The 144,179-nt window shown below is 42.0% G+C and overlaps 1 protein-coding gene across 4 annotated transcripts; it reads left to right on the forward strand.

Annotated features, from left to right (window-relative positions):
- The first annotated feature begins 32,951 nt into the window (after nucleotides 1-32,951).
- On the forward strand, nucleotides 32,952-119,549 carry LIMS1 (LIM zinc finger domain containing 1). 4 transcript variants are annotated; one of them, XM_073614804.1, is made up of 10 exons: nucleotides 32,952-33,100; nucleotides 90,743-90,902; nucleotides 93,863-93,929; nucleotides 98,267-98,387; nucleotides 102,149-102,298; nucleotides 103,632-103,782; nucleotides 105,474-105,566; nucleotides 106,098-106,146; nucleotides 109,067-109,142; nucleotides 114,857-119,549. In XM_073614804.1, exons 2-10 carry the CDS (start codon nucleotides 90,747-90,749, stop codon nucleotides 114,969-114,971), a joined length of 978 nt encoding a protein of 325 aa, XP_073470905.1. In that variant the 5' UTR covers nucleotides 32,952-33,100; nucleotides 90,743-90,746; the 3' UTR covers nucleotides 114,972-119,549. The 4 variants fall into 4 exon arrangements, with proteins under 4 accessions (XP_073470905.1, XP_073470904.1, XP_073470906.1 ...); XM_073614803.1 differs by lacking the exon at nucleotides 32,952-33,100 and adding an exon at nucleotides 58,171-58,439; XM_073614805.1 differs by lacking the exons at nucleotides 32,952-33,100; nucleotides 114,857-119,549 and adding exons at nucleotides 84,631-84,933; nucleotides 113,776-114,810.
- The last annotated feature ends 24,630 nt before the right edge of the window (nucleotides 119,550-144,179 follow it).

Here is a 144,179-nt window from a genome sequence, read left to right on the forward strand (position 1 = left end):
TGCTCGCCGTGCACTAGTGACGTCATTTCCGCTTCCGCACTCCAGAGTGGTCAGCGTGGAGCTCTCCATACAGTGGATGCAGCGGATCAGCCTGTGACCAGATCCCACACCCTGATGGCCGAAGGGACAAGATCCGAGCCGGCAATAGAACACCAGCACATCCCAGGACACTGTCACCCTTAAAGGACACTCCCACCCTGCGAACCAGTAAGTGCAACTATTACACTAACTTCTATTTTGCATAATAGGCTATTACAGTTGGCGCCTCCACACCCCCCCTCTATATGCACATGCACGTGGCCTGCTCCTCTCTCCTACTGGCCTGGCGACAGGGGAAGGAGGAGGGAGCCCCAGCCATGACGTCAATAGCTGAGGCTCCCGGAAGTGGGAAAGGATACCTGTCCCAACCCCCCCCCCCGAAAGGTGCCAATTGTGGCACCAGAAGGAATCTTTCTGAGATTTGGTGTTTACAAGTAAAAAACAGGTTTTATTTATTTTTTGCTAGAAAATTACTTAGAACCCTCAAACTTTATATTTTTTTTTCTAACACCCTAGAGCATGATATGACAGTCGTTGCAATACTTTCTGTCACACCGTATTTGCACAGCAGTCTTGCAAGCACACTTTTTGGAAAAAAATACACATTTTTACATTAAAAAATAAGACAAGAGTAAAGTTAGCCCAATTTTTTTTTATATTGTGAAAGATAATGTTACGCCAAGTAAATTGATACCCAATATGTCACGCTACAAAATTGCGCTCGCTCGTGGAATGGCAATAAACTTTTACCCTTAAAAACCTTCATAGGAGCCGTTTAAAAAATTCTACAGGTTGCATGTTTTGAGTTACAGAGGAGTTCTAGAGCTAGAATTATTGCTCTCGCTCTAACGATCGGTGATACCTCACGTGTGGTGTGAACACCGTTTTCATATACGGGCGCTACTCACGTATGCATTCGCTTCTGCACGCGAGCTCGGCCGGAAAGGGCGCGTTAAAAAAAATCTTTCTTTTTTTCTTCTTTTTTTTTTTTTTTTTTTTTTTTAATTGTGTTACTTTTTTATTCCTATTACACGGAATGTAAACATCCCTTGTAATAGAAAAAAAAGCATGACAGGACCTCTTTAAATATGAGATCTGGGGTCAAAAAGACCTCAGATCTCATATTTACACTAAAATGCCCTGCAATGGTATGGAGACGGGTGGAGGCCATCATCCTCTCACTCGTCTCCATACCTAACAGGGAGAAGAACCCAATTGCTACCGACTGCTCTGGTAAGCGGCAGAGGGCACTGGAGAGCGGCGGGAGGGTGGTGGGGGCGTCTCCCGCCGCTAAGTGATCTTGCAGTGAATCCGCCACAGAGACCACTTTTATCTGAAATCGGACCGCTCACTGAAGCTGCTAGCTGCTGCCCAAACAACGATATCCCTCTTCAAAGTGCCAACGTATATCCTCGTGAGTTTTACTGCGGCAGGTTGGCTCGGCTGGGCAAATCGACGTTGCCTTACGTCGCTTTTCCTTTTGGCCACTAGGGGCGCCCGCAGCATGTGCCCGGAGCCAATGCGATGACCGCCGGGCACCCGCGATTGCTCGTGACCGAGCGAGAAACGCACAAATCCCGGTTCTTTCAGGGGAGTAGAGACAGATCGTGTGTTCTCTCTCTCCCTCTCTCTCCTAGACAGTCCTATCTCCCCCTACAGTTAGAACACAGTTAACTTCCCTGCCAGTGGCATTTATACAGTAATCTGTGCATTTTTATAGCACTGATCGCTGTATAATTGTCAGTGATCCCAAAAATGTTTCAAAAGTGTCCAATATGTCCGCTGCAATATCGCAGTCCCGATTTAAAAATCGCAGATCGCCGCCATTACTAGTAAATAAATAATAAAAAAATGACATAAATCTATCCCCTATTTTGTAGATGCTATAACTTTTGCGCAAACCAATCAATATACGCTTATTGCGATTTTACCAAAAATATATAGAAGAATACATATCGGCCTAAACTGAGGGAAAAAAATTTAAAAAAAGAGGGATATTTATTATCGCAAAAGATCTCTCTCTCTCTCTCTCTCTCTCTCTCTCTCTCTCTCTCTCTCTCTCTCTCTCTCTCTCTCTCTCTCTCTCTCTCTCTCTCTCTCATATTCTCTCTCTCTCTCTCTCTCTCTCTCTCTCTCTCATATTCTCTCTCTCTCTCTCTCTCTCTCTCTCTCTCTCTCTCTCATATTCTCTCTCTCTCTCTCTCTCTCATATTCTCTCTCTCATATTCTCTCTCTCTCTCTCTCTCTCATATTCTCTCTCTCATATTCTCTCTCATTCTCTCTCATATTTTTTTTTTTTTTTTTTTTATAGCGCAAAAAATAAAAACTGCAAAGGTGATCAAATACCACCAAAAGAAAGCTCTATTTGTGGGGGGAAAAAAGACATCAATTTTGTTTGGGTACAGCGTCGCATGACGGCGCAATTGTCAATTAAAGCGACGCAGTGCCATACCGCAAAAAATGGCCTGGTCATTGAGCAGCCAAATCTTCCGGGGCTGAAGTGGTGAAAGTCCAACTCCAGGCAAATTTAAATTTAAAAAATATCCCTTGCAGTGGGGCCTTGCCCTTACTACAAGGGATATTTGCTTGTTTATGCCTAGGGGGAAAAAAGGAGATAAACTTGCCCAATCCTCCCCTCCCCCACACCTAGACCAGTCCCCCACACTCTTAGTCTAGGGTCCTAACATCTTCAAGACCAAAGTAAGGGCCATAGCCCTGCACAGGATGTGAGGACGCCACACAAGAGACAGTCCACCACTTGCCAGGGGAGGGGAGGATCAGTAGGTAAAACTGTTTCTCCTGTTTATTTTCTGGGAATCAGTTACTACACTATATTCTACTTCCATCTGTGGGGACATTTTTATTTTCCATATATTTCATACACCTTGGTTATGAGATTGATTGAAAAGCAGTGTGAAGCCTCGTACACACGCTTAGATTTTCGGACGACCGAACATCCGTTTTTTGTGGCATGCTAGTCTCATGTCGAAAGTGCAGAGGTTACTCACAATACGAAAATCTTCGTACGACATAATACAATGTCAGAAGTGACGTAATGTGTTGAATAGTTTTATATGTATTCTTTTGTTTCTGAGCATGCGTAGTCTTGCTCTTACAATTTTTCGTACGAAAGCCGTACTAATAAAGCGAAAATTGGAAAAAATGTTATAGTCTGCACATCCAGCTTTTGTCTGACGAAAAAGCGAAATCAGCAGACACTCGTACGAGTTTTTCCATCCGATTTTCGTATCGTGTGTATGGGCCTTAAGAGGACCACATGGTGACTTGGATATATATTTAGAAAAATGTTTTCTGATTGATGTCTAGAGTGAGCTCCCTTTTTCCAAAATATTTTGAATTACCCTCTCAATATATAAACAAAGCTCTAAAATAACTTAAGCCACTTGTATTCAAAGATTGACTAAGTCAAAAAAATTAGCGGACTTTGTGGGCACATAGTGAGAGAGAGAGAGAATCAGTGAAAAAAAAAAAAAGTACAAATTTTATTACACCATAGTTAAAAAAAACATATAAACATACAAACACCCTGTATGGAAACAGTTACCAGTTACCCAATAATGCAGTTATAGAGGATTGGACCTATGGTACAAAGATTAACTTAATACAGTATCAAAATAAAAGAGACATTTCTGATCCAGTAATGCCTCCATAAACTTGCTCGTCGATGCGTTTCACTAATATATTAGCTTCCTCAGGACATATACTGGGTAGGTGCTGGTATATTTAAAAACAAGAGTACATGTGTAAGTATTCAATGTAGTATATATCTATATAAGTATGAATTATGATTTGTTACAACATTTCTCTAGGAGGAGTACATATACGCAGAGACTAATTACATATAAACATAAACAAAACAACGTGTATGCTTGCCTTGTAAACTTAGCCACTTGGAGTATCTTTGCGTACAGTGGAAGCGGCGGGTATTAGCACGGGGGCCCCAGGTCAAGTTTTTCTTCGGGCCCACAAGCTTCAAGCTACACCTCTGCCTTTTAGGTATTCTGAATATAAATCTGAATTCTCCACTCTATCCAAAAAAAAAAAATAAAAGGTTTTGCAGTTTTAGATATACCAGTACTTAAATGTTTTCCTTTGCATCCGACTTCTTGTTGCATGATTCATGGGGCGTCTTTGCATGTCAGTTCATTCGGCTCTGGATTGTAAGTTCTCACCTTGGGCATGATGCCACTTCTCTTAGGCAGTGATGTCTGTCAGTCCCTAGAAAGAAAAAAGTAGTTGCTCATTTTCTTTGTTTTCCTGGAGCATCATTGTTTCATTAGTTTGTATGTGAAAGTGTGGCCTAAATTGGTTAAAGCAGAACTCAAGACCAACTGCTAAGGCTAAGCCAAAAATATGTGTGTTTTATCTTTTCATAAGGTTTACAATTCTGTCTAGCCGGTCTTCTGATTTACACAAGCAGGGTGGATTTGATTTAAATTACTAGTAAAAAAGACTTGATTTTAAATCAACTCTATTTTAAAGCAGAGTTCCACCCACATTTTAAAATGTTCACCATCCAGCAGTAAAGAGTGCAATTTGGCATATCCATACATTTTTTTTTTTTTTTTTTTATTTAATTTATTTTTTTTAAACCCTTATTTCTTCATAGTATTCCTACTCCCTCCTCGGCCGCACGCGTCATTTCCGGCTTTGCAATGTCTCCTGGGATATGTGTGTCATCAATCCCAGGAAGCAGGCATCGCCGGTGTTAAGCCACTACCCATCAGAATATGCAACCAAAGTGACGTTGTGTCGTGGCCATCTTGGTACACCAGCACTCGTCTGCAGTAAGCCTAGAGTTGGTCGGCCAGTGGACATCTTTATACACCCACTGGAGTTTTGCTTTTCACAGTTTTTTTTTTTTAGCTGAGTTTACTGTTAAAAAAACTGAAAAGCAAGACTCTGGTGGGTGTATAAAGACGTCTGCTTGCCAACGTCTAACTCTAGGCTTAGCAATTATTCCCAAACTGGGTCTCTTTTACGGCCTGCTGCCATTTTGCTCCTCAATGTAGGAATAAAGCACTTCAAGCTATGTGCAGAAAGATCACAAGGTATATAAACTGCCTGAAAGGTTTCACTCTAATTTTTACTGATTGCCCTTCCTCCTCACACTTAGAGTCTGGTACAGATGCATTTCTCTTCCAACAATCATATAGTTTGTAGTGTACATAGATTTGCAAAAGAATAGGATGAAGGAATATTCCTGAAGTTTTTGTTTTATCTCATGGTTACTGTGAAATTGTGTGAATGCATCAATGCAGTGCATGTTATCTTGGCTTGCAGAGCTTGGGTTCATTGAATGAGTTTACCAAAAATTTAAATATTGCAGAATATACAGCCTCATGCTGCATAACTAGGCTCCATTTCATGCTGAATAAACTAAATTATTAGTTTTTCTTAAATAGAAAACTATCTTTTAATAGATATTTACTCCAAAAGCATGTTATTAAAATAAATTAGATAGAAAAACAAAAAAATCCTACTTAAATCAAAACTCCAGTCTGTTTTTTTTTGTTTTTTAATCATCGATTTTTATCCACCCTGTACACAACCCTTCTTGCCCCACCTGTTTTGGGTCAGCTGCTCAAGTATTGATGCTGTTTCATTATGATAGCCAGTCAGCCAGCATTTTTTAGATGTCAGCAATAGCTCATTGCCTTTATCCCCCACACTCTGTAGTTTGAGCCTATCCTGGTGGGCTAACAGGAAGACTATGTAGAAAGAATATTGCTGGTTTGAGTAATCTAGGCTTTCTGTTTTTCCAAATTAAGTGTGGCTTTCTGAAGAGGTCTTGAGTCAGGAAAGGAGCCCTTTGTTAGTCATTTTATACTGCAGAACCTACTTTCCTCTTGTGCACATCTCCTCCTGAATGTAAGAGTTCCTATTGATTGAATTGGGAGACAAATAATTCTTCCTGTTTGATAAAGTTTGTGCGTTTGTTATACCAGTATGGACCGGAGAATCCCTGGCCTGTCTAATCGCATGCATTAAGTATTGCTAGAATGAAAGATGGACAAAAAAAATGAACACATTGGAATAGTCTGCATGAAAAAAAGTTAAAAGTAGGTAGGTAAAATAGGTTGTATGCTTTGTATTTGTTTCCATGCTATTTTCTGAGTGTTCGTTCATGGAGATTTTTAAATGTAAAGATCTACAGTATGTCAGACTGCAGCATTTACCCAAATTACGATGGACTGCTGACTACAAATGAAACTTGCCAACAAAAGCAAGGGTTAAGCTGCTTTGGCTGCCATGCTGGCATTGTGACTCATCCCTTCAGACAAGTTACACATGTCCACATTACATACCCAGAATACATGAAATGTGAAAGGAAAGATTACAAGTCTTTTAATTCTTGCTTTTGCTTAAATGCCCCTAAAGTATTTTGCTCTTGGCAGGGTGTGATCCATTTCTAATGCCATGCAAGTGGGAATCAAAGAAGTGCATCCAGTGCTTATTACATATGTTGTTATACGCCAATAAAAGTAACTTGGGGATGGTTTGATTTCATTGTGTATAGTTACATTTATATTACTACTCCTGCAAACGTTTATTGAAGATATATTTTGTCACTGTTTTGGGTTTCAAGACTGGAAATTGTCAACAAGTTCTCCCTGACTTTCTATGGGTTTAGTATTAAAACTGAACTCCAGGTTGACAGTTAAATGCAGAGTAGAGCTGCACAATTCATCGTTTAACCAGTTAGACTGGGCCTATTTTTCAGACTTTGGTGTTTACAGGGTAAAATCATTTTTTTGCTAGAAAATGACTTAGAACCCCCAAACATTATATATTTTTTTTCCTAACACGCTAGAGAATAAAATGGCAGTCATTGCAATACTTTGTCACGCCATATTTGCGCAGCGGTCTTACAAGCGCATTTTTTGGGGGAAAAAGTACACTTTTATTTGTTAAAAAATAAGACAAAAGTAAAGTTAGCCCAATTTTTTATATTGAAACGCTGAGTAAATTGATACCCAACATGTCATGCTTCAAAATTGCACCAGCTCGTGGAATGGCGACAAACTTATACCCTTAATCGCCATAGCCGACGTTTAAAAATGTGTACAGGTTACATGTTTAGAATTACAGAGGAGGTCTAGTGCTAGAATTATTGTTCTCGCTCTAATGATTGTGGCGATACCTCGTGTGATTTGAACACCGTTTTCATATGCGGGCGAGACTTGCGTATGTGTTCGCTTCTGTGTGCGAGCTCAGCGGGGCGGGGCGCTTTAAAATTTTTTTTTTCTTTTTACACTGTCCTTTTTAAAAAAATAAAAATATTTTGGGTCACTTTTATTCCTATTACAAGGAATGTAAACATGACAGGACCTCTTAAATATGAGATCTGGGGTCAAAAAGACCTCAGATCTCATATTTACACTAAAATGCAATAAAAAAATAAAATTCCCTTTTTTAAGAGCATTGGGCGAAGTGAGGTTTGACGTCGCTTCCGCCCTCCAATGCTATGGAGCCATGCGGGGGCCATCTATCCCTCACTCGGCATCGAGTCAGTGAGGGGAAAGGACCTGATCACGTCTGCTGCTACCGACGGCTTCAGGAAGCGACGGAGACGACCAGCGGGAGGGGTGCCCTCTCCCACCCCAACTAAAAGTGATCTTGCGGTGAATCTGCCACTGAGACCACTTTATATCTGAAAGAGGACTGCCGGACGTTTTTAAAAATACCGAGTATGGCAGCTAGCTGCTGACCATAAAGGTGTTTACCTTCCAAGTAGCGACGTATAACGACGGCGGGCATCCTTTAAGTGGATAAAAGATTGTGATCTGTCTGTCTCTGTTTTGGGATATGTCCTTTCTTTTCAGCTGGAACGCAGGTGAAGCGCAAACCGGCGATTCCTATACAATACATGCTGTTCCCTGTGGTCTTTGATATAAGTGTGCAATGCAACCTTATTTTTTTAAATGATTTGAAATACTGCACCACGAGAGTGTTCTTTTCTCTCCCTCTCTATGACAAAACTGGAGCTTTGAAAAAAAAAAAAATACAGATATATATCATTATCTCTCTATCTGCAGCGGTTTGGATTCATTCCTGTGACCTAATGTATGACAATTTTGTATTTTCCCATATGCGAAATTTAACTCCCTGTAATAGGGGTCAATTAAGTCTGGTGAGTGCATAGTGTGTATGCATGCAGGTGGAGAGGAACCTTTCCTATAATTGCTGAGGATGTTATTCGCCTGTGGGATTTATACATGGGCTTCACTATATATCTTTTTATCATTTAGATGGAGATGTATTCATTTATTTATTCACTATGGTGATATGTCATTTATGATCTAAGAGCGTGTGGTTCCTTTGCTTTTTTTTTCACATCCTGTTTGATAAGCTAATGTTCAGGGGTTGTAAATCTTTAAAAATACAAGTTCTTCAGAATCGTGATCTTTAGTCTAAGCCAAAAAAAATTTTTCCCAGAATTGTGCAGCTCTAATGCAGATGAAATGCATGTAAGGCCCCTTGCACACAGGGCAGTGTAGCTGCTGCAGCCCTCTCCTGGAGTTTTAGTGCGCCCGAGGGGGACAGGTGCAGCATCCAGCCCAACTGCCTGCACCCCATCAGTCTATGGCAGGCTGTGGCTGAACGCTGTACTGAGTAGTACCCACATTTAGGCCTCCATGTGTGTATGGATGAATGCCTGGCATTTAGCAGCAGTTAGACAGCCCTGTATACAAGAGGCCTAAGGGAGCTGTTTTAACTGACACAACATTGGTGTATTTGTCCATCTAGTCCTGAGATATGCCCAGTTTTGCCAGACTTTACAGCCCTTTCTGGCAGGGCAATAGACCTCTGCACTTTTATTACAGTTCAGCAACACTTACAGGTTCTGTCCTCCACCTGTGGAGGAAAAGTGAAAAGAGAAGCGGCAGCCTGATGAGCTCATCTCTCTCACTCTGTTCTTGTCGTATCCACATGTTCCTTGTTGACACATAATCACTGCAGTACAACTGATTGGCTCCTCATGCTGCTTCATGTTCTTCTGCTCTGAGCCTTGCTGTACATAATTTAATATGTATTAATAAATACAGAGCTATGCTAATATGTGTCGTTTTTATCTGCCTAAAATTCAGGTGATATGGTGAAGTTTAGTGCTTTTATATTCATAGATATACATTTTGAAGCTGAACCCCTTGTATGATATACAAGGCCCTTAACCTCCCTGGCGGTATGATTATTTCAGATTTTTGCGTCTCAAATCGGTACAATTATTTTGCATAGAAATTTGGTGTTTTATATTGTAGGCTTGTCATTCTTAGCAATAACACACTTAGATCTGTCCACCAAGAGTCTAGTAGATATCCCAGGTATGATGAAGTTTGAAACACAAAATCATAAATTATAATAAATAAATATAATTAAAAAAAATAAATAATAAAATAAATTTCCTCACGATTCACTATCGCTCAATTCTGCAAGTGTTCTAATTTACTATCGCTGTTTTCTAGCTGGTCTAAAGCTACTTTTGACGTAAAGGGAAACTTTTTGGATGCTATGGACAATCTCAAGTTTCCAGGCAGAAAGAACAGTATATATGATATAAAACTGCATGCAGGGCATGGGCCAAAGCATTGGGGACAAAAGGATGTGAAATGATTTCATACAGTACTGTAATCTGTAAGATTAGTGTACTGTATGTGTTATGATTTTTACAGCTTTTTTGCATTTGCCGACAGGCTCCGCCCCCGTGCGTCGCGACACTCACAGGGAATGGAGCCTGGCACAGAGAGGCTTAGGGCAGAGGACGGAGCCCGCAGACACCGCGGGGGGACATCGCAGGATCCTGGGGACAAGGTAAGTAACCTGCACCAGGATCCTGAGATGTAATCCCGAGTGTGGCTCGGGGTTACCGCTAATGGCGCTGAAATTTAACCCCGAGCCACACTCGGAAATACCGTCAGGGAGGTTAATGCAGCTCTGTATTCAGTAATACATCATTAGAAAATAATCCGTGAAAGTACCTGAATTTGGCTTGGCATCAGCCTCTTAAGACCAGTGTTAATTTTGGCAGCAAATTTCAATTTAGTTTTAGTCTTAGGACTAAAATGGCATTTTAGTTTTAGTCCCATTTTAGTCTTCTGCAATTGTTTTAGTTGTAGTCGTATTTAGTCGACTATATCTCCAGTACATTTTAGTCGACTAAAATAAATTTAGTCGACTAAAACTCATTTTAGTCATCTAAAATCTAATAGGTGTAGTTAAAATGTAATGCATTATTTAAGCATTTCTCTACAATTTCCAAACTCATTATATGCTGCTGGAGTGAAAAATCTAATATGTTATTATTTATGGTATTAAGGTATGAACATGCAACGCACACCAATGTTAATTTTTACATCAAATTTCAATTTAGTTTTAGTCTTAGTCTTTTGACTAAAATGGCGTTTTAGTCGTAATTTTGGTCATCTCAATCTTTTTAGTCGTATTAAGTTAGTCAACTAAAATGTTTTAGTCGACAAAATTAACACTGCTTAAGGCCCCTTTCACACGGGCGGATAGAATGGTGCTTTTAGCTGCGGATTTTCTAATTTTCTACCGCAGCTAAAAGCACACAATGCTTTCCTATGGCCCCATTCACACACTGCGTTTAGCTGCGAATTAGATACATGCGGTTCTGTGCGGATAGAAAAAATAGATTTTACTGCATCCAGGAGCTATTTAGCGCAGCTGTCCGCACATAACCGCAGGTAATCGCAGTGCACTGTGTCAGCTGCGGATAACAGCGCTGAGCTGCTCATCGGGAAAGGAAAAATTATTTTTCCTTTCCCAATGAGCGACAAGCACTGCCCGACACTGTTTGGTATGAATCTTGAGGGGGAACTCCATGCCAAATTTTAAATCAAAAAATGGCATGGGTTCCCCCCAGGGGCATACCAGGCCCTTCGGTCTGGTATAGATTTTAAGAGGAACCCCTACGCTGAAAAAACGGCGTGGGGTCCCCCCAAAATCCATACCAGACCCTTATCCGAGCACGCAGGTCGGTCAGGAAAGGGGGTGGGGACGGGCAAGCGCCGCCCCCTCCTGAGCCGTACCAGGCCGCATGCCCTCAACATGGGGGGGTGGGTGCTTTGGGGGAGGGGGCGCCCTGCGGCCCCCCCACCCCAAAGCACCTTGTCCCCATGTTGATGAGGACAAGGGCCTCTTCCCGACAACCCTGGCCGTTGGTTGTCGGGGTCTGCAGGCGGAGGGCTTATCGGAATCCGGGAGCCCTCTTTAATAAGGGGGCCCCCAGATCCCGGCCCCCCCACTCTATGTGAATGAGTATGGGGTACATGGTACCCCTACCCATCCACCTAGGGAAAAAGTGTCAATAAAAAAAAAACACTACACAGATTTTCAAAGTAATTTTATTAGACAGCTCCGGGGGTCTTCTTCCGACTGCGGGGGTCTCTCTGGTTCTTCTCCGGGTCTTCTGCCGGGCTCCTCCGCTATCCTCTGCTCTTTTGCCGCTCTTTTGCTAGCGGAGGAGCCCGGTCTGCTGCCTTCTGCCTTCTTCCCTCTTCTTTTCTTCTGATGTTGACACGACGCTTTCTCCGACTGGAATGCACTCTGGGCGCTCCGCTCTGACTTATATAGGCGGTGACCCCGCCCCCATATGCCGTCACAGTCCCTGGGCATGCTGGGACTGTGACGTTTTAGGGGGCGTGGTCATCACCCCAAAAAATCTGTGTAGTGTGTGTTTGTTTTTTTTTTTTTTTTTTATTGTGACTTTTTTTCCCTAGGTGAATGGGTAGGGGTACCATGTACCCCATACTCATTCACATAGGGTGGGGTGCCGGGATCTGGGGGGCCCCTTATTAAAGGCCAGGGTTGTCGGGAAGAGGCCCTTGTCCTCATCAACATGGGGACAAGGTGCTTTGGGGTGTGGGGGGCCGCAGGGCGCACCCACCCCCCATGTTGAGGGCATGTGGCCTGGTACGGCTCAGGAGGGGGGGCCCGCTCGCCCGTCCCCACCCCCTTTCCTGACCGACCGGGCTGCGTGCTCGGATAAGGGTCTGGTATGGATCCTGGGGGGGACCCCACGCCGTTTTTTCCGGCGTAGGGGTTCCTCTTAAAATCCATACCAGACTGAAGGGCCCGGTATGCCCCTGGGGGGGGGCGGGGGACCCACGCCATTTTTTAATTTAAAATTTGGCGTGGCGTTCCCCCTCAAGATTCATACCAAACAGTGCTTATCGGCACCCTGTCGGGTTGCCATTGAAATGGCAAACCGCAGCCAAACGCGACCGCAGCTGATCGCAGTGCCTGGAGTCTTGAACTCCACAGGAAAAAAAAAACAGGCTTTTAACTGCGGCAGAATAGCCGTCCGTGTGAAAGGCGCCTAAGACTACTGTACAGCAGAATACAGAAAGGGGGAGACATTACAATGAGCCAAATCAAGTGGTGTTGTAGTGAAAGGGGCATGCTGAGTGACCGAGTGATAAGCTCATCAGTGTGCTGCTTCTCCTTTTTACTGTCTAGTCATACCATTTGTAGCTGTTGGATAGCAACATGATCTAATGTCATATTTCTGGAGGTTTACTTCTGGTTGATACAGCCAGGTGGCTTAAGTTGGAAGTTGCAAGTTGACCCAGCAGGGTGTTGATTCATGCCCCCTGGCAGGGTAGTAGAGCCTGGCTCCAGAACACCTGGTGTGATAAAGATTGAAGTGCTTGCTTAGCACATCTGCAAACAAAGCTTCAAAGAGCCACTGCTGCCAAGATGACTGATGGGTTAAGCTACAGATAATCAAAGACCAAGATGTATATGAAGATTTGACCCAGGTCGGACAGTGGTGATTCATAGACAAATGCTGCCCCCTAGAGGTCACAAAGCACAGCAGGACAGACAGTAATATAATCTGTTGAGAAGTACTGCCCCAATAAATGCTGATTTGTCGAAAGTCTAAATGGGATGGCATTGGGAATAGGTTTCAATGGTGTACGATTGAAGTATAAAAGACTGAACGAAGGAGAGAACTGGTCTCTTGGTCATCTGATCATAGCTGGAAGAAACAAGCCTCGTCGAGGGCATTGTGATAAGTATCTTTGATATTCTGATATGATCTGTATTGTTAGTATATGTTTGTAATATCTTTCTCTAGTATTTTATGTTAGTTTTCCTATTCTCTTGGGAAATACATAAGACTTTACCACTTATAAACCGTGTGTTTAGTTTCATAGCTAACCTTGTATTATTGTGATATCAACAGTAAGACCCCTTTCACACTGGGGCGGTTTGCAGGCGTTATTGCGCTAAAAATATTGCCTGCAAACCGCCCCTAAACAGCCTCCGCTGTTTGTTCAGTGTGAAAGCCCGAGGGCTTTCACACCGAAGCGGTGCGCTGGCAGGAGAAGAAAAAATCTCCTGTCAGCCGCTTCTTTGGAGCGGTGAAGGAGCGGTGTATTCACCGCTCCTGCCCATTGAAATCAATGGGACAGCGCGGCTATACCCTTTTTCGGCCGCCAGCGGGGGGTTAAAACCGCACCGCTAGCGGCCGAATACCGCGGTAAAACAGCGCTAAATATAGCGCTGTTTTACCGCTGACGCCCCCTACCGCCCCAGTGTGAAAGGGGCCTAACATGTGGTCAGAGTTTTAATAGACTAGCTAATTATAGGGCTAGACAAATTTAATAGGTACAATAATGTTTCAGTAGCAGAGAAAGATCAGTTACACTGCCATGGAGGACTGAGCTGTGTGGTAGAGCTGTGTAAATCCCATGAATGGATGGACAGAAATACAAATTATTGGCTGGTAAAACGGTTCTCCTGTATGGTTTTTATATGTATGTAGCAGTTTGCCTGAGGCTCAGCTTTAAGTATGCAAGAGTATATACACAGTATTTAAAAAAAAAAAAAAAATAGGTTTTACCATTGCTTTTACAAAGAGTGCAGGATGATATTTATAATCCGGGGTTTGCAATCCATCTTCAAGCATACTTGATTGCTCTACTTTCCCATTGTGGGTTTTTTTTTTTTTTTTAATATAATTCTTTTAGCTTTTTTTTTCTACTTGTGCAGATCTAAGACTATTGAAATTGGCATCTTGGTGCAACTACTTTTTAGAAGGCTTTACATTTCCAAACCTGTCCAGCACCACAGTGCTCGAAGCGTGGGTGTGTTTGTACAGCATTGACAGCTTTACACTTAACATTTTATGTACAGTCTTGGGATGAATGTATTTGAAGAATGTGTTTACTTATTGTAATTCATGAGATAATATTGACCTAAGATAGCTACTTTGTATTTTGCCACTCTAGAAGTAAACTAGAAGTGTTAAATGTACGATGAATAAGTCATTGCATACAAATTTTCAGGACCAGCTTTCGGGATGTACCCCCTTCTTTAAGGTCCAAGCAGTACTTATTGGTACTGCTTGGACCTTGAAGGCGGTACACCCTGAAAGCTTGATGTAAAAATTTGGATGTCAGTACAAATAAAGTATCACGAACCGTACTTAGAGGAGGTCCGCCCGCCCCTTTAAAAATTAAATGTCAGCAGCTACACATACTGTTCTTGTTGCACTATTACAGCTACAGAAATGTGTGTGTGTGTGTGTGTGTGTCATGCTGGCTGCATCTTTGCGCTCACAGATGCATCATTAGAAAACTATGTATCTCTACTACTAACGTTTCCTCGGCCCACAACTTGCCTTTTTTCAACCTGAAAAAGAGGTCTGCACTTCACCACTGACATCCAACACATAGACCGTTTCCTAAAGCATCACACAGTGATCAATCTCTCAGCGCCTGAAGGGTGATGACCACAGTGGAAGGCTAGATCTTTCTCTGTCCAAAAATGCTTTTTCCTTTTTATCTTTATCCCATACTGCCCCACTTGGCAGATTATTGAACACAGCCCATGATGGTGGCACTGGGTGTATGCATGAACTCCTCAACTAGCTGGGGAGTATTGCCAACAAAAATTGTTTCCAACAGCAGGGCTCAGACGGGGACAGAAAGGGTCAGCACTAAGGGGTTAATCTAGCTCTGCTTCATGGACAGGAAACATCAAGACAAAATGAAAGTTCAAAGTAATGACCTCATCAGTGTGTTGCTGCTTCTTCGCTGTCAGTAGGCGGATGTATACTTTGACCACTGTGACCAAGTTTGTGCTGCTACATTCAGCTGCAAACTTTCTTTAGAAGACGTGATTGCTATACTTTCCCGCTGTTATGAGTTTACTTCTCTATCTTTGTGCCGTTTATGCCGATCATTTGTGCGTGCTTAATACACATTGAATAAACTGCTTTTGTGATGGAGAGAAATATCCTGTTTAAAAATCTGTTAATATTTGTAATCCATGTTAGAGTATGTAGTAGGGTGACCACATTTCCAAACTGCCATTCCGGGACACACCCCTGCCACCCTTCCCAAAAAAAGATGGGGGTGGAAGGGTAGGGGAATGTAGTCTCGGGGTTAACGAGGAATTCGGCGGCAGGGGTGATTTGTCGTGAGAATGGCTAGTGTTGTACTACATTGTAATATATAATGAAATTGTTCAACTCACCATAATGCAGAATCAGTGGGGACCCTGAGCTTGTCGCTTGCCACCTGATGCAGTGTGCCGCTTGCCACAGTTGCCTGCCACTAGATGCAGCTTGTTACTTGCCACTGTTGTCTGCCCCCAGATGCAGCTTGTCACTTGCCACCAGATGCAGTGTGCCAGTTGCCACCCATTGCCTGACGCCAGATGCAGTGTGCCACTTTCCACCCGTAGCCTGCCACCAGATGCAGTGTGCCACTTGTCACCTATAGCCTTCCACCAGTCCGACACACCGGAGCCCTGGGAAAATGAACGCCCCTCCCGCCGCTGGCTGGTGATGTGACTCCTCCCATGTGGGGGCCGAGGGGTGTCATATCTTCAGCTCTGAGGGGTTCATGCTGGGACCTGTAGTCCTGTGAAGGACTACAAGTCCCAGCATGAACCTCTGATATCTAAGGATGTGACCCCCCCTAAATTGAAGGACTACAAGTCCCAGCATGGACCTCTGAGAATTAAGGGTGTGACCTCATAGATTTCACATGCTAACGCTTGGACCTGTAGTTCTTCACTAATGGGGGGGGGGGGGATCACATGTTCACTTCTGAGGGGTTCATGCTGGGACCTGTAGTCCTTCACTTTTGGGGGAGGGGGTCACATCCCAGCATAATCCCTGCCGTGTTTTTTTTTTTTTTTTTTTGTTTTTTTTTTTTTTTTTTTTTCATGCTTTTTTGCAAAAACACACTACAGTCCATTTTTATTGTGGTTTCTTATGGGACACATTCACATCTATGCTTTTTTCAGCTGCTGTGTTTTCTAGAAGGGGTCTGGGACTTTTTTTTTTTTTTTTACGCAAAACGGTCCTTTTTTGGTACAGTAGAGTTTGAAGTGGTTGTAAACCCTTACACACCACTTTTCACTACAGGTAAGCCTATAATAAGGCTTACCTATAGGTACTGTGAATATCTCCCAAACTTGCACCGTTTAGGAGATATTCACTGTATCCGCATGTGCCAATGTCATCGGCACATGCGCACTAAAGAAATGGCTCGCTCGTGCCCTTTATTCAGCTGCTGTGCCGTGACCGGTGGCTCCCACGCAGGAGTGATGTCATTGCGGCTCCAGCCAATCTCCGGAGAGATATGTCTCTGGTCATAGCGGTGTACGGGGACCGCTTCACCAGCTTCAATCTAAGGTAAGTATTTATTTCATAATGAGCTAGTATGTGATGCATACTAGCTCATTATGCCTTTGTCTTGCAGGTGTGTGTGGTGTGCTCCTTTTTTTTTTTTTTTTTTTTTTTTTTTTTGGTATGGGTTTTCAACCACTTTATTGGAGATGATGCAGAAAAGCATGTAGTATGTTTTTTGATGTGCTTTGCCTTTTTTAATCTGCCCAACAACAAATTGGCCAAAAAAAAGCGTAAAAAACACGAAATGCATCAAAAAAGTAACCAGGCCTGAACCAGGCTTGAGGCACACAGAATCACGTAACAATGGATATCGCATTGTTTTCAATGGTGCTCGTTCACATCAATGCAATGCAGCATGGTGCAATTTTGTAAAAGGTTCCTGTACTACTTTGATGCCAGTGCAATTTTTGGCCCCATAGAATATGCAGACCATATCAAAAGTTGCATCCAAGTTGCACTACAAAATCGCACTGAAAATCAGATCAGTCAGGTTGCGGCAGTGTGAACCTAGCCTAAACCCTGCACAATGCATAAAAACCTACACCAGTAAGGCCCGTACACATGATATGACTATGGTTGTCCTGGTACCACTTTTTTTTAAGACCGTGTACAAGTACCGATACGTGTTCCCCCCCCCCCCCCCCCCCCCCCAAGTACTCGCCAATTCTTCTATACTGCATAAGTTAATAAATTAGCTTGGCCATCAGCGATGCAAGGCACATTCTGTGGGCCAGTGGGGGAAATCACCTTTTTGATCCCCTGCAGATTTTGAAAGTTTGCCCATTACGAAGAAATGGAGGGTCTATAATTATCATAGGTGTATTTTAAATGATAGAGACAGAATATCAACCAAAAATCCAGAAAAAAAACACGTGATACAAATGTTATAAATTGAGTTGCAGTTCAGTGAGTAAAATAAGTATTTGATCCCCTACCAACCAACAATAATTCTGGCTCTCACAGACTGGTTACAGTATGTGGTACAGAGATTAGTCATGTCAATTCAAGAAGGTGCTCCTAATGACAACTCATTATGTGTATAAAAGACACCTGTCCCCAGAGTCTTTCTTCCATTCAAACTTTACCATCATGGGCAAGACCAAATAGCTTTCAAAGGATGTCGGGGACAAATTGTAGACCTGCACAAGGCTGGAATGACCATCAGCATAAATCTTGGCGAGAAGGAGACAACTGTTGGAGCGATTATTCGCAAATGGAAGAAATACAAAATAAATATCAATCGTCCTTAGTCTGGAGCTCCATGCAAGATTTCATCTCATGGGGATGATCATGAGAAAAGTGGATCAGCCCAGAACTACACGGGAGAAGCTTGTGAATGATCTCAAGGCAGTTGGGACCACAGTTGCCAAACAAACCATTGGTAGCACAATACGCCACCATGGATTGAAATCCTGCAGTGCCCGCAAGGTCCCCCTCAAGAAGGCACATGTACAGGCCATCTAAAGATTGCCAATGAACAATGAGAAGGATTGGGAGAAAGTGCTCTAATCAGATGAGACCAAAATTGAGCTCTTTAGCATTAACTCGACTCGCCGTGTTTGGAGGAGGAAAAATGCTGACTATGACCCTAAGTACACCATGCCTACAGTCAAGTAGGTGGAGGCAGAAACCTTATGCTTTGGGGCGGTTTCTCTGCTAAAGGTACAGACCAATTTTGCTGCATTGAGGGGGCAATGGACGGGGCCATGTACTGTAAAATCTTGGATGAGAACATTCTTCCCTCTGCCAGAACACTGAAGATGGGTCTTTAAGCCTGACAATGACCCAAAACATACCTCCAAGGCAACAAAGGAGGGGCTCAAGAAGAAGCACATTAGGGTCATGGAGTTGCCTAGCCAGTCTCCAGATCTTAATCCTAAAGAAAATTTATGGAGGGGGCTGAAACTTCAAGTTGCCAAGCGACAGCCAAGAAACCTTAAGGTAGGGGTACACCGAATGGAAATTTTGGTACCGAAAATGACCTTCTTCTTCTTCTCCTCCTCCCTCCTTCTTTTTTCTTCTTTCTTCTTCTTTCTTCTTTCTTCTTCTTTCTTCTTTCTTCTTTCTTCTTCTTTCTTTCTTCCTTCTTCTTTCTTCCTTCTTCTTTCGTCCTTCTTCTTTCGTCCTTCTTCTTTCTTCCTTCTTCTTTCGTCCTTCTTCTTTCGTCCTTCTTCTTTCTTCCTTCTTCTTTCTTCCTTCTTCTTTCTTCCTTCTTCTTTCTTCCTTCTTCTTTCTTCCTTCTTCTTTCTTCCTTCTTCTTTCTTCCTTCTTCTTTCTTCCTTCTTCTTTCTTCCTTCTTCTTTCTTCCTTCTTCTTTCTTCCTTCTTCTTTCTTCCTTCTTCTTTCTTCCTTCTTCTTTCTTCCTTCTTCTTTCTTCCTTCTTCTTCTTCTTTCTTCTTCTTCTTCTTCTTCTTCCCCTTTTAGTGCAAGAAAAATGCCATTTCTAACCATCTCGTGTATCATGTCAGCAATCTTTTACTTAAACACATTGCTAATAGTATTTGCAAAATTTCCATTTTGGGCACCTCTAGCAGACCTAGTACAGGAGATCAATGCAGCCTCATCAGTGCCCATGAGTTGCAGCCTGCCAGTGCCTGGTAGCACGATCTCACGCTGTGTCACAGAGCTGGATCTGAATTGCTGTGCAGCTGCTGTAACAATGTCCCACCTTCTATGATATACAGCACAATGATTCCTGGCATTGGATCAATGTGCCCTCTATCACAAGGGGCGGTCCAGGAGGCGGGACATTGTTCCACGGCGATTCAGTACCAGCTCTCTGACACAGCGTGAGATCGCGCTACCAGGCACTGGTGAGGCTGCATCTCATGACACTCGTGAGGACAGAAGGTGGGACTCTGACAGGGGCGCGCCAGGATGGCACATGTGCGGCACCCGGTGGGGCGGCCCCACCGCTTTTTAGGAATTCAAGTATACCTGCAGCAGAATGCCATGCCTAAAAGCCTATGTTGTGTCTGACTGATATGGCATCTTTCCTAGAAACAGTTAACAATATCTACTCATTCCGATTATAGAGTACAATTGTTTATGCTTCACACTTCCTGTGAGATGTTTATAGCCTTTACTAGCATACTACTAACAAATAGATCTTTTGTGCAGTCTTCACTGAGCGTATTAAATTACTTTGCAGCACATTCTTAGTTTGGGCATACTGTTTGGATCTATAGCAGCTTTTAATTACAAAGTTTGGTTTGCCCTTAAGGAGCAATGTACGTTTATAGACAAGGGATCGCAAAAGCAATAGTAAAGGAGGTATTGTTTGAAATGGCACAGTGGCAGCCAGTAATATATGTACCTAGCTATACCGTAGGCAAGATGTGTAAGCAAGCATACAATGTCACTGAAAACTTAATTAAATTATACTGTATTGGTGAATTTGCTCTGAAAAAACATTTAAAAAGTAAAACTGTAGGGATGGCACCTTGGTTTCAGAGGGATATATTGCCATCTATTGGATCTTTTGTACATTACACCTAGTGTATGTATGTAATGATATACTTTAAAAATAAATACAAATTATGTTATTAAAAAAAAAATGTGCCTTGAAAAAGTATTCACACCCCTTGAAATTTTCCACATTTTGTCAAACCTAAATGTATTTTATTGGGATTTTATGTGATAAACCAACACAGAGTGGCACATAATTATGAAGTGGAAGGAAAATTTTATAAATGGTTTTCAATTATTATTTTTTTTTTTTTTTTTACAAATATCTGAAAAGTGTGGCGTACATTTGTATTCAGCCCCCTTTACGCTGATTCCCCTAACTAAAGTCTAATGCAGGGGTAGGCAACCTGGGGCCCTCCAGCTGTTGCAGAACTACAATAGAACCCATCATACCTCTGGGAGTAATTGTAACTGCCTGCCTTGCAATGCCTCATGGGAAATGTAGTTCCACAACAGCTGAAGGGCCCCAGATTTCCTACCCCTGGTTTAGTGGAACCAATTGCCCTCAGAAGTCACCTAATATGTAAATGGAGTCCACCTGCGTTTTAACTTGATCTCAGTATAAATACAGCTGTTCTGTGAAGCCCTCAGAGGCTCGTTGGAGAACCTTGATTAACAAACAGCATCATGAAGACCAGGAAACACACTAGACAGGTCAGGGATAAAGTTGTAGAGAAGTTTAAAGCAGGGTTAGGTTATAAAAAATAAAAAAAAAATAAAAAAAATATCCCAAGTTTTGAACATCTCACGGAGCACTGTTCAGTCCATCATCCAAAAATGGAAAGAGTATGGCACAACTGCAAACCTACCAAGACATGGCCGTCCACCCAAACTGACAGGCCGGGCAAGGAGAGCATTAATCAGAGAAGCAGCCAATAGGCCCATGGTAACTATGGAGGAGCTGCAGAGATCCACAGCTCAGGTGGGAGAAGAAAACCATAAGAAGTCCTGTTAGCGAGAAGCCATGTGGGGAACACAACAAACATGTGGAAGAAGGTGCTCTGGTCAGATGAGACAGAAATTGGACTTTTTGGGCTAAAAGCAAAACGCTATGTGTGGCGGAAAACTAACACTGCACATCACCCTGAACACACCATCCCCATTGTGAAACGTGGTGGCAGCATCATGTTGTGGGAATGCTTTTCTTCAGCAGGGACAAGGAAGCTGGTCAGAGTTGATGGGAAGATGGATGGAGCCAAATACCGGGCAATCTTAGAAGAAAACCTGTTGGAGTCTGCAAAAGACTTGAGACTTGGGCGGAGGTTCACCTTCCAGCAGGACAACGACCCTAAATATACAGCCAAAGCTACAGTCGAATGCTTTAGATCAAAGCATATTCATGTGTTAGAATGGCTCAGTCAAAGTCCAGACCTAAATCCAATTGAGAATTTGTAGCAAGACAGAGCTTGAGCTATTTTGCAAAGAAGAATGGGCAAAAATGTCACTTTCTAGATGTGCAAAGCTGGTAGAGACATGCCCAAAATGAATTGCAGCTGTAAGACCCCTTTTCACACTGAGGCAGTTTTCAGGCGTTTTAGCGCCTGAAAACTGCCTCCCATGCCGCCTGAATGTGAAAGCCCGAGGTGCTTTCAAACCTAGGCCGTGCGCTTGAGGGACGTTAGGAAAAAGTCCTGCAAGCAGCGTCTTTGGGGCAGTACAGCGCTCCCAAAACACCCCTGCCCCTTGCAATGAATGGGCATCACTTCCAACGCATCTGAAAGGTGCTACGGTAGTGCCGCAGCACGGGCATTTTTTAAGCCCTTCGCCCACTAGTGGCGGTTAAAAGCGCCCCGCTAGCAGCCAAAAAGCGCCGCTAAAACGAGCGGCGCGTTACCGCTAACGCATGGGCGGCCCCAGTGCGAAAGGGCGCTGAATGCAAATGCACACACTTTTCACATATTTATTTGTAAAAAAAATTGGAAAACCATTTATCATTTGCGTTCCACGTCACAATTTTATGTGCCACTTTGTGTTGGTCTATCACATTAGAACTTTTTTGAAATGTATTTTATTGGAATTTTAAATTGATTTGCATTTTAATTAGTGAAATAAGTATTTGACCCCTTCACAATACATGGTTTAGTACTTGGTGGCAAGACCCTTGTTGGCAATCGCAAAGGTCAGACGTTTCTTGTAGTTTGCCACCAGGTTTGCATACATCTCGAGAGGGATTTTGTCCCACTCTTCTTTGCAGATCCTCTCCAAGGTTTCGAGGCTGACATTTGGTAACTCGAACTTTCAGCTCCCTCCACATATTTTCTATGGGATTAGGGTCTGGAGACTGGCTAGGCCACTCCAGGACTTTTTAATGTGCTTCTTCTTGAGCCACTCCTTTGTTGCCTTGGCCATGTGTTTTGGATCATTGTCATGCTGGAATACAAGGTAAGGTAAAAAATGGAGTGCTAGAACAGCAACTAGTGCGATCTGAAAACTGTTCCAAAGGTCCAGAGGTGCCCTAAGGTAAAGTTCACATGCTGCTGGAACCAGACCTGTGTTAAAGTTTCTGGCCGCTGTCAGTGTAGGCAGCCAGCTGTAAAGAACAGAAGCGAGACTATATGCATGGGTAAAGAAAGCAAGAGAGAGCGGCGCCACTCTGAGTGCAGTCAATGCCTGACGAAGGAGCACGCATGCTCCGAACATGAGCTCGACCACACCTCCTGTCCATCATTGCTGACACGCTTGCCGTGTGACTGTCTTCAGCCTCGGGAACCCCTGGAGCCTGCTGACCAACACCGCTGCCCAGCAGGACCACAGGAGCCTAAGCCTTTTACCCATGCTATGCTTGTCTTTCTCAACTCAAATGTGAGTTGAAATAACGCTTATTAAAACTTGGATTTTAACTAACTTACTGCACGTAGAGTGGCGCCCCTCTCTCACTCTCTCACCCACACACTCGCTCACTCTCATGCTGGCATACCCATCCATGACCCGTTATTAATGCCCTGGCTGAGGGAAGGAGGTTCTCGCCCAACATTTGATGGTACATGGCCCTGATCCATCGTCCTTTTGATGGAGTGAAGTTATCCTGTCCCCTTTTAACGGTGGGGTGGGCGTTCTTGGGGTCATAGGCAGCATTCCTCCTTCTTCACGGTGAGTTGAGCTGATGCCATAGAGCTTGATTTTGGTCCCATCTGACCACAACACTTTCACCCAGTTCTCTTCTGAATCATTCAAATGTTCATTATTGAACTTCAGACAGGCCTGTACATGTGCTTTCTTGAGCAGGGGACCTTGCGGGTACTGTAGGATTTCAGTTCTACATGACGTAGTGTGTTACTAATTGTTTTCTTGGTGACTAATGTCCCAACTGCCTTGAGATCATTGACAAGATTGTCCTGTGTAGTTCTGGGCTGATTACTCACCATTCTCCTGATCATTGAAACTCCACAGGGTGAGATCTTGCATGGAGCCCCAGACCGAGGGAGGTTGTGTTTCTTCCATTTGCGAATAATCGCACCAACTGTTGTCACCCTCTCACTAAGCTGCTTGGTGAAGGTCTTGTACCCCCTTCCAGCCTTGTGTAGGTCTGCCTGACATCCTTGGACAGCTCTTTGGTCTTGGCCATGGTGGAGAGTTTGGAACGCCTTTTAGGCTGGCCATACGTTACACAACTTTCTGGTACAATTTTCCTTTAGATTTACCAAAACCATATAATAGGTGGTCACACCTAAACACTTCCAATTTGTATGCAATGAGGCAGGCATGTACACTACATAGTTTAAGGTAAACCTAAAAGAAATTGAACAAAAAAATTGTATAATGTATGGCCAGCCTAAGGGTCGGTTCACACTACAACGACTTGGGATCAGACTTGTCAGCCCTCAAGTCGCCCCAAGTCACTTGACATTGGGAATTGCATTATAGTCAATGAGAGCCGTATTAATGTACACTACTGAAGTCGCTCCGACTTCAGAAAAGGTTCTTGTACTACTTCAAGGCAACTTCTAGGCAACCTGTACCCATAAAATTCAATGGAAGTCACCTCCAAGTCGGATCTCCATCTATATTGAAGCCACTTTACAGGAAAAGAAATTAGTTTACCCAGGCAAACCCCCTCCCTCCCAGAGAGCTGATTATTCCGTGATTGGCCACAGCCAACGTCGCCTGTCCTAGAGGCGACTTGAAGTTGCATTGCAAGTTGCTTAAAGTCGCGTTGAAGTCGCCTTGCAAAGTCGCGCTGAAGTCATGTTGCCCCTGTGTGAATTGGCACTAAAAGTGCTCCTAATCTCAGCTCGTTACTTGTATAGAAGACACCTGGGAGCCAGAAATCTTGCTGATGGGGGATTTCACTCATTGCAAATCAATTTATAACTTTTTTAAAATGCATTTTTATGGATATTTTTGTCCTGTCTCTCACTTTTCAAATAAACCCACCATTAAAATAGTGTGCAAAACAAACTGAAAAGTTCTGAAAAAAAACCCCCATCAAACGCAGCCTCACTGTGCCCCATCTTATTCAATTTTTTCAAAATTGTCGCTCTTTTTTTTGTTTAGTGCAAAAAATAAAAACCGCAGAGGCGATCAAATGCCACCAAAAGAAAGCTCTATTTGTGGGAAAAAAAGAACGTCAATTTTGTTTGGGTACAGCGTCACACGACCGCGCAATTGTCAGTTAAAGCGACACAGTGCCGAATTGCAAAAAATGGCCCGGTCATTCAGCAGCCAAATCTTCCGGGGCTGAAGTGGTTAATTTTTATACAAGGTTTTTGTGCAAATAATTTTGCTCAAACTTTGACATTTTCAGCCTGATAGTATTACTGCTGCAGAACAACTTCTTCTTCCTTTGTTATTAAAAAAAAAAGTATACTTGCATTCTGATTTTGCACAGTGCAGACCCAGTCCTCTTCCTCTTCTGGTGTCCCCTGCCGTTGCTCCAATCCCCCCCCCCCCCCCCCATTGCCCCTCTAGGAAGCTGCTTCCAATGTGACCACTCATGTGGGCACACTCCTGAGCTGGCTCTGTGAGTCCATAGACACACAGAGCACGACTTAGCCTCGCCCCCTGTTCCCTCGTCATAGGACAGCAGCAGAGGCCTATGGGTCCTGTTACTATCAATCTGGGCAGTGAGGAGGAAGAGAGCCGCTTGCTCTTGCGCACAGCACTGGATTGAGATCAGTGTCAGGTAAGTTTAAGAAGGGTGGAATCCTAGACACAGAAGGTTTTTTTTTTTTTTTTTTTTAACCTGCAGAGAAATGTATCAAGGTAATAAACTTAAACCTTTTAGAACCACTTTAACCGCTTGCCGTCCAGCGCTCGATGATGTACGTCGGCACAATGGCACAGCTGTGCAAATGGGCGTACCTGTACATCCCCTTTAAATTGCTAGTGGGCACGCCCGCAAACTCTATGTTCACCGATCGTGACACAGAGAGGCAGAACAGGGAGATGCCTATGTAAACAAGGCATTTCCCTGTTATGCCTAGCAACATGACAGGGATCTACTGCTTGGGAGCAGTGATCTGTCATGTTCTAGTGAGCCCCCCCCCCCCCCCACCCCCCTACAGTTAGCACACACAGAGAGGGAACGCAGCCCCTTGAGCAACCCATAGTGTTTAACCCCTTCCCTGCCGGTGTCATTTACACAGTAATCAGTGCATTTTATAGCACTGATCGCTGTATAAATGTCACTGCTCCCAAAATAGTGTCCGCCACAGTCACAATAAAAATCACAGATCACCGCCATTTCTAATAAAAAAAATAAATAAAAATGCCATAAAACTATCTCATATTTTGTAGATGCTATAACTTTTGCGCAAATCAATCAATATATGCTTATTTTTTTCCTTGTGTGGTTTGTTTTTTTTTTTTTTTGTTTTTACAGCGCAATTAATAAAAACTGCAGAGGTGATCAAATACTACCAAAAGAAAGCTCTATTTGTGTGGAAAAAAAAGAACGTCAATTTTGTTTGGGTGCAACGTCGCACGACCGCGCAATTGTCAGTTAAAGCAACGCAGTGCCGTATCGCAAAAAGTGTTCTGGTCAGGAAGGGGGTAAACCGGGCTGAAGTGGTTAAAAGTGTTTCTGCTAAAAATGTGTGCAGTACAATTTCTAACTTTGACCTTTCTGTATCAAAAACAATGGAGCTGAATCCTAATGTGCAAATAAACATTCTTTTCATCCATTTACAAGCCTGCTGGAGCTGCAAATTGGATTTTGCATCAATCGCCACTTCATCCCTTTTCTCAGTCTGTGCAGGTACTCAGTCTGATTTGGAAATATTTAGAAGGTATAAAGTGGCTGATGTATTTCTGATATTGCATTTGTACTCGGGGAAGCTGACTTATTAAGTGCCAAGGCAGGTAGGTGCCTGACCCATAACACAAGTTCTGCTAGTATGCATTGTTGTTTTTCATAGTGTTACCCATTTTTCTTTGTCTAAATTTTATCATAAATATATTTGCCACAGTTTGCTGCTAATGTAAGTCTTGTGTCTTAAAAGTGCACGTTAAATTTTTCGTGGTGTGCCATTCATATTCAGTGGCACCCTAACGCACTAAGGCCTCTATAGCAGTCTGACTGCCCTGCTCCCCTCTGTTCCCCAAGCCTACATGGCATGTCGAGTTCAAAAACCGCATGTCAAACTCGTCCATTCAATCAGTGGGTCCACACCGCAACCATGACCTAAACTCTGAAAAACGATTCACCACGTATCTTATCGAATTTAGCCTAAAGTAACCACATGCATTGTGTGGCAAAAATAGGGCTGTATTTTTGAACAACACATGCTGCTGTTGTTTTAATGTGCAGTGGTGTGTTGCGGTGGCATTTGTTTCACAGTAGTGCGTTACGTTACCAAAAAAAGGGGTCCGGTCCAATTTTGGACATGCAGGGGTGCATTAGCAATACATTCAAAATGAATGGCTTGCCCTAATTCAACGTTTGACACAACTCGCCATATCAAACTGCGCAACCACAAATGAGCCCTGACTGTGTTAAAGTGTTCTTCCTAGTACAACCAAAAATGTATAGGTTTTTCATGAAGAGGCAAAAACCCAATCAGTATCCTCCAACACCTGATCCCCCACCCTCCTGGTATTACTAATAGGAAAAAACATTGTGTGATGTGTTGACATAGCTTTTTCTCATGCATAAGGTTCACGACCAGTGATACCAGTGCATGAGAGTCACATGTGGTCTCGGCCGGGTTATGTATATCCCCCTTGTCAGGATGTAGGGTGTACCTTTACTGTATATACCAGCTAATTTAGATTAGGTTATATGGATTTCTGGAAGCTCTAATGCATGTTCAAGAGTTGTATACATGTGTTTAACCTAATGATATCTGAAATGCTGGATTGGATTGTGTGTTTTTATATATGCATAATGATTTAAAAAAAAAAAAAAAAAACTTCTATTGTGTTGAAACTGAGCTTTATAATTAGAGATGCAGCCAAAACAGATCGAAAAGGGTGTTTTCAGCATTTTGCCAATAGAGAAAAAGGTGCCGATTTCATGGCACCAAAAACACTTTTCATAGGTCCTGTGACTCAACCGCATCGCAGAACACGGGTACGTTAGCGATGCTTTCTTGGTGCGTTTTCAGTGCATTTCAACTGAGGTGCGTTTTTGGTGTGGTTGTTTGTTTTTTTTTAACCAAAAATGCAGCAAGCAAAATTTTTAACGCCACAATGGACGCACAATGGACCAGTGAGAAGACATACATAAAATTTAAACAAATGCATTTTTCCTGAGCTTTTCTTGTGCTAAATGTGCCGACAATAAATTCATATTCATTTAACTTCATGATGTGAATTAAAAAGTCAAATATAATAAAATTTTATATATAAAAATATATTTATTTTTTAAAGATCTGTCCGCTTAAGTTTCAGCCAAGTGCATCCTGAATTTTCAGTTTCAGCACCAAAATTTCCATTCGGTGCACCTCTATTTATAATAAAGAGAGTAACGTTTGGAGAGAGACGGATGGGTGGGAAACAAAACTATAGGTGATAATAAAATTCAGTGATAATTGATAAAAAGTATACCGCGCTAAATGCTAAAAAGTTACATTCAGGTAATAGATATATGTGATACACTGGTAACAATTCCTAAAACAGTCCCCGTTGAGTCACGTTATCGTGACACTTCTGACACATTCAACCCAGAAATCAAGCCTTCACTGAGCCAGCGGCTGTATGAACTTATCAGGCAGATTTCACAGATTTACTTATACCTGTTGTTCACTCCGGATGCCAGGACATTAGGCACTCATACATGCGAGTTGAATACCTTTATATTTTTTTGGAATAAAACGCTCTTTATCAACAGTACTGCGTAATGAGGCTTTTTCTATTATATCTATTAATATGAGGAACATTCACCGCAGCCAATCATTGGACCAGAGGACATCCACAGGGGTCGCCCCGCACGTGCATTTGACCTAACTAGCGATAGTTGGTCCACTCCCAAGGGTGAGTGCACATCCAACACTCTATTTCTATTCTATTTCTATATTAAGCACTTAAGCAGCACGGAATCATCCATTTATTATTCAAATTAAGTCACAGCACTGGATACTGTTCCACTAGCACGAGCACCTTTTTTTCACTGGGGACTGTTTTTTATTAATTTTATTAATTGTTACCATTTATTAATTGTTATAATGGGTTAGAAACAAGTTCAATGGGTTAAAGATGTATATAGCGCTCTAGAGGTGCAACCAGCTGTATTATCCACATTATTTATTTATAATAAAGCATAGAGTTCTGCTGGTTGATTACCTGCTTGCCGACCACCCGCCTCAGTTATACTGCGGCAAGGTGGCTCGACTGTGCGAATTGCTGTACCGGTACGGCGATTCGTGCACTAGTTTCTGTGGGTGTGCTCCGATTGGCCAGCGGGGGAGCCAATCAGCGGGTCCAGCGGACTTGATGTCCACCAGCCGTCCACGATTGTTCCCCGCAGAGACAGAATGGGGATCTGCCGTAGTAAACAAGGCAGATCTTCGTTCTTACAGGGGATTCCACTGAGATCCTGTCTGTCTTCTATGCAGGAAGACTGATCTGTGTTATCCCAGGCAGCCCATCCCCTATATAGTTAGTAAACGCACCCAGGGAACACAGTTAACCCCTTGATCGCACCTGATGTTAACCCCTTTCCAGCCAGTGTCAGTGCATATTTTTAGCACTGATCACTGTAGTAATGTCACTGGTTCCCAAAAGTATCAAAAATGTCAGGTGTCCAATCTGTCTGCCGCAATGTCCCAGTCCTGCTAAAAATCACTGATCACCTCCATTACCTCGTAAAAAATAATAAAAATGCCATAAATCTATCCCCTATTTTGTAGACGCTGTAACTTTTGCGCAAACCAATCAATATATGCTTACTGGGGGTTTACGAAACATATATTGCACATACATATATATTTGCCTAAATTGATGAAGACATTTCGATAACTTTTTTTTTTTTTTTTTTTTTTTAACAATAAGCTTTTATTGATGTTAAAATATAGCATTTGTACAATCATACTAACATTTGTACATGAGTATCATATAGAAATATAACTGTATATAATTGAATTTAATGATTGTTTTTTTTTTATAGCCGAAAAAAAAAGTTTTTCAAAATTGTCACTTTTTTTTGTTTATAGTGCAAAAAATAAAAGCCGCAGAGGTGATCAAATACCACCAAAAGAAAGGTCAATTTGTGGGGGAAAAAAAAGGACATCGATTTTATTTGGGTACAGCGTTTCACGACCGTGCAATTGTCAGCTAAAGTAATGCAGTACTGTGTCACAAAAAATGGCCTGGTCAGTAACCACTTCAGCCCCGGAAAATTCGGCTGCTCAATAAACAGGCCATTTTTTGTGATATGGCACTGCGTTGCTTTGACAGTTTTGCGGTCCTGCGACGCTGTACCCAAACAAAATTGATGTCCTTTTTTTCCCACAAATAGCTTTCTTTTGGTGGTATTTGATCACCTGTGGTTTTTATTTTTTGCCCTATAAACAAAAAGAAGCGACAATTTTGAAAAAAAACACAATATTTTGTACTTTTTGCTATAATAAATATCCCCAATTTTTTATAAAAAAAAAAAGCTAATTTTTTCCTCGGTTTAGGCCAATATGTATTTTTCTACTGCATATTTTTGGTAATAAAAATCGCAATAAGCGTTTATTGACTGGTTTGCGCAATAGTTATAGCGTCTACAAACTAGGGAAAATTTATGGCATTTTTATTATTAATTTTTTTTTTTTTTTCTAGTAATGGCGGTGTGTGACCTAGTGTGTGTTCTAACTGTTGGGGGGTGGGACTGACTGGAGGAAAGGACAGATTGCTGTTTCTAGCTAGTAGGACACTGATCTGTCTCTCCTCTCCTCACAGAATAGGGATTTGTGTGTTTAGACACACGTCCCTGTTCTGGCTCTCGTGCCCACAATTGCAAGTGGCAGTGCCGCGGGCGCGTGCGCTCCTGCTATCCTGCTTAAAGGGACCGACGTACATCTACCACAGTCTGCGGGATCATACTGCCCTGCCGCAGTATGACAGCGGCTGGTCAGCAAGCGGTTAAGGGGGTAAAACCTTCCAGGGCCTAAGTGGTTAAAGCATTTATTTTTCTTCAGTGACTGCATAATAAAAATGGTTCCATAGGAGGGTTCCACTTTGAGTCCTTGCTGCCAGTTAGCAATCACTCCTTTTTTTTTTTTTCCCCCTTCCTGGGACCCTCACTGATGTGCACTTGGAGCAAAGAACTTTGATCTGTACGAGCAAACTGCATCAGTTCCCCCCTGAAGGCCCATTACAGTAGACACAGTGTGTCTCCAGCAATTGGCATTTAAATGTTTCCATTTTTCATACTTGTTCCTAGAATTATATTTACTATGCATGTTCTGAAACCATCTGTCTTTTCCCCACAACTGTTGCAATATCCATAAGTTTGCTAAACTTTTTAAAAAAATGTTGTTTGAGCTGACTTGAGCAGGTAGAGCAGTTAGTAAAATGTAACATGTATGTATTTTGGCCTGATGGGCTGAATTTCAGGTTCCTTCTCTGACAGATTTCCTTTTATGGATACTGGTACATTTGACATGTTTCTGTGTGTCCTGTAGGGGGCAGATCTGCTTCATAAGTCGTCAGACAGGCATTATATGCTGCTAGCTGGTAACAAACAAGAACTAGTTGTTGGATAAAAGTGTGTGTTGTTTTTTTTTTTTTTTTTTTTTTTTCTCCTACACCTTTTGAGGTTACTTTCTAAAGGTCATTATAGGGTCATAGTTATATGCAGTTTTCTGGTATACATATAACTTATACCTGATACTACTTGATTGACTGCACTGAGGCTCCTATTAGCACATGTATATGTGCTTGGTAAGGCCATGGGAAACTGTCGGCTCCACACCTATAATCATCTGCCAACAAAGACAGCTGTCAGTAGACCTCTGTGCATATTTGTTGAATAGGGGCTCCTGCATAACACAATCTGTGTTAGCACAGGCAGATGTACAAATGCAGTAATACAAAAATATTGCTCCCACAGATATGCGAGACTACACTAACATATTTGGAGTGGAGAAGGATCCAGATAGGTCCACTGGCAGCTGGGTGTTTTTTGTTGCCATTTTATACCTGTGGAAAAAGTACTGTGCTGAATTGCACAGAAATTAAGGGTCAGCAATGCAGATTGTATATAAATACAAAGCAGTATTAACCCATGCCACATTTTTGTTTTTAGGCCTACATTCTGCATAGTGTTAAAGCATGTGTATTTTTTTTTCTTCTGAAAAATGTTCTATTGCAATAATGTGAATGTATAATCACAAGTCTTTATACAGTGCATGATGGTACCAGAGCAGAATCAAATTAAGGAGCCATTGCAATATATAAGCGTGTCTATTATGGGAACCTAGAATGGGTCATGTAACGTTGCTCAATGTTGTCTTTTAGGGTCGCAGTAGTGGTATTTCTCTCCATTCAATCCAGAGACTGTAAAGTAAACTAAAGGCCCAATTTTTGGAGTGGAGAGGGACTGGAACACCTGTCAAGTGTGGTGGGTTTTTTTTTGTTTTTTATCGCTGTCAGTGTCCCCATTGGAGAAATTTGCCCTCTCTGTTATCGTTGCCCCGATATCGGCATCAGTGCCGATACTAATTATTTGCATGAGCACTTGTATAAGAGTAGGCTAGAAGTAATCAGAAAACCATATGGAAATTTAATATATAATTTTAAATGTTGACAGTGAGCATAGAAATGCTCTAGAAGCTGCTAATGGGATCCATTTTGTTTTTTGCCCAAGATGGAATTGACAGACCTCGTAGAAACGGGTGTTTTCAGAATGAAGCAGAACAGTCAAGCTGGCAACTTGGCACTGATGTATAGTACTTACTATAATTTGCTCATGGATACCTGCTGCTTTTGTGCAAAGTACCGCCCTCTGAAAACGCCACAATATCCACGGTACAGGGAGAGTGAGTGGACACATCCTCTTTATGCCGCTGTGTAATATTTTCTCATTCGGTGGTTGGCAAGAATACTGCAGAAATAGAAAAGCTAGCTGTAATTTTTAGGAGCGCTGGTTATCTAGTTCTGGGATTTGCTCTTCCCTGTTCATCCTGAACACCTGTGTGTATATTTTTGCTTTGTAGTCATATCATTGCTTTTTAACTTGTCAGTTTTATTGACATATAAAGGCTTACAAATGGCAAAAGAATTATACATATAATGCAATAAGAGTCTAAAACCACTGCTTTTTAAAGGACAAGCCTACTTGTTTGACCTTTGTGTGCTTTTGTGGTTAAAAAGAGGAAGTACTGCCCAGGAAGCTGGTTTGTGTGTGTCAATATTTAGTAAATTTAGGGTGGGAGTTGCTTTTGATCTGTGCTAGTCATGTGTATGCTGCAGGAGGATATTTGATGCTCAGGCCCTCAAGAAAGAATTCTGTCCTGTTTAACAAATGCAATAAAGGTAAGTGGTCACATGGTTTTTTTTTTGTTTTTTTTTTTTTGCCGTGTGTTTCGTCATGTGGCAAAATGCAGAACAAAAAACGTGCAGGGATTTTGGCGCGTGTAGAAAAGCTTATTCAACTGAATTGGCTGCCATATGCTGTAGCACAAAAACGCACAAGAAAATCCTGTTGCAAAGGTGTGAATGAAGCCAAAATATTCTGTTCTGACACACCGGTCTCAAACAATGGTAAAGTGACATTTGGAGTTCTGTTTATACTTTTTATTTTTTTTTTTTTTTTAATGGATCATGCACATTTTCCCAGTAGAATGCAATTTAGGTGTGTCTTATGTGCAAACAATTATAAATAAACCTGTCCCAGGTCATTATATGACGCTTGGAGAGCTATTTAGGTTTTATGAACATGGCCATGTGGGGGGCCTGTACAGCATGCAGAGCCTGATTAATCACTGTACCAGAACTTGTTACCTGTTGTGTACAGTTTCCATTGAGAAGAATTCGAAGATACACCTGCATGTGGTTGTGCACCGGAGGTTGCATAAAGCAGCCGCGTGTGCATGAACTTTTGTACCTAACGCAGATAATGTGCCTTCAGAGCATACATACACAAGTGTGCTTTACGCAACTCCCAGCGCATAACCATGTAGCACTGCATCTTCACTCATTTCAATGGGCCAGCTGTACACAGTAGCGGGAGGTCCTGGTAGAGTAGTTACGCACGCTCTGCATGCTGTGTGCATGAGCCAGTATAAAGCATTCAATCTGACTCCAATAAAACATTTTACTGCAGGTGAATCTTCTAGATCAGGGGTCCTCAAACTACAGCCCTCCAGTTATTCAGGAACTACAATTCCCATCATGCCTAATCATGTCTGTGAATGTCAGAGTTTTGCTATGCCTCATGGGACTTGTAGTTCCGCAACAGCTGGAGGGCCGTAGTTTGAAGATCCCTGTTCTAGATGCATGTGTTTTTAAAGGCATTATCAACCTTAAAATAAAGTAAAGATAAGGTGCTACAACAAAATGGAATAATGAGATCTTCCAGAGCTGCCAGGTGTGGAAAGGCAGTTGTACAGCTGCAATTACAGTCAAGAGATGATCCGCAACCCCTTGCTTGCTTTTAAAAATCTTTAAAATGTATTCATTCTCTATAAAAGACACAATATCCAGACCGCAGATGTTAACGCGTTTCAGCCTTGTTTTCCAGCACCTTAACATCTGCTGCCTGTATATTGTCCCTTACAGGTAATTAATACATTTTGGAGATTTTTAAGCGTAAGTAAGGAGTTGTGGATCATCGTTCTTCATGAATATAATCCTTCCTACCTTCATGAGATGAGAAGTGATCATGTGGTTCCATTTGTTACTTTGTACACACAGCCTGTGGTAGAGTAAATCTTCAAATTCCTTTTTGTCAGAAGTTTCTGTTTGTGTTCACATGTGAGGAATGCCGCATGGCACTACACAGGTTGATGCAGGACTTCTGTCCGTATTCTAAGAACTGACACTTCCTGTGAAGAAACTACATATCCCACGATCCCAGAGTCTAGTGTTTTTCAGATGAAAACTACACAGTGATTAGATCTGACACATGCAGGCTGAGTAATGAAGGAAAAGTTTTATTTTTGTAACATTGACATTCAACATTTGTGATGCAAACAACACAGACAAGATGATGACATGGGTTGCCCTTTTGGAAAAAATGAACAAGCTAGATGAATGAATACATAGACATGGGTCAATCGATCAGCCATGACACTACAGACTGCAGCCACAACATGTGGACCCATCATTACAAGGTAAGGCAAACAAACACAGGAATATAACACACTAAAACCTACAACAACATTTGAAAGTGTACAATGCTACTCTTAAATGACAGTGATTCATCGCTAGAGATGGGTTTGGGATCTTGGTCTCAACCCACCTACCCAATCCCGCCAGGAATCTGACATTGCACACGGCTCATCGCCAGGCAGAAAGACATTTCCCGATCTATGCTGCTGTGGACCGAGAAAGGTCTCGCTGCCTGTAATTAGTGGTGTGCAGTGTCAGCTTCCTGGAGGGAAGATGGGATCCCAAACATGCCCGAGCCAATCACCAGTGAATGTTTGGTGAAAGTCACATTCCCTGCTTTAGAAATATATTAGTTGAGCAGCCCTGATGTACAGCAAAACTACAGTGATGGGTGCAGGTTAGTACGGATATGTGGCTTTCAATTGCATTTGTTTAAATCTATAAAATTTAGTAGCTTTGGGAATCTAAAGGCTACAAAATATTATATATTATTAATCCATTTTGAAAACTCAACTCCAGATAAAGCATACTTACACTAGAGTACTACCAACCCGGGCCTGGTTCACATCTGAGCCACTGTGATACGTTGGCTAGTGTTCAATGCAACCACATTGCCAAAGAAAAAAACATTGGCCTTAAATCGGTGTTGGTCACACCTATGCACTGCGTTGCCTGGTTTTGTGCTAAAATAATGCGTGCAAAGGTATACAGTTCATCCCACTGCAACACCATGCGTCTGCATGTGATTGCACACTACAAATTGTTTTCAAAAGCATTTACTAATAAACATTTTTGTTAAAGTGTTTCTCTTTCCTGGTGTCCTCTTTCTGAGGCTACGTGATGTAAAGTCTCATGCATCAGAAATGTGCATCAGCGATTACAATAATGCTCTTTAAAGTGGTACTGAACCCAAAAGCAAACATTTAATACCAACTGCAGCTTGCCAATTCTTTGATATGATGACTGCATTCATTTTCTTTTAGGGCTTTCTTCTGTTTTCTTCTGGTGATCCAGCCAGTAAGTCTGTTTTTTGAAAAGTACAAGCTCTCCAGCAGACTGTATCAGTTTACATAGATGAGACAAACCACTTAACACAGGCAGGGGTGATTTCAAATGATCAGCTTTTATTTATGCAAAAACTTTATCCCAAAAGAAACAAAAATGGTTTGCTGTAACTGAATATAAAGTGGGAGCTGGAGTTTGGCTTCAATTTGTTATTGTATCTAAATCTGCTAATACATTTGACACTACCCTCCCCACCAGCCGGACAATGCTGTTGTCTACTGTGCCGCCAATGCTCCAGAGTTGTCTCTCACTAATACAGGAGGTGTTACTGGCCAGATCACCAGGTGAAAACAGAGCAGACAAAAGACAAAACTGATGCAGCCATCACAGCTAATAATTGGTAAGCTGCCATGTTATACAATTTCTGGGTTTAATGTCACTTTAACACATCTCAGCACAGATGCTGTAATGCTTGCGCTGTGGTGTGAACTGATGCTCGATTGTACATTTTTATTTTTCCCCTTAGCAAAATGATACATGGCCATTTGGGCCACAAGCTTATCATCTCCTTTTTTTTTTTTTTTTGTGCTCTTTATTTTCTAAATGAGACCATGCCTGTTTCTCCCAAGAAACCTACTAATTTAGAAGGTGCTGCTTGTGCTTCTTATCGCTGCTTTCATTTAATGAGTTGGTACTGTTTTTTTTTTTTGTTTTTTCTTATTTACTTTTTAATTTTTTATATATTTTAACTCTTCAATATTCCCTTATTTTGTTCCACAATGTCTGGCAGTACATCCTGTTGGTGTATAGGGTGTGCACTGCCATATAAGGACATGTGTAAGCTTGTTTTATATAAATAGATAAGACGGCCAACACTGCTGGATACTTTCTTCTTATGTGGTTAATGAACATTTTGACCTGTAGCTTATGAAAAGGGCATCAGCTAAGGCACTCAAGTAAAATAATGGATTTCAAGTGTAAGAATTATATTGTTTGGGCAATACAGAATTGGTACTAGGTCTTGGCACTACATGGAGTTATTGAGTTTCATCTGTAAATGTTTTCAAGAGCTATAAGTGTTTTCATGTTTTTGTGCTACCAGCTGAAAATATAAACTGAAGTCTGTGCTATAAAGAAATTTAAGAACCATATACGTGATTAAAAGACATCCCTTCTCATATCTCCTTAAGGGCCCTTTCACACTTGTGCAACCTGAAAGTTGCGCAACTTTGCAGTGACTTGAGGCAATGCCTGTGTAAGCTTGAGGTCTATGAACCTCAAGCTGCATCAAAGTCGGACCAAAGTAGTGCAGGGACTACTTTTGAAGTCACACAGATATGAAGGGTACCCATTAGAAATTATGGGGTACGACTTGTCATGCGACAAGTCATGCAAGTGTGAAAGGGGCCTAAAAGAGAAGTATAGGTTTACTCAAAAAAAGATACTCACCTAGGTGGATGCAGCATCAATGTATATTACATTTTTGGTTTAGGGGTTTAGTATGCTCCAGCCCAGTATAATGCGAGTGCAGGAAGGCAACCTTGCCTAGTTCCGTGCACCCTTATAGGACTCAACAGGAGTATGAACTTCAACACTTTTGATTGGGCACAACTCGCCTTTCAAGACAGCCAGCATCACAAAACTGCAGTTTTATATAGCCTTAAAGTGGTTATAAAGATGTGGTGTGTGTGTTGTGTTTTGTTATTTTAATGCAAAAAAAAAGATGGTTATACTAACCTGCTTTGTGCAATGCTTTTGCACAACAGCCCTGATCCTCTTCTGGGGTCCCCATCAGGTGCTCCAGGCCCCTCCTCATCAGGTCTCCCCACGGAACTATTCATGAAGCGCCCCTGCGTGCTTGCTCTCGAGCCCCGCTTTTGCATCCATTGACACATGCAGTGGGACTCGGCCTCGCCCCCTGCTTCCCAAAGGCTCCCGCTACTATCATTCTGTCCAATGAGGAGAGACATAGTCTGGAGCTGTGTCCATACACATCACTGGATCAGATCGGGCTCTAGGAAGAAAAAGGGGGGGCCTGAGGAGGAGCTTCAACACAGAAGGTTTTTCACCTTTAATGCGCCATCACCACTGCAGAGACTTGCATCTTCACCTGGTCATCCTTTGGTTTTGCAAACTCTAGCCATCTGATTGCCCGCTTCACATTGACCTTGTGGGATTCTCGGCCACAGCACAGAGCTCTGAGAGAACGGCACAGTTATGCTATTCCTTCGAAGCACATGCGCCGGTGACGTAACCTGCAGCTGCTCACCAGAATATCAACTAAACAGTGCACATTTAGGCGATAATAATTTTACCTACTGGTAAGCTTTATTATAAGCTTACCTGTATGTAAAAGTAAACAAGTTTACTGCCACTTAAGAGGTATGGGATTTTTATTTATTTATTTTTTTTAGATTCGTACTTACCTAGGTGGATGCAGCATCGGTCCAATGCTGCATTTGTCCCCCGGCGCCTCTGCACTGAGAACCGAGCGATCGAACACTGTTGATTTGGTTCTCACAGCTCCCTGAGCAGAGAGCTGCAGACTGTCCATCAGCAGCTCTCCTCTCTGCTCCTCCATGCTCACTGGAGCGCTGAGCTGTGGAGGGGCGGGGAGCAGCCATCTCGGGCTCTAGGCGGCTCGCTGAGAGGCTGAGATGGGTATCAGTTTAGGCACCTGGTGGATCCAGACTCCCATTGGCGGGATGATGCGGTGCTTGGACTGATTTCTGTGACGCCAGCAGAGAGTGGACTTCAGCCCACTCTTTGCTGAAAATGGGTCACAGGAGTGCAAAACGATTTGCACTCCTGTGATCCGTAGAAGTCCAGCCAAATGAGCTTTGGCTGGACTTCTCCTACTTTTAAACTCATAAGTATCCACTCACACCCAACTGTAGTTATATGCAGCTGAATTAAATTACTGTACCTCTGTCATTTAAGGGCCAAGTCATACTGATGCATTACGGTAATGCACAATTGGCAGTGTGTTGTGGTGCCAATTATTTTGTAAGGCACTTCTAAGCACTTTTATCAGTACACTTTATCACACGATTCAGGGATGCAAAACACACAGATTTGAACCATCAGTGCACTGTGGTATGGAGTGTTTAGGGGGGAAAAAGGGAACGTGTAGTTTGTTGCGCGTTACAGTGATTTGTAAATAATCAACTTGCAAAACAAGCCATTCAGTTTAAAATAGAAATGAAAGGGAAAACATTTTTGTATATCTTTAAAAAACAATTTTATAATTTTTTTTAATTTTTTTTTTGTGATCACATGCCCTCTGTTCTCAGCTGCCCAAATTGGCGTTCCACTCATTTGAAAGTTTATTAAAAGTCAGCAGCTGCAAAAAGTGTAGCTGCTGACTTTTAATAAACAGACACTCACCTGTCCCACGGTCCAGCCTCGCTCCTCTTCCCCGCCTCTCTGTGGTGCCATCATTGTAAGTGTGGTCACCTGGTTGTGCCTGCTTGCGGCTTCACAGCCGGGCGCACACTGCGCATGCGCGAGTCGTGCTGTGCTCTTAGTGGCCAGGCAATCTTCTGGGACCTGTGACACGTCCCAGAAGATTGGAGGGAGGAGGAGTGCGTAAAGCCGAAGTTCCACTTTTTCCCAGTGACAGGCTGTGCGGGGGGTGTGTCAGTACAAGTCTGGTCATTGGAGGAGAGCAGGCTGAGTTCCCAGCACAGCTAGAGAATGGACCATGATGTGCTCTCCTGCTTAGTCTGGTCAGATTTTAATAGGAAAGCAGAAGGACTGTCAGGAATGCCAGGGATTTCACACAAAGCTATACAAAGAGAACAGGATACTTTTCCATACAAGTAAATGGTACAGCAGACTCATCAGGAATATCAAATGTTGGGGTAACAAATGCTTTAAGTTGCACTGCCAGCCTAATGAAAATGATTGAGCTGCCTCAGAGTTATAAGACGTATGAAGGCTGCCATTGTAAGCCTTCTTTTAATTCTAAAATGCCTGGCTGTTTCAGACTACAGTATGTTTGTTTCAGTCACAATTCAGGGACAAGCACACTGAGTGTCAGAAAAGTGTTCAAATGACTTTTCTCTATATTTGTTCTCGGCCAGCGACACAGACAACTTTGAAGTCAAAGCATCAGAATGACGGCCAGAGAACGATCTTTCTCAAAGGTGGGTTCATTATTGGCAGCCTAAATTATTCTCTCATGACCGTGTCCCATTGTTACAGTGTGCCTTAATGCCCAATAACTATAGTCTGAATGGGATTTAAAGTGGCACTGCATCTGAGCACCACAAAGCAAAATTGATATTTTTGATTTTATAGTAATCAAAGCAAACCCATCCATCCATGTTGCCATGCTTTATTTTGCTGAGAAAATACCCCCCTAGCGTTTCTAGCTGTGGCCATCTTGAGTAAGGGCAGATGGTTAATGTAGCATTTACTTCCTAGGCCTGGAAACCAGAAAGTAACTGAAGAAATGTGTTTAAAAAAATAAAAATGTTTTAAAGCAAGTAAATTATATACTTTCCTTTCTATTTACTAATGCTAGCAGAATAAGGATTAAAAAGTAATGTTGACTGAGGGTGAAGTTGAACTGTAGAACTCCAAGGTTGACCACCTCTCTAACATAGCTTTGAAATGGCTCTGAGGTCCTGTGTGTCTCTCCCTTCAGCCACTGGTGCCAGCAACCTCCCTGTCCCTTCACTTCCTAAAATTGTTTATGCACCAAAGTAGTGAAGCTGCATGCCACTGATCCCTTGCATACCAAAACTTTATCCTGTCAGCAGTGACAAAGACACTCCACCTCACCTCTCCTGCATTCCACACCTTCCTACAGTTTTTTTTTTTTTTTCTGTTTGAAGGGTGGCCTCTGTAACCAATAGGATTGGACAAGTTTCACTTTTACAGGATAAGTCAATATTTGCATATACAGTTAGCTAGCTATGTATTTGAATCTCATTTGTGAAAATGCCATTTTCAAACAAGCTAACCTCCCTTTATTTTTTTTCTTTATTTTTTATTTTTTTATCACTTGCTCAAGTTTGTGGCGGTGATTTTCACGGAATAGTGAAACCAGGGTTAATTGCAAAGTACAGCGATGCCAAGACATGAAAGGTTTACCAAACTAGTGTGTGTGTGTGTGTGTGTGTGTGTGTGTGTGTGTGTGTTTTAGGTCAGGCTGCTACCTCAAAGGCCAGAAAAGGGAAGTGTCTGGGTGCTGTATGAGTAAAATGTATCACAACTTTGGTGTTTTCAAGGAACGTATAGCAATTTAACTGACAGATTCCACTTCCATTTCTGCTTTATACCAGCTTTGTGCCTATGCCTTGCTATAATGCCTGGTAAAACTTGCAACCTAATATGTATTTACCACTCATTACTGCATTGCATAGTTTAATGCACAATTTGTCCTTGTGTGATGTGTTGCAAGAAAAGGGCTTGTCTGGTTTAGGGCTGCATTGAGAGGTTATTCAAAATGAATGGGCTGCTCTAACATGAGGCAGATTAATGCAGTAACACACCACAATTGTCGTAACAAACGCATATCTAAACCAAAAATGATTATTATACAGGAGTTGTATAGCGCCAACAGTTTACGCAGCACTTTACAACATAAGGGTGGACAGTACAATTACGGTACAGCTTTTTTTATATACAGTAGGAATCAAAAATGTAAAATACTGTAGCTTACTAGTTGTTAGTGTGGTAGCTGCATTAATTTTCCTTTTTTTTTTTTTTAAGAAGCTTTTGCTTCATTTTCATCTGATGCTGCAAATTCCTGTCCCTGGGAGTTAATGTCTTTCCTCCACTGTATCTATTGAGGGAGCAATGATTTTCACCTGCTCTCCTGTTATGCACTACAAATGTATCTGTAGGTCATTATCTTCATTACGTGGGGGGGGCAGGGGAATGAGTACTGTGGTATTGGGAGATTAAACTTGAGCAGTAGGTGTGTTTACAATGAGTTGCACCAGTCCAAAACTGTATTTTAGGGCATGGCAGCCCACTTTTATTAAATAAACCGTATGTACTCGTGCAAATGCTCCAATACCTAAACCCGATACCTTTTTTTTTTTTTTTTTTTTTTTTTGCCATTTTTGGCCCATACTAAATAAATGGGCGCAAATCACATGCAGTTTCCTGCACCGCTCCTGTGTGAACCCAGGCTTGTCATAGTGACTTCAGCCTGGTTTCACACAGGAGCAGTGCAGAAAACCGCATGTGATTTGGACAGGAGTCGTACAGCATTCCTGTTCAAAACACATGATTTGAGCCCATTTATTCAATATGGGCACAAAACTCACCGCACAAAAAAATAGGTTTTGGTAATTGGTATCAGCAAGTGCTTGAAGAAAAGTATCGGTATTCATTCTCGCTCCGAAAAAAATATTGGTGCATCCCTCTAAACCGAGAGTTCACATGCACATTAGTTGCTCACGCAGGGGTTTCTTCCACACAAAATCTAAACAATGAAAATGCCGAGCCACCTGGCCCCGCTTGTTGGCAACACGGCTGCACCTCTTACCAGTCTCTGACTGTGTTCAGCTCTCCCGGATCACTTTGGCCTTTAGTCGCAGCGTCCTGCTGCACGACCCACTTCTGACCTATGGCTTGGGCCTCTGACACCCTAGGAGCCATCCTGACTCCTGGACCTAGACCTGTCTCCTGGTTTCTAGCTGGGACACCTCTGACCCCTCGGTGAGACCCTCTGTCTCCTGGCTGGGGCCCGTTTAAATCAGTCTCCCACATTGAGAGCGTTCTCCATCTGGAAGCTCTAAGCTATCCTCAGACCTGAGTATATAACAACCCTGCACACCTGTATACTCATACAGGTTGCAGGCATCACAGGGCAGACACAGGATTGAAAGTTTAGATGCAGAAGTACTGAATCCAGAGAACCTTGTTAGATTTTTCTATATTCTCACAGGGCCTCCCACTGTCACAGTATTCTACAGTATATAGCTAGGAAGGAAGATATTATTCAGTGCAGCTCACAGGAAGTGACAAGGACACTGCATTTCTGGTAAGATTACCAGGTAATTTCTGTATTTGTTTAAAATGTTCTTAGCTTGAAAAAAAGGCTAATACAGCTGCCATATCAAAGTAAGAAAGAAGCACAGCTTAAATGCTCGTGTCAGATATACTGGCCAGTTCAAACACTGCTACTGGGTCACTGACAAGAGCACGTCAAGTCCCTTCATATAGCCACAAACATTCCCCAGGAACGCACACCAATATAGTGAATCCCAAAACAAATAATCATAAAATTACTTTAGCTAACTCTCCACCAATTAGGAAAGCCACTCTAACATGTTTCACCTGTGTAGGGCTTAATCATAGAGGCCTCCATGATTAAGCCCTACACAGGTGAAACATGTTAGAAGGGCTTTCCCAATGGGTGAAGAGCCAGCTAAAGCTGTTTTGTGATTCACTATATTGGTGTGCGGTCCTGGGGAATGTTTGTGTCACATCCAAGAACAGTAAGCTGCTATATACTGCATTTTTATTCTTGGGTTTAATCATTCTTTAAGGTACAACTTATATTAGATGGGGAAAAAAAATCTGGAATCTTTGATAGCTACTGCTCTCACCTCTGATCACAGGAATATAGAATAAGGGATAACTGAACCTGAATTTACTTCTACATTAAAACAATTACCGTGACAATATTGAGGTTTAAGCTAAATGAGTGTGATTTTGTTAGCAGTATGCACTGTATTTGGGGATGTATTTCCAACCCTTTCTATCCTGGAAACAGTTGTCACCAGGGCTAAAAGAGAAGGTGACTCTCCCTATCAGGCATATAGACAAAGATTTCAGAGAGGTTCTTGTCCTGCTTTACGCTATGGAACTATAAAGATACTTTTTAGCTATACATACACTTTAAGGATAGGCTAAACAGTGAACTAGTTATCAGGGTTATGTCGCTACAGGGCATATGTCTGTAACTAAGGGTAAGGAGAGTTCTGCTAGCATTAACCATCTTGTATGATTTTAGTGCCAAGATTTAAATTTTCATTTAGTATTGCCAGTAAGCCTTCCCGAAAGGCGAAGGTATTGCTAAATACATTTTTTATAAGCGAAACCTTCAAACATTTATTTAAAAGTGCAGCCCATATTCATGCCAAGTGGGGATATTTTACAGTAGTTATTTAAAATCTCTCTAACGTTAATGTTAAGTGTTTTCCTTGTTAGTAGACCTGTAGGAATACTTGACATACCAAATGTGAAATGAGCAGTCAGAAGCTATGAATGTAGTAAGTACATTATTAAATACACTCCTGCTGTTTCCCATGAATTGCAGGTGGTTGAAAAGTGTTTCCTGAATCAAGAATAATTAGCTGAAACGTTCTGTCAGATGGCTTATACGTGATTAATACTTTAACTTTATCTGGAACCTAGCCCAGTATTTTATTTTTAAAGTTTTAACAAGCTTTGAAGTGTTTAATTTTGACTTGTTTCATGCCAGGTCTATCAATTGCATTAAAAAGGGTTTCCATTAAAAAGAGAAAAAAAAATTCTGATTACCTTGATCTTTGTTATTCAGCCTTCTTTGGCATCTAAAGCTAGCTGCTCAGCACGTTGGAAAGCCTATTCTATACTGTACACTCTGCTCTCTGGATTGATTGTTGTCAAATACCATATACAGCCTTTGTCCCTCAGGAGGAATAAAAACAAATATAAAGCAGCTCCAGCTGCAGTACTCACCCCCTCTCCATCTCTGTTCCCAGAAGTACTTCTTCCTTGCTACAGGTTGTCCTCTGTCTTCAGGTTGAATGATGCCCAGCCACACCTGCCAACAGCCCCCGGGATCCCACGGTCTCCTTCCCACTTCCTGAAACGTCGTCTGCCTTCCACCCCCCTCTCCTATGTGACTCAGTGGGAAAAAGACTTGAGGGTCTGGGACAGATCTGGCAGACTGGAGCAAGGCCTGAATTTCTGTTGCTAAGTTACTCCTACGGTGGTATTGGGTTCTGGCCCACATTGTCCATGCTAATATGCTTTCCAGTGTCTGCTACTTTTTGGTTTGTGGCCATTACTGTAATGTTTTGCATACCTGGTGGACATGCCCCAGACCACTCAGCTGCTGGTCCTGAGTATTTGGCCTTATACACTCTGTTCCACCCAACCATCCGTAGGGAGGCAAAGTTTGCTTTATTACACTGCCCCATCCCAGACTTATTTGCTCATCAGCAAAAGTTGACTTCTTATTTATATTAGTTCAGAGTACAATTGCCCAAGCGTGCAACAAACTCTTGGTTTCTTTCCAGAAAATGAGAGACCGTATGACGGCTTTGATGCTTGGTGAACAAATGTCTAGCATCCATAACGACTCCCATGCTAAGTTTCTCAAGATTTGAAAACCGTAGTTGGTGTATGTATGTCTTCCCTAGCCTCCCTCTTCCCCCTCACTTCACCCTTCACCTTCTTGTCCTTTGATTTCTCCTCTCCTTCATTTTCGGCGGAGTGTGGCTCCCCTCACGTGGAGTTGCCTCCATTCATTCTCTTCTTATTACATATACAAATATGATTCATAGTGCACTGTTATACAAGCATTAGTATATCCAGGGCTACAACCCTGGTCATGGAGATTTCCTTTTTGGTCTTCCTGAACCTTTGCCTTATTTGCCACGCTTTAGTTTTTGGTGTTATATTACCTTTTTATATCATCTATCCCTTGGCACCACATATGTCTCACATTGTTAATGTAGTCAGTGTTAGACGTTAGACCCTGGATGGGTTGAACTGGTGCTCTTTTGTTACTTTGTTAAAACTGATTGTTCAAAAAAAATATTGAAATAGTATGATGCCCAGCTTTCTAAAGCATTCGGTAGTTGCAGAGGGAACCTAGAGTGGGGCTTTAATTTATAATTTAAAAAAAAAAAACACCACAAAATGTTCAGTATTAACTCAGAATATGTGTTCATTGCAATAAGATTTTCTTTGGTTGCCTATAGTGCTCCATCTGTCACCTATAGATAGACTGTTTTACTTCCTCTATCAGTTCAGCAAGTATCAAATCGGTCAAACAAATTCACAGTGACTTAATACATTGAATGCTCAAAAAGAGGGAGATTCTGCTTTTATGTACTTGTGAAAGGCAGGGTGAACTTATAATCAACAGGTAGACAACAAGGAACTTATAATCAACAGGTAGATAACAAGCAGGCTAGCAGCTTTGCATTTCATTTCTAGACATTTAAGCAGTACTGCATTGTACATTTGCTTTCAAATTATTTGACATCTTTTCCACCTGACAGTAACCTTTTCAGCTTCTCTGAGACAAAAGAAATATGAGGCCCTGAGTCTGAAAATGGCAGCTTTCATCTGAGGCTTTTCACACAATTATTTCTTTTTTGTTAAATGACCAGGTTCCTTTTTATAAATCAATGTATACCTATCTTGTAAAACATTATGCTTTGTGCGCCCCTATAATGTGTGCTTTATCACCCTTTCCTTAGGCAGTTTACTGTGTTCCGACAGTGTACACACCCTTCAGGAGCTTTCCCCCCATATTCCTTATTTAAAGTGGATGTAAATCCTCACATATACCCAGTGAAGTGAACAGCCTCATATGATACACAGATGAAACAAATCTCCCTACATAAGTTTTTTACATGTATATCTGTTGTCTTCAGCTTTATATACTGTTTAGAAAGTGCACGTTCTGTTAGAATTTTCTCTTCCTGATTCACCTGTGGGTGTGGATTCTTACCATATACTGTGACAGCTGATTTGGAGGAAATGCACCCCCCCCCCCCCCCCCTTTCACATAGGTAGACAAAGGAAGCAACAATGCAGAGCTGTGCTGTGAATAGACCAGCTCTCTGCTAATCTATATATAGCACTAACCCTGACACAAACTTTAGGCTGGTTTTATCACAGTTGACTGAGAACTTGCTGATAACAGAAGAATGGAGCAGGAGAAAGCCAAGGGACTTTACGGTTAAAAACCGTATTTTTTGCTAGAAAATTACTTGGTACCCCCAAACATTATGTATATATATATATTTTTTTTTTAGCAGAGACCCTAGAGAAAAAAATGGCGATCATTGCAATATTTTTTGGCACACGGTATTTGTGCAGCGGTCTTTCAAGCGCATTTTTTTTTGGGGAAAAAAGACCCTTTCATGAATTTAAAAACAAAAACGAAACCGTAAAGTGTAGTATATATCACTACATAAAGTTAGCCCAATCTTTTTGTATAATGTGAAAGTTGTTATGCCGAGTAAATGGATACCTAACATGCCATTCTTTGGAATTGCGCACACCCTTGTGCATCATCTTTAGAAGAGGCTTCTTTCTGGGACGATAGCCATGCAGACCAATTTGATGCAGTGTGCGGCGTATGGTTTGAGCACTGACAGGCTGACCCCCCCACCCCTTCAACCTCTGCAGCAATGCTGGCAGCACTCATACGTCTATTTCCCAAAGACAACCTCTGGATATGACGCTGAGGACGTGCACTCAACTACTTTGGTCGACCATGGCGAGGCCTGTTCTGAGTGGAACCTGTCCTGTTAAAACGCTGTATGGTCTCGGCCACTGTGCTGCAGCTCCATTTTCAGAGTCTTGGCAATCTTCTTATAGCCTAGGCCACCTTTATGTAGAGCAACAATTCTTTTTTTCAGATCCTCAGAGTCCTTTGCATGAGGTGCCATGTTGAACTTCCAGTGACCAGTATAAGAGAGTATGAGAGATGACACCAAATTTAACACACCTCAGTCCTTGTAACATTAACGAGTCACATGACATCGGGGAGAGAAAATGGCTAATTGGGCCCAATTTGGACATTTTCATTTAGGGGTGTACTCACTTTTTGTTGCCAGCGGTTTAGACATTAATGGCTGTGTTGAGTTATTTTGAGGGGACAGCAAATTTACACTGTTATACAAGCTGTACACTCACTACTTTACATTGTAGCAAAGTGTCGTTTCTTCAGTGTTGTCACATGAAAAGATATAATAAAATATTTACAAAAATGTGAAGGGGTACTTACTTTTGTGAGATACTGTATATACTTTAACCTTTTTATACACAATTTGTCCTTTGTGGTGCTGGCTGCTTTTTTATTTGTTATTGGGATATCAGCACGGTTTACGTTATAAATGTACTAATTTAAAAAGCTGCAACAACCCAGACCATACAACTCCACTCTCTGAAGAGCATTGTATTTAATTTTAAAGGATTTTTTTTTGTAATTAACAGTGGTTTTGCCCAGAGCAGCCTCGATCCTCCTCTTCTCCGGTCCCCCACTGGCACTCCTAGCTCCTCCCTTCTCATTGGCTCACTTGCTGTGATTGACAGCGAGAGCCAGTGGTTCCTGCTGCTGTCTCAGGCAATGAGGAGGAAGAGTCTCCAGAGAGCCGAGGCTATTGTACACACCGCTGGATCGTGATGGGGCTCAGGTATGTATTAGGGGGGGCTGCTGCACTTAGAAGGTGTTTTTTTTTTTTTTTTGTTTTTTTTTGTTTTTTGTTTTGTTTTTTGTTTTTTCCTTCATGCATAGAAAAAACCTTGAGCCTTTAGAACCAACTTAAAGAAGTAAAAAATGTTAGATGACAAGTGCACTTTCTGCTTGGTCCTGGTAAATTACATTCCATGCCTCCTCTAACAGTAAATTTCATGTGACTGTAGCTCATCCAGCAACACTAATGCATTTGTTCAGTCGGGAAGTCATGAGCTCTGAGTAATGTCACTAAACATGGAAGAGTGTATACACACGGGTTATTCAGCAACTTCTCTGTCATGTTTGTTGGTGACTAAAAATTGTTTTGGGATTCCAGCCATACAGCAAGTGACATTGAAATATCAACCTTTTTTTAGAGGTGCTTGAGAGACTTTAGGTAAACCGCTTAGTCTATCTGGGGATCCTTTCCCTCTGGCCTGCACCAGAATGCATAATTTCAGATTGACAATGTAACACTTCTATAGGAGATGGATAAAATATAATTTTTATTGTCGGATCTATAAACACAATTTTCAATATGGGGAATTTTGTGGGTGCTTAATGGTGTCATGTGCTGAATTGAACATGGATGTTGTTCTTGTTCTGAATGTCTAGCCTCTTTCCCTCTGTGAGCTGAAGTCTGAAATGAAGACCTCTTAAGTGTTGTGGGGAGGCCAAAGATATTGCAACATGCATAATTGTTGAGTTGTACATGTTGACAGTTCCATACTTTTCAGTTAGTGTTCTGTGGTAGAGAATAGGCTTCTGTGTTAATGGGCTGGTGAGTTTTAACATTACCACTGTACGGTAAAGCAAACCTGTGCTTTGCCAATTTGGGGCTAGTCCATTCTACTGGCAGGAGTGAAAAATACCCAGTACGTCCTGGTATGAAGGAGCAAGTGGCTCACACCCCTTCTTCCAATTAACAGCATTAATGCTTGGTGATTGCCTTTTACTCTCCCATGGAGGCAGGGAAAGTGAGAGATATAAGTGTGACTAGGGATTCCCATACTTGCCTTTAAAAAGGGGAAATATGGCTGAAGCTCTTTTGGTTATACGTCTCCTGTGCGTCACAGGAGTGCATTTAGTTCCAGTGCATTCCAGTAAGCGCTGATGGTCACTGGAACTGGATTAGAAAGGGTCTGTAACATTGTACGTTCACAACTACTTTAATGTGATTCTAAAGGAAACTGTTTTTTTTTAAAAAAAAAAAACATGTTATACTTACCTGCTCTTGTGTAATGGTTTTGCGCAGAGCAGCCCCGAGGTCCTGGCCCCTGCTCTCACTGGCTGTGATTGGCTACTGGCTGAGGAAATGGCTACCGCTGCTGTGTAAGCCAATGAGGAGAGAGAGGCCCAGGAGAGCCACTGCTTTTGTGCACATCACTGCATTGAGATTGGGTTTAGGTAGGTATAAGGGGGGAGCTGCACCCAGAAGGTTTAAAAAAACATGAGCCTTTAGAACCACTTTAACCACTTCCCTACCACTGTATAGTCAAATGATGCCCACAGGAACCCTTCGTCCCTCCGGGCGGGCGTCATATGACGTCCTGGGATTCCCTGCATTGTGGAGAGCGTGCGTACACCCACCGCATCATTTGGGACCCGATGTCCACCCGGCACCCGCGATTGCATGTCACAGAGCAGGGACATGGATCTGTGTGTGTAAACAGATCTGTGTCCTGTCAGGTGAGAGGAGACCAATCCGTGTGTTCCCATTACAGAGGAACACCGAACGGTCTCCTCCCCTTGTGAGTCCCCTCCCCCTACAGTTCGAATCACTCCCTAGGACACAGTTAACCCTTTAATCACCCCCTAGTGTTAACCCCTTCCCTGCCAGTCAAATTTATACAGTAATCAATGCATTTTATAGCACTGATCGCTGAATAAATGTCACTGGTCCCAAAATAGTGGCAAAAGTGTCCGATATGTCCGCCGCAATATCGCAGTCACGATAAAAATAGCAGATCGCCTTCATTACTAGTTAAAAAAAAAAAAAAAAAAAAGAATAATAAAAATGCCATAATTCTATCCCCTATTTTGTAGACGCTATAACTTTTGCGCAATCCAATCAATATATGCTAATTGTGATTTTTTTTTTTTTTTTTTTAATTGGGATATTTATTTTAGCAAAAAGTAATAAATATTGTGGGTTTTTTTTTTTTTTTTTTCAAAATTGTTGCTCTTTTTTTGTTTATAGCACAAAAAATAAAAAACGCAGAGGTGATCAAATACCACCAAAGAAAGCTCTATATGTGGGGAAAAAATGATCAAAATTAATTTGGGTACAACGTCGCATGACCGCACAATTCTTATTCAAAGTGTGACAGCGCTGAACACTGGCGTGGGCAGGAAGAGGGTGAAAATGCCCGGCATGGAAGTGGTTAAAATAGATCCTTGATTAACTATGACTTGACAAATTAAAGCTGAGTCATGAACAAATTTTGGAAATAATTGCATGTGCCTACTAGATTTGGAATCTGTATACAAGGACATCAGTGTATACATATTATTTATTTCCCACCCACCACTTTTAAGTATAACTAAACGCAAATTGGGGTGTGTGTGTTGTGTGTTTTGTTTTTTTTGGTTTTTTTAGATCTAGACAGAGTGGAGATGGGGTTAGAACTCCTGTTTAGTTTTTATTGCGGTTTGTTACTCTAGAAACATTGAAGCAAGCAAATGAAATCTATAATATCCTGTGTTGGTGTTGTGGGGGGGAAGTCAGAAGTGGAGCATGGAAGACGGACCTTTACCAGACCTCTCCCAATTCCAGTACCCTAACGGGAACACAATGTACTGGGGGGGAGGGTCAGAAGAACCAAATGTATGGAGGTAGTGAGAAAGGTCCTTTACGTGGAACAGTGCTTCTTAGAGGTCTTATAGTGTATGCGGTGTATATGATTTCGAAAGGTGTGGGGAGTATATAGGATGGGGGGGAAAGATGTTGGACTAAATATGCTATACGTTGTATTTATATAATATGATGGGGTAGAAACCAACATGGGTGGGTATATGGGTATGTGGGTATGTGAGTGTGAGGGTGGGGGTGGCGGACACTCCTTTTACTGTCCTTGATGAGTACCTGTTATGTGGATCACCGTGGAACCAAGGATGTTCCGGCTTGTGGGTCAATAAGTAGTGTCTGAAACTCAACCGAATCGCGAAAGTGTGTCCAACAAGCCCAAGTATGACTGTATTTTGTTGGGTTATCTTTTGCTTGATGTATTAAGTCTTCCATTACTGCTATTTTTTTCCACACGTCTTAGCCAATCTGATAAGGTGGGAGGGTTAGTGTCCCTCCATCGTAATGGAACACATTGCTTGGCCGCATTTATGAGGTGCAGCATTAAAGATTTCCTATAAGTGGATTGATGTAGTGAGGTGTGGTGTAGTAAATATTGGGCAGGTGTAAAGGCCAAAGTAGTGATACGAGTGATTATGTTGTGTACCTTTTCCCAGAATGGCTTTATGAGGGTACACTCCCACCATATATGGAGAAGAGAGCCCACTTCAGAGTTACATCTCCAGCACAAAGGGGAGACAGTTGGATGAAACATATGAATGCTATCAGGGGTGCGGTACCATCTAGAGTACAATTTGTAATTGGTTTCTTGTGCTGAGACGTTAATAGAGCCTTTATGGATATGAGAATAGATATTTTCCCAGTCTTCCAAAGATAGGTCCAGGTTGAGCTCTCTTTCCCATTTCTGGTTAACTGTAGTAGATGTGAGGTTAGTTTCACCGAAAAGCAAGGAGTACACAGTTGAGATTAAGTGGTTTTGAGGATTTGTTTCAGAGCATAGTGTTTCAAAAGGAGTCATGTCTCTACACCATTGCGAGATGGGATTGGAACTATTGAGAAAGTGTCTGATTTGTAAGTATGAGAAGAAGGGGATGTTTCCATTCGGGAGTTTAGTGGGCAGGTTGGTGTACGGGATTATGGAACCATTATGGAAAAAGTGATGTGCTCTCAATGTAGGTATTGTGGTGGCAAATCGTGTGTTGTTTTCTGGAAGGCCAGGGGGAAAGGCGGGGTTGCCAGTTAGGGGAGTCAATGGCCCTGGGGATGGAGTCATTTTAAGAGAATAACAAGTGTTTCTGAAGCAGTTCAGTGTAGGCCCCGTTAGTGGATGCGCCAAGTGTTTTAGGGGTAGCCTTGGTGTCAATCCATGGCGAGTGGGAGAGGGGTGTCTGGGCACAGGAATCTTCTATTGTGATCCAATCTTTAGAGTGGGTATGTATGTGCCAGTCTATTAGTCTGGTGATGTGGCAGGCATTATAGTATTTATGAATATCGGGTAAGCCTAGTCCACCTTTAAGCTTGGGGAGGACCATCCTGATCCAATTGAGTCTTGGAGGTTTATGGGCTCATATAAAGTTCCTGCATATTCTTTTATAAATTGTAAAAAATTTTGAAGGGAGTTTGATCGGTATTGTTTGTAAGACATAAAGTATACGGGGTAGGATGTTCATTTTTAAGATGGAAATTCTCCCAAACCATGAAAATTGAGCTGAGGACCATTTCGTAAGATCCTTCTGTATAGTTTGAAGAATGGGAGAGTAGTTTCTTTCGTATAGTTCAGTAAGTTTAGATGGTATTTCAATGCCAAGATACATAAGGCGTGTGGTTCCCATTTGAATGTGAAATTTGTTTGGCATTGAGAAACTATCTGTGACGGGAGGGAGATGTTTAGGGCTTTGGATTTCGTAAAGTATATTTTCAAGTTGGATAGTTTGCGGAAGAAGGTGAAATCTTGTAGTAGGTTGGGAATGGTGATTAACGGGTTGGAGAGAAAAAGAAGTATGTCGTCGGCGTATGCTGCTAGTTTGTAGTGTTTTTGTCTAATATCTATGCCCATGATATCCGGGTTGACTCTAAGTTTGTGTAGTAAGGGTTCTAATGAAAGAACAAAAAGGAGAGGGGATAATCCATTCGACACCGGGAAGGCGTTCGACAGGTGGCCGTTAACCCTTATTCTGGCTGTGGGGGACACATATAAAGCCAAGATTAATTGGGTGAATTGTGCAGGGAATCCCATTGCCTGTAGCACTGCTATCATGTAGTCCCATGCCACCCTGTCGAACGCCTTCTCCGCGCCAAGGGACAGAAAAAAGCCCTGTTTGTGTGAAGTGGAGAGCCAATGGTGGATGTTGATTGCTTTTATGGTATTATCCCTTGCCTCCCTCCCAGGGATAAAGCCAACTTGATCCAGTGAGATCAGTTTGGGGAGTAAAGGGAGCATTCGGTTGGCAAGGATTTTGGCAAAGATTTTCATGTCGACATTGATAAGGGAAATGGGTCTATAATTAGACACTAAAGTATCATCTTTACCTGGTTTGGGAATGAGCGTAATGTGGGATTCTAATAGGTCCGTATTTACTGGTGAGGAAGAGGAGAGGTCATTGAAAATCTTAGCTAGTTGAGGGGTAAGTATATCCTGGAAAGTTTTATAGTAACTCATGGTCAGACCATCTGGGCCAGGGCTTTTACCTGTTTTAAGTTTCAACACTGTTATAATTTCCTCTGTAGTAATGGGAGTAGAAAGGTTTGCTGCGTCTTCAGGCGAAATAGAAGATGGGCAAAAGTTATTCAGAAAGTCTGAGATTGTCGCTTGTCTTTCTGGAGTATTGCCTAGTTCGGTGGAGGAGGGTAAGTTGTAAAGAGCAGAAAAATATTGAACAAATTGGTCGGCAAAAGCTTCCGAAGAGACAAGAGAAGTGTATGGTATTCATCGCTTTTCGAGATTGTAATGGTCTGGCAAGCAATTTTCCGGATATGTTGCCGAATTCATAGAACAGTTTTTGTGTTAAGACGTATTTGCGTTTTAAGGATTTACCAAGTTCTTCTAGGAGTCCTTCTCTAGCTTTGATCAGTTCAACAAGGAATTTTGTGGCTAGTGAGAGTTTGTGTGCTTGTTCCAGTATGTGGATTTTTTCAGATAGCGCAGCAATGCGATCGCGTTTGAGTTTACGTCGGTTTGCAGTCAGAGGTATGATTTCTCCACGTATTACACATTTGTGCGCTGCCCATATGCTGGATTGTTTTGAATCTTTTGAGGTGTTTTCCATAAAATATTGTTTGAGTCGTGTGTTAAGTTTGTGGGTGATGTCTATGTCTGTTAAGATGGAATTATCTAGACGCCAAATCATTTTGTGGAATCTAGTTGCCGGTATATCTAGAGTGATGGATATGGGGCTATGGTCTGATAACACCATAGGATTAATGGAGGGCTTCGAAAGGAAAGATAAGTCTGACTGGGATATGAAAAAGTGGTCAATTCTTGTGTATTTATTGTGAGGTGCTGAGTAAAACGTGAAGTCTCTCTCATTTGGGTGTAGTGTTCGCCAGGCGTCGTGAAGGGTCAGATCTCTACGGTGTTTTTTAATGGCCCGAAGAGCTCTGTAAGGCATAGAGGACGCTCCTGTGGATGTATCTTGCGATGGAGAGAGTGCTACGTTAATGTCCCCACCCACGATAAGAATGCCGGAATAAAATTCCGTCAGTAATTGTAGGGTCTCGTGAAAGAATAGAACTTGCTTCGTATTCGGAGCGTATAGGTTTGCTAACGTTATGGGTTTGTTGTGAAGAGTCCCTTTGATAAATAGAAATCTACCTTTAACGTCTCGTTTAACTTCTGACACTTGTAGAGGACAGTTTTTTGCTATCAGAATTGCCACACCTTTTGATTTAGAGTCGTCATTAGTGGCATGATATACCGTAGGGTAGTGTATATTGTGTAGTTTCTGAATGTTGTCTGAGCGGGAATGCGTTTCTTGTATGAATGCGATCTGTGTTTTGTTTTGTCTTAAAGTGTGTAGCAGTTGTGATCTTTTTTTTAGGTACGTTAAGCCCACGCATGTTTATGGAGCATAGTTTCACCTGTGAAACGTGTGTCGTTCCAGTACCATTCTTTGTGTCGTGTGTAGGAGTGTCCGCCACCCTCGGAGCTGAAAAGGTGCTCATTTGTAGCTGGTAAAGTAAAGGAGGGTATTGAAAATGTGTATAAAGTTGGTGTCTGCTCGGGATGTGAAAGGATGGGGAAGCAAGGGTCGGGTGTATTTAAGTATCTTCCTCTGTTAGGAGAGGAAGATGGGGTACGGCGTGTCGTCAGGGGAACCAGCCTAGAGTTAAGATCCAGACCGTTCCACTTCACTGTGTGGGGGTCGGGTAGAACCTAGCAAAGAGGATAGAATCACAAGTGAGCTAGCCCACCGTTACCAGTCTTAGGGGCATAGGAGTGGAGGTTGGCAAATATGAAGTATAGGAGGAGATTGGGCAATGTGTGGTTTAGACATGAGAATGATTAGCAGGAGATTATATGATAAGCATGGAATTCACCAAGATATGGGAAAGGATAGTGGTGTGTGAAGAAGAGACTGAGTTCAAGCATGTCAACTATTGCACATGGGAGCGGAGAGGGCCATGTATTCAGTGTGGGTGTGTAAGATAGATCTGGTAGGTGAATATGTTTATGGGTATAATATAATTTGAACCAGGCTTCTTGAGTAACGGAGTGAAGGAATAGTATAGTTCTGGAAAACGAAAAAAGCAAAAGCGAAACAACATATAACACAATTCAAAACCTAAACCATACATTCCCTCTAGTTGATGTAGTAGGAATTGTTTGTCACAAAGATTCTGTAGCTCTCAAAGAATCCAGAAAGGAGTTGTGCACGGTATGGTGTGTAATCAATGCAACATATCTACCCTCCCACCATCCCCCTCCCATTCCACAAGCCTATGTGATATATGCCCAAGTGATATATGTGGTATAGAAGAGTTGAGGATAGTCAGTTGTTTTTAGCAACTAACCTACCGGTATGTGTGGGGACAAGCGATGAAGGAGTCCCTATCATCCATTTAAGGAAGTAGTTTTAAACCCAGTAATGTCTAATGGTGGGAGGGGAAGGAAAGAATTCCCTGACATGAGAATTTAAGTGTTAAGTGAGGCAACTTCGCCATCGTAGATATACCGCCTCCTAAGGATGGCCATACATTATACAATTTTCTTGTACAACTTTCCTTTAGATTTACCAAAACCATATAATAGGAGGTCAAACCTAAACACTTTTAATTTGTATGCAATCAGGCAGGCCCTTGTACTACATAGTTGAAGGTAAATCTAAAAAAAATTGAATAAGAAAATTGTATGGTGTATGGCCAGCTTTATTTATGCGGAATATATATAGCCCGCATATTGTGCTCACGGGAATGAACTGCTGTCATGTGTGTTAAGTAATACAAAAGTGCACCATGCTAAATTCTAAACAGTGGAAGAGAGGTTGTAAAACTGGCATCCATATCAGCCAAGTCCCTCATCAATGTTTTAACTTCGACAGGTTCCCTTGCGATGCTGTGTTAGGGTGGTCTATACAATAAAGTAAGATGTCAGGTTTGGGCAGTGTGAGTGATTAGTGGAAAGAAGTGATAGATGTTGATCTTCTGTGAGAAAATCGTAAAACATGTTTTATAACTCAGAATTTTTATTGCGGTTTGTACCCCTGTTAGGGAGATTCAGCCTCTCTATTTGTCTTGTTTGCCATTATCATTGAAAGTAAAAAAAAAAAAAAAAAATCCCACATTTTGGGATATCCACAGAAATCTAAGAGGAGAAATCTCCCAATGGGCACGCTAGTGGATTCTCTTACTTTACAGGGATTTCCTCTCACTTCCTGTTTGGATATAGGACAGGAAGTGAGGTGAAATCTCTGCAATGGGGCACAGATGGCAAAAAACTGACAGGGGTTATAACCCTCCCTTGCGCTATACAAAATAGAAAAGAAAGATTTCCTGTAGTTCTATTTTCAGTAAAGTAGAGGTAAACCCAATGAATAAAATACTTTATAATCTTTAATGTGATTTTCAAAAAAATTTTTTAGTTGAAATCTACATATTTTATTGAATCGGGATTATATACTTGTTTTTGACCACGTATTTTTGCTATAGCATACTTTTACACCAGTGCTTTAATTCTTGGTAATAACTTCAGGCATTTAGCAGTTCTATCCCAAAGTATATGTGATCTATGAGATTCCTTTCATATACAGCACTTCAACTATACTATATGCATAGTGGGAATGTCATTTATTACATTCCATTTATACATACTGTGTCGTTTTTATTGTGAGGGATGTCTATTGATCTGTGCAATAGCTGAGTACTCAATGGATGAGCTTAACAAAGTGATTTGGGTGGGTGGTCTTATTCAGGAAAATCATTCAGCATGCTGGAAAATTAAACTTTAGCTGGTCATACAGTATACAATTCTCTTATTCAAGTTCCTTTAGATTTACCTTTAACTATGTAATGCAAGGGCCTGCCTGATTGCATAAAAAGTGAAAGTGTTTAAGTTTGTATGGTTTTGGTAAATTGCACAAGAAAATTGTAAAATGGGGCGCAAAAATGTTTGGAAAACAAAACCATAACCGTTTTGTATGTAGTGAAAATTTTTAGGAAGGGCACTACTGGCTTTTTCCCCTAGATTGGCTGATTTTAAAGAAAGCTAGTAATGTAGTATTTAAACTATATTGTGTGCTGAGAGCAATTGTAGTTTGTCCAGCAAAATAACACATTAGTGCAAGCAGGCTTTCAGCGTGTAGTCCTGGCAGCTCTTTGTGTACTGTATTTTCTGATGCATAGACTTAGCATTATTTTGTGTGGGTGCCTGTCCACTTAGCACAACAATGAGATTGTGTGTGTGCAGTTTCAAAGGACAAAAGATGACCCAAACAAGCCCGCCTCCAGCCAGCTTTTCAAATCTCTTTCCTAGACCATCCCATAGGTGTGTAGGTCTACGATAAGGAGAGCATACCGGAGTGGCCCTGTAGATGGGTGTGTGCAAGTGAGAAACAGGAAGAGGCTGCGAGTGCTTCTGGCAAGACACTCTGTGCCTGTAACACTGCAGGTGTGCATACACACAACGCGCTTGTCTCTGGAGGCTATTTCAACTTTTTTCTTTTGGTTTCTTTGGATAAATTACATTTTTGGGGTTTAATGATGAATGCTTTGCAGCTAAAGGAGCTGTCCCAGTCAGACCTGTACAGGAGGAGAAAGGAGCGTCCAGACAGCTTAGGACTAAATGGAATCCATACAGATAAACTGAGGTGAGTGTGTTCACTTTTATCAGCAGCTAGTGTGCTGCAGATGCATTCCTCTCACTGGGGGGGGATCATATGAGTTAAACCTATGGCTGTAGTGGGTCCTTGCATCCTTGTAATGTTGTACCATTCATGTTGCCAGAAGTAAAATCAGTGCTTTATGGCTTCTAGCATAATTTGACAGTTTTTTGATCCATGCAGCTCTTTCAATATAGTTTACCAGTTTTAATTTAGTAAAGAAAAACTTTGGCTTTTTTTGCAAGGTTCTGTGCTGGATACAAACACTCATGTGCGATGTCCGGTGCTGAGCTTTAGGTAGAAATCTGTAATTTGGTTCCTCACTACTGTGTCTTGGGCTGTCCTTCTTCTGTGTATATTGATATCCTGGTACATGTTAGATCCTGCTTGTACTGCCAGTGCTGATTGAAGGGGCTTTACAAAGAAGAATGTGGTAGAACTACTTCTGACCTCCAATGGGCAGGCAGACGTCCGGGCTTTTCTTTTTTTAACGATTGTTTGCAGAAACTTTCTTGTGGAGTCTAATGTATGGCAATAAGGTTTTAAAGGTACATGCCTCCTACTGAAACAGATTAGTGAACCTGTTGGTTCCAGTTAAAAAATGGACCCCAAGCTATTCATGACAAAACTGTGACACCAGTACTCCTAATTGGTCTGATTTACTGGGTTTGAACCCTTCACCTCAGCTATCTATTTACTTGCCTAAAGACAGAGTTGCTCATGCACCGCCGGCCTAGTTCAGTATTACCTTTCCAATCTTAAGAAAAGCTGTACTAAGAGAAATATGTAAGCTTCCATCGCTGATCTCATGATAATGCTAGTTGCCTGGCTGCTATGCCGATCCCCTGTTTTCAATACATTAGCTGCTGATCCAGAACATGCAGGTAAAAAGTTGTGATTTAATTGGCTGCAAGCATGTTCAAGTCAGACTCTAAAAATACTGATTCCAGAAGCAGCCAGAAAAATAGTATTTTCAGAAAGTCATCTGCAGTGGTGGTTAACATGTTTCACTCTGTACAAGTTTCCCGTACACATTGCTCTGGTACCATTTAAGGGTCAACTATTAGAGGAAACAAGAGTTTTATTCATTCTTCAGAGCAGAGCTCATCCTTTGTAGGCCACCTCCTATAATTATTTTACACTAGTAATTTCCATTGCTCTGTTTTATTCTTCCACTGTGCCTAATTACAGATTTTTAGTCCTACTCATTTATGGTATAGCTTTAAGACATACACTTAACAGCAGCACCCCCCAGAACGGTGAGTTAGGGGCCTTAGCTTGTAGCTCCTTGAGGGCAGCGACTGATGTAAATGTACAATATATATGTAAAGCGATGCATAAATTGACACGCTATATAAGAAGAAATAATAACTACTGGATGTTGTGATGTGTAAATAAGGGTCCCCAGACTGATTTTATGAACGTTCGAGCAATAACGGTGGAAATGTTTGTTTATAGAAACCTATTGGCTTCCTTGCTTCATTTTCCTTGTACAGATTACAGTAAAGCTGGCTATATATGGCTGGAGAAATGCCCATCATATTCTGGATGGAAAATATCAGCAGAACAGGGACTACATCTTATGCAGTCAACTCTTCCACTGTTAATTTTCCAACTGGCTCCTTCGTTTTTTTTTTTTAACTTATTGAGCTGTGTGGTACTTGAAGGGCCACCCACATTTTGCATTTTGGACAATTTTTAGGCTTAGATTTTGAAAAGACCAAGGAGTACAGCAAGCTTTTTTGATAGTGTTTACACAGCTTTCGGCCATCTTTGTTGAAGTCCTTATCACCCTTTACTCTTTGGCTCCAGGTAGGGAATGTTAAACCCAGCTCTTAATGGGGGTCACTTATAACAAGCTACTAGCAGGCTTCAGAAGGTTTTCACCAACTTTTAACTTGACCAACAAAGGGTCATATTTACAAAATTGCTCCCTTGTAAAAGAATATATTTACCTTTTCTGGTGGCTTGTTAATTGAAAATCCACCACAGATGAGTTGAATACTTGCCCCAGCACTGTGGTTTGTACTGACATTTGAGCTGGCAGGAAAAACCACTTTGCCTGGAGAGGGAAATGTAAAACACTCGCAGTGGCTGGGAGCATATAGTCGTGGCTTTTTAATACATGTGACTGGAAAGGTAAATATATAAACACTGCTTCAAGGGTGAGTTTGTAAAATTGACCTTGTGGTAAGCCACTTTAAGTAATTAGTATTACTAAGCCTGTAAACCTTTAGGCCTCATGCACACTGAGCGTTCAATATGCTGCTTTTGGGTGAGTCTGGGTTTTTGTTTTATTACTCTGCTTCCTAATGCCCCTTCATGTTGGCTTATGTGTCCATGCACACACAGGTGTTTAGAGGCAGGAAAAAAACACTGCCAGCACATTCATGAACAGCAGTGTTTTGGCAGAAAAAAACACACTAGGCGCATCAAGCATTTAGCGTTAATTCATTTCAAAGGCCAGAATGCATTATTATTCTGGCCAATTAAATGAATTAATGCCCAAGAGCTTGATGTGCCTAAATGCCTCAAGCATTTTCTTTTTTTGCCAAATCACTACTGCCCGGAGGAAAGGCGTTTAGGAGAGCTAGTCAAACAACCTGTGTGCATGGGGCCTTAAACAACTGGTTTGAAAGAAGTATGGTCCCCCACCACCTGTAAGACTGAGAACTGAGCCATCAAAGACAACTGATCGCTCAGTTGTTGGGCTTCACTGAACAGGAAATTGGTGACTATCAGTTACTGGCTCTCTGCTCTGCCCTTCCAGTGCTCATTGGAGCACCGGGCTGTGGAGGGGGCCGGAGCAGCTGGCTCAGACTCTCTCAGCAGTGAGCTGAGAGTCTGAACCAGGTACCAGTCAGGCATAATATCAGACAGGATCCCTCCATAGTCTGGGTTGGCAGAATAATGTCAGCCAACAGTGGACTTTAGCCCGCTGTCTGCTAAATATAGGTCACAGAAGTGCAGAACTAAGTGTATTTCTGAGATCCACAGGAGAAGTAGGACCAAAAGAGCTTTGGTTGGACGCTTTTTTTTTGCAGGTTATGACAGCTAGTGAGAGGGAGAAGATCCCCTGTTAGCTGTCATATCGGGGTTTCGGTGGGAGTGGGGCCAGTGTATCTGTAACAGGTAACACCCTGAATATGTGTATAACATGTTACAAAAGATGAACTTCTCCTTTTTAAATCTTGGTGTGCACCCTGTCTTATTTAAGCTGAATCCTGTGTCTACAACGCCTAAGTGTCACCATACACATCACAACCTGACAATACAATATTTGTACAATCAACTTTGATTTACCAAAACTATGTAATATTGTATGAGGACCTACCTAATCTGTCCAGTCAATTTGTGTTCAATCAGGTAGTTCTTGTACTACATAGTTGGTATGTCTAAAACAGATTGTACAATCAGAACATAGCGCGTGTGCTGACCTTAAGTATCATATGGTTGGTTACTTTATGCATGCACACACCTCCTCTATTTTTAGTTTTAGGTGGCTATTTTTTTTTTTTTTTCTTTTAAAAAATACAGCAGATAAGAACCTGCCATTGCATTCCTTTTGGTGTTTTCTGTGTAGAGATTTGCCCGACTATTGTGTTTTATCATATTTTCCTTTTACAACAAAAGGGCAAAAAATGACTAAGAAGAAAAAAAAAGTGAAAATTTTTCCGGTGACCACAAAATAACGAATTTGTCATGGGCTGTACTATTTACGCTCCATACTATGTTTTTAAAATCTCACCATTGTGTCGGATTCTTAATATAGTGGGTAGAGCTCAGTAATCTTTTCACCCTCAGGGCAGTGAACTACAGTTCTGTGCACTCAAGAACTGACTTTCCTCATAACATGTGCAGGTAGTATGTGCATTATCATGCGTTGTCCAGCATACATTTCCTTCAGAACTGACTACGTAAAAGTGAATTCCCCTTCACATGGACCTAAGTCTTTTTTATATGTGGGTTAAGACATAAAAATGAATCCTTCCATCAATGAATGTGTGTGTGTGTACCCTTGAGTGTTTGTCATTTTATTTTCTTCAACCTGTACAGGAAATATGATTGAGGAGTCAGGTTTGTCTTTGCATGCGAGCAATAAATACACAGCACCTAAAGGGTGTATCACTTATCGGTGCTTTCATCACAACCATGTACCAGCATGCCTGGCGGATTTTAGGGAAAATAACATTTTAGAGTGTGTTCTATGGTTTTTGAGAGCTGTTGTAAGCAACCTTGGTTATCAGATGAGACTGTGACTGTGATAACACAAAACAGCTAGAGGGACCGGGTGGGTATGTGGGAAACAGGATATTGCGTAGGTTGTATGTAGGTGAGTCTGTGCTTAATCACTGTTGACATATTGTGAAGTTTTATACCAGTGTCTGGTTACCTTCAGTCAGAACTATGGCATATGAAATAGAATAACCATAGTCATTTACATAGTGAGATGTTGGCAGTACAGATAAAATGGTAGTCATTTACATACTGAGTAGAGGCGTTCTTTATCTTAGTCACAATGACATACGTAGTCATTTCCAGTCAGTTTGTGCACCTGTCAAAAGAGGCCACAGCAGATCTTGCCTACAGTTGTGCCCAAAAGTTTACATACCCTGGCAGAATTTGATTTCTTGGCCATTTTTCAAAGAATATGCATGATAACACAAAAAACTTTTCTTTCACTCATGGTTAGTGTTTGGCTGAAGCCATTTATTATCAGTCAACTGTGTTTATTCTTTTTAAATCATAATGGCAACAGAAACTACCCAAATGACCCTGATCAAAAGTTTACATACCCCAGTTCTTAAAGTGGTGTTCCACCCCAAAAAAAAAAAATACATGAAAATTCCTAAAAAAAAAAAAAAAAAAAACATTTGGAAATTTTTTTTTTAACCTCACCTCTAAATGCCTGTTGCTAGGGGGTCCCTCGTAGTCTGCCTCTTTCAGTGCCTGGGCTGGTGACATCACTTCCCCCTCGACACAGGAAGGACTCAGCTCTGCTCCCTCCCTCTTGTCAATCACCTGGGACCCATTACAGGTCCCAGGTGACTAAGTGGCCAATCACGGCGCGCGGTGCCGCTCGCGCATGCGCAGTGGGTGCCCGGCTGTGAAGCCACAGCCCGACGCCCACAGTTGCAATGCCGGCGAGACGAGCGGGGCTTCGATCCCCCGCATCTCTGGACCCTGGGACAGGTAAGTGTCCAATTAAGTCAGCAGCTGCAGTATTTGTAGCTGCTGACTTTTAATTTTTTTTAATGGGCCCTTCTCTTTAATACCGTGTATTGCCCCCTTCAACATGAATGACAGCTTGAAGTCTTTTGTGGTATTTGTGGATGAGGCTCTTTATCTGCTCAGATGGTAAAGCTGCCCATTCCTCTTGGCAAAAAGCCTCCAGTTCCTGTAAATTCTTGGGCTGTCTTGCATGAACTGCACGTTTGAGATCTCTCCAGAGTGGCTCAATGATATTGAGGTCAGGAGACTGAGATGGCCACTCCAGAACCTTCACTTTATTCTGCTGTAGCAAATGACAGGTCGACTTGGCCTTGTGTTTTGGATCATTGTCATGTTGGAATGTCCAAGTATGTCCCATGCACAGCTTCCTGGCTGATGAATGCAAATGTTCCTCCAGTATTTTTTGATAACATACTGCATTCATCTTGCCATCAGTTTTGACCAAATTTCCTGTGCCATATGACGGCGCCCAGAAGGGCCGTTTTCGTGCGCTCCCCTGGGGACGTGCGGTGATCGCGGCTGCATCGTGTTGATAGGACACGGCGCAACCCCGATCTCTGTAAAGGGCTGCGCCTCTTTAACCTTGTGATCGGCTGTGTCCAATCACAGCCGATCACATGTAAACGCGGAGATGCCGGTAATCGGCTTTCCTCGCCTCACACTGACAGAGTGTGAGGAGAGGAGAGCCGATCAGCGGCATCTCCTCATCAGTGCCCTGATTACAATAAGGCGCCCACAGTGCCAGAAGTGAGTGCCAGCAGTATGCACACCAGTGCCAGCAATCAGTACCCATTAGTGATGCCAGTCAGTGCTGGCTATCACTGCTCCCCATCAATAAAGCGATTAAATACCACCAAAGGAAAGCTCTATTTGTGTGAAGATAATGAAAAAAAAATTCACATGGTTACCGTCTAGCATGACCGCGCAATTGTCATTCAAAGTGTGACAGAGCTGAAAGCTGGCCTGGACAGGAAGGGGCTGTAAGTGCCCTGTATTGAAATAGTTAATAGTCATTTCACACTTCTTTGTGTCAACTTGTGTACATGTTATCAGGCCAAAATCACCAGCGTATGTAAACTTTTGATCAGGGTCATTTGGGTAGTTTCTGTTGTGATTATGATTTAAAAAGAGTAAACACAGTTGATTGATAATAAATGGCTTCAGCCAAACGCTAACCATGAGTGAAAAATGTTTGTGTTCATATTCTCTGACAAATGGCCAAGAAATCATAAATTCTTCCAGGGTATGTAAACTTATGAGCATGGCTGTATATAATGCGTTGCCTCAACCTTTCATATTCCTGATATGTGCATGCTATACCATGTACTTGTATGAAAAAGTATCCTGTTCTCTTTGTATTACTTTCTGTGTGTGAGGCCTTGGTTACACCATGTGCAGAGACATGAGTTTTTTTCTGCAAGGGCACATAGAAAACCTTTTGTTTTCTCTGTGCCTTGTTGACACCATAAAACTAGTATGTGCTGATTTTTTTTTTTTTTTTTTTCTGCGCATGAATCTGTGATGTGTATGCAGTTTTCTGCATGGGGAAAAAAAAAGTATGTAATGTCATCAACATTGTGGTGTGAACATGGCACATAGAGAATAGTTGTTTTTGCAGAGAATTTGTTTCATATCTCTGTGCAGAAAAAAATCTGCACGTGATACCAGTGTCCTGATGTGAACAGGACACATAGAAAACAAATGTTTTCTTTGTGTCTTTGCTGAGACTTATGTAAAAAATGCACACGTCTCTGTACAGTACATGGTGTGAACATGCCTATGCAAGACAAAATCTTTGCGTTTTATTTTTTTCCCATTAGTTTTTATGCACATATGGTGTGAACGAGGCCTGAAGTATCTGGTGTTCCTGCAGGCCTCCCCCCACCCCCCTGTTTTCCTACTGACCACACCAAGCATAGCACATCCATCCCAGCATGGTCAGTTTTGGGAGCACAGCCTTAGCGCTGGTTCACACAGGGGCAACACGACTTACAGCGCGACTTAGCAAGGCGACTTCAGCGCGACTTCAGCGCGACTTGGGGCGACTTACAAGGCGACTTCAAGTCGCCTCCAAGACAGGCGACTTTCCAGTGGCCAATCAAACTACAATCCGCTCTGGGGGAGGGAGGGGTTTGCTTGAAAAAAACATCTTCTCTTCCTGTGAAGTCGCTTCACTATAGACCACGATCCGACTTGTAGGCGACTTCCATTGAAATCAATGGGTACAAGTCGCCTACAAGTCGCCTTGAAGTAGTACAGGGACCTTTTCTGAAGTCGGAGCGACTTCAGTAGCGTACATATAGACGGCTCTTATTCACTTACATGGACTTTCAGATGTCAAGCGACTTGGGGCGACTTGAGGTCTGACAAGTCGGATCCCAAGTCGCGGTAGTGTGAACCGGCACTTACTGTTGTCCAGTGGCTCAAGACTTGTGCTGACAGACAGTTGTTATAGGAACAGGTTTTGGAACATTTCACCTGTATACCTGTTCTGGTGACAGCTCAGAAATTTGAATTTCCTTTCACTTACAGGCTGCACTCGCATCTAGGCTCAAGTTTTTTTTGGCATATTTGGACTATTCAATGCTAGACTAATGCATCAAAGAAGCTTTTACACCTTCTTTTCTTTTTTTTTTTTACAGTGTATTTTAGCTTGTGATGCATGCACGCATCTTGTACCCATGGTGCGTTGCCAGTTTCTCTGCCAGCAGGACTAATACCAGTTTACAAGGACTGCAGAGTCAACATAGATATTTTCATCTGCCATAATTGCAATGCAGCTTAAAGTAAAGCTAACTTTAGCCATTTATTGAGCCATTCGGCTCAATGCAGTTGTTATGCTATGAGAGCACTGGTGCAGTATCATCTGTTGATATTGATAATAAAAGGTTAATCTATCATTTTAAATATGGTTACATATTAAAAAAAAAAGTCATGCTTATGTAAATGTTGCATTGCTTCACTGCAACATTTACCGTAATTTGTGAATGTTCCGCTGTAGAGAGATTAAATATACAGTATCTCACAAAAGTGAGTACACCCCTCACATTTTTGTAAATATTTTATTATATCTTTTTAAAAGATATAATATTCACAGACATGTGAGGGGTGTACTCACTCTTGTAAGATACTGTGTGTGTGTGTGTGTGTGTGTGTATATATGTATGTATGTATGTATGTTGATCATACCTTGTTACAACCCAACATATGTATTAGGAAAGCATTGTCTCTTTTCTATGGACAACAGAAAGAGAAATCCGTCAGCTATCCCCCCACCACTTGCTATTCTCTAAGGGCCAATTCACACTGTCAAAACGGCAGGTTGCAGAGCAGCTTGAGCGATTTACCCCTCCAGCCACTATGCATTGGTGGCTGGCTAGGGGACTGTGTGATACACAATTCCACACACCACATGGCTTCCCTTTTCTTTTTCTTTTTTTAATTTTTTTTTTTTAACAAACTTTGAAGCGTACATATCGTACACTTCATGCAGTGCAAAAATGCACTACCATTGACATTGCAGTGCAATTCGGGCCAGTGCGCTGACATAAAATGCAGCATGTCTGTATTTTATCACAGCATGCTGTGGCGCAGCGTAAATGGGATACATAGGATACAACTCTTTCCCGTGTGTCCTTGCAGTGACAGATGGTTTAAACGTAAAATTCTGTCACCGGACCTAGTGTGAATTGGTCCTTACTTTTGCCTAAAGCCAGCCATCCCTGCTGAACTGACTGAGATTCAAACCATGTATGGGCGAGCTGATTGTACCCAAGTTGATCGATCAACCTGGGTACAACCAGTCTCTCTGATTTTTCATGCAATTATTGGAGCGACTATAGCTGCTAGCAATAATCACTGTGTTCTCCCGGACCGGGAGAACACAGTAACTCAGCAGGGTGGTTGATAGGGAAATTGAGCAATTTTCTTTCCTGCAATCTGTGGTTCATCTATGGCCGGCATATTTACATTTGTGTGATTTAACATTCAATTAACATGAATTGTGTTAAAACGGCCCATTCATTTAGAATTTTTTGTCAATGAACCCCAAATTGTCCAAAATCAGACCTAACCATTTTTAATAATACAACACTCCACAATGTGTTGTCCTGCTGTATGGCACGATACAACACAGGTGTGTTGGGGAAGCTGCTGAAGTGCAAAAGTATGTTTCGGCCCAATGGTTTGAGTCACTTTTTTTTTTTTTTTTTTTTTTTTTTTTTTTAAACATCATTTAAATTACTAAATGAGCATGTGCAATATTTTATTTTTACCGGCCTAAAGAAATACAATTTATTTTTTTTTTTTTAGTCCTGAGATAAAGAGATTGTATACAAAGCTAAAGCACAGTTCCATTTAACAGACCCTGGTAATACTTCTTCTGCATCTTCAGGTAACAGTGCAGAGAGTGTTGTGGCTGAGGAGCTGTGTGCAAGCAAAACCACAGTGGTTCACCAGTGCTCTGTCCTCACACCAGTACATAGAAGAGCAAGCATGTAGCTTTTCTGGCAGCATATCACATGTTGGTACAATGCAGTGTGCTATACTGCAACATCCATCCATCAGCACTATGCGCTGAGGTGAGAATGACTGGCACCACACCAATACAGGTAATGTGTGTTACTGCAATGCTGATGTGTGCAGTTTATTTTACTTATTTTATTAGAGGCACTTATAGAGCTCTGGCAATTTGCACAGCACTTTATGTATATTGTAAATTCACATCAGTCCCTGCCCTCATGGAGTTTACAATCTAAGATTCCTAACCTACATTCATACACATACTAGAACCAATTTAGACAGGAGCCAATTAACCCACCAGTATGTCTTTGTAGTGTGGGACGCAACCGGAGTACCCGTTGGAAACGCGCACAGGAGAACATGCAAACTCCATGCAGATCGTGGTTGGGATCCAAACCAATGACCCTAGTGCTGCCAGGCAAAGGTGCTAAGCACTACATTTGGCCATAAATGGGTCAGTTCTAAGTGTACTTTCACTCTCAGCCAGGGTGTGCCTTGAGTGGCTGTCAATAAGTATTATAAGGGTCTGTTTAGTAGATTAATAGAGTTCAGGCCTGAACAGCAGTGAGGCTACAGTGGGATACGTGTCTTAGCAGGCTGCACTGTTTGCATTTTTTTTTTTTACTTTTTTGAAGTGTCACAAAATGACAATTCATTCAGGTCTCTGCATAGCAGCATGGTGTGGTGTCTACCAGTGTACTGCAGTAAAATGCTACATGGCTGCAATACGAGCTGTGATTTTACAGTGTTTTTTGCCGTGTTTTGTGGCCGGCGGTCAAAACGTTCCTATCGAGAACGCGATTCTTTCGCGTTCAGGGGAGAGTGGTTGAACCTCCTCTAACCGCAGCAGCTCCTAAATGATCTTAAACACCTATGTGTACAGTGAGGGAAAACAGATTTGATCCCCTGCTGATTTTGTACGTTTACCCACTGACCAAGAAATGATCAGTCTATAATTTTAATGGTAGGTTTATTTTAACAGTGAGAGAGAGGATAACAAAAATATCCAGAAACGCATTTGAAAAAAGTTATGAATTGATTTGCATTTTAATGAGTGAAATAAGTGTTTGATCCCCTATCAATCGGCAAGATTTCTGGCTCCCAGGTGTCCTCTATACAGAGAACGAGCTGAGATTAGGGGCACTCTTAAGCCTCATACATACGATCGAATTGTTGGCCAACCAAGCGTCAGATTTTTGTCTTAAGGGCGTGTGCCTGGATCTTGTCGTGCATACTAACAGCACACAATTTTCGTGCAACAAACGCAGTGACGTACTACGAGGAATTTTAGTTCTTGAGCGCAACCCTTTGGGTCCCCTCTGCTAATTTCACGTTTGAGCATTGATTCTGAGCCTGCGTGTTTGTACTTTCAACTTTTGTGTGATGGACTTGTGTACTGACCATCAGAAAATCTGACAACCAACCATTGTCCACCAAAAATTTACTAGAATGTCATCCAGCATTTGTTGGCCGAATGTTGGACAATAATTGTCAAAAGGAACATAATAATGGTCAGATTTTAGGACAACAGTCTGTCGACAGACAATCCCCTGCTAACAATTGCATTGTGTTTACAAGGCTTTAAAGGCTGGGTTAACACTTGTACGACAATTGGTTCGACATTGGGAGCTCATGATGTGTGTAAATGGCCGTCTTCACTGGTCCAATACAAGTTGGTCCGACATTGAAAATGCTCCCTGCACTACTTTTGGTCCCACTTTGATCCTACTCCAGCCCATTGAATATCACTGAAGTCGAATTCTTGTCCTAACCATCTGACTTGTGACATCCAACATGGTGATTATAGGAGCAGTAAAAGCAATTTTATTTCACACTGGGATTGTTTTGATTGGTCAAAGGCAAGTCAGACTATCTCAAAGTCAGAGCAAAATCTTATCTTGTTCATTCAAGTCAGATGGAAGTAGGACAAATGTAGGACCGATGTTGCAGGGCAAAGTAGGGATGACAGTAGTACAACAGCCATGATGTACCAGTGTTAATCCAGCCAAAGGGAGTGCGCCTAATCTCAGCTTGTTACCTGTATAAAAGACACCTGTCCACAGAAGCAATCAATCAGATTCCACCATGGCCAAGACCAAGAGCTATCCAAGGATGTCAGGGACAAGATTGTAGACCTACACAAGGCTGGAATGGGCTACAAGACGATCGCCAAGCAGCTTGGTGAAAGGATGAGAAAAGTTGGTGCGATTATTCGCAAATGGAAGAAACACAAAATAACTGTCAATCTCCCTCGGTCTGGGGCTCCATGCAAGATCTCACCTCGTGGAGTTTCAATGACCATGGGAACGATGAGATGTCAGCCCAGAACTACATGGAAGAATCTTGTCAATGATCTCAAGGCAGCTGGGGCCATAGTCACCAAGAAAACTATTGGGAACACACTACGCCATGAAGGACTGAAATCCTGCAGCACCCGCAAGGTCCCCCTGCTCAAGAAAGCACATGTACAGGCCCATCTGAAGTTTGCTAATGAATATCTGAATGATTCGGAAAAGAACTGGGTGAAAGTGTTGTGGTCAGATGAGACCAAAATCGAGCTCTTTGGTATCAACGCAACTCGTGTTTGGAGGAGAAGGAATGCTGTTCCTGTTCTGTCTCTTACTGTTAAAATAAACCTACCATTAAAATTCTAGACTGATCATTTCTTTGTCAGTGGGCAAACATAGAAAATCAGAAGGGGATCAAATACTTTTTTCCCTCACTGTACATGGACACATAGGCTTTTATAGAGTTGAGTTTAGGAGCTTTGGCAAAATGCCAAAAGCTCCTAAACTCAAGTTTAGGAGCTGTAGGGTACATGGAGCCTTACTGCGCACCCACCAGCCACTACTGCCATGCACTCCCTACCGGAAGTTTGTTGCAGAAGATGGTGTGACCTAGGAAGAAGAGGCATCAAAAATGTAAGTGTTTGGGGCTCAGAAATTCTGATGATAAAATTTGGGAGGGCCTTTAATTCAAAGATTAGATTTACTACTAGAATTTAGTGCTACTTTAAAGCTGTTCCTTGACCTTTACAGATTTACAGCAATTCAGAAATGTGTCCATGATTTTACAATAGTATCTGTGTAATGTCATCGCCTAATTTCCTGGTGAAAGTTGAGTAAGCAAGCTGTTGCTAGGTTGACTGTGGATTATGCTGACAGATCATCCTGTGACAATGCAAGGCAAACTTACCCCCTCTTCATGCATCCTGTCACATGACTGTATGCAGACTCTTTACTCTGGCTATGGCCAGGACCTGCTGTATCAAAAACTGAAGACGCTCAGTATGTGTCCTACGATGCATGCTTGAGTTTTTCTGGAGCCTCAGGGTATCAGTATTTGAGGCATGTTGCCTCCTCCCCTGCATGCCATGCTTTAATACACAGCAGCTATTTTTCTCAAGGCCTACTGTCAAAGTTTGAGATGAGAAGTAAAAAAAAAGTCAAAATTGAGCTGTATTACTTTTCTACAAAATATGGCACAAGTACGTGCTTTCGTGAAAAACTCCTACCTTAGCCAACTTTCTTCTTCTTTTTTTTTTTTTTTTTTTTTTTTTTTAAGGTAGTGGAGTATGGTTTGAGCAATATTATTGTAGAAGAAAAGCACTTTTGTAAAGTGAGTAAAGTTTAGAACCCCCAATTTTTTATTTTCTATTTCAACACTGGGAACATTAATATATATGATATAAATTAAAGCCTGACCGGTTAGAACCTTTTGTTTTCAGTAAAAATTTACCATTTATTTTAGTGGAAAAAAGGGTTTTCTTGTTCAGTTTGACCCGTTTTAATTTCAAATGCAGGCACTAAATAAGACTGTCACTCATTACAGACTTGTATTGCCAGCAGTCTGTGTATGTATCTATCCAAGGCCCTGGTGCCCAACCTGCAGCCCTCTGGCAAGTTTGTGTGGCCCTCGGGTCCCCATGCAGACAGTAATCTGTTTCTGTATATTCCTGTTATAGCAGTGGTCTTATCAGTCTTGTGCAATGCGTCTCTAGTCTATGACTCTCTTGAAGCATAATCCATTCTCCAACAACTTCTATATCCTATTCAGTCTCTTGACCATCTCCTGCCGCATGCCTGAAGTCTCTGACCATCTCTTGTATCGTGTCCATAGTCGAAGACCAACTCCTGTATCATGTTAACAATCTCTAACCATCTCTTGTATCATATCTAGTCTCTGACCATCTCTTGTATTCTGCCCATAGTCTTTGACTATGTTCTGTTGTGTGTCTGCTGTCTCTGAGACTGAATATTTAATATATTTTTTGTATGGTACTTGCATGGTGATGTTGGGGGGCAGCACTTGTGGACTCCCATATCAAGAAAGTTGATCACCACTGATCCAAGGCATCTTGCAGCACTTTATCTGAAAGTATAACTAAAGCCAGAAGTGGGGAGTGGTGAAAACCCCTGAAGGGGCAGTAAAACAATGGTTTAGCCTCTTATATTTACCACCACTCTTGTGAAAAAGCTCCAAGCCCCATTTTTTTCTTTTCATGGTGAAACTATTTTGCAGGTAGAAGGAAAGAAAATCCTTTTAATTCCCCCATTATCAGTTGCTGTTGCTGATGATCACTGCTGGCACGCTATAGCCAACGGCAGCGATCACACAAGAAAAACCCTGACAGGCTGGTTATACTGAAGTCGATCGATCAGCTCAACTTCAGCAGAACGAGGCTGCCCATTGTTTTTTGTTTACTTTTCATTTTTTTAATTGGTTTTTCAAAGGAACAGTTGACAAACCGTTACATCTCCAAATGTATTAGGCCTCATGCACGCTGGACGTTATAATAACATAATTCATGATTCCAAGTGAATAAAACTAATGTTAACACAGCAGCACTCACACATATGTATACATCATAACAGAAAATAAAAATCATCAAAGTTTTGCACTGTTACTTCATTAGATATATATATCTATTATATTGTGCAAAAAAGTCCATCTATTGAAATGTAGTGAGAAAAATAAGTCCAAAAATTCCAACTAAGAGTCCCATATAGTGACCTTAAAAGAAGTATCAATCGGTGCAGACGCCCGGTGCTCCCCACAGTATAAGTATGGTAAATATATCTGCTTACCAGATACTAAGACCCCCCAAGGTCTATAAGCACTTACTCCATCATATATTGATCATGGAGTAACAACGCGACAGTTTGATTTTTAACGTTATAAAAACGCCAGTAGCTTTGCAGTGAGTTTTTCAGTGTTTTTCACAATAGCATTTTTGGCGTTTTTTTTTTTTTTTTTCAATGGGATCAAAGATGTTAAACGCAGGTGAGCCGCGTGTTTAAGGGTTTTATCTGCATTTTTTAGGCGTGTTTTTTTTTTTTTTTTAATAAATTCTTTATTTATCAAGATAGAACACGCGGGTACAGAAAGCCCAACAGCATATAATACAATGACAATTCAGGATGTACATCACTCTATCTGTGAATACACGACCATAAGAGCTCTGTGCTCAAAGTTTCCTGCTGGAATAAAGGCATGACGTATGTCAACTGACTAGAGGACCTCCGTGTCCCGCATGGTCCCCTTAATTTTCTCGGCAATGGCCGTATTTTTAGGGAATGGCTAAGGGATTGATGCCAGCTCTCACCGGCCCCTAGAAGTCATTATCCGGTATGAAAGAACCCGGATCAGAAACAGAAGGATCTGGAAAAAGGATAGGGAGAGGAAGAGAAAGTGGGGGGAGGAGGAGAAAAAAAAAGGGGAGGGGGAGGGGTGAATATTCCCCTGTCCGGTCATTCCTTTTTTAGGCGTTTTTTGACATTGTTGTTTTTACAGCTGAAAAACTCCCCTCAGAACCCAGCAGTTTTGGGGTTTTTTTTTACAGCCAAAAAAACAGTTGATAACAGCCTATGTGTGCATGGGCACATAGGATAACATGCTGGAGAGTTTATTAACTGTTAAAAAAAAACATCTGAAGCCAAAAACAGCAGTTGTAAAAACGTCCAGTGTGCATGAGGCCTTAGGCTTTATGTACACAGGACATTTTTACAACCTCTCCTGAACGATTTAACTTGACAGATAGTAACCCACGTTTAAAATGACGGTTTTGCCACGTTTAGATGCCGTGTTTAGAAGCAATGGAAAGAAAAAACATTTTTCTTTAATTTCAAAATAGCCAAAAATGAAACGCCTGTAAACTAAACACGAGTTGCCGCGTTTTGGCGCCTGAAACATCGGAAACTTCGGTGTCTGAACTAATTTTTTTGCCTTCAAAGAAAAACCTATAAACGCAACTGCCTAAAAACGACATTAAATGAACCTGTGTACATTTACACATAAGATAACATTGGTTGAGTTCAGGGGCAGTTCAAAAAAGCATCCAACTGCCTCTGAACGTTTGTTTATCAGCAGCAGTGTACATGAGGCCTTAGTGTCATTTGTTTAAACAATTTCTTTATGCCCTGAGAGATAGCTTTCTGCTGAGGTTCCAGAATGAATATCTTTCTTGGGGATTTGTCCTGCACAGCACAAAAGTAGTCCCTGACATGCCCCCTGAAAAAGGGACACCCATTCTCTTGCTTTCTGCTGTGTACATCAAATGTATTCATATAGTGTACATGGTCAGTAGGTGGTAACAAAGCAGTTATAGCCTGTATACAGTTCCACTATTGCATCTTTTAAATGCAACAAATACACATTTATATTCAGCATTGACTCCAGTTTACAGTGGAACCTTGGATTACGAGCATAATCCGTTCCAGGAGAATACTTGTAATCTAAAGCACTCACATATCAAACAGAGTTTCCCCGTAGAAGTCAATGGAACAAAGATAATTTGTTCCATATTGACTTCTATTGCATGCAATACCACATGTGGCCAGAGGTGAAGAGTGCCGGAGAGACTCGGAAATACTCAGAGACCGCTCGGATGCACTCGGAAACCATCGGAAAGGCTTGGGAACTTAGTATTTCCGAGCGGCTCTGAGTGTCACCGGCACCCCCGCACCTCTGGCCGAATGCAGTACTGCACACCGCAGAGGCTTGAATCCTGCTTGTTTTGCATGACAACACATGCAAACAGAGTCAGGATTTTTATAAAATAATAGCTCGTATTGCGAAGCGCTCATTAACTGCATTACTCGCAATCCGAGGTTCCACTGTGCTTGCTTTCTTCTCTTTTTATTTGTGTGTTTTTATGCAGTTTATTAGCATTGTTGCCTATTTTCAGTTATTTAGCGACATCCGTTATAAATTTTGTTGTTGCAATGATAAAACTACCCAAAAATAACAACCACCATCCTCTGGTTTCTCTTTCTGTAAAGGTCAGACATGGAGGTGAAAAGTATACAGGCGTTGCTATAATAAGTATGCTGGTTAATGCTAGAGTGTCTGGTGTTGACAGAGGATACAGCCCTATAAGGATTTTCAGACATATGAGAGGATTTCCAGCGCTGGCTGTCAGTTTCTCACTAAACTGCCCGTAAAAGCTTCTGCTTTTCTTCCTCATGACACACATTAACTACGTTAAAACGGACCTTCAGTCATTTTTTCATCTTTCCATCTATTAAATCTTCTGCCCTTGTTTTAACTGTGCATAGTAAAACATTTTTCTTTTTATGCCAGTAAATACCTTATACAGCCCACTTCCTCTTTCTTGTCTGGTCATTAGCCTAGGCTTATGACATCATGCACAGCTCTCTCCAGGAAGGGAGGAGGGATGAGTCATAAGAGGGCCAATGAGAGCTGCAGAGCTGGAGGTGTCTGTGTAAATCTAGGTAGTAAACAGGCAGCAGCTTCAGCTGCCCACAGTTAAAATGGATGCAGCCGGACTCAGTGGAGGGAGATTTCTGTAGCATATTTGGCAAGTACAGAATCACAGTATGTATAAAATAATATGCAAAGTGGTTGGAGGGAAGCTTCAGAATGGCAAAGATGTTTTTATTACAAATTATATGAGCAGACTGCAGTTCCTCTTGAACGGCTGCTCCTGGGATAGCTTTTGATCAGGATACTTGTGTACAGTCCAGTATTCACCTTTTTCTTATTTCTGCATTTGAACTCTGGACTTTATAGGGCCAAAATTACACTTTTTTTCTTCATGTTTAGTAGAAACCAGTTTTAAAAGCCCTGAGGCTTGTTTTACCAGTCCATGGTGCTATTTTTGGTTGGTACAAACACAGGCCGAATATCGTCCGGTTCAACAGAATCCGGCCAACATTTGGCCCATGTGTACAGCAGCCTGTCCGACAGAAGGCGGCCAAACAGGCATGCTAAAAAACCAGTATTTATTCTGCATCCGATCAGGGCTCACAGCCAATGGCTGATTGTGTGTCCTAGCAGGGTGGGGGGGCAGTTCCCTGTCAGAACACAATAGCTCAGCGGTGAGATTGCTGTACTAACAATGCATAGTTAGTACAGAGAGCTCCTGTGAGCTCCTCGGTTTTTTTTTTGACTGTTGTCATGTACCAGGTTTTATATTTATTTCACCTTTTTCAGTGCAAAAAAGTCAGTTATGCATCCCTCATTCATTTGTGCTGTTTTGAATGCAGAGAATCTATATTGTGGGTTTCAGTCCAACTCCGGTTTTATGAATAAAGAAACTACCAGTCAAGTCTAAAAATACAGCAATGACCTAACCACCCAAAGACCTTGGTTATTTGCCTTAACATGTACATTTGGACTGCCTGAACTGAACATGTATGTTTATGTGAAATTGGTGGAGGAAGTTCGAGCGGACACCTTTTTTTAAGGAATCTTTTAGTTGAGCCAAGATTATATATATATAGATAGATAGATAGATAGATAGATAGATAGATAGATAGAGATATATATATATATATAGAGAGAGAGAGAGAGATTGATTTACAATGCCTGCCCTGGAGTATAAGCACTTCATGGTAACACCACACATATACGATATATCTATATATTGTATATGTGTGGTGTTACCATGAAGTGCTTATACTCCAGGGCAGGCATTGTAAATCGGTAGATTTGGGCTGAGCCCAAATGTTCCCTGCATCGCTTGGGGAAGCATAAAGGTTAGTAAACAAGGACACCACTTTGAACCCAATGTTTGGGGAGATAGACATTAGTACATATACATAGCATAACTTTTGCATTCGGCCAAACTACCTTAACATGATTTATCTAGCTTGAGCATGTGTAGGGATAATGGATTAATGTGCATGTGCATGAACAACAAGTGTGATATTGCAAGGGGCAGCAGTCCAAAAAATGCAGGACATTTTGTGAATGTAAATGGGGAGAGGAAGTAGGGGGGGTAAATGACATGATCCCTGTACTGTACAAAAGCCTGAATTCGCTGTTGTAATGCCGGAAAAATTTCCCCTGGAGTTCCGCTTTAACCACTTGACTATTGGGCACTTAAACCCCCTTAATAACCAGACCAATTTTCAGCTTTTCTGTGATCTCACATTTTGAATGACAATTACTCAGTCATGCAACACTGTACCCAAATGAAATTTTTGTCCTTTTTTTCACACAAATAGAGCTTTCTTTTGGTGGTATTTAATCACCGCTGGGTTCTTTATTTTTTGCGCTATAAAAGAAAAAAGATCGAAAATTCTGTAAATAAAAAAAAAAAAATGCATTTTTCTTCGTTTCTGTTTATAACATTTTGCAAATTAGTAATTTTTTCTTCATATATTTTGGCCAAAATTTTATACCGCTACATATCTTTGGTAAAAAATAACCCAAATCAGTGTTGGTATTTGGTCTTTGTGAAAGTTAGAGTCCACAAGCTATGTTGCCAATCTCTGAAAATTGATCACACCTGAAGTACTGACGGCCTATCATTTCTTGAGACCCTAACATGCCAGAAAAGTACAAATACCCCCCAAATGACCCCTTTTTGGAAAGAAGACATTCCAAGGTATTTAGAAAGATGCATGATGAGTTTTTTTAAGTTGTCATTTTTTTTCCCACAATTCTTTGCAAAATGAAGATTTTTTTTTTTTTCCACAAAATTGTCATATTAGCAGGTTATTTCTCACACACAGCATATGCATACCACAAATTACACCCCAAAACACATTCTGCTATTACTCCCGAGTACGGCAATACCATGTGTGAGACTTTTACACAGCGTGGCCACATACAGAGGCCCAATATGTACGGAGCACCTTCAGGCATTCTGGAGCACCCAGGCCAATTCTGACATTTCTCTCCTACATGTAAAAATCATAATTTATTTGCTAGAAAATTACATAGAACCCCAAAACATTATATATGTTTTTTTAGCAAAGACCCTAGAGAATACAATGGCGGTCGTTGCAACTTTTTATCTCCCACGGTATTTACACAGCAATTTTTCGAACGCGTTTTTTAGAAAAAACAAACAGTTTTGTGCTTTAAAAAAAAAAAAAAAAAAAAAAAACAGTAAAGTTAGCCCAATGTTGTTGCATAATGTGAAAGATGAAGTTATGCCGAGTAAATAGATACCTAACATGTCACCCTTTAAAATAGCACACGCTCGTGGAATGGCGCCAAACTTCGCTACTTAAAAATCCCCATAGGATACGCTTTAAAAATTTTTACTGGTTACATGTTGTGAGTTAGAGGAGGTCCAGGGCCAAAATTATTGCTCTCGCTCTACTGATCGCAGCGATACCTCACATGTGTGGTTTGAACACCATTTTCATATGTGGGTGCAACTTACGTATGCATTCGCTTCTGCATGCGAGGACACGGGGGGAAAAATTTTTTTTTTTTTTTGTTCATTTTACTTTATTTTAGTTTGACACTTTTTTCCAAAAAATAAATGTTTTGATCACTATTATTCCTATTACAAGGAATGTAAACATCCCTTGTAATAGGAGTATGGCATGACAGGTCCTCTTTACAGTGAGATATGGGGTCAATAAGACCCCACATCTCACAGCTAGGCTGGGAAGCCTGAAATACAAAAAACAAAAAAGGATCCTGGCTTCGATCGTAGCGGTGAGTCGGTAGTAGCACCTGAGGGGGGGGGGGGGGACACGTCCCCTCTCGCCTCCCGTAAGAATGGTCAAGCAGTGGAACAGCCGCTATGATCGTTCTCATGGTGTAGGGAATCCCCGGCTGAAAAAGCTGATATCTGAATGATGCCTGTAGCTGCGCCCATCATTCAGATATCCCCGCACAAAGTCAAGGACGTCGTATGACTGCCGGCGGGCGGGAAGTGGTTAAAACACTTTGTGTTAAAAAAAAAAAAAAAAAAAAAAAAAAAAAAAAAAAAAGTTGTCCATTTATGCGATATTTCTAACACATAGCATGTACATACCAAAAATGACACCCCAAAATAGATTCTCCTACTCCTCCTGAGTACGGCGATACCACATGTGTGAGACTTCCACAGCCTGGCCACATACAGAGGCCGAGTACAGCTGAGCATGGCAAAGTAAGGCTGGGAATCGCCAAGTATGGCAGGGTATTGCGGGGCATTGCAGAGTATTTTAAAAAGGTGGAACGCCAACAGATTAATTTTAAAACCAGTTCACTGCAGCAACTTGTTTTAACCCTTTGATTGCCATGACGTATAATATGGTAATCAAAGGGCTAAATACAAGTTAAAAATGTAATAACTGCAGAAGAGAAGACCTTTTGGTTAGTATCTTTGTGTTCACTTTTGAGCTTTGTTTTCTAGCATGCTGTCAAACAATCGGTGTTTGGTCTAATTCCATTATTCCTTATCAAAAATAAGAACTGACTTGCATTCATGTAAAAACAAACGACCTAGTTCTTGAGCCCCGTACACACCGGCCAAGTATCGGGCAGCATCGGCCAGTTCAAAGGAAACCAGCCGACGTTCGGGCTGTGTACAGCAGCCGGTCCGACAGAAGCCAGCCGAACATCCAGCTTCTATCAAAGGGGCATGACCAAAAAAGGTCTGCCGATCGGCATCCAATCAGTACTATCAGCTAATGGCAGTACCCCTGTCAGAACACAGTAGCTCAGTAGGGGAGATCGCTGTACAAACATTGGATAGTTAGTACAGGATCTCCTTCCTGAGCTTTTTTGTTTTTTTTTTTATTCAGCCTGCTGGGTTGAATGAAAAAAAGAACTTAGTATGTACTAGCTTTATTCAGGAACATTTTAACGCCATATGGCAAGTTTTGATATAGTTAGGACTGGATAAAAACACACTTATTTGTCCTTCAAAAACTCCCTCTTTGTGTGTACTTCACTAATGAAACTCCTAGGGGTGTGTTTAGAAAAAAAAATTGCATAGTTGTGTGTGTGTGTGTGTGTGTGTGTATAATTAATATATAAATATATACAGTGATACCTCGGTTCACAAACGCTTCTGTTCATGAACAACTCGGTTTGCGAACAGTAAAGTTCACAAAGATTTGCTTCAGTACGCGAACGCGAACTGCAGCCATCTTCCCTGCTCTGACACGTTCAAGAGCAGTGCAAGATGAGTCTTAGACCCCATACACACTATTAGATTTTCTGCAGATTTTTGTCTTCAGATTTACCAAAACCTGATTGCATACAAATTGAAACTGTGACCTCATATTATATGGTTTTGGTAAATCTGAAGACAAAAATCTGCAGAAAATCTATTAGTGTGTGTGGGGCCTTAGGCAAACCTGTCCACTCAGATAGGGGTTTCTGCTCCCTGACTACCATGCGGGTGGGCTCACTTGATTGGGAATCATGGAAAAACTGTTCATATGAATTCTACAACTTTACCATGCCCTCAGATGATCTTTTCCTGGATCCACAGTGCTGTTTTCTGGCCCCTAGATTAAATTGGGGTTTGGGATTGTTTTAAACAAGGATTAAAGAGGAGCTATAGTGTTGTGTGTTTTTTTTTTTTCTTTATTTACATTTTTATACATAAACAAAAAAAAAGTTCAGAAGGGATTAACCTGATTTACATTGAGCCCTATGGGAAAAATTGCCTTGGTTCGCGAGTTGTTTCACAAATTAAGTTTGTGAACTAAGGTATCATTGTATATGTGTGTGTGTATATAGTGCCTTGAAAAATTATTCATACCCCTTGAAATTTTCCACATTTTGTCATGTTGCAATCAAAAACGTAAATGTATTTTATTCGGGTTTTATGTGATAGACCAACACAAAGTAGCACATAATTGTGAAGTGGAAGGAAAATGATAAATGGTTTTCAAAATTATTTACAAATATATGAAAAGTGTGGCGTGCATTTGTATTCAGCCCCCCTGAGTCAATACTTTGTAGAACCACCTTTCGCTGCAATTACAGCTGCAAGTCTTTTTCTACCAGCTTTGCACATCTAGAGAGTGAAATGTTTTCCCATTCTTCTCTGCAAAATAGCTCAAGCTCTGTCAGATTGGATAGAGGGCGTCTTCGCAGAAATTTTCAAGTCTTGCTAAAGATTCTCAATTCAATTTAGGTCTGGACTTTAACTGGGCCATTCTAATACATGAATATGCTTTGATCCAAACCATTCCTTTTGTAGCTCTGGCTGTATGTTTAGTGTCACTGTCCTGCTGGAAGGTGAACCTCCTCCCCAGTCTCAAGTCTTTTGCCGACTCTAACAGGTTTAGTTCTAAGATTGCCCTGTATTTGGCTCCATCCGTCTTCCTATCAGCTCTGACCAGCTTTCCTATCCCTGCTGAAGAAAAACATCCCCACAACATGATGCTGCCACCACCATGTTTTACGGCAGGGATGGTGTGTTCAGGGTGAGGTGCAGTGTTAGTTTTCCACCACACATAGCGTTTTGCTTCTAGGCCAAAAAGTACAATTTTGGTTTTATCTGACCAGAGCACCTTCTTTCATATGTTTGCCATGTCCCCCACATGGCTTCTCGCAAACTGCAAACGGGACTTCCTATGGTTTTCTTTCAACAATGGCTTTTTTCTTGCCACTCTTCCATAAAGGCCAGATTTGTGGAGTGTATGACTAATCGTTGTCCTGTGAACAGATTCTCCCACCTGAGCTGTGGATCTCTGCAGCTCCTCCAGAGTTACCATGGGCCTCTAGGTGGATGGCCATATCTTGGTAGGTTTGCAGTTGTGCCATACTCTTTTCATTTTCAGATGATGAATTGAACAGTGCTCCGTGAGATGTTCAAAGCCTAGGATATTTTTTATAACCTAACCCTGCTTTAAAGTTCTCTACAACTTTATCCCTGACCTGTCTGGTGGGTTAATTGGCCTTCATGATGCTGTTTGTTCACTAAGGTTCTCTAACAAACCTCTGAGGGCTTCACAGAACAGCTGTATTTATACTGAGATTAAATTACACACAGGTAGACTCTCTATTTACTAATTGGGTGACTTCTGAAGGCAATTGGATCCACTAGATTTTAGTTAGGGGTATCAGCGTAAAGGGGGCTGAATACAAATGCACGCCACACTTTTCAGGAATTTATTTGCAAAAAAAATTTAAAACCATTTTTATCATTTTCCTTCCATTTCACAATTATGTGCCACTTTTTGTCGTTCTAGCGCATAAAATCACAATAAAATACATTTGTTTTTGTTTGTAACATGAAAAAATGTCAAGGCTATGTATGTGTGTGTGTGTGTGTGTGTATATATATGTGTGTGTGTGTGTGTGTGTATGTATATGTGTATATATATATATATATATATATATATATATATATATATATATATATATATACACATTTTAAAAGAGTAACTCCAGGTATAGCATTAGTATACATGTATGATCCCCCTAGATCAGTGGTTCTCAACCTGGGCGTCGGGACCCCCTCGGGGGTCGAATAACGATTTGCCAGGGGTCACCAAATCCTGGGCTGTTCCTGAAGCCCACACCGCTCTCCCAGCCTTTTCGCAGCCGCTCATTCAGTTCACGGTATGGCTGGGGGGCAGAGACTAGAGGGGAGCTGACTGGTGAGGAATGTGAAGTGGGAGGGGCTGGAGGAGACCCTAACTCCTAACTTCGGCATAGGTGTCACTGCTGCGAGACATAACAAAGTTGGAGACACGGTGAGTAAAACTACCTGTGATTATAGTTGCCATTAAAAGTCTGCACTACATTTCTCGGATCAGCAGATGACCTTGATCAAGAGCACTTAAGTTGGCTGATCAGAACTCCCCCCGGCACTGCCACTGATACCACCCCCACCACCACCAGCACTGCCACTCATCCCATTCCCCCCACCAAGGAGTAAGAGAAGGAATAAAAATGAAGAATACATGGAAGGGAGAGGAAAAGAGGGGAAGGAACAAAGAAAAAGGGAGAGAAAGAACAAGAAAGATGGCTAGAGAGAGGGATGGGGAAAAAAACCCAGGAAATTATGATGGAGAGATAAAAGGCAAAGAAACGAGAACAAAGAGTGGTACATCCTAAAATGTACCATAAGGGGTTTTAATACTGTAGGAGTGGAAGGGACTCGGGCAGCGCTAAATGTCCTTGAATTAGGGGTGCAAATTACTTGTCTTTCCTTGGGTGCCGACAACCCACGCTACGAAAATTTTTCTGTTTGGGGTCCCCACAACTTAGGAAATGTTATCAAGGGGTCACAGCACCGGAAAGGTTGAGAACCACTGCCCTAGATGTTGGAATCCACTGAAGTAGACACTGTTACTTCAGGGATCTCCACTTGCTTCCAGATCATGTGCCAAGCTAGCCTGCTGCATTGTGAACAGAGATCGACCTTTCTACATGGGTGCCATTCAGAGAACCTATTGGATTTTCTCAATGAATCCAAAGCATTCTAATTTGACTCAGTGGATAGGCGGTGTTGTCATGTTCTCCACCTGCAATTCTTCAAGTCCACATAATTTCACCTTATTGACATACTTTGTGTTGTCAGAGTGGTGATCCTTTTGTTTCTTTTTGTTGTTTTTGGGTTGGGGAGCTGTAGTTCATTTGGTTTATGCATGCAAACTTCCCAATGTAAAGTTCAATGATCAATTTGTATACATTATAAAGGGTTGGAATTTAGTATGCCAACCCCCAGCAGTGAGACACGTGCTTTATAAATCTAAAACCGGTACAGATGCCACCCCCTTTTGGACCACTGTTTGCTGGTCTTTCCATAAATATGTATATTTGGGTGTGCCAAGCACTCGGTCTGTGTATAGGTGAGGAGTGGACAGACATTATTGGTTATATTGCTATTTATATTGAAGGGGCTTTGTACAATATGAACTTGGTATTTTACCAAATGGGCATGCAATTCCAACTGAACACAACCTCTATAAATATTACTTAAGGTCACTGTGCCGTTTAATTGTCTTGGATTGGTTCGGCAGGATTTTGTGCATGCTTGTATTAAAATTCAGAAGAGGAATGCATAGAATCAGGGTTATCTCCTGGAAGAGCCATAAATCATTTTGAGCTCCTTTTTTTACTGCCTTGCTTCCACCCTTTGGAGGGAATGGAATTTTTAACATCAACAGCAAGCAGCTGAGTCCCAACCTTCATTAATGACGTATCTTCTACTCCACAGCCTTAGTTGGAATCTGTGCTGAGGAATGTGGGCAGCACTGTAATGTATCCTTGTGTATGAGTCACTGTGTCAGTCTGACATTGGAGTAGCCTGGAGTACAGCATAGAACACTTGTTCTTGCCTGGATGAGCCCTGTGTTACATCCAACGGTGGATTTGTAAAAATGATGGAAGTTCAGTCCCGGTTACACCCTAATATTCCAGAGAATGGGGAGCTGCCTCCTATGGAAGTCAGTAGCAATTGTGTCCCTCAGGAGAGTGGGGGAGAGGATGAAAAACCAGTCTCCAATCTGCAGAGGAGACGCAGTGATGTCAAAGTATACAAAGAAATTTGTGACTTCTATGCCCGTTTGTAAGTGAAGGGTTTTTCTTCCCTTTAATTATGGAATTAATGGAATAATTGTTGTATTTATCGAATATGATGGGTTCTGTTGGACAATGGAACATGTGCAGTGGGAAGCATTTGGGTCAATGGGGTTTCAGTTTGAGACAAGCTTTCTATCTAGACTAATTTTATTTGCCAATAAAAAAAAGTTTATGTAAAGAACTGCTCTGCAAAAGCAAAGTCCATCCTGTTGTAGCATTTGAAACGGTTTACAGAGTGCCAAAAATGTACAAAGTACTCTTTATGGAAGTCACTGAGGAAGAATGCTTTGCATGCCATGGAGGTTTAGTTAAATGGCTTGTGGTTTTAGGTCTTTGTACTTTATGAAGTATAGTTTGAGACCTAAAAAAGAGAAACAAAGGTTTGCTGGTTTTCACTCTTCTTCCATCCCCTCGCTCAGCCCCCCCCCCCCCCCCCCCCCCCATTTATATTATTTATTTAAAGGTTTTTGTTTTCACCTAATTCTTAAAAAAATATTTATGTGGCATCTTTGCTGATGGTGCAGCATTTGCTCTTTGTTTTCCTGCTTGTAACTCTACCATGAATTGTGCATCTCCTTTTCTGTTATGTCACTGTTTCCTTTTCTATATTCACACTTCAAGTGTGGAGTGATTTGAAAAGGAAAAATTTGGATTTTTATTCATAGATTTGAAAAGAATGTTAAACATATTTAGCGGTGTATGTATTCTTTAAAGAAACTTGCCTGGATGACTCTTGGAAGGAGTTGTGCAAACACCAAAATGCCTTGCTGGGTGGATGTCCGTCTGGAAAAGTGGGCGTTCCTAGGCAGGTTGCATTTACTTGGAAAAGTATTGCCCGTATGTGATGCTGAGCCTCCATGACTGAAAGAACTGAAATCCAATGAAAGAAAGGGACAGGCTAGGTATACGAAGACTAGGGAGGAAAGGGCTTGGATGATGCTGGACTTCCTCCAACCAGGAAATGAGGCAGGCTCTATTTGACTTGCTGCATTAGTGTGTAATGAAATTTAGAGCAAGTTCAGTGGAAGATAAGAGCCAGTACAACTGTGCAGGACTGAAGTAAAGCTGGAGTTCAGCTTTAAAGTACAAAAAATGCAAAAGGGTAGATCACCAATCAGGTGGTTGTTGCAGTATGTGTCCCCATTCGTGATATTTTATTTTATTTATTCATAAAAAATGCTGCTTATACAAGCATTTGACTGTTTTTTTTTTTTTCTTTTTTTTCTTTCAGTCTGTTGAAGCAACTCTGTTATGCCGCGTACACACAAGCGGACTTTCCGGCGGACTAGTCTGACTGGCTACTGGCTATTGAACTTCTTTTTTTAGTCCTGTTTATGTCATCACGTTCAAACCGAACAGACTTATGAACGGACTTAGTTCTGTCGTGCGTGGCCAAGTCCGTTGGTTCGGAAAGACCGTCGGACCTAGTCCGCCGGAAAGTCCGCTCGTGTGTACGCGGCATTAGGCGCATTGCACATTCGGGCATTTACAGACATATTTGTGGAGGAGCGTTTTGTGTACAAGTTGCATTTTTGAGAGGCGCTTTGGGCAGAAAAAAACATTTGATGCACCTAAATGCGCCTAAACACGGTGTTTAGGTGCATCAAGCATTTTAAGTGTACATTATTTTTTTTTCTAGTGTTTTGGGGGAAAAGGCCTATAAACACATGTGCCTAAATGCGTGTACAGTTTTCTCCATAGGAATGCATTTTAGGCTGCCTTTTTTTTTTTTTTTTTTTTTTTTCTTTCCTGACAATTTTTTCTGCTGCTTGGTGTGCATGGACCCTTAGCCCTGGTTCACACTGATGCGATGCAGGGAACACAATGAATCCTGTGCTTTTCCCACACTGCATTGCAGTCGCATGGCGTTCATGTGATCTGCTGTGGCTGTTAGATTAATGACACCTGAAACTGCTCGCAAAACGCAGTGCTATTGCCAGAATCGGATTGCATGGGTGTGAACACCCATATAATGCCATTCGAGTGTGGTAAAAAAAAAAAGTGTCTTGCCCCATTTTGGTGCGGATGCGATTTTGAGCCATACAAAATGTATGGCTCAAATCGCACAGACATCACATGTTATGTGCACAGGAATGCGGTGCGATTCCTGTGGGAATTACATGCGTTGTCCCACAATGCACAAGTGTGAACCAAGGCTTAGAGAGGATTTTACAAAGTTTTGAGAGGTTTCCTCTTTTGTATGCAGAACAGGACTCGAGCAGAAATCCTTCAATAGTGAGAAAAATACCATCCAAGATCGTTGTCACTGGAACAAGAGTCCACATTGGAGAATTTCCCTTCTATTCCTGTTCTGGATGTAACTCACTATATTGGAATGTCCCTTGCTTTCAGTCCTGGTGAGAATAGTCACCATAGTAAATTAGAGGGTGAATCCCACCAGTGGGGACACAAACAGTAAAATCTACCCAGTTGGGAAACTTGTTTTTTTTGCATGGGTGAACAGTTTTTTTTTTTTGTTTTTTTTTTTTTTTTTTTTTTGTTTTTTCCCCTAAAAAAAAAAAAAAAAAAAAAGTTTTTGTGTTTAGATACACTTGTAAACCTGTGATTGCCACTTTTACCTATAGGTAAGCCTAGAATAAAGCTTGCCTACAGGTAGTGGAAATATCTCCTAAACGTGCGCCGTGTAGAAGATATTTACCTTTTTTAGTGATGTCATCGGCCCATGCACTGTGAAGAAACGGACCTCCGTGCCATTTCTTCACTCGCAAGTGCCGTGACTGACAGCAAATGCGTGGGAATGACGTCACGCTGCTCCGGCCAGTCACAGGGCTAGAGTCCGCGGCCTCGGGAGGAAGAGGGGCGAAGATGGATGCGGCCACCAGCGGGGACACTGCGCTGGTAAGTGCCACATAATGGGCTAGTATGCAATGCATACTGACCCATTATGCTTTTACTTTGCAGGGGAACAAAGAGGAAGTAAAACCCATCAGGGTTTTCTTCCTCTTTAGGAGTACATTCGCACCAGATGCAGTAGGACTGTGTTGGAAGGCTATTCCAGAGTAGTCCCTCTGCATTACAAGGCAAAATGCCTTGTCTCCAGTGTGCCCCAATAGAATTTATTGAAATGTCACACTGACATTTCAATAAAGTTCATTAGAAAAAGAGAGCAGTACAATGCGCTGAGATTGGCGCATTTGCATTGTGGTAATCATGCCAGACCACACCAGTTGCAGCGTTGTAATGCAGCGGCTGGTGTGAATTTGCCCTTAAAGCAGTAGTAAACATAAAGTTTTCCTGTGGGTACAAGGAATATCTCCTAAGCATGCACTGTTAGGGGATATGTGCAACTTCTGCAGCCGTTGATGCGACCAGTGTCACGGCATGCTGTCCATTCATTGTGCTGTGCCACGGCCATGTCTCCCATGCGCAGGTGACGTCATCACGGTTCAGGCCTTTTAAATGGCCGGAGTCCACGAACCTGGTAGGAAGACCAGGTGAAGATGGAAGTCCTGTCATTAGTGACAGCCCGCCACTTGAGGGCTTCGTATTCAGCTAAGTCTTATAATATGCTAGTAGTTACTGCATACTAGCACATTATGACATTAAAGACGAGTTCCTCATTTCAGTTCATCATTAGGTATAGAGATTTCACTAGACTCAAATTTATGTTTATTAAATATAGTGGAGGAACCAAATATTTCAAAACATACCCATACTGCAATGACGAGAGGCTTGTTTCAGGCACGAAAGCTAATAGCTCAGAAGTGGATATCTATATACCCCCCAACGGTCTAAGAATGGAGAACACAAATAAAAGAAACCATAATAAAGGAGGAATTTATTTATACACATAGAGGGAGCCAAGATAAATTTGACGCCATCTGGAAAAGCTGGGTAGAGGCCTGGGACAATGAAAATAAAAGATGAATCAATATGGGAGAGGGACAATATTGGGAGAGGATGGGAGGACGGGGGGGGGGGGGGGGATTGGCTTTTGGGGTCGAGGGGGGGGGGGGGGAGAGATACAGTAGGGGGAGGAAATCTATTTTTTTTTGTTGGGTTATGCCCCCTTTTTTTTATTTTTTTTTTGCTTTTAGTTTTTGTTTTGTGTGGGTTGTTTTTTTTTTTTTTTTTTTTTTTTTTTTTTTTTTTTTTTTTTTTTGGGGGGGGGGGGGGGGGCAGCTGAATGTTAGAAGCAAGATTATGTATCTGGAATAAAATGTATGGATAAATGTATAACTTGTACTGCTATGAAAAGAATAAAAAAGTACTGAATCAAAAAAAAAAAAAAAAAGAGTTACGCCCTCCCCCCATGAAAAAATTAAGTCAGCAGCTACAAATACTGTAGCTGCTGACTTTTAATATTAGGACACTTACCTGTCCAGGCTTCCCGCGATTTCAGCACCCCATCCAATTTTAGGATCGGCTAATGGGTGCAGCCGCTGCAGTTTGTAATGAGGGAACCTGGCAGTGAAGTCTTTCGGCTTCACAGCCTGTTCCCTACTGTGCATGTGCAAAGCGCGCTGGGCTTTCTTACTGGCCTGGTGGCAGAGGAAGGAGGAGGGGGGCTGAACTTCCGAGGGGCGGGTACCTGTCCACCTTGAAAGGTGCCATATGTGGCACTGGAAGGGGGGGCGCAGATGAGTGGAGGTTCCACTTTTGAGTGGAACGCCGCTTTAATTTGCAGGGGAACATTTTTACTACGGGTTTTTTTTTTGTAAAGTTTAAAATATCCATTATGGATGTAGAATGTTTACATTCTCAAAGGGTTGGTGCCCAAACGTTGGCATATGAAATTGCACTCTGAGTACTAGCCAAATCTGTGTTCATAAAGGCACTTCATTGAACTGAGGCTTTAAATGTGCCATTACCTTACAGTGTAACAATTGCTATTCAGGTAAAGAAAGTTGTAAGGTTTTGTTACGTGTTCATTCTCCCTGCCTGCTTTACCACTTTCCTCACTAGCATTTGCCATATTGTAACTCTAGTTCAGACTTGAGGGGGTAGGGGTGGCAGTAATGCCACCTGTCCGTTTTAGAACACTGTCAATCACGTAAAATTAAGTAGCATTTGATTTTTTTTTTTTTTCTTTCCACGCTGTATAATAAATCTGCACACATTGTGAAACTAGTGAAGTGTGCTATTGTCTGTAAAAGATGTTTGCTTGGGTTCTGACAATAGGAAATGACAGCTGCAACGAGACTATTGTTAGATACCATTTACTCTATTTATAAGTTAACTACATGCCATTGATACGTTTACTAGTTTGTATGTTGAATTGTGACTTTCACATAGTATTCACTTTATATTACTTGTGTAAGTACAGTGAGAACATTTTGTATTATTTTTAACTTTTGTTGTAAGTTTCCCATATTAGGAGACATTTTATTGCATTCTTCAGTTTGCTCATGTAAACACAATGGATTTTACAAGTGATCTACATAGAGTTGAGCTGTCCCATGTGTTAATGTGCACTAAGATGCATGCACATAGACCAATTTTGCATGGATTCACAACCAGCCTCAGTGTGAATGTAAACATTTTGAATTCCGTGTTTTGCAGCTGTTGTGGTTTTGTTGTGTTGCGGCAGTGAGCATTACATTTACCACATTTCCTCCTTTTATTCAGGCTACAAATGTATGTGTGAACACTGTTTTATGTGTGGGGCTCCGTGTAGTAGGCAATATGACTGCTCACCTCAAAATGTGTAGGTGATATTTGCAGTACACTTTCAGATGGTATAGTGTTGATTAAAAGAAAAAAACAAAAATCTTCAATACAAGGCTTGCAAGTGTATTTCCTAACGTGCCCACCTTTTTTGTGTTTTCTTGTAGCAACATGGCAAACGCTTTGGCAAATGCGATGTGTGAGCGCTGCCGGTCTGGCTTTGCTCCAGCAGAGAAGATTGTGAACAGTAATGGAGAGCTGTACCATGAGCAGTGCTTTGTGTGTGCCCAGTGCTTTCAACAGTTTCCAGAGGGGCTCTTTTATGAGGTAAGGTGTCTGCACTGTTGTTCCTGGCCTAAGTTCACATATTTGGACTGGCTGTCCTACTTTCTGTTGGGGATGGTACAACACTTAAACCATGGTTGTTATAGCAAGACAGCATTGTGCTGTCTCGCTATGACAACCATGGTTTAAGTGTTGTGCCACTCATCAGTAAAATTGTGTTGACGTATCAGAAGGGGCCAATATTCACATTAGAATAAGATCGCCTGAATGTTTCGCTGTGCTTGGGAATATGGTTCCACTGCAGCAGCCATAATGGACCAGTAGTAAAACCTTACATGATACTTCAAGTATGATTTTTTTTTTTTTTTTTTTTTTTTTTTTTTTTAGTTTTGAATAAAGTGGGAGGGTTAAATTGTCTATAGTAGTTTTTATTCCAGTCTATTGATTATTGGGGAAAATTTTCCTCTCCTATCATTGTGGTTATGAGAATTGGGAAAAAATTCAGTCACTAGGCCAGGAAGATCATGACAGGTAAAAAACAGATAGGAAGTAAAAATTTCTGGGGTGCCAACAATTTCGGCCCGACTGTATGTTCATTTTATAACCTCAGTACTGTATTAGCAATACAAATAGTTATTTCTCATAAACCAATAAAAGTAGTAACCACAACAGTGGCAACAGTAAATTGTGTGAACGAACAGGCCATAATAGCATCCATGAGATTTTTTTCTTTTGTTTTCTTTTTGCATGTTGGTGTACTTACAGCTTTGCACATCTGCTGGCAGTAAAGCAGGCACATGCAGATTTGAGTCTTGGCAGATTTGGTATCTGTTTACTCAACTCCATGCCATCTCTTTTAACCACTTGACCTACGGAAGATTTACCCCCTCAATGACCAGGCCATTTTTTGCGATACGGCACTGTTACTTTAACTGACAATTGTGCAGTCATGCAATGCTGTACCCAAATAAAGTTGGTCATTTTTTCCCCCACAAATGGAGCTTTCTTTTGGGAGTATTTGATCACCATTGTGATATATATATATATATATATATATATATATATATATATATATATATATATATATATATATATATATATATATATATATATACATATACATTTTTTTTTTTTTTTTTTTTTGCGCTATAAACAAAAGACCAACTCATTTGCGGAAAAAAAAAATATATAAATATATATATTTACTTTCTGCTATAGAACCTGTCCAATAAAAATCTTTAAAAAAAATCAATATGTATTCTGCTACATATTTTTGGTAAAAATCCCAATGAGCGTATATTGATTGGTTTGTGCACAATTTATAGCATATATATATACTGGACTTTTTATTATACTAGCAATGACCACGATCAGTGACTTACAGCAGGACTTGCATCGGACACCGATTCACACTTTTGATACTTTGTGGGAACCAGTGACACTAATAGTGATCAGTGCTAAAAATACGCGCTGTCACTGTACTAATGACACTGGCTGGGTAGGGGTCAAACATATAGGGCGATCAAAGGGTTAACTGTGTGCCTAACCAGTGTTTTTGTGTACTGTATGTTTTGCTTTTACTAAGGGAAGTGATGGATTTTATTCCCTTTGCAGGGACACAAAATCCATGACTTTCCCCTGTCAGAATGGAGCTCTGCCTTGTTTATATAGGCAGAGCTCTGTTCTTTGTTTCTACCCAACGATCAGGGGGTATCCATTGCCCATCATAAGCAGATCTGAGTGATCACCGCAGAAGTGGCCTGCCAGTGGTGTGCGCGCCCCCTAGGCAGAAGTGCGGAATCACGTGTGTGTGCGTGCGCGTATATACGTGATTCTACACAGCAGGGCGGCCCTGTAGCAGTATATCTGCTATGAGGCGGTCCAGAAGTGTATATTGTTGTGTTTTTTTTTTTTTTTTTATTGAATTTTCATGTATAAGACAAGTACATCAAACACTACGTATAGAACCAAACAATTAATATTTCTATGTTGCCCACGCAGGGGTCAGTCAGTGAAGGCACATAGTATCTAAAACTGTTAGCGGGAGCAACTCCAAGTGGACAATAGTGTGACCGAGTAACTTTGACTATTAGATAGTGGTAAAGGACTCAAGGAAAAAAATAAATGCAGATTGGCCTGTGGTACATTCACATTCAGCCCAGAACTGACCTAGGTCCATCTGGGTCCCCAGATCCTTCATCACCCGAGAATTATGAGGCAGTTTCAGGGTCTGCCAGCCATTTCGCCCACACTTTATCATATGCTATCATAAGCCTATGCTAATGTCTAGACAAGAAAGTGGAAGTGGGCTGTTTAAGTTATTTAATGGCAGAAAAAGTTTTACTATCCAAAGTTGGAACAACAAGGGCAGAAGATTTAATGGATGGAACGTTGAAAAAATGACTGAAGGTCCACATTAACTGGCTTGCCTGCAGTCCAAACCTTTCACCAACTGAAAATATTTGGTACATATTGAAGCGGAACATGACAAAGAAGACCCAGGACTGTTGAGCCATTAGAATCCTGTATAGGGAAAGACTTGCACAACATTTTTTTCTCAAACCTCCAGCAACTGATCTCCTCAGTTCCCAGATGTTTAGAGTGTTAAAAGATGTGGGGATGCTACACCGTGGTAAACCTGGCCCTGTCCCTTTTTTGATATGTGTTGCTGCCATCAATTTTTTACTTTATTTTCTTTTTAAAATGGTAAATATTCGCAATTTAAGTTTGCAGCACTCCAAAAACCATACAGAACGTCCATATAAATCAGTAATTCATGAGTTTCAAGTTTGATTTTGGGTGTAGCGCTGACTTTTAGATATTTTTTTATTAAATATTTGATATGTTTTCTATTGTGAATAAAATATGGGTTTATGAGATTTGCAAATTATTGCATTCAGTTTTTATGTAGATCTTACACAGTGTCCCAATTTTTTGGGAATTGGGGTTGTACATAATGGTATCATTGTTGTTGATGGTGGTGATCAATTATGTTTCCCCAGTTTGAGGGCAGAAAGTACTGTGAACATGATTTCCAAATGCTATTCGCCCCCTGCTGCCATCAGTGTGGTAAGTTGAAATTCTTATGTCTTTACAGTTTTCTGATGTAAAATGGAAGTTGACTCTTAATTTAGTAAATGTTACCCTTCTTTTAGTTTTTTTTGCTTTATAACAACCACTAGCATGATATCGGTGCTTACATCTAACTTGGGACAATGCATGGAGTTTGCATGGTTTCCCTATGTTTGCAAAATCTTTTTTTTTTTTTTTTTTTTAGGAGCAACTGTTTTGTTTACACTTCGGCTGTCAGCAATGGTACAAAGCATTAAAAAGTTATTTACAATTTTTTTTTTTATTTTGCACTTTTTTCAATGTGAAACTTGGAAATGTATGTTAAAGGTGTAAAAATATTAATGAACAAAGCAAGCGGAAAAAAAAGTTTTAAAAAATAGTTTATAAAATAAAAGTAAACAAAAAAATCAACGGGAAAAAAATTAAATGGAGGAGAAGAATAAGGAGTTCATTAAGGCTAATTAGAGGAAATTAAGGATTACTAAGGGGCTAAAACAGAGAAACATTAACCACCTTAGCCCTGGAAAGGTTTCTCCCCCTTCCTGACCAGGCCATTTTTTGCGATACGGCGCTGCTTCGTTTTAACTGACAATTGCGCAAATTTGTCCCTTTTTTCCACAAATAGAGCTTTCTTTTTGTGGTATTTGATCACTTCTGCGTTTATTATTTTTTGCGCTATCAACAAAAAGACCGACCATTTTGAAAAAAAAAAAAAAAATTTTTTACTTTCTGCTATTAAAACGCATCCAATAAATAAAATTTTTAAAAAATCAAATTTCTTCATCAATTTAGGCCACTATGTATTCTGATACATATTTTTGGTGAAAACAATCCCAAAAGCGTATATTGATTGGTTTGCACAAAAGTTATCTCGTCTGCAAACTATGGGATATTTTTATGACATTTTTATTTTTACTAGTAATGGTGGCGACCAGCCATTTTTAGCAGGACTGTGACATTGCGGCAGACAAATTGGACACTGACACTTTTTGGGGAACAGTGACACCAATACAGTGATCAGTGCTAAAAAAAAAAAAATAAAAAGAAATGCACTGTTGCTGTATAAATGACACTGGCAGGGAAGGGGTTAACATCAGGGGCGATCAAAGGGTTAAGTGTGCTCCTAGGGAGTGATTTCTAACTGTGGGGGGCGGGGGCTTAACTGGATGAAGAGAGAGATCTGTGTTCCTGATTAGCAGGAAGACAAGATCTCTCTTCCTCTGACAGAACAGCGGTCTGGCTTGTTTACATAGGCAGACCGCAGTGCTGCCTCTCCAACGATTGATTGGCGGGTCCCGGCGGCCATTGCGGCCGCCGGACCCACTGATTGTCTCCCGCTGTGTCCAATCACGGTGGGAGTGGGTCGCCAGCGGCACATGCGCCCCAGACCCCAAGGCGGAAACAACGTAGAGGCATGTTTCACGCAGCTGGGCTGCCCTGCTCTGCTGCAGTAAATGTGCGTTGGGCGGGCCGGAAGCAGTTAATGTAAAAAATATATATAATTATTTTTTTTACTAGACGGGTTGCTTTAAACCGACTTCATCTGCTGATTAAATTTCATCTCTTTGATCTGTAGATGAAGAAACAGAAAGATACAAAAAGAAACCATGTTTCTTTTTACCTTTCTGTTTCAGCAGCTGAGCAATGTTGTTGATAAACAGCTGATGTTTTTTTTTTTTTTTTTTTTTTTTTTGACAGCTTGATTTGCAGGGACTTGGCTTACACTTCAACTGTCAACCGGGGAACCCCACTGACAGCTGAATGAGTCATCAGTTGTTAAGGACGCAGCGGCCCCGCTCTTTAACAACCAATCATTCCCAGTTTTTTTTTTTTTTTTTACTTTTCAGCTGACAGTGGGGGAATCCCGCTGACAGCTGAAAGAACCAAGCATGAAGGTATCGGTTCCAGGTATCAGAGCATTTGCGCGAGTACCAATACTCGTTCAAATGCTTATTATCGGCACCGACACCAGTATTGGTGTTCATTGGCTTCAGCTCAAAATGACCTAGCGTGCATGTGTGAGAGATTGTGAGCTGCTTTGGTAGAGATTTATACGAACACTTCTTTATAAATTGTTGTGTAATATGCCAATGTCAATAAATACAGGAAATAATGTGGTGTACGCATGGTGTTTACTGCCGATCTGCCCCTAAACCTGATCTGCACCTCTTGTGTTCACCAAGGTGCTGGAACCAGCATTAGCTCTGTTTTGCTCTTGTGGCATCCTTATTGTGAGATTCTTAACCTCATGTTGAAGGAACAGTTGGTGGGGGCTCCTTCTGACAACATAGCTATGTCTGTCCAGACATACAGCAGTATAGTTGGATCCTGAACCTGCAGAATTCGTTGCTGAAACAGACTCCTTATTCAGAGAATTTTGATCTAGTCCTGGACACCGTTCAGGCCAAAGTGCTTCTTCAACAGAGGAAACTTCCGATACTCCAAGGCTTTTGTATGAGAGTCCTAGGTCTTATAGTAGCTTCCTTCGAGGTGGTTCCATTTTCTTGGTTTCACTCCAAAATTCCACAACGCAACATTCTTTGTCGTGGGACAGGTAATTTCCTGGACAGATCAATAGGACCAGGTTATCCTAGGCTTGGTGGCTCAGGAATCTAGCTCTGGGACTGAAAAACCTTTCTTTCAGTCTTTAAAAAGATGTTCACAACAGATGCCAGCCTGCCTGGCTGGGGAGAAGTCTTGGGCAACTTGTAGCTGCTTGGTCATCCTCAGTCTCATATCCCAATCAACAACCTGGAACTTTGGACAGTTTCGCTGTAACTGCAGCTTTGGACCATCTTGCTTGGAGGTTATTTAATCCAGATTCAGTCAGACAATATTAGGGCTGCTGTACATCAATTTTTATGGAGGAACCAAAGGTCTTCTCCTGGGTAGAACTACACGTTCCAGACTTATCGAACCCAGGCATAGATTGGCAGACATAGACCTGGGGGATGTACCCTACATCTGGAGGTGTGCCAGGACCTGTGTTGCAGGTGGCGGGGGGGGATGCAGGAAGTGCGCCTCCTGGCCTTCAGGTTCAACATCAAACTGGATAGGTTTGTCTACAGGTACAGGGATCCTGGAACAGAAGAAGTGGATAGAATAAGTTTTTTTTGTTTTTAACTTGCTACACTATATCCTATGAGTATTTCTTTCTTTCTTTTTTTCCTTTCCCTTTCTTTCATGTCTCCCATGTGGTTCCCCTGTGTACTCCCCTTTGATTCTGTGGGATCTGAATTTAGCTCTCTTGGGACTCCAAAAACTGCTGTTTGAATCAATCAGGGATATTCCCCTTTCCACTCTCACTCGCAAGGTTGCATTTCTGATTGTCCTTGAAGCTAGTGTATGAGCTTAGCAACCCTATACTTAGCACCTTTTTGGTCTCATACAGGGACAGGGATTTCCTTCCCAAAGTTGCTTCAGCCCTTCACCTAAACCAGGATGTTTTTTCTCTCTCCTTTTGTCTGGCTCCAGTTCATCAGGAGATGTCCCTGCATTGCCTCTGCAGGTCTTGTTCTGGTGGTTTGGGCTTCTCACAGCTACTGCATTCATTAGAATGTCTGACTCTTTATCATTCACAATAGTCCCCATAAAGGGGAACCTGCTTCTTGTTTCACCATTTGTCAGTGACTCAGATGGACCCTCATCCAAGCTTATGGAATCAGGTTCCACTCTGTTCCTGTTAAGACGCACACTACTAAATTGGTGAGCGCTTTTTGGGCTTTTCAGAATGAAGTAACTGTTTCCCAGATTTTTAATGCTGCAATCTGGTTTTCTGTTTATACATGCTCTATAGTTTTATCCAGGTAGAAGTTCAGGCCTCACCTGATGTCAACGTTGGTCGTAGGGTCCTTCAGGCGGCTCTTTAAGCTACAGGCAATCTCCAGTTCTGTTGTATTCTTTAGTGTTTTTTCTTTACTATTGCCTATCCCTCAGTTGGATTGTTTTTGAATGTCCCGGCAGTCTCAGAATTCCTGTATCCCTCAATGGAGGAGGAAAAAAAATAGGATTTTGTACTTGCTGTAAAATCCATTTCTTGGAGTCCATTCAGGTGTGTCGATCATTATGCTCTTGATACTGCTGAGGCATGCCTAGTGTCCAATCCTCTAGTTGGTAACAGTATAACCTGACAGTCTCTGAATTCTTGTGTCACCCAATAGACTCCAGAAATGAATTTTATGGTATGTACAAACATATGTTTTTTTTTTTTTTTGTTTTTGTTTTTTTGTTTTGTTTTTTTTTTTTTTTTTTTGTTATACAGATCATTTTGTTTGCAAAGTATAGACTAATGATTCTTTGTGTTGGCTTATTCAAAATGTATAATCTATTTTCAGGTGAATTCATCATTGGTCGTGTTATCAAAGCAATGAATAACAGCTGGCACCCTGAATGCTTCCGTTGTGACATCTGTCAGCAAGTTCTTGCAGACATTGGATTTGTGAAAAATGCAGGCAGGTGGGTGATGGTAGTCCATGGATAGTTAGGGAATCCAAGGCTGTGCTTTACCTGGTGAACTCCAGAGGCCTCAGATGTGACCCTTACCTTAAAACCTTAAAAGAGAAGTATGGGTTTCCTTTTTTTTTTTTTTTTGCTTAATCCTAATCCTTATGAGCTGCTAGTGTCTACAAATTTTTCCTGCTCTCTGAGAAGTGCACCGTTTATGTTAAAATAGAGTTAATTACCTGTGGGAGGGTCTACAGACTTTCTTGAAGCGTCATACGGACAATAAGAGTCTGGATCCACCCCCCTTCCTTCTCTCTGTGATTGACATCAGCTCTGGGCTCTCTGCTCCTTCCCAAGACTAAACACAACACACAGAGCTGCTACCCTCCTCCCCCCTCCCCTGCCTCCCTGTTGCAGACAGAAGGATCTCAAAACACATTCAGGAAAGCAGCAGGCATTGGTGAGTGTAGAAGTCAGTGATAGTGCTCTGTATAGTGTATTATATTCTACTTTCCTGCTAAAATTTTAATGCAAAGAATACATTTTTTAAAGTAAAATACAACACTGGGTTTTGTCAGCATTGCCTGCATTTACTGTAAAACAATTAGAGCCAATATTGTGATTTCATCATTGTATTGGCTATTGAGATTGTTCTATGTGAATGCGGTCATAGAGCCTTCCATGTACACATGCTTAGGCTGGTTTCCCATAGGAGTACAGGGGATGGGGATGATGGGATTGTGTAGGGGTACAGAGGATTATGAGACTGTATAGGAGTACAGGGGATTGGGGCTGATGGGACTGTATAGAAGTACAGGGGATGGGGATGATGGGACTGTAAGGAGTGAGGGGATAGGGATGAACATCACTGGCGGTGGTAAAAGAGGGATAGGGGTGACATCAGTGGCTGAGGGATGGGGGTGGGGATCAGTGACAGGGGGATGATCTTTTTATGTACAATAAAGGAGACTCTGGGGACATATCGGGGGTTAAAAACATGAATATTTCACTTTAGATGACCGGGAGTTGTCAGTCTCCCTCTCCCCTGCACACCTCATATGTACTGTACACAGGCATGCTCTATACACATAGCACTGTGTTCATTACAGAGAACATACACAGGAAGCGGGTTACTATGATCCTTACTAAGTCTCCTCTTCTGAATAGAAAGCTTACTTGTGTTCATTGCTGGGCATGAGAAGTGTTCAGCAGTGACACTCCCCCCATCGGCTGGAGAAGACACTGATACGTACTTTAAAAGAGCCTGAAGGTGGGGGGGGATTCAGAGAACGCAGGAACATTAAAGACAGGGGAGAGGTGTTGGAGTCTGGCAGAGGAGAGCTTGCAGATAACTCTGCTTCCGGGTTTTAGCTGGGGACACGCTGCCATGGAAACAGAGGCACGTGAAGAGTGTGCTCGATATAGATAGCAGCTTGGGTGTGCACCTCTTCCCCAAGCTCACCCACATGTCCAAGAGAGGGAAGGACTGGATTGAGGAGCTGTATCCACCCCCTGCAAACTTTTGAACAGAAAGAGAACAGTTAGAGGCTGCTTCTGGACTGTTCAAAAGACTATTCTGCAAAAACTAAAGGACTAAGGAAAGAGAAATGTATTGTAGGTATGAGGGTAGCATGTACTAACTATTTTTGCTTTCCCATACTTCTCCTTTAAAGAAGATATTTCCTTAGGACCTTAAAACATAGGGGAAGATTTACTTAAAGTGAAGAGTTCAAAATCTGGTTCAGCTCTGCTTTAAAAAACAATCGGCTTCCAAATTTTATTGTCAAAGCTTGATTGAACAAAGCTGATTGGCTACCATGCCCAGCTGCACCAGATTCTGAGTGCACCTCCAGTTTTAAGTAAATCTTCCCCATAGTGTACTCTCCTGTACTGCACACTGTATTTCCTACTTCCCCCTTAAAAGGCAGGAGATTTTAACAGGGACGAGAAACGGAACCAACCAGGATTTCTGAGAATGTTAGTTGCTTGACTGTGACGCAGCATCTTTGCAGTACTTTGGTCACTGATTTGAAATGGAGTTAATTGTTCACACTTTACTGATTTTGAACTAAAGGCAAACATTTTTGGGTTTTTTTTTTTTTTTTTTTGGATGGAGTGGAGAGGGATTAGAACACGTGTCAGTTTTTTGTATTGCTGTCTGTGGCCCCCAATATGGAGATTCACCCTCTCTATTCGTCCTGTTTACCATTATCATTGAAAGTGAAAGTAAAAAAAAACCCCTCATTTTGAGTTGTCTCCCGAAAAGTAATAGTTGGGTAATCTTCCAAAGGGGAGACTAGTTCTGGTGACCTGGGGGTCCCCAAGGAATTTCCTTAATTTACAGGGATTTTCTTTTACTTCCTGTTGGGACATGAAGTGAAGGAAAATCACTAAAGGGACAAAGATGGTGAACAAAAAAAATCTGACTGATTATAACCCTCCCTTGCTCTATGCTAAATGGGGGGTTGGAGTTTTGCCTATAGTTCTACTTTAATGCTTGTTCCCGGTCGGTGACTTAAAGCTGAACTTTAAATGCTCTGCAAATATACCCTAACCATTACTTCCACCAAAAAAAAAGAGCATTTTTTTTTCTACTATTTAGGTTACATCTGGCTTTTAAAAAAAACTGACGACATCAGTTTTTCTTTCGTAGTGCAAGTATGCTCAGCTGCTGGGAGAAGAGCTCCCAACATCACATCCACTGCCTATTCGATACAACTTAATAAAATCAAGTCCCATTATATATTGTGACCTTAATGATATGTTGAACAGGATTGTGGGCATTGACAGTGTGCTTGAGGAGAATTTGCGTATACTGCCCATCAAGCCTGGCAGGTGTGAATAAATGGGACAGACCTGGATTTCCCTGACCTCTGTCACCTGAGGCAAACAAGGAAGGGTGGGATAGACCTGGAGTCATTAGCAGCAATGTAATTACATCACTGTTGAAGTAGAAGAACCTACATATGGGCAGTTATAAGACTGGCGGCACCGTTACCTCAGCCATCATGGACACTTGCACCATGTGGGCACTTGTCTCACCCTCCTTGCCACCAAAGATATATGGTATATGACCAGCAAGAGGTTAGGAAGAGTGAGCCATGGAAAACAGAGAATAAGAAACAGAGTTTTCAGTGGCTGTAGCACTATCTGAAAAAAAAACACTTCATTTTGAATCCTGGTAAGACATGTACTTTTAGATTTCTGACTGCACTTCAGCTTTAAAGTATTGAAGTTGATGACAACCAGGCAACTAGGATTTTTCAAATGGTGGTCAGCAACAGCAATGAAGTCTGCCTTGGTTTATGGCTAAGCAGTTGTGTAGCACTGTGTTAAAGGAGAAGTACAGCACTGCATTAAGGGAGAAGTACAGCCAAAGCTCGTTTTGGCTGTACTTCTCTTGTGGATCACAGAACTGCAGTTTATTCTGCACTCCTGTGACCCGTTCTGACATCAGAGCTGGTCCTGGCTGGGGCAAGATCGTGATAATGGAGTCGGGATCCACCCACATGCCTGGACTGGTACCTGGCGGTGTTTGATCATTGTTGGAGGTGCCGGGGGGACAGATGCAGCATTGGACCGATGCTGTGTCCACCTAGGTAAGTATGATTCTTTAAAAAAAAAAACAAAAAAAAAAAACATCTCTTTTCAAGCCATTGAAGCACATGTTTAGTCTTTTGTAAAGGGAAGTTTTTGTAAATAAAAGAAAAAAGTGTAACAAATTTTTCAAGCATAGTGTGATTTATCACTTGTATAACCTGAAATTCTTCTAGACACCTGTGTCGTCCATGTCACAATCGAGAGAAGGCCAGGGGACTGGGGAAGTACATTTGCCAAAAGTGTCATGCAATTATTGATGAGCAGCCTTTAATATTCAAGAATGATCCGTATCACCCTGACCACTTTAACTGTGCCAACTGTGGGTATGTAATGCAATAAGTAAAGGCCATTACGAAGTCTCATGTTTTTGCATGCCAATCGTTAGGGTGTATTTGTCATCTAGAAATGAAATGTTTAGTAATGTTTATATAGATTAAAATGTTTGTAAAAGGATTAGGCAGATTCTCACAAACATCTGTATAATGCATTGCATTGAACTTCACAACCAAACTCCTCTTTGTTACTAAGGGTTCCACTTCCCTGCCTTAAAGTGGATGTAAACCCAATGTCATCCTTTCTAAACTACTGCCATAGGGGTTATCTATAAGGATATACATGCCTCCTGCATGTATGTTTACCTGTCAAATGTCTCCCCTCTGTCTGTTATGAGAGCCGAAAAACTGCAGATTCTGTGGGTGGGTCTGTTGTCTGGAGCTCGGTGGGTGGAGTCGTGATGTCAGTAGACTCCCCGCCCACCTCTACACTCCCCTTGTCAATATGTATTTTCTCCTGTGTAAATTTCTTACACTGAACTTCTGCTATGATCTCTAACATCCAGTGAAAAGACTTCATGCAGAGGTGTGGAACAGCCAATCCTTGAAGAGCTGCTGAAGAAAGGAGTGGGAGGGAATTAAAAAACAATGCGTGTCTTAGGCTGGTGCACGAGATAAATCACCTGTCACTCACAGCAAGGGGGAGGATTTGACAAAGTTTTTCTCTGTTTGTCAAGATTTCTCTCACTGAACAATAAAAGAGGATTGCTCAGAGCTGGATTAACTCTGTGTGACAAGACTGGGCTCAAATGATAGGAAATCTTATACTCTACTTTATGACATAAAAAAAAAAAAAAAAAATCAGGTTTACATCCACTTTAAGGCTAAGTCCCACCCAACCACCTTGAGAGACTCCTTGCCCACTGGGGTATTCGCATCGGACAGGGACAGCTGATGTAGAGGACTTCATCCCTACAACTAACCCCTGAAGTTGCAGATGTTAACTCTTTTTAGTAATGACATAAAGGATCAGAGAGGTATACAACAGAGGATTACAAATTATTGATTATTAATTTATTCAGCAAGATCAGACTAGTGGGAATTAACATGGTTGCTATATGTAATTCAATATGGGACATAATTCACTTTCGTCTAGTTTTGTGAATAACCCCCATTATGTTTTTTTTTTTTTTGTTTGTTTTTTTTTTTACCCCAAGCATTCTCTTGTTAATCGCAGTTTGTTTTAGCACATTATTATCTATGTGTGTGGCACTGAGGCCTACAGTATGACCATAAAACATTCATTAGGTTTACAAAGCAATTTAGCAGAACTGTAAATTCAGATTTAACATGTTCTAAACTTGCTATATTTTTGTGTCTGCAGTAAGGAGCTCACAGCTGATGCCCGTGAGCTAAAAGGAGAGCTCTACTGCCTACCCTGCCATGACAAAATGGGTGTGCCCATCTGCGGAGCATGCAGGAGACCAATTGAGGGGCGAGTGGTTAATGCCATGGGAAAGCAATGGCATGTGGAGGTATGAAAAAAGTAATGCTAGCAGAGCTTATCTAGGTTTTTTTGGGTTTCATCATAAATTTATTCATCAACAATCATTTTGTACTTTACTGCCTTCATGACTTTAAGTATTACGTAAAAAAAACTTCCATAAGGAAGTTGTAATAAAATCTACTACTTTTTTGATGCTCTACAGACCCTTGAGGGCCTGCCTGAACAATGTACACTCACCGGCCTCTTTATTAGGTACACCTGTTCAATTGCTTGGTAACACAAATTGCTATTCAGTCAATCACATGGCAGCAACTCAATGCATTTAGGCATCTAGACGTGGTGAAGACAACTCGCTGAAGTTCAAACTGAGCATCAGAATGGGGAAGAAAGGGGGTTTAAATGACTGAACATGGCATGGTTGTTGGTGCCAGACAGGCTGGTCTGAGTATTTAAAAAACTGCTGATCTACTGGGATTTTCACGCACAACCATCTCTCGGGTTTACAGAGAATGGCCTGAAAAAGAGAAAATATCCAGTGAACAGCAGTTGTGTGTTGATGTCAGAGGAGAATGGGCAGACTGGTTTGAGATGATCGAAAGACAACAGTAACTCAAATAACCACTCGTTACAACGAAAGTATGCAGAATACATCTCTAAACACAGAACACATCGAACTTTTAAGCAGATGGACTACAGCAGCAGAAAACCACACCGGGTGTCACTCCTATCAGCTAAGAAGAGGAAACTGAGGCTACAATTCGCACAGGCTCACCAAAATTGGACAGTAGAAGATTAGAAAAATGTTGCCTGGTCTGATGGGTCTCGATTTCAGATGGTAGGGTCAGAACTTGGCGTAAACAACATGAAAGCATAGATCCATCCTGCCTTATATCAACAATTCAGGCTGGTGGTAGTGTAATGATGTGGGGGATATTTTATTGGCACACTTTGGGTCCCTTAGTACCAACTGAGCATCATTTAAATGCCACGGCCTACCTGAGTATTGTTGCTGATCATGCCCATCCCTTTATGACTACAGTGTACTCATCTTCTGATGGCTCCTTCCAGCAGGATAATGCACCATGTCACAAAAAATTATTTCAAACTGGTTTCTTAAACATGGCAACGAGTTCACTGTACTCCAATGACCTCCACAGTCACCAGATCTCAATCCAATAGAGCACCTTTGGGATGTGGTGGAATAGGAGATTCACATCGTAGATGTGCAGCTAATAAATCTGCAGCAACTGTGTGATGCTATCATGTCAATATGGAACAAAATCTCTGAGGAATGTTTCCAACAGTTTGTGCAATCTATGCCACAAAGAATTAAGGCAGTTCTGAAGGCAAAAGAGGGTCCAACCCGGTACTAGCAAGGTGTTCCTAATAAAGTGGCCGGTGAGTGAAAATGCCAGCAGTTACATATCTGCCATGTGAACCTTGCAGAACCAGGTGATTGGCTGTGTGTGGAGTTGATAAGACACTAGGTTATCTTCAAATCGGGCAGGAAAAAAAGGTGGAAATTTTCAGTGATGGCTTATTGTTTTCACTTTATATGCAGAGAAGATAGTGGTGCTGGGAGTGCAAAGACAAGCTTGCTCATGGCTAAGATTTTGCAATGTCTGACCTTTTCTCAGGGCTTCACTCTGGCTGCTTTTTTTCTAGCTTGATGAAGATCGTACTCTTTGTATTAAGGCTGCTGCCATTTTTGTATTTCAGCATTTTGTTTGTGCAAAGTGTGAAAAGCCTTTCCTTGGCCATCGCCATTATGAGAGAAAGGGGCTGGCTTACTGCGAGACTCACTACAATCAGGTCAGTGATGATGAAAACGTTACCGGATGAATGAGGATGCAGTTATCTGTTTTCACCTTACAAAAGTGGTTCTGTATATCCTTTTGATATGTAAAAAATTATCACTATTTGCAGGAGAAACTTTGAACTCGTGATATTGTCAGGCTTCTTCCAGAGTCAAATGTTTGTGCCTACACCCCCCAGCCAGTAGTAGCCTGCCTCTCTTCCTGCATTCTCAGGCTTTACTGAAAGCAGCAGGAGAGCGGTGGGGGTTGGGGCTGACCCGTGCTGTATGGCATCCACTTGAGTGCCCCCATAGCAAGTGGCTTGCTATGGAGGCACATGCGGAGAAGAGGAGGAGCAGACATGGCCGGAAGGGACCCAAGAAGAGCAGGTTCTGGCCGCTCTGTGCAAATACCCTTGTGTATTTGCATAGAGTAGGTAAGTATACAATGTTTATTATTTTTAAAAAGAATATAGCTTTACAATCATTTTAGGAAGCTTTTTGGCTCTATGTGTGTTTTATTCATTGTAGCTTTTGTCTTTCTATAGCTTTTTGGAGATGTCTGTTTCCATTGCAACCGCGTAATTGAAGGAGATGGTAAGTTTTGCCCCTTTTTCCTAGATAATATTGATTATCGTAGTTTAGATTTATCTTATCGTAAACTATGCCGCAATTCTTTAGACCCCTTTCACACTGGAGGCATTTTTCAGGTGCTAAAGGGCTAAAAAATAGCGCCTGTAAAGTGCCTGAAAAAATGCCTCTCCTGCAGCCCCAGTGTGAAAGCCCGAGTGCTTTCCCACTGCATCGGTGTGCTTGCAGGACGTTAGAAAAAGTCCTGCAAGCAACATATTTGGAGCGGTATATACACTGCTCCTCCACCGCCCCTGCCCATTGAAATGAATAGGCAGCACTGCTGAAGCATTTGCAAAGCGTTTTTGGCAGTGGTGCTTTTCAGGCGCATTTGACCTTTTCTTTGGCTGGTAGCAGAGGTTAAAACCCCACTAGCAGACGTAAAGCGCCGCTGAAACTAGTGGCGCTCTACCGCGGCCCACTGGCAGTGTGAAAGGGCTCTTAAAGCTACTATTCTCACTAGAGTTCCTTTTATTTTCCTAAAAGATGGGCGCAGTGTATCAGTTTAAAAATCCTGATTCCAAATGAATGCATGTTTGAGGTTGATTGCAACAAGATGAGACTACTGTATTAAAAAATTATTCCACCCCCTAGAGATATCTTAGTCTGATGGATTGGGTTGCCTGTTGGCTTTTTTTTACCTCTTGTAGATCTTTAATTTTTTTTTTTTGCGGGCACCCAGGACAGCTAAGTCTACTTATGTAGTAGCAGTGTTTGTAGCTGCTGACTTTAAAAAATTTTTTTCGCTGGCCGGAATCCCACTTTTAAAGTGGCAAAAACTGTCATTACAGTATAACATTAATTTCATTAGAACATCTGTCAGTTGTTGTTGCTGTCTGTGTCCGCATTAGGGAGATTCACCCTCTCGATTTTGTCCTCATTATCACCGAAAGTAAAAGAAAATCCCAAATTTTGAGTGGTCAGAAGAACAAGAATAGATGTGACATCTTCCAATGGGGATAGGAGTTCTGGTGACTACCATAGATTTTCTTCACTTCGAGGGATTTCCTCTGTGTCTGTCATGACTGAGGGGCAGGAAGTGATAGCAAATCTCCCCAATGGGACACAGATGGGGGGGGGGGGTATACTGACAGTGTGATATAACCCTCTCTTACTCTATCCAAAATAGAAAAAAGGTTTTGTCTTCAATCCTATTTTTAACCACTTATGGACTGCCGCATGCCGATATACGTCCTAAGTTTGAAGAGGAATATCGTTGTTATGGCAACAGGTAGCTGCCATAACCCCGGTATCCTCTTCTTTGGTTGGTGGTCCGCCTTCCGATAAGAGTGGTCTTTGTGGCGGATTCACCGCAAGATCACTTTTAACGGGGGGGGGGGGGGGCCCTTCCGCCTCGCTCCCGTTCCCTCCGCTGCTTACCGGAGTCATCGGCGGAGGCAATCGGATGTTCCCCTTGCTTGACATGGAGACGAGTGAGGGTAAGATGGCCCCCACCCGTCTCCATAACATTTCAGGGCGGAAGCGACGTCAAAAGTCACTTCCGCCCATAGCTCTTAAAGGGCCATTTATTTTTTTTTAAATGACAACTTTTTTTTTTTTTTTTTTTTTTTTTTTTAGTATAAATATGAGATCTGAGGTCTTTTTGACACCAGATCTCATATTTAAGAGGTCCTGTGATGTTTTTTTCTGTTACAAGGGATGTTTACATTATTTGTAATAGGAATTAAAGTGACACTTTTTTTTAAAGAACAGTGTAAAAATAAAAGGAAAAATAAGAAGAAAATTTTTTTTTTAAATGCGCCCTGTACCGCCAAGCTCACGTGCAGAAGCGAACACATACGTAAGTAGCGCCCGCATATGAAAACGGTGTTCAAACCACACGTGAGGTATCGCCGCGATCGGTAGAGCAAGAGCAATAATTCTAGCCCTAGACCTCCTCTGTAACTCAAAACATGCAAACTGTAGAATTTTTTAAACGTCGCCTATGGAGATTTTTAAGGGTAAAAGTTTGTCGCCATTCCACGAGCGGGCGCAATTTTGAAGCGTGACATGTTTGGTATCAATTTACTCGACGTAACATTACCATTTACAATATAAAAAAAAAAATTGGGCTTACTTTACTGTTATCTTATTTTTTTATTCAAAAAAGTGTATTTTTTCCAAAAAAAGTGCGCTTGTAAGACCGCTGCACAAATACGATGTGACAAAGTATTTCAACGACCGCCATTTTATTCTCTAGGGTGTTAGAAAAAAAATATATAAACTTTGGGGGTCTAGGTAATTTTCTAGCAAAAAAAAAAATGTTTTTAACTTGTGGTGTAGTGGGTAGCACTCTCGCCTAGCAGTAAAAAGGGTCGCTGGTTCAAATCCTAACCACAACACTACCTGCCTGGAGTTTGCATGTTCTCCCTGTGCCTGCGTGGGTTTCCTCCGGGTACTCCGGTTTCCTCCCACACTCCAAAGACATGCTGATAGGTTAATTGGCTTCTGTCCAAAAATTGGCCTTGGTATATGGGTGTGATTTGGGGACTTTGGTTTGTGGGCTCCTTGAGGGTAGGGACCGATGTGAGTGTGCGATGTATGTGGATCGCTGCGTAAATTGACAGCGCTATATGGGTACCTTAAATAAATAATAATAGATGAGCATCTTAATGAGACACAATGTAGAGGGATAGGGACAATTGTAGACACACACCCACACTCACTCGGGTTGAACTGGATGGACTGGTGTCTTTATTCAACCTTATTAACTATGTAACTATATAAACAACAAATCTCAAAAAGAGGCTCGGTCCTTAAGTGGTTAAAAACACAAAGGTAAAATGTTATTACAATGTTTTTGGATATATGTATTATTTTTGTTATAAGAACCATTACTAAGCAAGAAAGCATTAAGGTGATGATATGCGCCTCTTTTTGGTTGTAGTTGTCTCTGCTCTGAACAAGGCATGGTGTGTGAACTGTTTTGCGTGTTCTACTTGCAACACCAAGTTAACACTCAAGTAAGTATTTTATTACATATATTAAATCATAACCATGGTGTCCTCCCCCAAATGTGACAGTCATTGTTCTTTTTTAAAAAAGCTTGTATAAAGACCTATGAATGCATAATTTTACAAAACTGTTTGTCTCTTGCATTGCACTAGACAAAACTGAAAACTTATAAATGGGGAGATACATAGTTCTAAGGGAGAAACCAATCAGAAGGAGAAAGTATCCTCAAAATCCCACAACTGAAAAAGGGGTAAAGGGAAGAGCAAAGAGAAAAAGGGGGAAATACCTAGAAAGAGTATACCAATATGTACAGTGCTTTAGGTGTCCCCTCAGATATACTAAATAAATCTTAAAAATAGGTGTGTGTGTATGTATGTATGTATATGTATATGTATATATATATATATATATATATAATCACATCCCCTGATTTGTAACCAATGTATAGAATTTTAAGCTCATAATTGTGATCAAAGGAAACCTCAAATTATATCAAACTGTATTTAAATGTGCATCATAACCTATAATGTACAAAAACACACAGCATAGGCACTTATGCTGAGCAACCAATTATCAGTAAAGAAAAATTGTTTCCTCTCAAAATAAAGCATCTACAGATTACAAACGAAAATAATTTAAATTAAACTAAAATATGTGCCAACAAAATCAATCTTGATAGAAGTATCAAAACGAAATGGACACCGATGCCCGTTAAAGCTCATTGGTATATACAGTTGTGCTCATACTGTGTATTACCCCTTTTAACATCAATGACAGCTTGAAGACTTTTGTGGTATTTGTGGATGAAGCTCTTTATCTTCTCAGATGGTAAAGCTGTCCATTCCTCTTGGCAAAAAGCCTCCAGTTCCTGGAAATTCTTGGGCTGTGTCTTGCATGAACTGCACGTTTTTGAGATCTCCCCAGAGTGGCTCAATGATATTGAGGTCAGGAGACTGAGATGGCCACTCCAGAACCTTCACTTTATTCTGCTGTAGCAAATGACAGGTCGACTTGGCCTTGTGTTTTGGATCATTGTCATGTTGGAATGTCCAAGTACGTCCCATGCGCAGCTTCCTGGCTGATGAATGCAAATGTTCCTCCAGTATTTTTTGATAACCTACTGCATTCATGTTGCCATCAATTCTGACCAAATTTCCTGTGCCTTTTGTAGCCCACACATCCCCAAAACATCAGCGATCGACCTCCATGTTTCACCGTAGGAATGGTGTACCTTTCATCATAGGCCTTGTTGACTCCTCACCAAATGTAGCGTTTATGGTTGTGGCCAAAAAACTCAATTTTGGTCTCATCACTCCAAATGACTTTGTGCCAGAAAGTTTGAGGCTTGTGTCTGCGCTGTTTTGGCTTGTCTCTGTGCTGTTTGGCGTATTGTAAGCAGGATACTGTGGCATTTGCATAGTAATGGCTTTCTTCTGGCGACTCAACCATGCAGCCCATCTTTCTTCAAGTGCCTCCTTATTGTGAGAACCCCTCATTTTCCTATTCTTGATTAAAGTTTGAACACTGCTGATTGGCATTCTCGATTCCTTGGATATCCTTTTATATCCCTTTCCTGTTTTATACAGGTCAACTACCTTTTCCCACAGATCCTTTGACAATTATTTTGCTTTCTCCATGACTCAGAATCCAGAAACGTCAGTGCAGCATTGGATGAAAGATGGAAGGGTCTCTCAGGAGTCTGGAAACTCATTGACCTTTTATACACACACACACACACACACTAATTACAAGCAAACAGATCACAGGTGAGGATGGTTACCCTTTAATAGCCATTCAAATCCCTTTGTATCAACTTGCGTGCATGTTATCAGGCCAAAATCATCAGGGTATGTAAATTTTTAATCGGGGTCATTTGGGTAGTTTCTGTTGCCATTATGATTTAAAAAGAGTAAACACAGTTGATTGATAATAAATGGCTTCAGCCAAACACTAACCATGAGTGAAAGAAAAGATTTTGTGTTTATCATTCATATTCTCTAAAAAATGGCCAAGAAATCATAAATTCTGCCAGGGTATGTAAACTTATGGGCACAACTGTAGCAGGACCCTGGGGTGACATTAAGCATATATAGTAGATCAAAAAAACATCCACCTAAATCTTATACTGGTATACATAGGAACAGTTCCCAAAGAAAGGGATCTCTACCACACTGTGCATGTTAATTTAATGGGTGTCTTTTTATCCTTTAGTTTTGATACGTCCCTCGAGATTTGATATTTATTATTTACAGACTTCTTTATTACAGGTACTCATATAGCAACATCAATTTACGCAGTGATTTACTTACATACTGTACATTCACATCAGTTCCTGCCCCCAAGGCAGTCTAAGGTCCCTATCTCACATTCATACATAGTAGGGCCAATTTAGACAGGAACCAATTAACCTACCAGCATGTCTTTGGGGAGTGGGAAGAAACCTGAGTACCTGGACGTAACCCGCACAGGGAGAACATGGAAACTCCAGGCATGTAGTGTCGTGGTTGGGATTTGAACTGACGCCCCTAGTGCTGCTGAATTGCTAACCATTTAGCCACTGTGCTGTCCGTGATATTAATAATGTTTTAGTTAGTGATGTTTTATGTGCTTATTTGATAGAAACCATTGAGTAGCTATTCTTCTTTTTGATAATTGGGTGATCAGCACAATTGGGTATGTTGAGTGTTTATGTACAATGTTATATGATATTCATATCTAGATACAGTCTGATATAACTTGAGGCTTCCTTTTGATCACTATTAATTTGTATGTCCTGGGGGAGGGGGTGCCTAAAGCGCTCTACATATTATTCTACTCTAAACTGAAAACCTGTCTGCAGACACCAATCCTTAATTGTTTGATGGCACCAAAGTATTGCTTAATCATCAATAATGTTGCTGCTTATACATTGGCAGTTTTATTTGCCATACAGAGACTAGGTAGCAACCAGTAACAGTTAGCCAGACCACTGATCTTATTACTGTGCACTGAAGAATGGTTTCTTTTTATTACTACTATTTTACCTTGCCCTAATAAACAGATTTTCTGCAGAATCTGTGATATAATATGAATGATGCAACTGTAATATCCGCTCATATTGATATTTTACATCAAATTCACTTATATTATGCTTTTACAATAATATATGTCAAACTTTCTGCTGCTGTTTGTATTTTGAACTGATCGTGAAACATTGCTGACCCAGTGCAAGTGTGCTGCCTGTGGAAACCAGCTTCAGACCTGTATATCTGCACTGCGCCAGTGACTTGCTATGTAGTTGAAAAATCAGCATGACCGACAGAGAGCTAGCAACTTCTGTTGTAAGTCAACAGAGGCTGGTCATATGGGGTCTTATGACCAATTTCTCTCTAAGCCTTTCCTAGTAACCTATCTTTTCTGTCCTTCACTTTTCTTTCCTTTCATAGTCTGGGACCTTTTATATTAAAAAGTCACACATTAAGGCCACAAAATGTTTTCAGCATTTAATGTAAACCTGTGCCTTACCCATGTAAGGAAAAATAATATGTTCACTTAAATGCGTGCCCTTACCACTCCACATACACTCCTTCACTTTGCTCCCCTGTTATTCCATTCCCTTGCCAAACCATGTGCTATACCCAGTATATAGGTATAGGGACATCTCTGACTTCTTTCTTCAGCTTTTTTGTGTAAGAGCTGCAGCTCTCATAGGCTTTGGCTGAAGCCAGTTTTAGCCACAATTTTGCAGACCGTAGTTTCAACTCTTTGGCCCTTATTAGGCTTTGGGGTTTTTCTTGAGGGTCTGTTGGCTGTATATTTGTTACCCTCCCCTCAGCTACTGGTTTGGGACATCCCATCCACTATGATTGAAGATCCATATCCTGTACTGTGCAATAAAAAAAAATGGACTTTTTTACTTAACTGTAAAAAAATTTTTCTTAGAATATAGTCCAAGACCCTCCCCTCTGTGTCTTTTAATCCTTCATTGTTTCCTGCAAAACTGAGGCTCACATAAGGGAGTGTCTCTCAAACTTGAAATTACTTTGCTAGTGTCCATTCAACTGAAGGTGCAACATATATTCCACCCATTATGATGACCTGTACTGTACTCCAATAAATAGATTTACAGGTATATAAAAAAATCCAATTTAAAAGCCCAGCTACAGCTAAAGATGGAAACCTTTAGAATCTTAAGCTGGCCATAGCTGTTGTGATTTCCTTTGTTTGCAGTAAAGAAAATCACTTGATTCCTCCATCAACATAGTGTTGATAGGGGAATCTTTCCTGCTGAGCTATTGTGTTCTCCTGGCGGGGGGGACCGTCCCGGCCAGTAGATCACACAGTGATTATTCTCTAATGGCTATAGCCGCTGGCAACAACCGCATGAAAAAATCTGACAGGCTGGAATCAAATAGTCTATGGCCGGCATTCCCCCATGTTATTTTTATTTTTTTTAAAAGGGTTTGCAAACCCTTTAAGCTTTGCCTTCTTCTGTGAGTGGGAGTGTTTTTTATTTCCAGTTTGTGTGTTTTATATGTAATCTTTGTCAAATGCCGAACAGAAAATGTCAAGTTTATTATCTACTGTAGACAAAATGTTTTCTGATCTTTCTCTTGCTTTGTCTATCACACTTGCTCCTCTTCTTTCCCTGAAATTACAAAGGCATAAATTTGTAGAGATAGATTTAAAGCCCACTTGCAAGCACTGCTATGAGAAAATGCCAGAAGAGCTTAAACGCCGCCTGTCCAAGTTATCAAAAGATGCAAAAGACAAAAAGAAAAAAGGATCCTGTCTCTAAACTGTCTTCTCTCCCCTGCTCACATGGGTTAGTGGCCTGCCTGCGTGTGCAAGGTGTCACGTCACTTACTAATCCAGTACATGGGCTGGAAATTAGCATTTTTATGCAGTGTGATGGCTCACAAGGGTTTACATGGAATGTCATAATTCAAATTAAAGTAGTAAAAAAATGAATATTTCCAGCCAGCCACTGTGCTACTAACTGATTTGGCATGTTACTGTTTTAATTGTTTTTATTGGTATTTGTGGGAAGGTTTTGGAGTACAACATTGGTCATAAAACAAAGTAGTCAAAATGTATCAAAGGAAGACCAAGCGTAAATGTATCACAACCATAATGGAAAAAACAAGTAATTTGACAAGACTATGGTATGGATAATAATGGTATGAAATCTGGAATATCAAAATATATTCAAGCCAATATGGGAGAATAACAGAAGAGAAGCTAGGGCAGGCATGTGCGGGAGGAGGGGGAGAAAGTGAAGATGGCATGATCTGGCATGGTTCATTCTGTTACTCTTTTTTTTGGAAATACTGTACATAGGTACTTCCTATTCCAGTACTCCTTATCACATTTTATGCACACTATGAGGCATAATCAATAAGGCAAAGAGCAAAAATCTGTCTTCTGGTTTCAGTATAGTAAATTATATTGCTTTAAAATACAACATTTTGTGTATATGGTTTCTTGAATAAACTTGTTGTAAATTTGTGACAGCATTTCAAAGAGCTCAGTGGATTAAAGTCTCATATGTATCAGCACCACCACTGACACCGTGAATTAATAACCGTGAAATCATGCTTGTGCAAATAAATATTTAGGAAATTTCTTTAGATGTTGCGAAGTTTGGAACTTTACACTATATTGTTTCCTATGTAGATGGAGAAGCTGATAGCCGCAGTGTACCTTGTAGATGTTTGCTTAACTCACTGTTGTACTTTCCCAGGAACAAGTTTGTGGAGTTTGACATGAAACCTGTCTGCAAGAAATGCTACGAGAAGTTTCCTCTGGAGTTAAAGAAAAGGCTTAAGAAGCTCTCGGACACCTTGGCAAGAAAATAAGTACATCGTTCCTGTATTCAACCGAAGGGGGAGCAGCGTATGATGTGCTAGTCCAAGGAGAATTGGTCATACATCGTACTTGACATTGTTCTATTCACTGAGGCTGTTACATGCACTAACCTTCACTGCAAACATTTATCTGCATGAACGCTACATTAATGTTGCCTTGCATAGGCTGTTTATTACCTCACCCTATTTTCTAAATAGCAAACTACATTGTTTATTTTGTGGTACTTAACTTGCTTTGTTCTGCAAGCCAACAGATCACAGCAACTGAAAACAAAATGATTTGCCATTCAGTAAGATACACGTTCTGTCTTCAGCTGCAGAGGAATACTGCATATCTCTCATTTCTCAGAGTTGTCCATGAACAGAGTAATGACAAAAACTGTAGACTGATTCATGTTCTTTAAAAGCCTCTAGAAACAGTGTTTGAAGTAAGCACTTACAAATCCTTTGCCTCCATACTGTGGGGGCTGAAGGATTATTCCTTATAGTATTAGCAGGACACATGCATCAGTTCTTTCAAAACCCCTAAAGTTACCTGCCTCTCAGAGCAAATACATGTTTATTGAGTGAAGGGAGGGGGGTCTATGCTAACATTGCAGAAAAAGGTTAATCTCCCTCTTTATACTATTTCTTTCAGTATACAGCTCAAGAAATCTAACAGTGTTGTTGGACATATAGTAAATAATTACTCCAATAAAAATTTGTTCCCATCTAAAATGGTCACTTAAGGATGAACTCCAGTAATTCAGTTAATTTGTAAAATGTGGTGGATTAGTAGGGGTTAAGCCTAGGAGTATGTCACCTTGTGAACTTATCTCTTTGATTTACAGTTTGTTTTTTCTGAGTGCCAGGAGCATAACTATCACTATGCTTCCAGAGCTCCAATGCTGGACCCTCTGGTCTAAGCTCCCGAGGCTGCTTTGCCCACCCCTCCCCTCCTCCTGCCCAATCACAGAGCACTTCATATTAACTGAATGCATTCACAGAATATATAGGCTTCTGTGAATGAACAGCGAAGGGGAGGGACAGGCAGAGCTGCTGCTGTATGAGAGAGCAATGTCTCTCCTGTCTGAAACCTGGAAATGTAGTGATAGCTGCACTCCCCAAGCTCTGTGAAACTGTCAGATGTAAATAATAGTGATGGTAAAGGACATTCTTTAAAAAAAAAAAAAAATTACCTGTTATACTTGCCTGTTCTGTGGAATAGTTTTGCAAAGAGCAGCCCCGATCCTCTTCTTTATGGGGTCCCCTGCTGGCTCCTCCCTCTTTCTCATATGGGCTTGATCTTGAGCCAGGCTTTATGTCCCATCATAGAAACCTTCTGCCTTTAGAAAAACTTTAAAGAGGTGTGGTATACACCTCATTGGACTTAACTCATAGTATGTCAACACATTTTACAAAGTGGCTGAATTCCAGCTTTAAAGCTGAACTCCAGGCAAATATATGACAACCTTTTAATAAAGCTATATATTCAATAAAAGCCTGTAAATAGAACTGAAAAAGAATGCTGGCATCTGAAAGCTCTTTTTATTGTTTACCCATAATACACGGCACTCCAGGACTCTTATGAGAGGGAAGGCCACAACATTAATAAACAATATTGTGCTCCCTTGTCCAGTTAAGAGACAGAAAGGTGAACAAGTTGTACTGCTGAACTGTAATTGAAGAATCAGGGGAAAGTGAGGTCACACACTTGGTTTTGCAGTGTTCCTCATCTGTCTTTGCAGACATGATATAGCTGAATTCAGTTGCATATTTTGTCAGGTGAAGCAATCCTCCTCGTTTTTTTTTTTTTTTTTTTTTTGTCTGGAGTTGAGCTTTAAAATAATCCTATTATAATTCGAGAAATCCCTTAACCAGAGATGTTGCATATAGCTTTTAGACCCAGATGCAGGGTTTGCTGTTGGCTCTTGCCAACCTTTCCTGGACATCTCTCTCTCATTTACCAGACAGATGCACAGAGCATGTGCTGGTGAGTATAGGTGGCGAGGGATAGAGGCAACAGTCTGTAGTGGAAGTCAGAGTTGTAAGCCCTCTGCCCCATTTGGAACTGGTCACAGATCTGACCACTGCAATCCTTTCTTCTACTCCGTTGTCTATAACCTTTTTTATATTGGGGTAAAAAGCTTTAAGTTGCCCACATGCCCCTAACTGGCAACTACATCTGCAGTTTGAAATACATTGTCCTGTAAGTGGCTACAAACCCTTGTCAGCATGTCATAACTAAATAGGTCTGAAGAGCGGATAAACAAAACCAGTGTAATGGCTGGAAACCTTCTCTGTTTCAGCCAGCCACTGGTGAAGTTGGTGGCTGGAGAGGAAAACTGTCAAGTTGCCTAGTATTGGACAGCTTCTATTTGATACATTCTGCTGTCCTATTGAAAGGAAATGCAATACCACTTCTAATGGTCATATTCAGTGGTTGGATTCAATAGCTTAAACTTTTTTTTTTTTTTTTTTTTACTAGATCAGAGTTCTTTAAATGATTTTGCAAAGTGTGCGCACATAAAAGATGCATGCCGTCTGCATTCTGGACTTAACTTGCACAACCAATGCAGAATTAGTGCCTTTGTCCAAGTGAGTAGACAGTAGAACCATCTCTGCTCACAGCAAGAGTAATAACTTAAAAGGGAACCATGGAATGTAACTGATGCAGAGCAGCATCTAGAACTACTTGAATTTCCCTCTGGTGCTCTGCGAGCAGTTTCTTACAGAACATGTCATTTACTTTAATTGCTTAATGTTTGTTTTGTGCCTTAAATCTTATTTCAGCCTAACGTGACATATAATCACATATGTATTTAAACACATATATATATATATATGAACTTGAGCTTTTTGTAATGGATCCTACTATGCAGTAAACACAACGCCGTTCATTCCCAAGGCAGTGTGCTTTTACTTTAAATATATGAAGTATTTTTATTGCAAATTATACTACTTATCATTTAGTCATGAATCGCAAAATATTATTTAATCTGTACTTTAATATATATGCTGATTAATTGATGTAAAAAAGTATGCAAGATATACTATGTTGCCCATAGAAAAGAATCAACCTAATTCTTTACTAGAAAGCCAGTCTTGCCAGTTTTGAGCTGCCATGTCATGCGAAGAGTTTAGCAACAGTTTTCCTTTTTTTTTACTTGCTACTGGACAAATAAGTGTGCATGAGTAAAGGTACCCATGGCCATGAGATTACCGTCATCTGTGAGATGTATGCTCTGCTGTCTAGTTGGTTATCTCCTGAGGCTTCTCACGAGAGTAAACACATAGGTTGGAAGTTGCCTAGTCAATATTGTTTGAGATGAGCCATAGCTGGGGTATCTACCACATAGGCACTTATAGGCCAATAACAAACAATTGTCTTAGCCAAACATTCCTGGTTAGGCAGCCCATACATTAGTGTTTTTTTTTTTTTTCTTTTTCTTTTTTTTGTTTTGTTCAACCAGTGGGTTGAATGAAAAAAAAAAAGACCCCATCTTCCCCATCCACACATTCGAGGTGAATGGGGGAATTGCTCCTGCTGAGCCTTTGCATCTTGACAGCCAAGGAACTTCCCCGCCATCAGAATAAACCATGACCCACGATTTGTTTAGCTTAGGCTTGATCACTATGGGGAGTAGTGGGAGTGATGCTGCAACCACTGCAAGAGTGCTAGCAAGGGATGGAGCTCATCCCAGCTCCTGTAGTCACTGGAAGGAAGAGAGGAAAGATCCCTGATGCCGCACATCCTCAGACTCCTATGGTGGTATGAGAGAGACAACCTCAGCCTGGGCTCCCACCAGGCCATGCCCCCAACTTGGTTTACTCCGCCCCCCAGAGCTTAGTCATGACTAAGCTCCGGGGGGCAGGGTGAACTGAGTTGGGGGTGTGGCCTGGTGTGATCCCAGGCTGAGGTTGTCTCTCTCATACCACCATAGGACTCCATGGATGTGCGGCACTAGGGATCTTTCCTCTCTTCCTTCCAATCAGAATACGCTAGTCAGCACTTCTGGGTATACCTGGCGGCGCTAATCGTGTGGAAATTTTCCGACTGTCTAGTACAGAAGTCTATCTGCCAGCCTGCCCCTACATGTATCACAATTTTGATCCATGTATGGCTGGCCTTGGAGACACTCCAGCAGACAAAAGTACCTGTTAATAGACTGGGTCAGATCATGTAAATTAGAGTGCTCAGTTGTGTCTATGGACACCATAAATGCTTGATGTAATATGAGTGTCTGTCTTTTTTTTCTAAGCAACAAGTATCCTAATTTGGCATTCAATACACGCTGTTGCCCCATTGTTTGATCATGTAAGTCAGTTGTGTTATGCGGCACCTGCGAGTTTTAGACAATAACACGCCCAAAAATACTGTTTCAGGCTTTCTTCAATCACAATTAAATTACTTTTTCTGCAACTGCCTTATGTTGTTGAGGTGATTTTGTAAAGGGCTGCCTTACAGACAGATCTATTTTTATCATCTTGCCCTTTAAGATGCCCTCAGGTTCTAGTATTACAACTGTAATGTTGGACTTTTTTTTTCTTTCACAAATCAATTAATAAAGTCTATACTATTAAAGTAAACTTGTGTGATTTTTGTTCATTTATTGTATTACCGCTTCTTTTGACTTTCTTGCAATGCATGCTTGCTTTAGGAGATTGAGAAACTTTTGAAGCCAGTACTGTCAAAACAGCCAAGGTAGCTTACATGTTTGGAAGGAGGTCAGGAATGTAAATCCTCATCCTTTTCTTGACAGGTTTGCTGTAAAGAAAACCAGTCACAATTATGCTCATGACCCCTACTGGTCCTATAATATATACTGGTCAAATAGCGGCCAAATAGTCCCCAATGTGATGCATTTTTTGGTGACAGGTTCTTTTTAGTGAAACATCAAGGTCTAAAAGACAAAAGGACAGTGGGGACATTGACACCAGGACAGAGGTGAAGTTTTACAGGTCAAACGGGAAGGGAAGATCAGCAAATCGGCATTCACTGATCTCCCTTCCCTCTACTCTGCAGAGCCTACCAGTGCTTGTCCGGGGTCCCCCGATAGGCTCACAGATTCCAGGTAACATGGCAGGGGCATGCTTGAGGGGGAAGGGGGGACCCAACAGTTAAGAATGTGCGGAAGTGAACCGGTGGCTGCAGAGTTGCCAGATTGCTTCATTCTGACAGTCGAGAGTTGGTTACAGCTGCTGAGTGTGTAAAACCCCTCAAAGCCACTGCCGTAGCTTCTAGTGGCAATAACAGGGTTAATCCATCACCAAAGAGCACTCTAATAAACGCCAGGAGCCAACTTCAAGCTCTGGAAAGGAAGATGTCAACTCACCAAGGAGGGTGTACAGGGCAGTGTCTCAAACGCACAAATCCCTGTAAGGACATTTATTTTTTAGGTTTCGGAAACAAGTTTCATTAAAGATTTTACATCATAACTGCAATTGTCCTTGAAGTAACTGGATTTCTTTATCATCCATTCAGTGACATAGAACTTTTATTAGTTTTACTGCTACCTATAGGAGATTGGGACACTGGCAAACAGAAAAGCTTGTATACCACTACTGATGTTTTTTACCCTGGTGAGTTAATTCAAGACTAATTTCTATGCCTATGATTGAGCTGGTCTCTACATAGCAGTTATCCAGCAGCTTTGGAGGCCCCCACCGTGACATCACTTGACTGGATGTGTGGGGCTAGCCTGGAATGTGACCTTTGGGCACTGGGCTCTTCTTTGGGGCATTTTTCCAGACTTCAGTGTACTGTGTTGGCCGTGGAGTGCATTCAGGGTCCATAACTGGGGCACAGCTCCAGGTATGAACCCTGTCTCTGAAGACTTGGTGAGTAAGGTTGGTCGAACTAAAGCACTGGGAGCTACTTTGCTGTTGCACCATTGGGTGCTGTTTTTAATTTCCCACCTTTGCTGGTTTACATTGATTAGTGTTGAGTCTTGGGGATTGAGAACTTACCTAATTTTTTGGGTGGAGTTTTCAGCACTCTCCTGCCATTCAGGATCATCCTGCTGCTGTTCCTAAGGCACTTCGGTCTTCAGTCAATTTGAACTGCCCACAGACAGTGATCTGGTTACATCAGGCCACCTGAAACTGTCATCAGCTCTTACTGCCCAGGTTTGTGATTTGAGGCCTTGCCACACTTTAGGCCTAGTTGCAGTAGCGTTATGCAGGTGCAACATGTCTTTACTAAGACATATATTCTTGCTGCCAGGGGTGGTGGCCTCACATATGCTCCCTTAATGGTGCTGTGGGCATTTATCTAGTATAGCCAGAGAAAAGCAAAGCCTGTAACCTAGCACCTGATACCCCTATGATTGTCGTGTCGTCCTCTTCGCATTTTCCTGCAGCTCTGGTCATGTCCTGCACCTCCCTCATGTCCAGAGACTTCTATGTCTACTGTGGACTTTCTTTTGAGGCCAGCTTGTGGCCAGTTACTGGGACAATCTGTCCACAGAAGCTCCAAGCGAGCGCTCCAGTGTCACCTTTGTCAGAGCCTGCCTCCTGATCCTCCTAAACCAAGATCAAGCACAGCCTGGGGGCCCGATCACATGCTCTGATTCTGAGCCCCAACAATCCTCCTTGGAAGAGGCTGATATTGAGCTTGCTGTTCCAGGCCTAGGGTCTCTTAAAGCTCCTGCAACTGCTAAGACCTTAAGTTTCAGTTATTGTATGACTGGAAACACCCTGAAGGAAGGGTTTTGGGCCCCACTTGACAGTGTGTTACAGCGCTTCCCCTTTGAAAGGGAGTTTGTTAATCAGTGTAACCACAATTAATGCAGCAGGTATCCACATTAACAGGCACATCACCAGACAGGTTGCAGGTGCTCATTTGGGTAGTTCCTGTTGCCATTATGATTTAGAAAGAGTAAACACAGTTGACTGATAATAAATGGCTTCAGCCAAATACTAACCATGAGTGAAAGAAAAGTTTTTGTGTTATCGTACATATTCTCTGATAAATGGCCAAGAAAGCCTAAACTCTGTCAGGGTATGTAAACCTATGAGCACAACTGTGTATCTGCTCAAACCAGTGGACCCAGTGCCTTCTAATGTCCCCTTTGCGAAACACCCAAGAGACCCTCTCTGAAGATGGGTCTGTTTTATGGACTCTTGCAGCCCAAGTACTTCTGTAGGACCTTTCATTTACAGGCCTTGCTTGGAGATGGGCTTCTCTGAATCTAACACTGGTAAATTTTGTTTGGCAACAGGGAAGCAGTTCATCTTAGGCCCTCACTAAAGAAGTCCACTTCCAGTGAACTGTTGCTCTCTTGTTTCCTGCGAAGGAAACTGCTCCTTTCTGTGATTGTGAGGTGTCTAGAAATTTCCCTGTTACCATGGTCTTCCTTTCTCGTGTATGTTCTCAGTCACCTTCAGCATTCCCCTTCAGTTTCAGGGTGTCTGGGCTTAAAGTAATTGTAACTGATCACCTTGTAAAACGACCAATTTAGTTTAAAAATAGAAATGAAAGGCAAAACATTTGTGTATACATATATAAAAGGGAAAAAAAAGGAATTTATATTTTTTTTATAAGTTATTACATTCCCACTGTTCCCAGTTGCATAAGAACTGGGAGGGAGGAGAAGCAACTGCACACTGAGCTTCCCATTGAAAGGCTGTACAGGGGGGGAATGTGTGAGGACAAGTCTGATCATTGGAGGAGAGCAGGCGAAGTTCCCAGAACAGCTAAAGAACTGACCATGGTGTGTTCACCTGCTTAGTGTGGTCAGTTTTTAATAGGAAAGCAGAGGGACTGGCAGGAACATTAAGGATTTCACACAAAGGAAGCAATACAGAGAGAGCAGGATACTGTTTCATACAAGTACATGGTACAGCAGGCACATATCGGGAATATGAAATGTTGGGGTAACAAGTGCTTTAACCACTTCCGGACCGCCCTCGGTCGATAAACGTTGGTCCTTTGATGTTAAATACCGTTATGGCAGTAGATAGCTGCCATAACCCTGGTTTGTTTGTTTTTTCAGCGGTGGGCGGTCCGCTTTAAGATAAGTGGTCTCCGCGGTGGATTCACCACAAGATCTCTTATCAGCGGCGGGAGAGGTGCCCACCCCCCTCCAGCCACGTCCCGGTCGTCTCCACTGCTTAACCACTTGACGACCGCCTCACGCCGATTTACGTCGGCAAGGTGGCACGGACAGGCAAAATCACGTATATATATACGTGATTTGCCTTCCGCGGGTGGGGGGTCCAATTGGACCCCCCCCCGGTGCCCGAGGCGGTCGTCTTTGGTCCCACGGCGATCGGAGATGAGGGGGAGGCCATCCGTTTGTGGCCCCCCCCTCGCGATCGCCGCCGGCCAATCAGATAACTTCCTTTTGCTGCTGTATGCTAAACAGCAGCAAAGGAAATGATGTCATCTCTCCTCGGCTCGGTATTCCGTTGCAGCGCCGAGGAGAGAAGACATCACTGTGAGTGCACTAACACTACACACACAGTAGAACATGCCAGGCACACAAAACACCCCGATCCCCCCCCCCGATCCCCCCCCAATCACCCCCCCCCCCCCTCCCTGTCACAAACTGACACCAGCAGTTTTTTTTTTTTTTTTTTTTTCTGATTATTGCATTGGTGTCAGTTTGTGACAGTTAGTGTTGGGAAAATGAATATTACCCCCCTTTAGGTCTAGGATACCCCCCTAACCCCCCCTAATAAAGTTTTAACCCCTTGATCACCCCCTGTCACCAGTGTCGCTAAGCGATCATTTTTCTGATCGCTGTATTAGTGTCGCTGGTGACGCTAGTTAGGGACGTAAATATTTAGGTTCGCCGTCAGCGTTTTATAGCGACAGGGACCCCCATATACTATCTAATAAATGTTTTAACCCCTTGATGGCCCCTAGTTAACCCTTTCACCACTGATCACCGTATAAGTGTTACGGGTGACGCTGGTTAGTTTGTTTATTTTTTTTTAGTGTGAGGGCACCCGCCGTTTATTACCGAATAAAGGTTTAGCCCCCTGATCGCCCGGCGGTGATATGCGTCGCCCCAGGCAGCGTCAGATTAGCGCCAGTACCGCTAACACCCACGCACGCAGCATACGCCTCCCTTAGTGGTATAGTATCTGTACGGATCAATATCTGATCCGATCAGATCTATACTAGCGTCCCCAGCAGTTTAGGGTTCCCAAAAACACAGTGTTAGCGGGATCAGCCCAGATACCTGCTAGCACCTGCGTTTTGCCCCTCCGCCCGGCCCAGCTCAGCCCACCCAAGTGCAGTATCGATCGATCACTGACACTTACGAAACACTAAATGCATAACTGCAGCGTTCGCAGAGTCAGGCCTGATCCCTGCGATCGCTAACAGTTTTTTTGGTAGTATTTTGGTGAACTGGCAAGCACCAGCCCCAAGCAGCGTCAGATTAGCGCCAGTACCGCTAACACCCACGCATGCAGCATACGCCTCCCTTAGTGGTATAGTATCTGAACGGATCAATATCTGATCCGATCAGATCTATACTAGCGTTCCCAGCAGTTTAGGGTTCCCAAAAACGCAGTGTTAGCGGGATCAGCCCAGATACCTGCTAGCACCTGCATTTTGCCCCTCCGCCCGGCCCAGCCCACCCAAGTGCAGTATCGATCGATCACTGTCACTTACAAAACACTAAACTAAACTGCAGCGTTCGCAGAGTCAGGCCTGATCCCTGCGATCGCTAACAGTTTTTTTGGTAGCTTTTTATTGAACTGGCAAGCGCCAGCGGCCTAGTACACCCCGGTCGTAGTCAAACCAGCACTGCAGTAACACTTGGTGACGTGGCGAGTCCCATAAGTGCAGTTCAAGCTGGTGAGGTGGCAAGCACAAGTAGTGTCCCGCTGCCACCAAAAAGACAAACACAGGCCCGTCGTGCCCATAGTGCCCTTCCTGCTGCATTCGCCAATCCTAATTGGGAACCCACCACTTCTGCAGCACCCGTACTTCCCCCATTCACATCCCCAACCAAATGCAGTTGGCTGCATGAGAGGCATTTTCTTTATGTCCTCCCGAGTACCCCTACCCAACGCCCCCCAAAAAAGATGTGTCTGCAGCAAGCGCGGATATAGGCATGACACCCGCTATTATTGTCCCTCCTGTCCTGACAATCCTGGTCTTTGCATTGGTGAATGTTTTGAACGCTACCATTCATTAGTTGAGTATTAGCGTAGGGTACAGCATTGCACAGACTAAGCACACTTTCACAGGGTCTCCCAAGATGCCATCGCATTTTGAGAGACCCGAACCTGGAACCGGTTACCGTTATAAAAGTTAGTTACAAAAAAAGTGTAAAAAAAAAAAAAAATATATATAAAATAAAAAAAAATAGTTGTCGTTTTATTGTTCTCTCTCTCTCTATTCTCTCTCTCTTGTTCTGCTCTTTTTTACTGTATTCCATTCTGCAATGTTTTATTGTTATTATGTTTTATCATGTTTGTTTTTCAGGTATGTAATTATTTATACTTTACCGTTTACTGTGCTTTATTGTTAACCATTTTTTTGTCTTCAGGTACGCCATTCACGACTTTGAATGGTTATACCAGAATGATGCCTGCAGGTTTAGGTATCATCTTGGTATCATTCTTTTCAGCCAGCGGTCGGCTTTCATGTAAAAGCAATCCTAGCGGCTAATTAGCCTCTAGACTGCTTTTACAAGCCGTGGGAGGGAATGCCCCCCCCCCCCCTCACCGTCTTCGATGTTTTTCTCTGGCTCTCCTGTCTCAACAGGGAACCTGAGAATGCAGCCGGTGATTCAGCCAGCTGACCATAGAGCTGATCAGAGACCAGAGTGGCTCCAAACATCTCTATGGCCTAAGAAACCGGAAGCTACAAGCATTTTATGACTTAGATTTCGCCAGATGTAAATAGCGCCATTGGGAAATTGGGGAAGCATTTTATCACACCGATCTTGGTGTCATCAGATGCTTTGAGGGCAGAGGAGAGATCTAGGGTCTAATAGACCCCAATTTTTTCAAAAAAGAGTACCTGTCACTACCTATTGCTATCATAGGGGATATTTACATTCCCCGAGATAACAATAAAAATGATTTAAAAAAAAAAAAATGAAAGGAACAGTTTAAAAATAAGATAAAAAAGCAAAAAAATTATAAAGAAAAAAAAAAAAAAAAAAAGCACCCCTGTCGCCCCCTGCTCTCGCGCTAAGGCGAACGCAAGCGGCGGTCTGTCGTCAAATGTAAACAGCAATTGCACCGTGCATGTGCGGTATCGCTGCGAAGGTCAGATCGAGGGCAGTAATTTTTGCAGTATACCTCCTCTGTAAATCTAAAGTGGTAACCTGTAAAGGCTTTTAAAAATGTATTTATTTTGTTGCCACTGCACGTTTGTGCGCAATTTTAAAGCATGTCATGTTTGGTATCCATGTACTCGGCCTAAGATCATCTTTTTTATTTCATCAAACATTTGGGCAATATAGTGTGTTTTAGTGCATTAAAATTAAAAAAAGTGTGTTTTTTCCCCCAAAAATGCGTTTGAAAAATCGCTGCGCAAATACTGTGTGAAAAAAAAAAATGAAACACCCACCATTTAAATCTGTAGGGCATTTGCTTTAAAAAAATATATAATATTTGGGGGTTCCAAGTTATTTTTTTTGGAAAAAAAAATATCTTTTTCATGTAAACAAAAAGTGTCAGAAAGGGCTTTGTCTTCAAGTGGTTAGAAGAGTGAGTGATGTGTGACATAAGCTTCTAAATGTTGTGCATAAAATGCCAGGACAGTTCAAAACCCCCCCAAATGACCCCATTTTGGAAAGTAGACACCCCAAGCTATTTGCTGAGAGGCATGTCGAGTCCATGGAATATTTTATATTGCGACACAAGTTGCGGGTAAGAGACAAATTTTTTTTTGTTTGTTTTTTTTTTTGCACAAAGTTGTCACTAAATGATATATTGCTCAAACATGCCATGGGAATATGTGAAATTACACCCCAAAATACATTCTGCTGCTTCTCCCGAGTACGGGGATACCACATGTGTGAGACTTTTTGGGAGCCTAGCCGCGTACGGGACCCTGAAAACCAAGCACCGCCTTCAGGCTTTCTAAGGGCGTGAATTTTTGATTTCACTCTTCACTGCCTATCACAGTTTCGGAGGCCATGGAAAGCCCAGGTGGCACAAAACCCCCCCCAAATGACCCCATTTTGGAAAGTAGACACCCCAAGCTATTTTCTGAGAGGTATAGTGAGTATTTTGCAGACCTCACTTTTTGTCACAAAGTTTTGAAAATTGAAAAAAGAAAAAAAAAAAGTTTTTTCTTGTCTTTCTTCATTTTCAAAAACAAATGAGAGCTGCAAAATACTCACCATGCCTCTCAGCAAATAGCTTGGGGTGTCTACTTTCCAAAATGGGGTCATTTGGGGGGGTTTTGTGCCACCTGGGCATTCCATGGCCTCCGAAACTGTGATAGGCAGTGAAGAGTGAAATCAAAAATTTTCACCCTTAGAAATCCTGAAGGCGGTGCTTGGTTTTCGGGGCCCCGTACGCGGCTAGGCTCCCAAAAAGTCCCACACATGTGGTATCCCCATACTCAGGAGAAGCAGCTAAATGTATTTTGGGGTGCAATTCCACATAGGCCCATGGCCTGTGTGAGCAATATATCATTTAGTGACAACTTTTTGTAAATATTTTTTTTTTTTGTCATTATTCAATCACTTGGGACAAAAAAAATAAATATTCAATGGGTTCAACATGCCTCTCAGCAATTTCCTTGGGGTGTCTACTTTCCAAAATGGGGTCATTTGGGGGGGTTTTGTACTGCCCTGCCATTTTAGCACCTCAAGAAATGACATAGGCAGTCATAAACTAAAAGCTGTGTAAATTACAGAAAATGTACCCTAGTTTGTAGACGCTATAACTTTTGCGCAAACCAATAAATATATGCTTATTGACATTTTTTTTACCAAAGATATGTGGCCGAATACATTTTGGCCTAAATGTATGACTAAAATTTAGTTTATTGGATTTTTTTTATAACAAAAAGTAGAAAATATAATTTTTTTTCAAAATTTTCGGTCTTTTTCCGTTTATAGCGCAAAAAATAAAAACTGCAGAGGTGATCAAATACCATCAAAAGAAAGCTCTATTTGTGGGAAGAAAAGGACGCAAATTTCGTTTGGGTACAGCATTGCATGACCGCGCAATTAGCAGTTAAAGCGACGCAGTGCCATATTGGAAAAAGACCTCTGGTCCTTAGGCAGCATAATGGTCCGGGGCTCAAGTGGTTAATGGATGAGGTGGAGACAATCCGATCTTATCCCCTGATAGCCAGGAAGTCGAGTGAGGGAATGATGGCCCCCACTCGACTCCATACCATTGGATGACGGCAGCGACACCAAACGTCACTTCCGCCCTCCGGCCTTAAAGGGACAATTTTTATTTATTTTTTTAATTCCTTTTTTTTTTTTTTTCTTTATTTATTGCTTTGACGTGTAAATGTGAGATCTGGGGTCTTTTTGACCCCAGATCTCACATTAAAGAGGTCCTGTCATGCTTTTTTTTTTTTTTTCCCTATTACAAGGGATGTTTACATTCTTTGTAATAGTAATAAAAGTGATCCAAATTTTTTTTTTTTTTTAAGCCACTATCTCATCTTTATAGCATCCCCACTGTTAGATAAAAAGCTACATCCTAGTGCCTGTGCATTATAAAAAAAAAAAGATTTCTACCTGTTTTAACTGTGTCTTTTAAAAGAAGAAGTAAAATAAATAAGGAAAAAAAATGTAAAGTGCCCCCATCCCTCCGATCTTGTGCATACATAAGTCACGCCCAAACCACACGTGAGGTATCGCCACGATCGTTAGAGCAATAATTCTAGCACTAGCCTTTAACTCAAAACTGGTAACCTGTAGACATTTTTAAACGCCTATGGAGATTTTTAAGTGCCAATGTTTGTTGCCATTCCATGAGCGGGTGCAACTTTGAAGCATGACATGTTGGGTATCAATTTACTAGGCGTAACATCATCTTTCACGATATAAAAAAAAGTTGGGCTAACTTTACTGTTTTTTTAATTCAGAAAAGTGTATTTTTTCCCCCAAAAAATTATGTTTGTAAGACCGTTGCGCAAATACGGTGTGACGAAGTATTGCAGCGACTGCCATTTTATTCTCTAGGGTGTCTGGAAAAAAAATATATAATGTTTGGGGGTTCAAAGTAATTTTCTAGCAAAAAAAAAAATGATGTTAACTTGTAAACAACACATAAATAGGCTTGGTCCTTAAGTGGTTAAGGTGAGACTAGGGATGAGCCGAACACCCCCCCCCCCCCCCCCCCGGTTCGGTTTGCATCAGAACATTCGAACGGACCAAAAGTTTGCACAAACTTTCAAGCCCCGTTAAAGTCTATGGGACTCGAATGTGAGAAATCAAAAGTGCGAATTTTAAAGGCCAATATGCAAGTTATTGTCCTAAAAAGGGTTTGGGGACCTGGGTCCTGCCCCAGGGGACATGTATCAATGCAAAAAAAAGTTTTAAAAACGTCAGTTTTTTCAGGAGCAGTGATTTTAATGACGCTTAAAGTGAAAAAATAAAAGTGAAATGTTCCTTTAAATATCTTGCCTGGGGGGTGTCTATAGTATGCCTGTAAAGTGGCGCGTGTCTCCCGTATTTAGAACAGTCCCTGCTCAAAATGACATTTCTGAAGGGAAAAAAAGTCATTTAAAACTGCTTGGGGCTTTGTCATGTCTGGTCCCGGCAATATGGATGAAAATCATTGAGAACCCCCCCCCCCCCAGCCCATTACCAGCCCCTTTGGGCCTTGTATGGATATTAAGGGGAACCCCGCACCCAAATAAAAAAAAGGAAAGGCGTTGGGCCCCCAGGCCCTATACACTCTGAACAGCAGTATACAAGCGGTGCAAACAAGATAGGGACTGTAGGTTTGTTCTTAAGTAACATCTGTTTGTAATTTTGAACTGGTACATTCTTTACGTGTAGCTCCAACCAAAAAAATCTATTTTTAAGCTTTTTGGAAAACCTAAGAAAGGATGATCACCCCTGTAACATTTGTTTTGCTGTCTGTGCGCCTGTTCAGAAGATTTCACCTCACTTTCTATCCCAATGACAATTGGATTTTGAAAATTTGGGGTTTTTAGTGAAACAAGGAACTCTTACAGGAGAGAATTTCCCTTCCTAGGGGTAGATGTCCTCTCACTTCCTGTTGTCTTGTTCCATTTACAGGTAGGAGTCGTTTGTAAGTTGGATGTTTGAAAGTACAGGCCTGCCCTATATATTCTGCAGAAATTTGGGCCTTAGGTGTTGGTGTTGCCACAACACTGTAAGGCCTCACAGTTACTCTTGGTGGGCGCAGGAACGGGCCCTGCTGTGAAATATTACAATTCTTGATCTAATTACATGCACCTGTTAAACAGGGGCAGAAAAATTGGGCCTTGGGCACTGGTGCTGGTGCCACAACACTGCAACCCCTCACAGATACTCTAGTTGGAGCGCAGGAATGAGCCCTGCTGCAAAGTATTGCATCAAAAATTGTAATTGCATGCCCCTGTTAAACAGGGGCAGAAAAATTGGGACTTAGCCACTGGTGGCGGTGCCCAGAACCAAAAATGTTCTTACAAGCTATCAGCATGAACATTGAGGAGGAAGAGGATTGTCACTCAGCATAACAGGATAGTCACTCAGCATAGGCAGTCATGAAGGGATCTCACATTAAAAAAAAAAAATATTCCGTTACATCAGCATCAGGTGCTTGGTAGCTGGTGATCCAAGACTGATTCATTTTTATGAAGGTCAGCCTATCGACCGATTCGGTGGACAGGCGCACCCTGTGATCGGTTACAAAGCCTCCAGCAGCACTGAATGTGCATTCTGAAAGAACGCTGGATGCAGGACAGGCCAGTAGCTCAATTGCATACTGTGCAAGCTCTGGCCAGTGATCCATCCTCAAGACCCAGTAACCCAGAGGATTTTCGATGGGTAAGGTGTACAAGTCTAATCTTGCCCCTAGGTATTCCTGCACCATGTGAATCAAACTCTGGCGATGGTTGCTGGAACCGATCATACCTTGGGGCTGCAGACTAAAAAATTGTCTGAACACATCGGTCAGACGGCCACCTTCTCCACAGCTCCTTCTGTGACTGACAAAAGCCTCAGCAGCATGTTGTCCAGGAGGACCAGGAAATTGTAACCTTCCAGGCTCTGGAAACGCGTTGCACAAACCTTTCTGCAAGGCCTCCCGAAGATGTTTCATCCTCTGCTCCCTCTGTGAGGGCAAGATAAGGTCCGCAACCTTACCCTTGTAACGTGGATCAAGGAGGGTTGCCAGCCAGTAATGATCCCTCTCCTTGATACCACAAATACGAGGACCCTTCCGCAGGCTTTGCAGGATCAGGGAGGCCATGCAGCGTAGGTTTGCTGAGGCATTCGGTCCAGAGTCCTCTGGGTCACTAAGGACGACATGATCCGCAGCCACCTCCTCCCAGCCAAGTACAAGTCCATGGGTTTCTTCGGACTGTAAATGATCCCTTGAAGACTGATGCGAAGTGCTAGGCCCCACCTCCATGCTGACACAGTCCTCCTCCTCGTCCTCTTCCTGTGTGATCGGCGGGCACGCAGGAACACTGTCTGGATAAAGGGGGCCTTGAGAGGTAAGGAAATCCTCTTCTTCCTGCCTCTGTTCTGGCTCAAGTGCCCTGTCCATTATTCCACGCAACGTGTGCTCCAACAGGTGGACAAGAGGGACAGTGTCACTGATGCATGCACTGTCACTGCTCACCATCCTCGTGGCCTCCTCAAATGGTGACAGGACAGTGCATGCATCCCTGATCATGGCCCACTGGCGTGGGAAAAAAAAAAACAAGCTCCCCCTGACCCTGTCCTGGTGCCATAGTCACATAGGTACTCATTGATGGCCCTCTGCTGCATGTGCCACGGCTGCAGCATGGCCAACGTTGAGTTCCACCTGGTGGGCATGTCACAGATTAGGCGGTTCTTGGGCAGGTTAAATTCCTTTTGGAGGTCAGGCAGCCGAGTACTGGCATTATATGACCGGCGGAAATGCACACAGACTTTCCTGGCCTGCCTCAGGACATCCTGTAAGCCCGGGTACCTGCCCAAGAACTGCTGCACCACCAAATTAAGAACGTGAGCCAAATGGGGCACATGGGTCAGTTGTCCCTGTTGGAGGGCGGAGAGGAGGTTGGTGCCATTGTCGCAAACCACCATTCCTGGCTTAAGCTGGCGTGGCGTCAACCACCTCTGAACCTGCCCCTGCAGAGCTGACAGAATCTCTGCCCCAGTGTTGCTCCTTTCCCCCAAGCACACCAGCTCACGCACCGCATGGCATCTTTTTGCCTGCATGCTCGCGTAGCCCCTTGAACGCCTACGGAGCACCGCTGGTTTCGAGGACAAATCAGCACAGGAAGAGGCCATGGAGGAAGAAGAAGAGGAGGGGGTGGAGGAGAGAGGTGTGGCAGAATCATCCACTAGTAGAATTTTGGAGGCATGGCGGAACAACCTCCAACACTACTGCATCCTTCCCAGCTGCCAGAAGAGTCACCCAGTGCACGGTGAAAGATAGGTAACGTCCCTGTTCATGCCTGCTGGACCATGAGTCAGCGGTAACATGCACCTTACCGCTGACCGCCCTGTCCAGCGAGGCATGGACATTGCCTTCCACATGCCGGTGAAGAGCCGGAATCGCCTTCCGCGAAAAAAAGTGGCGTTTGGGAACCTGCCACTGAGGTACCGCACATTCCACAAACTCACAGAAGGAAGCAGAGTCTGCCAACTGAAAAGGCAGCAGTTGAAGTGCTAGAAATTTAGCCAAGCTAGCATTCAACCACTGGGTGTGTGGATGGCTGGGAGCAAACTTCTTTCCCTTGTGGAGCAACTGGGGTAGGGAAATCTGCCTGCTAGAATCGGACGTTGGTGTACCGATAGCAAATTTCCCGCAAGTACTTGGCAGTGGCACACCTAATTCTTCACCTTCATTCCTCTCAGTGCAGGTTTCTGAGAGGACTGAAGGTATAGTGGGGTTGGAGATCCCAGCTGATGTGGAGGAGCAAGGAGAGGTCCGCCTTGTTCTTTGGTGTGGATCTTTTAGGTAGTGTTGCCAACGGGCTGCATGGGAGCTCGACATATGTCTGATTAAGCATGTGGTGCCCAAGCGCTTGCTGTCTAGTCCACACTTGATACGCTTCAGACATATGTTGCAAATAGCAACAGTGCGATTTGCTGCACACGTCTCAAAAAAGGCCCACACCAAAGAACTTTTCGAATAATGCGTGGAGTCACCAGCACCCTGCACTTGCGGAGCTCTGCGGTGTGATGCAGTCGGTTGGCTGCCCTTAAGCTGGCCCCTGGGGGGTATCCTGCCTCGTTGGAGATGTGCCGCCTCCGCCTCCTCCTCCTCTCTCCTATCAGGCACCCACGTAGAGTCAGTGAGCTCATCATCCCCTCCCTCCTCGTCACTGAAGCACACTTGGCAGTATGCTGCAGCTGGGGGAACATGACTACCAGTTTGTAGTCCTCCTTGGGCAACCCCTCTCTCTGGGCTCACATGACTGCCTTCCTCAAGCAGGGTACCATCATCAGAGCCTTCAAAACGCTGCGCATCCTCCTGCAGCATGTACCCGACACTGTGGTCGAACAGTTCGGGGCACTCCTCCGGTGGGGTTAGGGAAGGAGTAACTGATGATGACCTCGAGTCCAAGGAATAGGCTGCTTTGGCACTTGCATTGGCAGCCAAGGTAGCCTCGTGACAGAGGATGAGGACGGCTTGGTCATCCACTCTGCCATTGTAAAACTATTGAATTGCGCTAATGACAAACAGATGTGTATATATATATATATATATATATATATATATATATATATATATATATATATATATATAAGGGGTAGTTAAATCACCTTTAGAATCCAAATATATGTGTACATGTTCCTGTTCCTGCACCTTTAGAATCCAAATATATGTGTAAAATCATATATCATATAAATATGTAATCGATGAAACTGACATCAAAACTACAATCTTAATGTGCGACAATAAAAAATGAAGAAAAATCAATGTGAGTCCGTATGTGAAAATTATAACACCCGAGTGTTGCATTAAATGACGTGAAGGTCCTGTTGAATGAGGACAAAAGTGCTTGGGTCCACCACCATGTGTAGAGTGACTGGCTGCTTACCAGAAACCCATGACCCCCCGTTACAGAGGGTCTGGGTAAGCTGTTTAGATCTTATTGCTCCGGACCACCATAAAGCCGAGATGGAACGCTGGGATGAGACATCAAGGACCCCTTGTGGAAGATGTAATCTGTTTACGAAACGCCGCGTAGGGCTGAGCGACGTGTTCGCATCACTTCCCACCGATGTTGTGATACCAGCAGGACGGGCTGTCTGTGAGCATCCGGCCGGTGCTCCAGACTTCTTTCCATGAGCGTTTTTTTTTCGATTTTACATGTGAGTGTATACTTTGTTTTTAATAAAGCCTTAAGATTTTACACTATTGGAGCACCCCCCCCTTTTTTTTCCATATATGATCATATTACTCTGCTGAGAACCCGATTTTCCGTTGATCCATCCATCTACACCGGGGTCCTTGATGTCTCATCCCAGCGTTCCATCTCGGCTTCATGGTGGTCCGGAGCAATAAGATCTAAACAGCTTACCCAGACCCTCTGTAACGGGGGGTCATGGGTTTCTGGTAAGCGGCCAGTCACCCAAGCACTTTTGTCCTCATTCAACAGGACCTTCACATCATTTAATCCAACACTCGGGTGTTATAATTTCCACATACTGACTCACATTGATTTTTCTTCATTTTTTATTGTCGCACATTAAGATTGTAGTTTTGATGTCAGTTTCATCGATTACATATTTATATGATATATGATTTTACACATATATATGGATTCTAAAGGTGATTTAACTACCACTTATATATAAATCTGTTTGTCATTAGCGCGATTCAATAGTTTTACAATGTTTATGCTTTGTTTGTGTCACATATAGGAATTCGCAGCTTTTATAATATTTCACTTGTTGTCTTTACTTGATTTTTCGATTATTTAATTCTACTTATGCGCAGTTAATCCCCCCTTTTTTCCATCCACTCTACCAACTCTTCGGTATGTTGTGGCTCAACACGGCCAGCTGCCGAGAAAAAGGACAAGCATGCCCCATGGCCACGTGCTGATGAGGATGCACCATGTCTACAACCAGCACTGTTGCCTCTAGACACAGAGCCTGCTTGCCCTCTTTTATTGGCCTGTGACTGTCTGCCTCTCCTTGTTGGCCTTCCAGACATACTGTCTGTCACGTACCTGGTTGAGACTGAGCTGTAGAGAGGGCCTCTCTTGCACCTCCGGTCTAGTAACCCCTGATAGAGAATACAGGGAATGAAAGACACAGAGTGGCACGAGGGCAGGTGGCTCAAGATGGGTCTTGGCAGGAACCCAATAGCTGCAGATCACCGGATTGGCACCGAAGACTGGAACTCCATGTTGCTGGATCAGCAGGCAGAGTCTTGGTCGGAACATGCTTGCCCTCTTGTTGGCCTTCCAGACATACTGTCTGTCACGTACCTGGTTGAGACTGAGCTGTAGAGAGGGCTTCTCTTGCACCTCCGGTCTAGCAACCCCTGATAGAGATGACAGGGAATGAAAGACACAGAGTGGCACGAGGGCAGATGGCTCAAGATGGGTCTTGGCAGGAACCCAATAGCTGCAGATCACCGGATTGGCACCGAAGACTGGAACTCCGTGTTGCTGGATCAGCAGGCAGAGTCTTGGTCGGAACATAAGCCAGGAGGTCATCAACAGCTGAGCAGAGCAGGTACTGGAACGTGAGACAGGATCAAAGACAGGATACAAGCCAGGTTCGGTACACAGTCGAGCAGCGCAGTACAGGAGCATGAAGCAGGAACAGGGTCAAAACACAAGCCGGGGGCACAGGAAGGCAGGCAGAAGTCCAAGAGGAGGTTCAGGTACAAGCCGGGTCAAATGCAGGAATACTGGAACAGATCAGATTCAGGTAACGGGTACTAGCTGAAAGACCACTCAGCAAGGCTCATGTGTCAGTGTTCGGTTTAAATAAGCTACTTGGCGCCAAGACGTGCGTATTGGCGCGCATTTGTGCGCACGCATTGGCGCGAATCTGTGTGTGCGCCCATACAAGTCCTTTTTACACACCGGTGTGCCCGTGCTTGTGTGCAGGTGCGCATCTGTTAGCCAGACTTCTCTTACACTGTCTTTGACGTATTGGAACACAAGGAATGGCCTGCAGTGAGATGTAGCTGCACAAAGCTGGGATGTGTATATATATACTGATTATAATGCAGCTAGCTGAATCGCCTGCCTGCCTGTAGTATTATTAGAACGAGAACACCAGCAATTGTCTGCAGTTAGCTTTAGTTGTACACTGTGCACAGGATACAGTACACTGACTGAAAATACTGCAGCTGCCTGCCTGTAAGTATATTAGGAAAAGAACACAAGCAATTGTCTGCAGTTAGCTTTAGTTGCACACTGTGCACAGGATACAGTACACTGACTGAAAATACTGCAGCTGCCTGCCTGTAAGTATATTAGGAAGAGAACACCAGCAATTGTCTGCAGTTAGCTTTAGTTGCACACTGTGCGCAGGATACAGTACACTGACTGAAAATACTGCAGCTGTCTGCCTGTAAGTATATTAGGAAGAGAATAACAGGAACGGATCTAGCTAAACTGAATACAGTGTATATACAGTGGGGACAGAAAGTATTCAAACCCCCTTACATTTTTCACTCTTTGTTATATTGCAGCCATTTGCTAAAAATCATTTAAGTTCATTTTTTTCCTCATTAATATAAACACACCACCCCATATTGACAGAAAAACACAGAAATGTTGATATTTTTGCAGATTTATTAAAAAATAAATACTGAAATATCACATGGTCCTAAGTATTCAGACCCTTTGCTCAGTATTTTGTAGAAGCACCCTTTTGATCTAATACAGCCATGAGTCTTTTTGGGAAAGATGCAACAAGTTTTTCACACCTGGATTTGGGGACCCTCTGCCATTCATCCTTGCAGATCCTCTCCAGTTCTGTCAGGTTGGATGGTAAATGTTGGTGGACAGCCATTTTTAGGTCTCTCCAGAGATGCTCAATGGGTTTAAGTCAGGGCTCTGTCTGGGCCATTCAAGAACAGTCACGGAGTTGTTGTGAAGCCACTCCTTTGTTATTTTAGCTGTGTGCTTAGGGTCATTGTCTTGTTGGAAGGTAAACCTTTGGCCCAGTCTGAGGTCCTGAGCACTCTGGTGAGGGTTTTCACCTAGGATATCCCGGTACTTGGCCGCATTCATCTTTCCCTTGATTGCAACCAGTCGTCCTGTCCCTGCAGCTGAAAAACACCCCCACAGCATGATGCTGCCACCACCATGCTTCACTGTTGGGACTGTATTGGACAGGTGATGAGCAGTGCCTGGATTTCTCCACACATACCGCTTAGAATTAAGGCCAAAAAGTTCTATCTTGGTCTCATCAGACCAGAGAATCTTATTTCTCACCATCTAGGTGTTTTTTTAGCAAACTCCATGCGGGTTTTCATGTGTCTTGCACTGAGGAGAGGCTTCCGTCGGGCCACTCTGCCATAAAGCCCCAACTGGTGGAGGGCTGCAGTGATGGTTGACTTTCTACAACTTTCTCCCATCTCCCGACTGCATCTCTGGAGCTCAGCCACAGTGATCTTTGGGTTCTTCTTTACCTCTCTCAACAAGGCTCTTCTCCCCCGATAGCTCAGTTTGGCCGGACGGCCAGCTCTAGGAAGGGTACTGGTCATCCCAAACGTCTTCCATTTAAGGATTATGAAGGCCACTGTGCTCTTAGGAACCTTAAGTACAGCAGAAATATTTTTGTAACCTTGGCCAGATCTGTGCCTTGCCACAATTCTGTCTCTGAGCTCTTCAGGCAGTTCCTTTGAACTCATGATTCTCATTTGCTCTGACATGCACTGTGAGCTGTAAGGTCTTATATAGACAGGTGTGGCTTTCCTAATCAAGTCCAATCAGTATAATCAAACACAGCTGGACTCAAATGAAGGTGTAGAACCATCTCAAGGATGATCAGAAGAAATGGACAGCACCTGAGTTAAGTATATGTGTGTCACAGCAAAGAGTCTGAATACTTAGGACCATGTGATATTTCAGTTTTTCTTTTTTAATAAATCTGTGTTTTTCTGTCAATATGGGGTGCTGTGTGTACATTAATGAGGAAAAAAAATGAACTTAAATGATCTTAGCAAATGGCTGCAATATAACAAAGAGTGAAAAATTTAAGGGGGTCTGAATACTTTCCGTCCCCACTGTGTATATATATATATATATATATATATATATATATATATATATATATATATATATATATATATACATACAACACCTGGGATGCATATATATATATATATATATATATATATATATATATATATATATATATATACACACACAATATACTAACTGAAAATCTGAAAATATTGCAGCAAGTCTGCCTGTAAGTATATTAGGAAGAGAATAACAGGAACGGATCTAGCTAAACTGAATACAGTGTGTATATATATATATATATATATATATATATATATATATATATATATATATATATAAAACACGTGGGATGCATATATATATATATATATATATACACACACACACAATACACTGACTGCAGCTAACTGACTCGCCTGCCTACTCTAAGGGCTCTTTCACATGGGGCGGATCAGTGATGATCCGCCCCGTGAATATCCGCTTGCTCAGTGGGGATCGCTCCGCCGATCCCCACTGAGCAGGAAAATGAGGGGATCGGGTGATGACGGACCGTAGAGTCCGAAAACGGATGGAAAAGTAGGTTTTTTCCTCCGTTACACTTTTTCGAATCGGAGCGGGTCGGATGTCAGCGGACATGTCACCGCTGACATCCGACACTCCATAGACCTCCATGGAGTGTCCGTTCAGGTCCGCCTAAAAAACTGACAGGCGGACCTGAACAGACAGTCCGTGTGAAAGAGGCCTAACTCAAATTAAATGACACTGTTTCTCTCTCTCAGCACGCCGGAACACACTACACAGGGCCGACGTGCAGGCGGCCTTATATAGTGTGGGGCGTGTACTAAATCCCCTGAGGCATAATTGACCAAAGCCACCCTGCCTTTGGCCAATTATGGCTCTCCGTTCTTACCGCACTGTGATTGGCCAAAGCATGCAGGTCATAGTGCATGCTTGGCCAATCATCAGCCAGCAATGCACTGCGATGCCGCAGTGAATTATGGGCCGTGACGCGCCACTCGAATTTGGCGCGAACGGCCCATAATGTTCGCAATTTGACGAACGGTCGAACGGCCGATGTTCGAGTCAAACTTGCGTTCGACTCGAAGCTCATCCCTATGCAAGACATCAAGATTGATTCCTTTGGATCAAGAAGACCTGAACTCTACCATACAGGCTGTTAACTAGGGATGGAGTGGTGCCTTCTTGTCACCCTGGGAATGTTTCTCAGCCTGGTGTATCTCCACACGCAGGCTTTCATCTCGTTCATCACATCAGACTTTTCCTGCCTTGTGACTTGTATTTGATTCTTGCCAAAGAAGCACAGAGTTGTGCTATGTAAAGAGCGCAGAGTTCAGGGGTGCACCCATAGATGTTTTGAATCTTGCCTGGTCCCTGCTAAACCAGGCAAGATTCTAATGATCTATGGCTTGCTTAACTGACACTGACATCAACAGTGATACTAAAATAATGATCAGCTAAAGGAAGAGGAGTGCAGAGTATATGGCAGTAAGTAGTACGTGCAGGAGAAGAGTGTGGAGTATATGGTGGTGGATAGTATGTGCAGGATGGTGTCAGTAAAGCAATAGACAGTATCAATTTTTTTTTTTTATTATTTTATTTTTTACAAATTGTTACCCCAGTTCTACTGCTAATGTGGAAGTCCATGAACTGTGATCTAGTGCTCTCGCCAGGGCGTTCAGGTCTCATAGGTAAAATTCTTGAATCAGCTGTTTAGGCTCATGTCTTGTCTTAATACATTTCAGTGGCTTTCTATTTTTATGCTTTTTAAAAAAAATCAAAATAACAGTGAGCACTATACAGGTTCTCATTGTCTTTTAACAGAGTCCTTGCTGCTTTAGAAGGAAAGGGAGTGCATTTAGTGTTGGAGCGTATGTCATGGGGGTCAATACATTGAGGTGAGAGTTTACCCAAAAGGGATTCACCGTGGTGGAGGCGTTTTCTTCTTGCACATTTTTCCAGCACTTACCTAGGAGTGATATACGTATATCACAAGTTGTATGGGACTACCGCTTTCACAATTATATGGACTTTTACTGTTTTTGTGTTCGTGATTCATTGATCATTTTTTTTCAGATTATTTGACGACTGCTGAGAACACATGCATTATCAGTTTACAGACATTGGTTATTCCTCACAGATAAACTATTGGTTATAGCTCAGTTTTTGTTAACTCACACTTTTCTAATATCACTTAACTCCCTGCTGCACAGAAGTCAGTGCAGCCAATATTACAAGACTGTACATATCAGATTTATATTGCTTGTAATATGCTATGCAATATCATCATCTTTGATTATACCTCATTAGTATACATGGTATTGAACAGTATGAATCAAGAAGGCTGGCAACTCAGATGCTCTAAAGTAAAAGTACTTCATTTGTTACATGGGTACACAGATACAGGCTATGCTGATGTGTTTCTATGAAGGCTTTGATGGAGCCATAGGCATTGATGAGGGCTCCATAGCCAAAACGCGTCAGTTATAGCCTGTACCTGTGTACCCATGGATTTTATTATTTTACCTCTGATGAGTGCTGGTTTTGTGCTTCATATTCTAGGTATCATGCTTGGTACTGACTCCCAACAGGTCTGCCAGTGGAGATTGAATGAAATCCCTCTTACAGGACACTGCAACAGTATCTGCACTGGAATCAGAACTCAGGATGTTTTTCCTGACGAACGGAACTATCTTATAATTTCTGTCGGTCTGGGAGGCACATAAATGCATAAATTATAGCACACTTGCCTCCAAAAGCACCCTTTCACAGTGAACCCACATCTACACTTTCCCTCATAAATCCAATGCCACCTGCTGACTTTTTTTTTTTATTACTTGCAATGTTTATTAATTGATAAAGACCAAAAAGATATACAGAAGCATTGCAACCATAATAATCATCAGCGGTAACAACTTGGGATTTGATCATTTAGAACAATTTTACCATTAACCACTTTAAGACCGGGCCTCTTTTTTAGATGTGGCGTTTACAAGTTAAAAACAGGTTTTTTTTTTTGCTAGAAAATTACTTAGAACCCCCAAACATTATACATTTTTTTTCTAACATCCTAGAGAATAAAATGGCGGTCGTTGCAATACTTTCTGTCACACTGTATGTGCGCAGCGGTCTTACAAGCGCACTTTTTAAAAAATATATATACTTTTTTTGAATTAAAAAATAAGACAACAGTAAAGTTAGCCCAATTTTTTATATTGTGAAAGATAATGTTATGCCAAGTGAATTCATACCCAACATGTCACGCTTCAAAATTTCGCCCACTTTGGCGACAAACTTTTACCCTTAAAAATCTCCATAGGCGACATTTAAAAAATTCTACCGGTTGCATGTTTTGCGTTACAGAGGAGGTCTAGAGCTAGAATTATTGCTCTCGTTCTACCGATCACGGGGATACCTCGCATGTGTGGTTTGAACACTGTTTTCATATGCGGGCACTACTCACGTATGCGTTCACTTCTGCACGCGAGCTCGGCGGGACGGGCACGTTTTTATTTTTTCATTTTTGTTCTTATTTATTTTACATTTTACTTTTTATTTTTACACTGTTTTAAAGAAGAAAAAAAATGTGTCACTTTTATTCCTATTACAAGGAATGTAAACATCCCTTGTAATAGAAAAAAAGCATGACAGGACATCTTAAATATGAGATCTGGGGTCTCATATTTACACTAAAATGCAATAATAACAAAAAAAAATTTGTCATTTAAAAAAATAAACAAAATAAATTGTCCCTTTATGAGCTATGGGTGGAAGTGATGTTTTGACGTCGCTTCTGCCCTGGAGTGTCATGGAGACGGGTGGGGGCCATCTTCCCCTCACTCGTCTCCATGTCAGCCCAGGGGACAGACGCGATCGCCTCCACCACTGTCAACGGCTCCGAATCCGCCGCAGAGACCACTTTTATCTTGTACCGGACCGCCGGCCGAACACGGGGATACCGGGGTTATGGCAGCTAGCTGCTGCCATAACAACGATATCCGTCCCCAAAGTAGGGACGTACATCAGCGTGCGGCGGTCCAGAAGTGGTTAAGGGATGTGACTTTCAACAGGCATAACAGTTAGAGAACCTATTATATGCATCCACAGTAAGGGAAATAAAAAAAAAAAAAAAAAGGAAATACAGGTCATTAAATAATTCTCTCCCCTCTCCCCGCTCTCCCCTAATGAAGAAGGCATTCCTGTCAAGAGAAGCCCCCTTTAACTTCACCAGTTCCAAATGTGTCAACACTTATATGATCATGTCTTTTGAGAAAAGAAGAAAGCAAAGAAAATTTGGGAACTAAAGAAAATAAGGGAGAAGTAGAGAGACAGTCAGCTTTGAGAAGGTACAGGCATCCAGAGACAACAGACAACATATTCTATCAAACCGGTTCATAGGGGTTGATGTATGTATATACTCCAAGGTTCCCATACTGCTTCATATTGTCAGAGGAATAGCAGAGTCAGAGCCTGTCAGTATCGCTGTGTGCCTGCGCGGTAGAGTTGCACATCAACACGTACAGGTATATGATCGACGGGTACGAGCGCATGACCCGAACGGATTAGCACACGTGGGTACACGAACACGTGCGCGCACAGCGGGACGTCCCCTTGGCGGGCCTATATAAAGGCAGGTATGCCTTGTGCTTGTTGCTGATTTGTCTTCTTAGCTCCCAGTGTTCCCGTTACTCTCTGCATCTCTGCATACATGTACCTGCCTATAGTGACCCGGATCGTTTGACTACTCTTATCTCTCCAGTGTTTGACCCTCAGCTTGATTAAGGACTTGCTATAACGATTACCTGGTGTTTGACCCTCAGCCTGTATAAAGGACTTACTATAACAATTGCCTGGTGTTTGACCCTCGGCCTGTTTTAAGGACTTGTTCTTGCTTAATCCTGTGTTTTACCCTCAGCTGCTTCAGTGGATCCTTCTCCAGTTCCTGTCTCCAGGTCAAGGTGTTTAAGCCCCTGCCAGGCTTCTCATCGGTCAGGCAACCAGTCCACTCTACACGGGTTCTACGCACCTAAAGATACCTTCGTGACCTGCACACCTGCTGGCAACCCGTGCCTCTCCGTGCCTGATACCCTCTGTGCCACCTTCAGGGGTATCTTGCACCTAGTTGCTAGGGAAGCCGCTTTCAGCCTTGGTGAGTACCTGACAGTACAAACCAGCCATGTCAGAGGCCGACAGAGCCGGCTCTCCCCTCGAGGCCCTCTGCCAGCAGGTTACAGCCCTTACACAGGCTGTCCAGAGACTGCAGGATGGTTACTTCCAAATTGAGGGTCGCCTTCAACACCTAACAACTTCCTTGGCTTCCTTGGAAGCGTCTTCAGCTTCACCCAGTGGGGCTTCTTCTTCCCAAAGCCAAGTCAACCCAGTAACGATGACTATCCCTGAACCTAGGGTTCCCACCCCAGAACGGTGTTCCGGAGTTCAAAAGAAATTCAGAGCTTTTAAGAATGCCTGTCACCTTTACTTGGCCCTTCAACCTAGGACTTTCTATTCCGAAGCTATAAAAGTGGGGTTTGTCATTTCGTTATTATCAGAGGAACCTCAAGCCTGGGCCCATAACCTCTTGGAGCAGAAGAGCTCCCTGTTGCTCCCTGTTGGATACTGTAGAAACTTTTTTCAATGCTATGGCCCAGCTGTATGACGACCCACAATGCACAGCCACAGCCGAGTCCATCTCACACACCCTGACCCAGGGGAAAAGATCAGTGGAGGACTACAATTCCGGAACTGGTCTGGGGACACCGACTGGAATAAGGCCGCTCTTAAATACCATACCGCCAGGGTCTATCAGAAAACCTAAAGGATGAATTAGCTCGGGTGGATACTCCTTCTTCCCTGGAAGAATTGATACAATTAGCTGTTAAGCTTGACAGACGTTTGCGTGAACGCCGCTCTGAACGCTT

Source organism: Aquarana catesbeiana, linkage group LG02 (assembly GCF_042186555.1).
Source record: "Aquarana catesbeiana isolate 2022-GZ linkage group LG02, ASM4218655v1, whole genome shotgun sequence".
Classification (NCBI taxonomy): Eukaryota; Metazoa; Chordata; class Amphibia; order Anura; family Ranidae; genus Aquarana; species Aquarana catesbeiana.

Excerpts from the sequence above, each read along its gene's own strand:
- LIMS1 (XM_073614805.1), top strand. The coding sequence starts at position 84,746 with ATGATGGAAGTTCAGTCCCGGTTACACCCTAATATTCCAGAGAATGGG. Across the intron at positions 90,903-93,862 it reads CAGAGGGGCTCTTTTATGAG|TTTGAGGGCAGAAAGTACTG; the intron begins GTAAGGTGTCTG and ends ATGTTTCCCCAG. Across the intron at positions 109,143-113,775 it reads AACACCAAGTTAACACTCAA|GCATAAATTTGTAGAGATAG; the intron begins GTAAGTATTTTA and ends GAAATTACAAAG.